At 42.5% G+C, this 119,253-nt stretch overlaps 1 protein-coding gene across 1 annotated transcript; it reads right to left on the minus strand.

Annotated features, from left to right (window-relative positions):
* Positions 1 to 6,238: 6,238 nt before the first annotated feature.
* Positions 6,239 to 86,618, minus strand: LOC114641657 (uncharacterized). The gene is made up of 10 exons (XM_028790681.2): positions 86,460 to 86,618; positions 80,331 to 80,843; positions 72,382 to 73,659; positions 64,423 to 64,442; positions 50,268 to 51,039; positions 47,437 to 48,985; positions 40,795 to 40,801; positions 28,851 to 29,016; positions 16,789 to 17,328; positions 6,239 to 8,041 (listed from the first exon to the last, which is right to left on the minus strand). The coding sequence occupies exons 2-10, from the start codon at positions 80,713 to 80,715 to the stop codon at positions 6,861 to 6,863; spliced, it is 5,898 nt and encodes a 1,965-aa protein (XP_028646514.2). The 5' UTR covers positions 80,716 to 80,843; positions 86,460 to 86,618; the 3' UTR covers positions 6,239 to 6,860.
* Between the last annotated feature and the right edge of the window lie 32,635 nt (positions 86,619 to 119,253).

A 119,253-nucleotide genomic window follows, 5' to 3' on the forward strand; every position in this document is an offset into this window, starting at 1 on the left:
AAGCTGCTCCTCTGTCTGGAGATGATACTATTTAGTGGATGCAGTGGATTCTCCATGATTGACAGGAGTCTGCTGAGTGCCCGTCGCTCTGCCACGGATGTCAAACTGTCCAGCTCTGTGCCTACAATAGAGCCTGCCTTCCTCACCAGTTTGTCCCCACATGAGGCGTCCCTCTTCTTTATGCTGTCTCCCCAGCACACCAAAGCGTAGAAGAGGGTGCTCGCCACAACCATTTGATAGAACATCTGCAGCATCTTATTGCAGATGTTGAAGGATGCCAGCCTTCTAAGGAAGTATAACCGGCTCTGTCCTCTCTTACACAGAGCATCAGTATTGGCAGTCCAGTTCAGTTTACCATCCAGCTGCACTCCCAGGTATTTATAGGTCTGCACCATCTGTACACAGTCACCTCTGATGATTACGGGGTCCATGAGGGGTCTGGGCCTCCTAAAATCCACCACCAGCTCCTTGGCTTTGCTGATGTTCAGGTGTAGGTGGTTTGAGTCGCACCATTTAGAGATAGATAGATAGATAGATAGATAGATAGATAGATAGATAGATAGATAGATAGATAGATAGATAGATAGATAGATAGATAGATAGATAGATAGATAGATAGATACTTTATTAATCCCGATGGGAAATTCACAAAGTTTATTTATCAAAGTCCTTGATTAGGTTCCCTATACTCCTCCTCCTGCCCACTCCTGATGCAGCCCACGATAGCAGTGTCATCAGTGAACCTTTGCATGTGGCAGGACTCCGAGTTGTATTGGATGTCTGATGTCTATAGGCTGAATAGGACCGGAGAAAGTACAGTCCTCTGTGGCGCTCCTGTGCTGCTGACCACAATGTCAGACGTGCAGTTCCCGAGACGCACATACTGAGGTCTGTTTGTAAGATAGTCCACGATCCATGCCACCAGGTATGAATCTACTCCCATCTCTGTCAGCTTGTCCCTAAGGAGCAGAGGTTGGATGGTGTTGAAGGCGCTAGAGAAGTCCAGAAACATAATTCTTACAGCACCACTACCTCTGTCCAAGTGGGAGAGGGATCAGTGTAGCATATACAGTCATATGAAAAAGTTTGGGACCCCCTCTCAGCCTGCATAATAATTGACTCTCCTTTCAACATAAAAGATAAGAGTGGTCTGTCTTTCATTTAATAGGAACATCGGAGTACTGCGGTGATTTTTAGTGACGCAGTATTTAGTTGTATGAAATGAAATCAAATGTGAGAAACTGGCTGTGCACAAATGTGGGTCCCCTTGTCATTGTGCTGATTTGAATGCCTGTCACTGCTCAATGCTGATTACTTGTAGCACCAAATTGTTTGGATGAGCTTGTTACGCCTTCATAGACAGGTGTGTCCCATCATGAGATATAAAGGTATTTAAGGTGGTCAATTACAAGTTGTGCTTCCTTCCCTTTGACTCTCCTCTGAAGAGTGACAGACAGCATGGGATCCTCAAAGCAACTCTCCAAAGATCTGAACACAAAGATTGTTGAGTCTCCTGGTTTAGGGGAAGGCTACAAAAAGCCATCTCAGAGGTTTAAACTGTCAGTTTCAACTGTAAGGAATGGAATCAGGAAATGGAAGGCCACAGGCACAGTTGCTGTTAAACCCAGCAGGTCTGGAAGGCCAAGAAAAATACAGGAGCGGCATATGAGCAGGATTGTGAGAATGGTGACAGACAACCCACAGATCACCTCCAAAGACCTGCAAGAACATTTTGCTGCAGATGGTGTATCTGTACATCGTTCTACAATTCAGCACAATTTGCACGAAGAACATCAGTATGGCAGGGTGATGAGAAAGAAGCCCTTTCTGCACTCACGCCACAAACAGAGTCGCTTGTTGTATGCCAATGCTCATTTAGACAAGCCAGATTCATTTGGAAACAAAGTGATTTGGACTGATGAGACACAAATGGAGTTATTGGGTCATAACAAAAAGTGCTTTGAATGGCGGAAGAAGAACATCCTATTCCATGAAAAACACCTGCTACCTCCTGTCAAATTTGGTGGAGGTTCCATCATACTGTGGAGCTGTGTGGCTAGTTCAGGGACTGGGGCCCTTGTTAAAGTTGAGGGTCAGATGAATTCAACCCAACATCAACAAATTCTTCAGGATAATGTTCAAGCATCAGTCATAAAGTTGAAGTTACTCAGGGGTTGGATATTCCAACAAGACAATGACCCAAAACACAGTTGGAAATCTACAAAGGCATTCATGCAGAGGGAGAAGTAGAATGTTCTGGAATGGCCATCACAGTCCCCTGACTTGAAGATCATCGAAAATCTATGGGATGATTTGAAGCAGGCTGGAGAGATTTTGTATGAAGAAGGGTCAACAATACCTCCATCCAGAATCAAGATCCTCATCAGAGGCTACAGGAGGACAGCGTCTAGAGGCTGTTAGATTAGCAAAAGGAGGCTCAGCTAAGTATTGATGTCATATCTCTGTTGGGGGGCCCACATTTATGCACCTGTCTAATTTTGTTATCATGCACATTGCATATTTTCTGTTAATCCAATAAACTTAATGTCACTGCTGAAATCCTACTGTGTCCATAAGGCATGTCAGATATTAAAAGGAAGTTCAGGCAATGAGAAACAAAAATCCAAACAATTAAGAGGGGATCCCAAACTTTTTCATATGACTGCATTACTCATCCAAGACAAAACACCCTCTCCTTCTGGTTTCTCATTTTGAAGTGTCCCGTTGGTGGCTCCTCATGCCTGCCCACCACCTCACAGTTTTCAGAGACACCATCCAGGCCCGCAAACACCTAAAAACACACGTTTGACACTTCCAGTTCTGGGGTTGATGCCCTCAAACAGTGCACACACTTTGCCTTGCATCTTGTAACTGTTCCTCACCGGTCTGGTCTGGAGTCTCCTTAATGGTGCATGCCCTCTCTTTATGGGACTCCTGGGTGAGGTCCGGCAATTCTCAAATACAACAATGCAGGCCAACCAGCTCCTCCTCCTCGAGTTCAGCGATCACAAGCTTGAGGTTTTGGATCAGCTGGCATCACCTGCAGACGTAACCTCCAAGCCATCCTATAAAAAAAGCCATCACCCAATGGGACTTGCATTGCACTGGCTTCATTTTTAAAATTTGGATTTGGGTTACTAAAACTGCTCAACTCTAGTTTAATGCAGTAAGTTTAAATGATTAAACGTAGGGCGGCACGGTGGCACAGTGGGTAGCGCTGCTGCCTCGCAGTTAGGAGACCCGGGTTCACTTCCCAGGGCCTCCCGGCGTGGAGCTTGCATGTTCTCCCCGTGTCTGCGTGGGTTTCCTCCCAAAGACATGCAGGTTAGGTGCTTTGGCGATTCTAAATTGTCCTTGGTGTGTGTACTTGGCGTGTGTGTGTGTGCCTTACGGTGGGCTGGCGCCCTGCCCGGTGATTTGTTCCTGCCCTGTGTTGGCTGGGATTAGCTCCAAAAGACCCCCATGACCCTGTGTTAGGATATAGCGGGTTGGGTGATGGTTGGATGATTAAATGTAATACATTACCACAACTGCTTCAGTTATTTAACACCTTCTGGCACTTAAGCCCCTGTAATGCTCTTCCCTAACCCTTGACTGGCTGCTGTCTGCTTGACTTTTCTCTTTCTATTTTCTTAACTTTGGTCCTCACTATTTACTTTGATGCTCTCCTTTCACACCTTTTGTTTTCCTTCCTGTTAATGAACCCTTATGCTGTCACCCTCTTAATTGCTCTAAATTTTCCAGACCACTAAGAATTGTTCAACCCAATGAAACGTTTAACACCCTACTTCCTTCTTAGTAAGAAAACTCCCTTATCGATGATCAGCTACTGGTTACTTACGTATTGTTGCACACATGCAATTGGGGGACAGTTTCCATCCATCCATCCATCCATTTTCCAACCTGCTGAATCTGAATACAGGGTCACGGGGGTCTGCTGGAGCCAATCCCAGCCAACACAGGGCACAAGGCAGGAACCAATCCCGGGCAGGGTGCCAACCCACCACAGTTAGGAGACAGTTTACGGGCTCAAATAATTGTTTGTTCCCACCAAGCTGGGGGCTGGCACTGTACTCTTTCTCCTTTTTACCCCGCAGAACAACTGAAGATCCAGCCCAGCTAAAGAACACCTTATGATGTCATCCCTCAAGGTCCCACCTCCAGCTGATGTCACTCCGATCCCAGAAGGCCACTTTCCTCTTGCATTATATGTCAGCCATTTTTGTATTAGTCAGTTCCATTCTGGACTCAAGTCTGTGAAGATCTCATCATTGCATCACTCTACTCTACTAAACGGGGACGGTGCCCAGTTCTTTGACTTTGTGAGTTTTGTTCCAGTATTCACTTGTCTGTTTCTACCGTCACTTGCCTCTGACTGGCGCTCCCTCACTAGATGCCTGTCTACGTTCCACCGAGCCCCTGTCTTTGTCACCTACCTGTACTTAAAATGAATGCTTTCTTCCTAAAGAATGAGTGTGTGTGTCCTTGCCTTCTACTAGAAGCTGTTTGAGTGCTTGATGGTGTTCTACCCAGTTATTCCTTTTATGCCGTAATATGTAATCACTGTTACTTTTAACTATTCATTGCTACAACACCAGATATCTACTTACAAGCTTATTGGTTTCTGCTCTTTGTGCCCCACTTTGCCTTGTCAGTGCTAATTTTGAATAGAAATAAGAAGCGCAAGCAACCAGTCACTTTTCCACACACCGCTTTAAACCCCCCTTACGGCTCCTTAGTGGTAACCAAAAACAAAGTTTCAGGAAGCAAAATAAACTTTCACGCACTAGTAACACAAATCACTCAGCATTCCTTCTTTCAGTTCCACTCGTAAAGATGACATCAGCACATGAATATATCTCAGTCTCCATGCTGGCCAGGGGGTTCCCATTTTGATGCATCCACCTTTAGGGGACTTTTCCGGATCTCCTGAACATCGCCCAAGCCTTCCCAAATAAGTTGATCAAGAAGAACACGGGACACAGAGGTAAGATGGTTGAGGGTTAATTATTATTATTATAAAGTATCCGCTGCTCTGTTTTGTACCGTGCGGTATTTGGAATTCTTGCATGACGGTGCTGAGCTGTGGGAATCGCTTACCACATTTAAAACAATGATACAGCCTTTCTCCAAGTGAACTCTTGTATGTTTTTTTTGGTCAGAAAACCATTTTGCCACGTTCAGAACAACAATGCAAATTGTTCTCCATTGCCGACACTTTTGTGGCTCTGAAGTTCTTCTCATCATTGTCTGGTACGACGACAACAACCCGCCATTGAATAGCAAGAAGATAAAGGAGATCATTTTTGGCATCGGGAGGAAGCACATGGCACATACTCCACTTATAATCCATGGCATCACTGTATACTCATAAATAAGCACTGAATCCCTGGGGGTGCACATCACGGATGACCTGACATGGACTACAAACACCACTTCCCTGGTCAAGAAAACACAGCAGTGCCTTCACTTTCTGTGAGGATGAAGAGAATAAACCTCCCACCTTCTGTCCTCACAACATTCCAGCAAAACCAGGAGCACTGTGCAAACTGCTGATGCCCATTACCATATTTTTTGGGGATAATTCAATCTCTGTAAAATGCTTTTATATCACTGATACACTAAATCATGTTCTTTAGACTTCATGCACATCGAAGACACAATAAACTGCACTCGCGTGTGCACAACGGCACAGTCAGGCTTATTAGAAGCACAAATCCAAACCCTCATAGCATCAGAGCACTGGTCAGTCCTTTTAAACAACTCTGATACATGCAGCCAGTTATAGTGTGTAATCAGCCATTTTGAACTAATCGACAGGAGTGACAGTGGGGCACCACACCTGCTGCAGAAACTGCAGCTTTCTCTTTGGCTGCTGTGAAGGACACGGGTGGGGTGCCACAGAGCCCTAAACCTCAATCACGAACACGCAAACACAGTTCTGGGTTTAAATAAGGTGTGTGTTCGGGTTATTACAAAATACCTTTTATCAACAAATAACAGGCGCTACTGCTTTTTCCTTCTTCCTCTCGCTCCACCGCACTGCTACTCCTCCAGTCGAATGTTACCTGTCTCTGCTCCCAGCTCCAACTCACCTGGACAAGGAAGGGGTTTCATATTCCTACTGAGTACTTACGTGTTTTGAGTGTTTTGAGTGTTTGAAAAGTAGCAATCTAAAGTACTACATTTACAATCAAACTTAAAATTCCAATTTTTTTTTATTTTTATTTGAATAACATTTAGTTATGCAGTGCAGGCGACACATGTTGTTATTGACCTGCTATGGATTGCCAAACTGCCCTAGTTACAGCCATAGTTAGAGAATCGTTTACCACATTCAGAGCCGCAAAATGACTTCTCTCCAGTATGAATTCATGTGTGCTGTTGAAGACTGCTATGGTCAGAGAGTTGTTTGCCACATTCACAACAGCAATATGGTTTCCTTCATGTGTTATTACAGATCAAGTGTTATTTCTTGTCAAACATTCTAAAAAGACCACTACTGTCTCTGTTACATGTTCTTCTATTTGACTACAGTTAAATAAATCCATAAACTCTCCCAACCTGTCTCAAAATGCCATACATCCCACCAGCTTCATACTTAGAGTCAAAAGCATTCAAGCTGCAGCTGTCACACTCTTCTCTGTGTGTTTTGGAGCCATGATAGATGTTACCAATGATTAGTAGGGAAGGCTGGTTAAATTTCACAAGTTCACACAAAGTCATTTATTGGCGAAACCCCATCTTGAATTAAAGCAATTTGCATTAGTGGGACCACTTGAGCCTCAAATAGCAAACAAGGCTTACTCGAGTTAGGGATATTTGGATAAGTCTCAATTCATGGAATACTAGGGCAGACTTCAGCTCCTCCCCCCAGCTAGCTCAGCTCGGATTCTTTTCTCTCCAGTGTGAATTTCTGAGTGGTATCGAAGACCACTTCTTTGTGAAAATCGTTTACCACATTCAGAACAGCAATATGGCTTCTCTCCAGTATGGACTCGTTTGTGCTGCTGAAAAGAGCCATAGTTAGAGAATCGTTTGCCACACTCAGAGCAGCAAAATGGCTTCTCTCCAGTGTGAATTCGTGTGTGCTGCCGAAGAGAGCTATGGTCAGAGAGTTGTTTTCCACATTCAGAACAGCAATATGGTTTCTCTCCAGTGTGAATTTGCATGTGCCTCTGGAGATGGCTACTTTTAGAGAATTGTCTGCCACATTCTAAACAGCTATATGGCTTTTCTCCAGTGTGAGTCTGTCTGTGCCGCTGAAGAGTGCTTATTTGTGAGAATCGTTTGCCACATTCCAAACAACAGTGAGGCTTCTCTCCAGTGTGAATTCTGATGTGCCTCCGTAGGCTGCTTCCTTGTGTAAATGTTTTGCCACATTCACTACAACAATAAGGCTTTTCTCCAGTGTGAATTCTTAAGTGGTTTTGAAAGTTACCTAAAAATGAGAAGTCTTTACCACAGTCAGAGCAGCAGTAAGGTTTGTCTCCAGTGTGGATTTTTGTATGGTTTTTAAGACTCCTTTGATGAGAAAATCTTTTGCCACATTCGGAACAGCTGTACGGCTTCTCTCCAGTATGGACACGTGTGTGCTGCTGAAGTGCACTGTTACTGAGGAATCGCTTACCACACTCTGCACAGCAATGGGGTTTTTCTCCAATGTGAATTCTTTTATGTGCGTAAAGGCTGTTTTTATGGGGAAACACTTTGCCACACTCAGAACAGATATATGGCTGGACTGAATTAACTGACTTATCTTTATAGTCCAATTTTGTTTTTAAAAAATTTTCACCCTCTCGGTTGGCATATAACCCCTCTTGGTCTGTATTATGAACACGGTATGGATCAGTGGCGATGCCTCCAGTTTTGGTTAGTTCAGCAGCAGGAAGAGAGCTGCACAGCAAAAAGGTGGCCGCCAAACCATCTGGTCCTCTTGATGATTTCTTCATCTTCTCATTATTGTCTTTGTGGAGGAGTCTGTACTGAACGGACATCTGAGCAAATGAAGATGTAGAGAAGCTGCAATTCCCCTGCAAATCTGCAATAATCCAAAAAAGTTTAGTCATGGATGGCTTTTAATAAATCATTATAAAAGAGATATCTGTCACAATGCTTGGCATTGTTGCCTCAACACTCAGTTCCATTTCTGCTCTCTCTATTGTGTACGTGGACTGTAGAGTTCCTCCATCTTTCTCTTTCACTCTTCACCCCCCCCCCCCCCCCCAACACCCCAATATGTCTGCTGTGTTAATGATCTTCTAGAGATGACATTTGAAAAGGTCACAACAAGATTTCTGATTGGATCTGAACAACATCTCTACTGAAGACATTATGAAAATGTATGCTGCTGCTGCTGCAGCTAAGACAATGCTTTGATCTCCACCAGGTAATGGAGAGCATCTGCTATTGATTGATTACACCTGACCAGCGTGCACACCTCTGTGGTATAGCGGGTCCCCAGCTCCCATCAAAGGCCAGTTTTTAAAATAAATAATCACCGCACTCGCGGCTTAGCGAGGGGGCATGGTGGTTGTGTGGCTGAAGCAGTTCTCAGGGCGATTTGCGATGTGGGCGTTTCTCACCTAAGTACACAGGTGAGAGACCGTCCGCACCCGTGATGGTTCCTGGGGCTGCTAATTTGCTACAGCTGCCATGCCCTCTTGATAAAAAGAAGCACGAGTCAGCTAGGGAAGAAAAAAGAAAAAGGAGAGAGAAGAAACGGAGGTTGTAGGAGAAAGCAGGACGCAGGGTAGAGCAAGGGCGCGAGTGCAGGCTCACATGCAGCTGTATGGGAAGCCTGGGTGTTGGGCCAACACCCGGGAGTAGTAGTGGTCGCTCCCGCTGAGTGACCAGTGAAGAAGGACGACTGACCGCGTAAGGCCGGGAAGGCAGCGGGACTCGGGAGGCTTGGTGGGTGAAGTCCTTGATGTGAGCGTCCTGGTCATCAAGGAAACCAAGTCTCGGTCTGGGATGAGTGCGCGACCGAAGCCAGGAATCGGGAGGCCTCCAGACCGGTCGGGTGGAGTGAAGGTCAGTTGCTGAGAGGGCGACTCTCCTGTTGTGGGGCCCAAACGGGAAAAGCGGGAGAGACGCCAGGGTACAAGAAGCACCGGGCTCTGCAAATGTTTTAAAGGACTGGTTCTAGCATCGTTTTAACCTCGTTTTTTAAAGATTGTTTTTCTATTGTTTTTTAAACCTCCACGTTTCACAACTGTTTTTATGGATTATTTATTTGAAGCCGTTTTTGAATGCACTGCACTTTTTTTTGAACACCTTGTTTTTGTTGATTGATTTAAATAAAAGCACCTTGCACTTTTGCACCATCCCCTTGCTATGTTGTGCCTCACTGCTAAGCTCATCGGTAACATTACCGACGGTGTCAGGTTAAGGGCTCCTGGACAGCAGACCCCCCATCGTCACATTCACTCCCCTCTGATTAATGCGGGGCGGAGCTTTGGAATTTATCAGCCACAATGGAATGGGCCCTCATCACGGCAGCCATTTTGACATGAAATAGAATGGCAGGCACAGGCGTCACTAACGACATTCACGAAGCGCCTCTGCTCAATTTCAGGGCAGCATAACTGGAACCTTCCTTCATGTCATTACTCGCACCTGTACTTGCAATATGATTTCATGTCAATATGGCTGCTGTGATAATTAGCAGAAATAGCCCAAAAGTTGATAGGAGTCTACGTTTTGTACCTAATGCCCGTATGCAAAATTTGGATGACTGAAGTGAAAGTGGACTCAAGTTATCGTGTTTACACACACACAGATACAGTGCGTCCGGAAAGTATTCACAGCGCTTCATCACTTTTTCCACATTTTGTTATGTTACAGCCTTATTCGAAAATGGATTAAATTCATTTTTTTCCTCAGAATTCTACACACAACACCCCATAATGACAACATGAAAAAAGTTTACTTGAGGTTTTTGCAAATTTATTAAAAATAAAAAAACTGAGAATCCCATGTACATAAGTATTCACAGCCTTTACCATGAAGCTCCAAATTGAGCTCAGGTGCCTCCTGTTTCCCCTGATCATCCTTGAGATGTTTCTGCAGCTTCATTGGAGTCCACCTGTGGTAAATTCAGTTGACTGGACATGATTTGGAAAGGCACACACCTGTCTATATAAGGTCCCACAGTTGACAGTTCATGTCAGAGCACAAACCAAGCATGAAGTCAAAGGAATTGTCTGTAGACCTCCGAGACAGGATTGTCTCAAGGCACAAATCTGGGGAAGGTTACAGAAAAATTTCTGCTGCTTTGAAGGTCCCAATGAGCACAGTGGCCTCCATCATCTGTAAGTGGAAGAAGTTCGAAACCACCAGGACTCTTCCTAGAGCTGGCCGGCCATCTAAACTGAGTGATCGGGGGAGAAGGGCCTTAGTCAGGGAGGTGACCAGGAACCCGATGATCACTCTGTCAGAGCTCCAGAGGTCCTCTGTGGAGAGAGGAGAACCTTCCAGAAGGACAACCATCTCTGCAGCAATCCACCAATCAGGCCTGTATGGTAGAGTGGCCAGACGGAAGCCACTCCTTAGTAAAAGGCACATGGCAGCCCACCTGGAGTTTGCCAAAAGGCACCTGAAGGACTCTCAGACCATGAGAAAGAAAATTCTCTGGTCTGGTGAGACAAAGATTGAACTCTTTGGTGTGAATGCCAGGCGTCATGTTTGGAGGAAACCAGGCACCGCTCATCACCAGGCCAATACCATCTCTACAGTGAAGCATGGTGGTGGCAGCATCATGCTGTGGGGATGTTTTTCAGCGGCAGGGACTGGGAGACTAGTCAGGATAAAGAGAAAAGATGACTGCAGCAATGTACAGAGACATCCTGGATGAAAACCTGCTCCAGAGCGCTCTTGACCTCAGACTGGGGCGACGGTTCATCTTTCAGCAGGACAACGACCCTAAGCACACAGCCAAGATATCAAAGGAGTGGCTTCAGGACAACTCAGTGAATGTCCTTGAATGGCCCAGCCAGAGCCCAGACTTGAATCTGATTGAACATCTCTGGAGAGATCTTTAAATGGCTGTGCACCGACGCTTCCCATCCAACCTGATGGAGCTTGAGAGGTGCTGCAAAGAGGAATGGGTGAAACTGGCCAAGGATAGGTGTGCCAAGCTTGTGGCATCATATTCAACAAGACTTGAGGCTGGAATTGCTGCCAAAGGGGCATCGACAAAGTATTGAGCAAAGGCTGGGAATACTTATGGACATGGGATTTCTCAGTTTTTTTATTTTTAATAAATTTGCAAAAACCTCAAGTAAACTTTTTTCATGTTGTCATTATGGGGTGTTGTGTGTAGAATTCTGAGGAAAAAAAATGAATTTAATCCATTTTGGAATAAGGCTGTAACATAACAAAATGTGGACAAAGTGATACGCTGGGAATACTTTCTGGATGCACTGTATCCTACAAGGGGTTTATTTTTGGGAGTTTTTCGTTATCTCCTTAGAGAGTCACAAGGCTGGGGGGCTGTCAAAATGCAGGGTCTGTTAAAGCCCATTGCCGCACTTCTTGTGTGATTTTGGGCAATACAAAAATAAATTGTATTGTATTGTATATATGAGAAAGTAAAAACCCAGATATATTGAGTTTGCCATTCACAAGAAGCATCTGCTGATGTAAAGGAAGCGTTCTAAAAGAAAAAAAAGAAAGTAAGATCTCAGAAGATCTGCAATGAAGAACGGTTGATTTTCATAAAACTTGAAAGTATAGATTTTCAGCAGTCCAGTTATACCAACTGTGTATAAAGAGGAGATGGTTTGGTACTGCAGTTACTCTTCCTAGTAGCGATGACTCAAAGGGCACAACACAGAATACTCGATGAGGTAAAAAGGACTCTGGAGTAACGGCTAAAGACGTGAAGGAATTGTGGGAACAGGTCAACATTTCTGCTCATTGCGACGTGTGGTTTGTGGCGTAGTGTTGATTTTACATAAATAATCACACCCTGTGTATTGCCAGCTCTAAGCGTTTCGCTCTGTGGTTAGCGGACATGCTGTCTGACCGCGCCGCATTAAACTGCAGAGGCGGGAGGCTCAATCAGGAGCCTCCAAGCTGCCAAGGAGGCAGCGGCTCCTCACACCGCCATCCAACTGGCTAACAGCTTTACAAAGAGCCTGTGTTGGTCTGGGAGGAAAGGAAGGAAGGAAGGAATGTGTCAGAAGAGAATTGGCTTCGGAGGTTAAAGAGACTCTGACAAGCAGTCTCGGGAAGGACGAGCCGGCCGCCTATGGGAGAAAAGGCAGCACAAACTGGGGCCCCGCAAAGAAGCGTAGGTTTGGGCGCTCAAGGATCTGCTTCACCCCACTGACCATTTGTGTGGAACGGCAGATGACCTCACCTGGTACCTGAGGCAGGACTGCGGGTGCGTGAAGGATGACAGGAGGAGTATTGACCTCGGACGGTCTGGCTGGAGCCGTTTGGAGGCTCCCAAGATGGGGGTCGGGTGATGAAGACTGTGGCTGCTTAGTCTGCGCTGGCTGAGTGAGTTATGGGTGAGCTGGGGAGACGAAGAAGAAGGAGGTGGGCTGGGATCATCCTGTACTAAAAAGAACATTAAAGATCCAATGACTGTGTTCTTAACCTCTGCTTTTAATGGATTTATTTTATCATTTTAATCTCCACCGACACCTTCGTTTAATTGGATTTAGTATTATGGATATGGAAGCGCTGCACTTTGCACACTGTTTTGGACTTGGTTTTTATTGAAAGCATGATTGCACTTGTTCACCATCCCCTTGCTTAGTGTGTCCTCACTTATCCGGCTCATCTCAGTAAAGATGGTCGGTTCAAGAACCTCCCAGAAAGGAAGAGGGAGCAAGGAGCCAACCTGCACCATCACACTCTACCAGACATGAAACATTGAGCAGGCAACATGGTGTCCACGGCTCTCCAGTAAGACACTGTTGCATGCCTGAAGTTTGCCAAAGACTACCCTCACACCCCAAAAGGCTATTGGAAAAATGTTTAGCAAGCTGATGAAACTAAGGATGAACTGTTCGATAAGCGTTTGCAACAGTACATATGGTGCGGGTGGCTTGGGGGGGGGGGCAGAAGAGGCACCACGCTACAAACATGAAAACATCATCTCAATGGTGAAGTCCGGTGAAGGGGAACATGAGAATTGGGGGCTGCTTTGCTGCCGTCGGGTCTGGACAGCTTGCCATCATCGAGGGGAAAACAAATTCCTAAGTTTCTCAAAGGTAGCCTACAGGATAACATCAGGGTGTCGCTCGGTAGAATTTGGGCAATACAGCTGGACAATGACTTTAAACAATGAGGTACGTCTACTTGTGAATGGCTTCAAAATCAACCTTAAAGATTGGTCCAGTCAGAGCCCCGGCCGTGACCCAGTGGAGAAGCCGTGGAATGACCTCAAGAGAGCCGTTCACACCAGACATCCTACGATTACGGATGAGCTGAAGTAGTTCTGCAGGGAAGGATGGTCCAAAATTCACCCTGAACATTGCGTTTGTCTGTCTCTGAATCTATTCAGCATCTCAGAGCAAGAGACCGGTCCTAAATGGTTCAAAAATCTCAGAGTGACACACGTTTGGTCCTACTGGTGGGCATCGGAGTAAAAGCATTTTCCATCCACTTCAGGTGAATTCTTTAAAACTCACTTTATAAGCCCTCCAGAGATTTGATACTAACAAACTACACATTTGGCATATTGTTTAAGACATCTACTCTGTGCAGGACAAAAGTAATCGTTTCCCACAATGTTCACAGACCTCCGAGTATTTCACGTTTTACTGACCGTATCATAAATCCAGTGGGTCACTTTGTTAACTGGGCCTTTAAACAGCTTGGGAAATTCCAGAAGACGATGTTAAGCCTTTAGACAATTTGACAATTAGAACTGATAGCCAATTAGCCTAATTGGAGTCAACATGTGAATGTGTGTTAAGGCCAATCATCGAACTCACTCTTTCATTGACATAATGGGAAAAATCAAAAGAAATCAGCCAAGTCTTCAAAGAAAACAAACTGGTGAATCTCCACAAATCTGCAACAAAACAGATGGTATCATGAGGAAGAAAAATGAAGGAGATAAACTGTAGCAACATGTCAAGAGCTCAGCAGGGAAGCTGAAGCTCAGTCGCAAATGGGGTTTCCAAAAGGACCCCAAGCAGACCTCCAAAGTTGTGGCAAAATGGACAACAAGGTCAAGGTATTGGAGTGGCCATCACAAAGCCCTGACCTCAATCCGATTGAAAATAAGCATATGTGAGCAAGGAGGCCTACAAACCTGTCCCAGTTGCACCAGTTCTGTCTGCAGGAATGGAGCAAATTTCAGCAAGAGGCTTGTGGAAGGGGACCTAAAATGTTTTGGCACAAGTTAAACAATTTAAAAGCAGTGCTACCAAATATTGACAAAGTGTATATGAACTTGTGACCCCCAGGAACTGTGATACAGTCAATAAAAAGTGAAATACTTGGAGGTCTGTGAACATTGTTGGAAACGATTACTTTTGCCCATGCACAAAGCAGATGTTTTAAACGATATGCCAGATTTGGAGTGCGTTATTTATAAAATCTGGGGAGGGGTTGTAAAGGGAGTTTAAAAGAATTGGCCTGAGCTGGACGTAAACTTCTGACTTCAACTGTAATCCTCCCTTCTTATGTTTTCCTTCTGCTACTTCTTTGAATATTAAGAACTTTCGGGTGAAGCCTCATCGTTAGTATTAGAAAACTATGAAAACATCACCTTCAAGGTGCACTCTCACTGGAAATTCGTTCAGTGCCCGAGCACATATGTCCAAATGTAACCCTGCAAAGTCCAGTCTGTTTGACCAGTGTGATTACTCTGTGCCGGGCTAACCGTACCATGCCCTGGCCTGCTTGGAAGAGGTGGACACGGACACGGTTCTGTAACATTTAGGAGCACAGAAACATATGGGCCTAGTGCGAGTACACACTTAGTGTCAATTTACAGCAAGGAGTATCGTAAACTCACGCCACCATTCATTCTCAGATATGAATTCCGACTCCTCACTGGGACTTGGACTACGACGCTTTGTCAATTCTTCTCATATGCTACTCTGAGATTGGACCTTTGGTGTAATTACGAGACACTTGATACATACGAGTCCTGATCAGCAGCTATTGGGTACTCTTGTTAGAGGTTATTGCTGCCAAAGGGGGTCCAGTCAGTTATTAAATCTTACTGTGAAGGTCTGATAGGTGTTTTCAGGGAAATCATGAAAGAGATGTGTGTGTGTGTGTGTGTGTGTTATTAGCTTAAAAGATATAGTGTTTGACTACATGTGTGACTTAGATGGAGAGCACATCACATTTTAGGCCCAACTTATGCAGAATGCAGCTCATTCCAAAGGGCTCACATACTTTTCCTTGCCACCGTACAACTGCGTACATGTAACAACTGAAGGACATTTTCACTTACCTAATGCGCTCATTGAAAACCTAAGCGATTTCAAGGACATCTTTAAAATTGGAAATGATTTCTTTTCAATAAGAAACAAGATAAGTAGATAAGTTTGCAGTTCAAGACTAACTGAGAAATCTTCCAAATCCGCCATACTTCAACAATCTCCTCCTTACACTCCTCCTCTTTAAAAACTCACCAGGGTCACAGCCCCAAGTTTGAAACCTATTTGCTTAAATACAAGGGGTGTGAAACAACAGGATTATAGAAAATTATTTACTCTTGAAAATGAATCGCAAGTATTAATGGTTTTAAATTTGACAGCCCGGATATAAATGCTTGAAGTTGAATCAGGGTGGAGTGGCATGGTGGTGTAGCACTTAGCACAGCCGTCTAATGGCTCCAGAGTCCTGGGGTCAAATTCTGTACTCATGTGGCCTTCACGTGTTGTGTGCAGGGGTTGTCCTTAGGAAGATGCCAGTTCTTCTTTCAAATCCCCAAAAACGTTCAGGTTAGGTGGGCTGGTGACTCTAAATTGGCCCAATGTCATTGTGGGTGTGAAGGGTCGTGAGTTGGACTGGCATCCCCTACCTGGTGTCTAATGCTATTGGGATAGCCTCTAAGTTCCTATGTGTGATTTTTTAATTATTGGATTAAGAATGTCTGCTAATATTATGGGATGTGTCATGTATATCGTGGCTGTAAGCGCATACTAAATCATCAAATGTTTCCCACACTATTCTGTAAGTGTACGTGACATAATCATTAATGCAAGGAAACAAATGGGAGCTGGGCAAAATATGGACGGTTTACAGTTTTTAAAAGTCTGTCTATGTGTAAGAATTGCGAGTCTGTGGACATGACACCCCAAAAGTGAATCCCTTAATCTGAATGAAACTAAGGACAGCAATACAATATGACAGAAGTCTGACGATTTGGATAAAAGTCACTCCTGTCGATATAACTGTATGGAGTTAAAGATTGATTGGGTGATTTTTGTGTACATTTCTACTTTAACTGTGGCACCACTGACCAAATATTCATTTTTTACAGCAGATATTAGCTCTCATTTAATTTAATATAACATAATACTGGCCTATACTACTTCACAGTTAACATTTACAGCTTTATATATAGAATGGCACATGTTGGGCACTCTAAAATCGGTAAACATTCAGCTAAACTTTTTCAATTTATTATTTGCGAGGTCAGCTATTGTTAGGCATCACATATCTGAGCTTCTGCTCTCCAATCAAACTCAATCAATTGTGTATCTCAAGCTCAGTCCCACCAACTAAAAACGCCAGAGAAACCCAAGAAAACTTTGCAAAATCTTCTCAGTTCCACCTTCTTTTATGAGTAATTACATTACTTACTTCTTCCAACATTCCTGGATGATGACTGCTCTTCTGCCTCTCTTTCGATTCCCTCCGTGATTTTCCCTTCAAACTCTGAAATCTCAGATTTCACTTCCATGGAATTCTGCTGGGCAGCCAGTTGCCCCGTATTAGTGAACTGGGGCTGAAAGCTGGAATGAGACGCTTCACAAATACCTTGCTTGAAAATGTACCCAGGACTACAGGAGAAATTTTCCAGATCCTCAACTTTAACTTCAACAATCTCCTCCTTACACTCCTCCTCTTTAAAAACTGAAATTCCCCCTTCACCAGCCTCTGATCTCACATACTCCCCGTCCGCTGCACCCCACTCACAGTCCTCTTGTTTAATGCATGCCAGTCTTTCATTCATGCCACCATCTTTGTCTGAGGCCATTCCTCTGTGTAAAACTCTTCTCTTCCCCAATTGGTCTGCTCTTCTCTTCTTATAGTCCCTTCTCATATGGATGGCCCTGGCATGGAGACCACTAGACACCTCACTGCATGGATGTGTCAGTTGGGAAGGTGGCTCCTTTTTACCTGGCAAACAAATAAAAATGATATCATTAGTTCATAAAATGATCAAGAGTAACCCAAGTGCACTTCAGGTTTAACTTCCAGTTTTAACAAACAGAGGAAACTACCAACTTTGTTTGAATGAGTTATTTGAAATTCTGTGAACCCTCCATGTTAGTCTAACAAGCTCTGAGCAGATCTGAAATAAAAATGTACTTGAAATGGAGACAAAGTCCAGCTAATTGAGATAAAGCTGAGAACAGGGAAAAGAGAAATCGCTTTTTAAATCATTTTATGCTGGCATTATATTTAAGGATGGCTCAGATATAACAGGGAAAGACAACTAAACTGGAGTTGGCATAAATTAAGGCTGCTGTTTCAAAGGGACTCTGCCTGTGATATAATGAAATGGCACATCTCAATTACGGTGAAAATAGCAGAAAGGCAGACTGAACAAAACACGTCCAGCAAAAACACATATTGTGTCACACTTGACAGCCATTAAAAGTATTAAAAAAAAAAAATCAGCCTACAGCCTCAGTGGGCCTGCCTGAACACCTGAAGATCACCATCTCTAGGTTTGAGGAGCTTTTCCACAGTGCCCTATATGCAAAAGCACTCCTCCTGTCATTCCTCTTCTTTTCACAGTCTTGCACTAGCATGTTAATCCTGCAGATATTTCTGGTATGGAAAGGACTTTAACGTCTTGCAGGTGTCACTTTCAGCCCAGCATAAGGATAACCTCTCTGGATCAGAGGCGACCCAGTTTTGCACCCAGACACCTAAACTGAATGCCCATTGGCTGAATTGGTTGTCCCCATGACTATGAGTAATCGCTTAAAATCCATCGGATATTCCCACAGGCTTATCTCACTCACACTTTATCGACCTCACATCTTCAGATAGTCCAGCGTTTCTCAACCTTTAAGTATTTGCGACCCAAGTTTTCATAACAGTTTTAATCGTGCCCCCCCCCCCAACGTTTTTTTGAAACCCTAATAAAATTTATTCCTATAATTTTTTGCTGCCGATATGCCACTACAAGTTTAAAATTTCCCTACGAATAGCGAAATTACACCACACATGGAAACATTCGTGCCCCCTTTTTTGTTAGGGGGGCACGCCCCACAGTTTGAGAACTGCTGAGATGGTCCGTTTCTAACTCTGGTCAGTTCATTAGTGTCCCAAATTTTTTATTTTTTCTTTCACTCCTCGACTTGTTCTCCAACATCCCAAACACGTGTGTAATGACCGTTTATCCCCAGTGTATCATAGATAGATAGATAGATAGATAGATAGATAGATAGATAGATAGATAGATAGATAGATAGATAGATAGATAGATAGATAGATAGATAGATAGATAGATAGATAGATAGATAGATAGATAGATACTTTATTAATCCCAAGGGGAAATTCACAAATATATCCTAAATATATATATATAAAAATATCCTGTCCTAAAGTGTGGTATTACACTGGTGGCCCTCCAGGTATGGTTCCTGCCTTGCAGCCCATGTGCCCACTGTGACTCTGCCAGAAAATGACAAAAGTGACCCTACTCTACATTGGGTCATTGAGCAAAGACCTTAACCTGCAATTGCTCTGTCCTGGTTGTGATGTTAATCTGCCCCCAGCACTGCAAGAAGGTCCTCCTACTTGTAGGGAAAACTTTGGGGTTGGTGGCAGGATTGGCACTCCAGCCAACTGTTACAAAAACCTCACACTGTTCCAGTGTGGTGTTGAGGTGTCACCTGTTGCACTCAGGTCACAATCCATGATGGTTTGTTGTGTGGTGGGTGCAACACACGCTCCCAACCTCCACTCTACACTGAACCTCTTCTACATTGTAAGCTCGATATGGCCAAACATTTTGGAGACCCTTAAAAGGAGGAAGAACGGGACATCATGCAAGGGTTCTCAACCTGTATTCCTCCAAGACATCCCCTCCACCCAACAGTAAACCTATGAATGCCCCCCCCCCCCCCATAAGACATTGCCCCTCCTGCTGTCTCCACAAAACTGCTCATTTTTACTTTCTCATATACAACGTATAGAGAAAGTATAGGAATCGTGAAAAAAAAATTTGACCTCGAGATTTTGGTGAAGGGCGGCACGGTGGCACAGTGGGTAGCACTGCTGCCTCGCAGTAAGGAGACTTGGGTTCACTTCCCTGCGTGGAGTTTGCATGTTCTTCCCGTGTCTGTGTTGGTTTCCTCCCACAGTCCAAAGACATGCAGGTTAGGTGCATTGGCAATTCTAAATTGTCCTTGGTGTGTGCTTGGTGTGTGTGCCATGCGGTGGGCTGGCACCCTGCCTGGGGTTTGTTTCCTGCCTTACACCCTGTGTTGGCTGGGATTGGCTCCAGCAGACCCCCCGTGACCCTGTAGTTAGGACACAGCGGGTTGGATAATGGATGGATGATGAATCTTGACATTTGAGACCTTCCCGAATCCTCAAAGACCATTTTTACTTTCTCGTATAAGAAGTATAGGGAAAGTATTGTAATCGTCCAAAAATTCAACCTCAAAATTTTGATGAATCTCGATGTCTTAGACCACCCCCTAGTCCAAAAATGCCATTTTTGGAATTCTGTCTGTGTGAGTGTGTGTCTGTGTTTATAAACACGATAACCTGAGTCCGCTTTCACTTCGGTGAACCAAATTCTGCATGCAAGTATTCGGTACAAAACGTAGATTTCTATCAACTTTTGGGCTTTTTCCGTTAACTGGATGTGGTGCTTTACCTTTTATTCATGCAGCTGCAGAGTCCGATTTATTCAACTTTACTTTTATAATAATTGTTCAATATATTATTAATTTGATGTTGATGGTTCTTTAACGTACATAATATAAAAATATAAGTCACTGTCTTGCGGTTTACTCCTCAAATATCCATCCCCATATCTGAGTATGCGAGAAAGTCGAGGGGAGAGCACTCCCGATTTTTGTAATGAGGTCTGTCTGTGTGTAAACACGAGAACACCAAAAACACTTTGCCCTCGGTCAGGGAGATTTTGCGCGCCTGCTTTATATCAAAAATAAGGAATCCTATCAACTTTTGGGACACTTCCGGCAACCAGAGGTGGTAACTCAACTGAATACATTTCACAAATTTTCAAGTAAACTATGGTTATAATTTACAGATAGACGATTCCAATTTTGAATAGACATTTATAATGAACAGATATGTAATTACTCAACCGGAAGTAGTGTTTCATTTAAACAACCATCCGAATTTTGTGTGTCATGGAAATATAAATGTGTGCACGATATTAAAAACTGTATTCAATGTAACACATATTTCTTCAATAACTGTTATTAATTTTATTTTAAATTTATGCTTCATCAAATAAACAATAACGTAAACACTGAACATGCCATGTGATGGGAACAATCAGCTGTTTATTTATTTATTTTTTGCCATCATTATCATAATTCAATGTAGCTAAATACAGTTTTATTTAGAGCAACTTATCACAACACATTTTAGATAACACTTTTTCTATGTTTTAAGGCAACTAGAACTCTTTTCACTTTGCACATAATCAAGGTAATGCATACGCAATAGTGAAAAAATTCCACCAGTGTTTTTGACCTCCCAAAGTACGAAAACATCATTTTAATATAAAGTTTAATTATAAATAGACATAAATGGTTGTGTATCGATACTATCAATTAGTCAGGATGAGAAACAGAGACATGTCACATTTGAGAAACATCGCGCAACAGCAAATGGTCCTGATGACCTTATCCTCCATTTCGAGGGGAGCGCACTGTCGGATGTTTTGAACTTACATTTATTTAAATGCAGCTAGTGCCGTTACCCTGGATACACTGGATGCTGTTTGTGGAAAAAGAGGATTGGGGGGGGGGGGCGCAAAATTGGATGCCATCGTGAAAAATCCCCCCATTCCCCTCCAGGGAGTGCTCTCTCTTGGAGCAGTTTTAGCCACAGGCTCATTCAACAATGGTGCGGTAAGAAGCTCCTCTGGGGGACTTTTTTGACCACTACTAACCGGCAATTTAATGGTTCCACCTGATATACTCATACAGTTTATTGTTATTGATATCTTTGACTTATTGGTTGATTGATTGATTGATTGGCTCTACTATTTGTCCTGTGAGTCTGTATCCTTGTTTTGTATGTTTCTGCTGCTGGGATTAATAAAGTTTCTCTCATCTCATCTAATCTACATTGCTTTCATTTTAAAGCATGAAGAAAAATTAAGAAGCTATTTAAAAAACAGCCTCCAAGTTTTTATTAAATAAAAATTATTTTACTAGTGTGTGACTTTCCTAATCCTAACATAAACCCAGTTGGCATTTCTTAATGATAAATAATAAGCAATAATTCCCACAATATAGAATTTGTCACTGCAGCTCACTACCCCACCTTGGCGTAAGTATTACTTTTAAATGAAGCATATAGTGATCGCATATTTTTTTGTGGAAAAAAAAAATCTAAATTAAAAATTTTAAAGTGATGGATTATTTGCTACAGAAACGTTTTCATAAGTCAGTTGCAGAAGTGCCTTCATTCAGCACTGAAGCGTTTCCAACAGCGATTAGCCACAAAATGAAAATGCGTTTGGGTTCACTGCATGTTAAGTCAAACAGTGGCTCACGCACTCCGGGCTCAGACTTTCTAGAAAAATGATCAAGTGTACCCCATGTCAGTCAGGGGGCACCCTGTAAAATTATTTTGACGTAAGATTCATACTTTCCAGGATACGGCCAGTTTACCTTGGGGGAAGGATGTCAATTTCATCCGGTTTCATTATTTGAGACAGAATTACGAGGGATTTCTGGAAAAATCAGTTGATTTGACAATGAATGACCCGTTTTCTCTCCCCATACAACAATCAAGCTGGTAAGAAACTTGAAGAGTCCATGTCAGCTATGGGAGGACGGCCAGCAGTGACACCTGTGCAGTGCAGTGACGTCAGAAGTCACCACACCATCTCCTGTGTGACACTGTCACAGCTTTGGCATCAAGCAGAGATACGCAAGTTCTTTACGGGGTGGACTTACAGGAGAAGGTTCCCCTGGGCGTGAACCATTGTCCATGCCCCACCTATCTTTTCTGAGCTCTACATTTTGGGTTTCTGTGGGCCTTCATATTAGTGAGGCGTGTCAGCCCTCTTTGAACACTCCCCAGTCAGTACGCTCCAAACGGTCCTGTAATGCTGGAGATGCCTCCTCAGTCCATACCTGCACTGTTCTGCTAGTCGGTTTCATCTTGCAGATCATGGGAGTGGAGTATAGGCTGGGTAGTGGCGTATACATGCAATTCAATACGTACCAACGATCATATTGGAAGCACTGGTCACGCCATCTAGTAGATGTAGTGGAAACTACATCCACCTGATGGAAGCAAAGTGTTGGCGTGGCTGTGCACGTGGATTTTGGCTGCTAATTTCGAGAAATTGTCCAAATCTGAGGTAAGTTGCGCTATAAGATAAAAATACGTACCAGCTTATTGTTTGCTTGTGTGCTATATTCAAATTAACAATCTCCACTTAAATTTAGCATCTGCTTGACAGCAAAAAACACAAATAATGTCTTTTTGATATAATTGTAAATAAATTTAGGCAACAAGGGGTTAAAGCCCGGGACATGGCATATAGGTCAGGCGACAGGCTGGCATATAGCAATATAGCCCAAAAAGAACTAAAAAAAAAAAAGGAATAAACCTGGCAAAATACAAATACAAACAGCGTATCGAGGAGTATTTTTGATAACAGCGACCCATGGAGCATGTGGAGAGGCCTAAAGACCATGACGGATTATAAAGCGCAGCGATCAGCAGGTCAGCCATGACCCTAGTCTCCCCGACACATTGAACAGTTTCTTTGCACGCTTTGATAGATCTAGCAGCAGGGAGACTGCACATCTCCCTTGGCCGGAGGAGCAGCATCAACCTCTAGTCCTGCAACTACACCAAGTGAGGTCCACCCTGAGGAGGATCAACACCAACAGAGCTGCAGGACCGGATAAGGTGTCGGGTAAGACAATGAAAATATGTGCTGGTCAATTGGCAGGAGTCTTTCTGGACATTTTCAACCTTTCTCTACAACTTGCCGTGGTCCCCGTCTGCCTCAAATCCTCCACTATTGTGCCAGTCGCCTACAAAATCAGCAGCCACCTGCCTTAATGATTACCGCCCTGTGGCTCTGACCCCAGTAATGATGAAGTGCTTTGAGAGAATCCTCCTAAAGTACATCAAGGATGCCATCCCTGTTGGATTTGACAACCATCAGTTCGCCTACAGGAGGAACAGATCTACAGAGGATGGCGTCTCGATAGCACTTCACACAGCCCTGACTCATCTGCAGTGCCCGGACACTTCTGTTAGGATGTGTTATGGTGTATAAAATCTGTACATTTTGGTTTCCATTATATTTTGTTCAAGACAAGACAACAGATGAACTAAGACAGATCAAAGCAGGTTTTGTCACACCTCACTTTCAAACAGCTGTTTCCTACATTGAAAGGAAGACATTCTGGGGCTCAATTATTTTACAACCTGGGAAAGGATGCTCTGCTGACACCCCAGGCTATTGATTACTTTATGGATGGACATCTGGGATTTATGGCCTGGGAAAGGGAAACAGGCAATATCAAAGAACTTTATTATCTGGGAAAGAGTTTGAGCAAAATTCATCAATCACATTGACAGCCAGCCAATGAGGTTCATGTGTTGTGTAACCAAGGCATGATATTTCATAATATATATGCCTTGGTTTGGAAGAGGAGCAGAAGGAGGAGGAAGAGGAGAGGAGGAAGGAGAAGAAGCAAAGAGAAGGAGGAGAAGAAGAGGAACAGACGAAGACGACATTGGTCGTCAGAAAGGCATCATGAACATCCATTGCTAAATCAAACACCTCCCTGGGACATTCATCCTTGTCATTTCAACTTTTTCGTAAGCTTTTCCTAAAGACTATATATATTCAGACTTTCCTATCAGTACTTATTTTCTATTCTTTGTTCCAGTGGTATTATTAATATTCTCTTATTATTCTTGTAATAAATACCACGCTGCTTTTAACTTTCTATGCTTTGTCTTAATGTCTAGAGTGATTGAATTAATAAGTTAGATTTCTTTGAGCACCTGGGGTAGCCAGATTTTTGCCATTATTTCTGTGCTGCGAGGTTTATAAGGCTGAGAGTGAGGAGTGCCACTCAAAAGAAGGGACAGTACAATAAGAAGGTATTCTTGGCTGATAAATGGCCTATAGTCAAGGATACTGAGTCTTTGTATGTTTTAATATTTTCTTGGAGACCAAAAGTAACATTTAGGTCTGAGGTCTATTTAAAACATCATATGTTGTCCGTGCCGATAATAAGTAAGTCTCTTGAAGTGCTGAGTGACAGGCTGATGTGTGGTATAAAGTGCAAAGGGTTAATCAGCGTGTGTGTGTCATTCATGGGGCACTGTTGTGGTTAGGGTCTGTGTGTGTGTGTTTATCTATGTGTGTGTGTGTTCATTTTAAAGTGCAACAGTAGACCAACCCGATAACGAACCTGACGAGAACATTTACCCTTGAGAAAACAGGTAAAGGGTAAGTAGAGGGAAATACTACGATAATACAGGATGCTACTCCTCGATTTTAGTTCAGCGTTTCACACTGTAATCCCGGACAAGCTGGTACAAAAGCTTCATAATCTGGGTCTGTCCACATCGGTGTGTCTCTGGATCAGGAACTTTCTCACCAACAGGCCTCCGGTGGTTAGAATTGGAGATCGTACATCGGCCACGCTGGCTTTGAAGACAGGCACGCCACAGGGTTGTGTGCTCAGCCCAGCACTCTTCACGTTATTCACGCACGATTGCTCTGCCATCCGTGCCACAAATATGGTTGTGAAGCTAGCGCAGCGTTTCTCAACGTTTTAAGTATTTGCAACCCGAGTTTTCATTCGCGCCCCCCCCCCCCTAATGTTTTTTTTGAAAGGAGCCCACTAATACCAATTTGTTCTTTTTTAATTAATGAAATATCATAGATGCATATTTTATTATACCTACTTAACTTTTATCGACATTTATCTAACTCTATATTTTTTTTTCTAGTATCAGAATGTAGTTTAACTTAATTTGTTTTGGTTTCAATAGATGTATTGTTCATATTTTCAATTCTTGTTTTCACATCTTCGTGCCCCCCCCTAGGGGGGACCGCCCCACAGATAGAGAACCACTGAGTTAGCGGATGATCTGACCGTGGTGGGTCTCATATCAGACAATGATGAGACTCACAACAGAGAGGAGATACAACACCTAGCACCATGGTGCTCAGCCAACAACCTCATCTTGGACACCTGCAAGACCAATGAGGTCATTGTGGACAATAGGTGGTCCAGAAGAACAGAACATGCTCCTATGTTCATACATGTGTGTGGACAATATCAAGCTCGTGGGTATCCACATCACATCGGATCTGACCTGGTCTTTGAACACATCTCACCTGGTAAAGAAGGCCCAACAAAGACTCTTCTTCCTCAGGAAGATGAGACGTGCTGGATTCTCCTCTCGGCTGCTCACAAACTTCTACAGATCCGCTATAGAAAGCATTCTCTGTCCCAGTATGACAGTGTGGTACGCCAGCTGCACAGCACAGGGCAGGAAGGACTTGGCATGGGTGGTGAGAACAGCACAGGGGATTGTGGGAAGTCCTCTCCTAGACCTGGACTCTGTATATGCTGGAAGGGTGCAGAAGAAGGCCAAATGTATAGCTGTGGATCTCACCCAGCTGAGAAATGGACTGTTTGTACCACTGCCTTTGGGACAGCGGTACAGAAACATAAAAACACGTACCAGCAGACTGAAAGACAGCTGTGAAGTCCATCTGCTCCTGCTGGTAGCCACACATACATCGACCCCTAACCTGCCCCCCTGTAGACATGCACACGCACTTTCCCTCGTAATCCTCCCCTGCAGACCCTCGCACACAGATCAGTGGTCTCTGCAGGCGTACAACCTCAGGAAAAGTCTGGACTTGACGATGTCTTATTGCTGCTGTCTTTTATACTTCCATCCATCCATCCATTTTCCAACCTGCTGAATCTGAACACAGGGTCACGGGGGTCTGCTGGAGCCAATCCCAGCCAACACAGGGCACAAGGCAGGAACCAATCCCGGGCAGGGTGCCAACCCTCCACAGGACACACACAAACACACCAAGCACACACTAGGGCCAATTTAGAATCGCCAATCCACCTAACCTGCATGTCTTTGGACTGTGGGAGGAAACCCACGCAGACACGGGGAGAACATGCAAACTCCACGCAGGGAGGACCCGGGAAGCGAACCCAGGTCCCCAGGTCTCTCAACTGCGAGGCAGCAGCGCTACCCACTGTGCCGCCTCTTTTATACTTATTATGTTTATTATTTATAGTGTATTTTAAGTATTCTGCCTTGAAGCCGAGTCCTACCAACAAAAATTTTGTTATGTGTATGCATACTGACAATAAAGAATTCTATCTACTTTAGAATTATTTTCATTCATCCTGCGGCCCCCTTGAAAGTTGATTTTGGCTGAGCACCGCAGGTCAGTGCGAATGAGAGTGGAGGTCATTTCCCTACAGAATGTGCCTCACTTGGCCTTAACCCCTCTTTGTATTTTTAATAAGCAGCACATCCGTGAAGCTCCACATCCCTGAACGACTCGCTGACTGACAAGAACTGGTGGCTATCTGCAGACGACGGCCTCCACCAAGGCAGCAATCTCATGGCCCAGAGTTACAGAAGACCATTTAATAGTCAGAAAGGGGCGATGCTAGTGCGGACAGGTGACATTGGGATCCACGTCCTGTCCTGTCTCATGTCTTTTATCCTCCATCCTTCATTGTTGTTTACTAATCAATTCATATTGTGAAGTTGACCAGTGGTGTGCCAGATCTCCTAAATTACGTTGCTCCAAAAAATTAAAGGAACCCTTTGAAAACCCATCAGATCTCAATGGGAAAAAAATCCTGCTGGCTCTCTCTACTGCTATGGACGGATATGTTGATGTGTTAGGAACGAAACGATGGAAATAAAAATGATGAACCTACAGAGAGAGGACTGAATTCAAAGACACCCCAAAAATCAAAGGGGAAAAAAAATGAGGGGACAGGCAGGTGAGTCCATTTTGCCAAAATGTCATTGCAGAACTCCAAATCATACCCAGTAGTTTGTATGACCCACAACGTCAGGGCATGCTCCTAATGACTCGCAAAATGGCGAGCGTGAAGCCCCCCCCCGGAGAGAGTATATCATATATTACATAGTTTTACTGTCAAATAATGCAAAGAGTACGCGACACGTGTTTTGCCCTAATTCTGGGCTCATCAGGCGAACACACTCACTGCACACCTCTCAGGGATCGAACCTCGGACGTCAGACTGGCAGACCAACCACATGCGTTACCTGGTAGGTAACCACCCATACAATCAGATTGAGATTCAGACTACGAATGCAGTTTTTTTATTTTTAATAAATTTGTAAAAATCTCAAGTAAACTTTTTTCACGTCGTCATTATGGGGTGTTTTGTGCAGAATTCTGAGGAAAAAAATGAATTTAATCCATTTTGGAATAAGGCTGTAACATAAGAAAATGTGGAAAAAGTGATGCGCTGTGAATACTTTCCGGATGCACTGTATAGATATATAAATAAAAAAACACATTACACTCAAAGAAAAAAATTGCCTACACAAATGAAATGAATAAAGCAAGGACAGTAATTTAAGGTTTCTAGTAGAACAAGGAGTTAATCTCTGAGAGCAAAGTAATTTTTCTGCTTTGTATTAATCTTGAGTGTGTGTACTTATGATAACACCAGTTGTTGTGTCTTTGCTTATTTTTTTTGTAATATTGTCTTATGTGTTGTACTTCCCAGCTGCTAATAAAATTCCTTATGAGATAATAAAAACCTCCCATACCTAAAGGTGACACGTATAGAGTAACGTTTATTTTAATGATTTGTCTTTCCAATGCCTTTGCACAGAGATCTTCGGTATCAAGTAAATAATAATCTTTTCTAAAATCCTATTTATGTTTATTAAGGTGATCTCGTTACAATTTTTAATTTATTGGTTACCGAGCACATAGTACGCGGCCCAGTGTGATGTGAGATTCGGCTAAAAAGTGGCATTTTCGATACCGTTTAACCAAAGCTTTCTTTCCGCCGTCAGATACACGGCACCTTACTACAACGACAGTACACACCTGCAGCCTCACGGCGCTGAATTAACGACATCGCTGGGCTGGAGGAAACAGCGAGAATGCGGCCGCGCGTGCACGAAGGGCGGCATTTATCACGGCGCATGCGTGAAATCAAAACCACGAGAGACGGCGAGCAAAGATGCACGAGCACGAAGAGATCTGTTAACAATCACACTGTATTGCGCCTGCGCTAACTGAGATTGGGCACTCGATTCCACGAGGCACCGATTATCTTTACAACACCCCTCGAGATTACCGCCCACGTCGTCCTGCGCCCCTTTCCTCTTCTGTTCCATCCGGTATTCTCTCCGCGTCTCCCCCTCAAACTCGATGCTCTCGATCTTACCGACACTCTCCCTTTCGCCGCTCTTTTTTTCCTTGCTTCCAATTTTTCTCCTCCTCCTTCTTCTTCTTCTTCTGTTAGCCTTTGTCCCGGTTGTGCACGCACGTGCCCCGTCTAGCAGTCCGCCGGCGTAATCAAACAAAGAGAAACGAAGCGAGTCGTCCGCGAGCTACTCGGTGGAGAAAAAAGTAATGGCACTCGAGGAAACACTGCCATCTACTGGACCTTGGGAGGATTATTCAAACACGTTGCGAGTTTCCCTATTACATGGCAATTCATTTTGTGCTCAGACGGGCTCTTCATTTTGTTGCTTTTCTCAGTATTTCCAGATTCAATAGAGCAAGGCAAGACATAACCCTTTAGAAAAGTGCACTTTTAATAAATTCACCTTAGACATTTTCTCTTCACGTCCCAAATGGAAATGTGTCAGTGTTGTATGAAATCTGATGGTTAAACCTCTGCTGTTTGTTTTAAATAAAGAGACGACTTTTATCAGCACTTCGTAAATCGCTTTGAGAAGCCCTCCCTCCAGTCGACCCTCTTGATGAAAGCTTTGAGTCTTTCCCACATTTGTTTGGAGAAAACAACTCAGGTTTGGAGTCACCACCTCTCAAAATTCCATTTTTTTTCCCGATTTTATTTCCAGTTAGATTCCAACTGATAATCAGCCAGCCAATCAGGGCAGTGGCCGATGGTACTCAGAGCCACACCCATAAATGTTAGGGGTGTCAAGTTGAGGGATCTCAGAGGCTGCAAGCTTTCTTAACACCCCACCTCTTACTGCTGTTTATGGCAGCGGTTCTCAAACTATGAGGCAGTAACAAAAAAGGGGGTGCAAATATTGCCATATGTGTGTAATTTCGCTATTCGTAGGAAAATTTTAAACTTGTAGCGGCTTATCAGCAGCAAAAAATATAGGAATAAATTTTATTAGGGTTTCAAAAAAACGTTAGGGGGACGCGATTAAAACTGTTATGAAACATTGGGTCGCAAATACTTAAAGGTTGAGAAACGCTGCTTTATGGGATCTGCTTCTTTTGCCTTTTAAATTTTTAGAGTGCTTGTTTTCTAATGAGACATTCCAAGACAGCCTGGGGGCTCTCAAACTCCAATCCAGCGAGCTACTGTTTTAGCTCCCACTAATTTCTCCACTGGAATGTCAATTCCTGTTTTTAATATAGCACACTGCCTAATTGAGTTTTCAATCTCCAAAATCAGATCTCATCTGGCTACAAATGTTTTGTATTGTGAAACAGATGTGGGTGTAAATAGAATCAAGTTACCTGTTTTTCTGTTTGCTTAAAAAATAGGTACACAGTGGGGAAAAAAGCATGAAATATCAATTTTAATCTCAAAATTTCCACTTTGATAATGTAGTTTATTTTGTTATTAAAGTAGAACATCATAAACTTCATCTTAAAATCATTTAATATACTAGTTTCTCAAATCCTACCGTAACTAAAGTAGCACGTTAAATGCTTTATTTTGTATTTGATCTTCTATGTGCTCTGTGTGTGTGAATCACTACCTGCTTCTTAAACGGGCTTTCTCTTCCTCCGACAGGACACAGAATTCATTACAGCTCTCTGAATAATTAAAATACTGAGATGTATACCTGAAATCATTTTCATGATGATAGGAGTTAAAGCATGTTATTAAACATGGGAACACGGTGGCGCAGTGCTTGTTCCTGTCTCACGCAAGATGCTTGCTGCGCCATGTGCGACCTTCAATGAAATGCTTTATCACAGCAGTATTGTCTCTCTCAAACGTACTAACCTCCAATTCCTGTCCTTACTTTTCTTTCTCCAAATACCCAATCGCCACACAATCAGCTCTGTAATAGACGTGAAGCCATCTGTAAGCTTAGAACGCTGATTCTTCAAAACTTTTAAGGAACATTGAAATATCTTGTAGTACATGTTTAATTATTCTATCCATCTGTCTTTCCAGTGTCGCGTCAGCACCAGCAAGAATACAACACAAGGCAGGAACAAACCGTGAACGAAGCTCAAGCTCACTAGCGCTGCGGTACCGTGTAGTTTAAGTTAAAGTTTTATCTGTATAATGTAATAAACATATTTTGATGCATTTCATCTTAAAAATGATATCATCATCATATGTAAATACGCGCTTTATAAACTGGCTCAGGTTGTGCAATATTATAACTGTATCACAAGTTTACAATGAGGTAATTGTACTTATAAGATCAAACAGTTCTACTAGGAGCACTTGATGGACTGATTGAGTGCGTTTAGAGTTCTTGGGATGAAACTGTTTCTGAACCGCGAGGTCTGTACAGGAAAGGCTGTGAAGTGTTTGCCATGTGAGAGCAGTTCAAATAAACAGCATGGCTGAGGCAGCGTGTGCTTGATGCTGCATACCGATAATTGTCTTTCCGATCAGCTGCTGTAGATCTGTGATTCACACTCAGATACAGTGATGTATATACTCCAAGTGGTGCAGTGAGAGTAATATGGAAAAAGATGATCCGCTGTGGCAACACCTAACAGGGGCAGCTGAAAGAAGAAGAAGAAGAAGGTGCAGTGAGAGTAACAACGCTAAAGCAGTTATGATATTTGGAATAGTTTGACCATTCCGTGGACCATTATATTGTTACTGTGTAGCGGGGCCACATAGTTAGTGTTAAATGTCAGTTCTGAGTGCATCTCGTTTCATTGTCCCGTTTGCTGTTTGTATGTGTATCAGTTAATGCCGTCCCCCTTCGATGGAAGGAGACCACAGCCGCAAACCTGGAAAACACCTGTTCTTAATTAATCAATTACTGCCGTCATAGGACTATTTAAGCCAGCAGGAGGAGAAGGAGAGAGAAAGGAGACCATTTTGTTTCAACCACGTTTCAGCTTACTTGCTGTTTTTTCACATTGCGCCTTTTCACCAGTTTGCTTTTCATTTTGCCGGACTGTCTTTCAACCTCCATCTGCTGAGACCCCGGGGTCGATTTGCCATCCACCATACGCCGAGGAATCACGGTGAGGTTGCTCCAATCTCCGGGAAAATCAAATAACGCATTTACCGCTAGTTCAGTCATCCGTATTCAGGAGAGTTTTTATAACCGGACTCAAGTTCACAATCATTCAGTTTATCAGTCATTCTTGTTATTCGTGTTGTGTGTTATATGTTACAGGGGCAAGGGAGGGTTTTTGTTGTATTTATATTTGGTGATGTCTTGTTGTTGCTGGGGTGGAGGGATATTTATATTTATATCTGTTTTCTATTTTTTGCATGTCTTGTTTCATTTAATACATTTAATCCGTTTAATTTTACATCCTGCTTTTGTGTGCTTATATTTACACCGTCGATTGTGGGGAAAAGTTTAATTGGTTAGAAGTACGGCTTGATAGTTAGATTATTTCTCAGTAAATTATCCAGGCCACGGGTCTTGGAGGTGTAGCTGCCGGCTGGGTAAAGGGGTCGGCTGTTAAAACTGGTTAATTACAATCAGATGCCTTAAACTAATAAACAATAATTTCAGTGTATTTATAAAGCCATGTCAGGGATGTGGATCTAAAAAAGAAAGGGAAACCACACAGGAACAGTAGCAGTGCTTTGACGCTGAGTGCCGCCAGTCTGCAAAACCGAATAGAGAACTTGCGTACGCCAGGGTATAAGCTACCGTGGAAATGTGCGTGGCTTTACGCCAAGTTTAGGTTTTATATATCGCAATTTGAACGTGGAAATGTTCTTACGCAACATGTTTGTGCGTACGCACCTTTTATACATGAGGCCCCTGGACATCGATTTCTCCTTGGAAAAAAAAAAAAAACGTTTTGCCATTTATTTAAGCGGCTCCCTCAGTTCTTGATGTCAATGGCTTATTTCCGAGTATTTAAGATGTTTTTTTTTTTAAAAAAAGCTTACATACTACAGTATTCTGTCTCTTCACCAGTGATAACGCCAACAACACTTCAGAGTCCCAAGTTTGGACTGAATGGCTGTTCGTTTGAGCCCACTGTTATTCTGCCACATACACACATTTCAAGAGTCACCTGAAAGGAACAGCATGAATGCTTTTGAGCGGTGGGAGCAGACTGGAGTCAAAATGAAAAAAAATGTAAACACCGGGAATATGCAAATGATATGCATTTGTTCTAAAGAAATAAAAAAAAAAATCAATACTCATTTCAAAATTTGTGTAAAACCACCCGTTTTTGCTTGTTACCTCTTCCTTTTAAAACAGCTTTCATGTGTAACAGCGAGTTTGTTCCCAAGGTGTCCGAGTGCCATTGCTATAAGCTGTCACTGTCACACAAATTTAGTCAAGACGCCAGTGACTCAGATACGCACAACGTGTTACTTCTAGTCTGACGTCTGTGGATTTAAGCAACAATACTGATATGTTTGATGAATTTAATAAGTTAGGTCTATCAGTTTTAGACTCTGTTGCCCACCTGCGGCCGTCTGGGTTTGCTCCATACTGCAAGGTTTCTTAAGGAAGCCACTTGAACCCAGTCGAGCTTTTAGTTACAGGGCCCCTAAACTGTGGAATGGTCTGCCTGCTCCTATAAGAGATGCCCCTTCGGTCTCAGCTTTTAAATCTCACTACTTCAGTTTAGCACACCCTGACTAGAGCTGCTGATTAACTGTGCAGACTGCATCTCTGTTGTTAGTCATTAGCACTAAAACATAAGTAACATCCATCCATTTTCCAACCCGCTGAATCCGAACACAGGGTCACGGGGGTCTGCTGGAGCCAATCCCAGCCAACACAGGGCACAAGGCAGGAACCAATCCCGGGCAGGGTGCCAACCTACCGCAGGACACACACAAACACACCCACACACCAAGCACACACTAGGGCCAATTTAGAATCGTCAATCCACCTAACCCGCATGTCTTTGGACTGTGGGAGGAAACCGGAGCGCCCGGAGGAAACCCACGCAGACACGGGGAGAACATGCAAACACCATGCAGGGTGGACCCGGGAAGCGAACCCAGGTCCCCAGGTCTCCCAACTGCGAGGCAGCAGCGCTACCCACTGCGCCACTGTGCCGCCCTACATAAGTAACATGATAGTTAGAATTTGATACTAACCCTCACTTATTCTGTTTCTCTTCTCGGTACTCAAATGTGGCACTTGGTGCCACGGCCCACCTGTCAAGTTGTTTTGCCTGCCTAAGGTAAAGTCATCCCTGATGGAGGAATCGTCGGGTAGAGGGGTCCTTTAATCGGATTGGCTGGCCCAGCGCTGGCCAAATGGCGGAGGCAACTTGATGGCTGAGGTCTCCAGGACTCTGAACAAATCCAAATCATATTATGTGATATCATCTACTGTTAAATTCTACTCCGTACTTGTAAAATTTTTATTTTTATACTGTATTGAGGATTTGTTCTGTTCTGTTCTGTTCTGTGTATTGTATTGTATTGACCCCCCTTCTTTTTGACACCCACTGCACGTCCAACCTACCTGGAAAGGGGTCTCTCTTTCAAACTGCTTTTCCGGAGGTTTCTTCCATTTTTTCCCTACAAGGGTTTTTTTCGGGAGTTTTCCTTGTCTTCTTAGAGAGTCAAGGCTGGGGGGCTGTCAAGAGGCAGGGCCTGTTAAAGCCCATTGCGGCACTTCTTGTGTGATTTTGGGCTATACGAAAAATAAACTGTATTGTATTGTATCGTATTGTACCCGAGGAAAAACCGAGCAAATGACGACATGCGCAGTCAGAAAGGGGTGGGTGCAAAATGCTGAAATGCTTTTATTAAAACGAACAAAAAAAGTATCCAAAGTGCAGTGCTTGAAACATAGTTAATAAATAATCCGATATAAACCAAGTGCCAGAATATGGCATAAAGCCCAAATAAATAATCCATTAAAACGAGATCAAAACCCAAGACAGGAAACGGTTGTAAAAAGTCACAATCCCGGGTGCATCCTTTTAACATCTCGACGTCTCCTCTGCTTATCCCAGGTGGCAGCCTGCAGCTAAAGAAGACTGGCACCGTCAACTTTTGGGTTCGGGTCCACAGGCTTCTGGCAGGACGCTTGGCCTTCGCTCCTCCGACTCCCGCTGCTGCTCTCCTCTTACGAGAAAACCCCAAGCAGAGGATCTCTTCACCTTCCTCATGACGCTCAGCCAAAGTTACCCTCGTCAGATCTCTCGAGCATCAACCATTCTGGTCTGTTTTTGCTTTTCTGATTTGTTTTTGCACGATTTAATGTTTTTTTGCACATTGCATTTCATGACCACCACCCGGCTGCCTGCCCATTTCGAACGCTCGCTGCTCTCTCCTGATCCCGCAGTCTCCGTCCCTCTATTCTCTCTTTTTCACTCATTTCGCCCTGCAGGCTCTCTTATGGCAAGTCGTTTAAACATTTAATCGCTTTAATTTGATATCTGCTTTCAAAACGTTGAGATCATCAGTTTTAAATTTGATATCGGGCTTTTAAAATTTGATATCAAGTTTAAAAAAAAAACAGATATCAATAAAGAGAGCTAAAATGCTAATATATGCTGATTTTAAACGCTCATATTTTGTCTTTTTGATATCATGTTTATGAAATTTGACACCAGGCTTGTAAATTTTGATATCAAGTTTTTAAAGTTTAATATCGCGATTTTAAAATCTGATCAAGTGGCAATCAACTTTGGAGCGGCGCGTGCACGCTCACACGGGCACATGGACCCACTACCGGAACTTCCGATTAATTTTTCAAATCGCGTTTCGTCACTGACCTTTTATCTTGCCGCGCTGCAAAACACGCCTATGTCAAACAGCATAAACATTCTCTGGATCAATGAAGAGATTTGTGATTTAAGAAGAAAACATAGGAGAGCTGAAAGAACCTGGAAATCCACTAAATTGTTCATTACGTGCTTCTAAAAGCGATAATAAGACGGTCCAGGGCAGCATATTTATTGAATCTTGTTAATTTTAATAAGCAAAATCCAATATTGTTATTCAAGTTATTATTAGCGACCTTGTCAGCCGTAGCATGCTAACCGAGGTTACCTGCCCTGTTATCTGTGCTCAGTTTTTGCTAGTAAAGTAAATGAGTTTAACTCAGCGTTTCTCAACCTTTAAGTATTTGTGACCCGAGTTTTCATAACAGTTTTTATCGCGCCCCCCCTAAGGTTTTTTTTTAAAAGGAGCCCACTAATACCAATTTGTTCTTTTTTAATTAATGATATATCATAGATGCATATTTTATTATACCTACTTAACTTTTATCGACATTTATCTAACTCTATATTTATTTTTCTAGTATCAGAATGTAGTTTAAGTTAATTTGTTTTGGTTTCAATAGATGTATTTTTCATATTTTTGATTCTTGTTTTCTTTTTTTCACATCTTCGCACCCCCCTTTTTGTTACGTCGCGCCCCACAGTTTGAGAACCGCTGGTTTAGGGCACCAATTGTATGCTCTTGAGTTCCTGTAGACCTGTCAGTGAGCAGTGGGAGTATTTTTCGTACGTGGATTACTTGTTTAGCCGGATGTAATTGTTGTCGATTTGGCCTGATCCTGGATCTGTCGGTTTTTTGAAACTCTTGCTGGATGTGTTGTCATAGCAACACATCCAAATCCGCAAACCTGCTCGGAGCAGGTATGTTCTGCATAAACAAGGATTAGTTTACACACGTGATCAGTGACGGTGCGTGGAAGTCATCCAGTCATGGCTTCGCCGTTCATGAATGAGCGACCAATTGATATCAGTGTGCAAATTATACGAAGAGAATTTCATATACAGAAGGGTTTGCGCAATCGGCAAGATCCTTTATTGCTCCCGGAGGAAATTCTTTTCAAAAAATACCGCTTTAGCCGAGGGGGAATATTGTACCTCAAAGATTTATTAGCTCTGTATATTCGAAGTCAAACTCGGTGAAGTCGGGCTCTCACAACCACACAGACAGTAGGCATTGCTTTGAGTTTTTTTTTACAAGCGGCACTTTTTTATATACTGTAGGCGATGTGGAAAATCAACTAAAAGTGCAGTTTGCCAGGCAATTCGTAAAGTCTGTTCGGCTCTGAAACATTTCCTTCAGGTTTTCATAGTGTTTCCTGGACACCTGCGTGTGCAGACAATAAAAGAGGCGTTTCATGCCATTGCAGGTAGGTAATACACAGGCTAAAACACCCACAGTTCTGTGAAGAATCTCACAATCAGCCTAACATTCTCATTACCAGGATTTCCAAATGTGATTGGGGAACATGGGACTGATCAGAGTGGAGTTTGATCAAACATTATTTGGAAAATGTACCTCTCCTCCTGATGAACAATCAGGCAAAGTGTCTTCATCAAATATTTGACCTTCGTCAATATCTCGTTGGTCAGACACAGGTTCAAGGGATATGACATTCCCTGCAACTGACCCAACAATAAAAGAGGGCTATATGGAACATACCTATGGCACACATGGAGGACAAATCTATGCAATGACCATCCTTTACCTGAAATGAAGTGACCACTGCATCCTGCCACTGGTTCTGAGAAGGAGTTTCCCCCTGGAATGCCCTCACAAACAGGGCGATGGGCATTTTGCTGGAGAGCCAACTCTTCTGCAGGGGTTAGGTCTGGACCGCGTGGACCTCCACCTGTTTTTTGCTTGTCTGCCTTCTTATTAGCTTTACAATTAATGTTTTTTATATTATATATGATTCTTCATGTCAACAATTCTTTAAATAGTTATATACCAATATTTACCAGTTTGAAGTATATTCTTGTACTTCACTTTAACCTGTTCCCATGTTCTCCATGTGCTCACGTCTGATCTGGTATTATGACATATTAAATAATAATTAATCTGACATATAGGGAATGAAACGCTGCGTTCAGTAAGTACAATGCACACTACTTAGCGTTTAATTTGTCAGTCACTTTTTGCCAGCCGTCTTTTCTGGTTTGGGCTGCTTTTGCAGTGTTACCCCTCGTGCATATTAAATCTTGAAATTCTTCATGTCCTTCAAATAAAAGGTCTTGTGCCGCGTGTGTGAAAAAAAAAAAATGCGCCCGTTCTTTCATCATTTTGTTACAGCCTATCAAAGACTCGCTGATCATTTTTTCTAGACTCGATATATACGGGCTTTTCAATCAGTGCGGGCGCGCGCAAACATCTCGTATGATTAGATCCAGCTCGACTAATCAAATACACGGCTGCGTTTGAAAAACCAACTTATCTGGATGAGTGTCACCGGCATTAACTTATCCAAGATGAGGCACCTGATCTCGGATGATTTAAGCGACGTACGGAAAATACCCCCCATGAACTTGCTGAACTCCTGGGTCAGCTTAAAACTTTATCTAATGCAGGGGTCCTCAATCACGGTCCTGGAGGGCCGCAGTGGCTGCAGGTTTTTGCTCCAACCCAATTGCTTAATAAGAAGCCCTTATTGCTCAAGTAACACTTCAGCTTCACTTTAGTTGTCTCGCTCGTTAAGATTTTGAACCCTTATTGCTTATTTTAGTCTTAAACAGCTGTATTCTTGTTTTTTAATTGCTCCTAATTAGAAATAACATGCAAATGACAAAAGAGACCAGCATTTCTTGTTGCCATTTACACCTGTGTGTATTTATCAGGCACTATTGGGTTAAATTAAATACTTGGAAGGAAACTGAAGAGGAAAAAGTGAAGGAATAAGAGTTACTCCTCCATTTTAGCCTTCAAATCATTTAGATCATGGGTGTCGAACTCTGGTCCTCGAGGGCCGCAGTGGCTGCATGTTTTTATTCTAAGCATCTTCTTCATTAGTGAGCTATTTTTACTGTTAATTAACTTGCTTTGCTTTAGTTTTAATTAACTTGACTCAGGCCTCTTAGTTGTCTCTTTTTCCTTAATTAGTAGCCAAACAATAATGAGACACAAAACAAGCCGCCACATGACCAGCTCACCTGTGCCCAACACATAATCCTCTTTAATAAAACCCCTGTGTACGTCCAGTGTCCATGTGTGTGTGTCTTCTGGTGAAGTGTGCATGCGCGGGGCACGGTGCGATGCTTCAAAGGCCGCCTGACGCGTCACACAAGACAGAGAGGGCGGGACCTATAAAATATCGCGTGGCAGATCCAATCAGATTTTGATAAATGAGGTAAGACTTAAAACATAAAACACGAAAAATCCAATCGGGTTCTGAGACGTGGAAACCAGCTTCCCCATTGCTGTGCAAGTGTTCGCTCTCAGGATGTCAGATTTGCGATTAAGAAGCCTGGCCCGGTAAAGTATAAAGTGTCAGTCGTTGAAGGGGTTTTCCTAAATATACGAATTTTCATGATATTACAATTACTTTTAAAAGTGGATTTATTTTCGCGCACATTAAATCAATTGCTGGGGAGAATCTGCTGATTGCCCACTGTTGTGACAGACAATTAAATGCATATTAACGGACAGCAAAGCCAGTATTACTGTCAGAGAAAATTACAGGCATTTTACGGGAAAAATGTAATGAGGTAAAAGGTCCCATGCCATTTAATATAGACTGTTCCTACTAATGTTTATGGACTACTGTTCTAGCGCCCGTTATTGTAACGGGCTTAATGTCTAGTATCTAATAATAAAGAAAGGTGAAGGTCTCAGCAAGGTTGATCTCTCAGGTCACCAAAACATTTTGACGGTGTTCTTAGAAAAAACAGAAAAACCAACAAATTTGGAAATGTCTGCTGTGTCAGAATGAGAGCAGCAACAAGCCATTGAATTAAATAACGGGCTTAATTAACAGCAAGAGTCAGCTTCTCATTAAGAGACTGTTTGGAATGAAATTGGTTGGAGTTTGAAATCCCAGTTCCCATTTGTTGGCTCGTTTCACATCTTGTTTCTGTTTGGCTGCCATTTAATGAAGAAACAAATCAATTCAGAGGACTGAATCCTTAAAAACAGGACCAGTGAAAACTGGTCGCTGATTAGGAAAAGGGTTAGAATGAAAACCTGCAGCCACTGTGGCCCTCCAGGCCCGGAGTTCGACACTCCTGATTTAGATGATAGCCTTAGAAAGGGAAAGAAAATCCAGGATATAAGAATTATCTGACATAACAGAGTTAAAGCGCTGACAATCCATGAAATTAAATTATTGGCAAGAATTGCTTTCTTATTAAGCAACCAGGTTAGAACAAAAACCTGCAGCCACGGCGGCCCTCCAGGACTGTGATTAAGGACCCCTGATCTAGTGCTGGGGGTTGCCAACTCCGAGTTCTGGAGGACCGCCGTGCCTGCAGGTTTTCATTCTCAACCTTTTCTTAGTTAGTGACCTGTTTTTGCTGCTAATTAACTCCTTTTACATTCCTTTTAACTGACTTGCTCGTGAAGATTCAGACCCCTTAATTCAGGGATCTCAAACTCCGGTCCTGGAGGACCACCATGGCTGCAGGTTTTCATTCTCACCCTTTTCTTAGTTAGTGACCCGTTTTTGCTGTTAATTAACTCCTTTTACATTCCTTTTAACTGACTTGCTCGTGAAGATTCAGACCCCTTAATTCAGGGATCTCAAACTCCGGTCCTGGAGGACCACCATGGCTGCAGGTTTTCATTCTCACCCTTTTCTTAATGAGTGACATGTTTTTGCTGCTAATTAACTCCTTTTACATTCTTTTTAATTGACTTGCTCTTGAATACTCAGACCCCTTAATTCAGGGATCTCAAACACCTGTCCTGGAGGACCACCATGGCTGCAGGTTTTCATTCTCACCCTTTTCTTAGTTAGTGACCTGTTTTTGCTGTTAATTAACTCCTTTTACATTCCTTTTAATTGACTTGCTCTTGAAGACAGACCCCTTAATTTAGGGATCTCAAACGCCGGTCCTGGAGGACCACCATGGCTGCAGGTTTTCATTCTCACCCTTTTCTTAGTTAGTGACCCGTTATTGCTGCTAATTAACTCCTTTTACATTCCTTTTAATTGACTTGCTCTTGAAGACTCAGACTCCTTCATTGTTTCTTTTTCCTTAATTAGCAGCCAAACAATAATGAGATACGAAATGAACCAAAAAAATCTGGTGACCATCACAGAATATCTGAAAAGAAAGAAAGATGAAGGAGTCATGAATGTCAATCTGCTCAGGTCCACCAAACATTTTAACATTGCTCTTAGAAAAGAGAAAATCAAGAATTTCAGAAATGTCTGCTAATGCACCACGGTGAATCTTGTTAATTAATAACAAGAATCGGCGCCTCATTAAGCAGCTGGTTGAGGTGAAATTGGTTGGAGTTTGAGGCCCTGAATTAGTCACTTCACATTTCATCTCGGTTTGGGTGCCATTTAAGGAAAGAAATGAAGCAATTCAGAGGAATGATAAAAAGAAATTCAGGGGAACAAGCTGACTGCACCACCATCTTGGATCAGTCTGAAGAAGACTCCCATCTAAATAAGACATCATGTATTATTTTCTTTTGTCAAACACAATATATAGGAGTCACTATGGTGCCCCAAACCCAATTACATGTCTCTTTGTTTCTATTTTATGGTCCATACTGAAATCCATCCATCCATTTTCCAACCCGCTGAATCCGAACACAGGGTCACGGGGGTCCGCTGGAGCCAATCCCAGGCAGGGTGCCAACCCACCACAGGACACACACAAACACACCAAGCACACACTAGGGCGAACATAGAATCGCCAATCCACCTAACCTGCATGTCTTTGGACTGTGGGAGGAAACCGGAGCGCCGGAGGAAACCCATGCAGACACGGGGAGAACATGCAAACTCCACTCAGGGAGGACCTGGGAAGCACTGAAATCCAGTAAAAATGAAATTAAAAGTTTAAATGACAGATTTTGGCATGAATGTACAGTAGAATGGTGGATGGTGTCAAATGCTGCACTTAAGTCCAACAACCTAATTACAGTGGAGTTTCCTTCATCAGAGGATATCAGAATGTCATTTACAACCCGTGTTAGTGCCGTTTCTGTACTATGACCAGTGCGAAAACCAGACTGGAATTTCTCAAATAAATTGTAATGCGTAAGATGTGACTGAAGCTGACTGGTGACTTCTTTTTCTAGTATTTTAGAGAGAAACGGTAAATTTGAAACAGGCCTATAATTATTTAGTATATGTGGGTCAAGGTCTGACTTTTTAAGTAATGGTTTAATGACTGACACTTTTAGTGCATCTGGTACTGTGCCATGCAATAATGAACTATTGATAATGTTTAGGATAGGCGCTGCAAGAACATCCATTGCACTTTTTACTAGTTTTGTTGGCACTGGATCTAGGGAACAAGTAGTGGGCTTCATTTTAGAAATTAAACTTAAGACTTCCTGCTCAGTTACAGGATTAAAATTACTAAAGTGCTGAGTGCAACGTGAGACAGGGTCTGCTAAGCTAGTATTTGGTTTGTACTGTGATGCAGAGATCTGGGATCTTATATTTTTAATTTTCTCATTGAAGAAGTTCATAAAGTCTGTACTGCTAATGTCTGTTGGTATTTTGCACTGTTGATCTGAATTTCCATTTGTTAATTTAGCCACTGTTCTAAACAGTACCCGAGGATTTTTATTATTGCTATCTAATAATTTAGAATAATATTCTGACCGAGCTTTAAAGAGGGCTTTTTTATATTTATTAACACTCTCTGTCCATGCAATTTGAAAGACCTGTAGCTTTGTTGTTCTCCATCTGCGTTCCAGTTTTCGACACTCTAATTTAAGAGCTCGAGTGTTTTCATTAAACCAGGGAGAGTTTCTATGTGCTTTGATCACTTTTGTTTTAAGGGGAGCCACTGTGTCCAGAGCATCTCTCAAGGTCACATTATAATGTGATGTTAGCTCATCTAAATTGTTTTCCGTGTTTACATTTGATGTTAACTGATCTGAATGGTTTTCCTCAGTTACACTCGACTTACTCAAAGTATCTATAAATTTTGAAGCAGAATTACAATCTAGATGTCGCACTGTCTTTGTTTTAATCTGGGAGTGTGTTGGCAAGGGCAGGACTAAATCAAATGTAATTAAGTAATGATCAGAAATAACTTCATTTAATGGAGTAATAATTAAATTTTGAATTTCAACTTTGTAAGTTATAATTAAATCTAATGTGTGGTTATGATTATGAGTTGGACCTTTGACATTCTGACAAAATCCTACTGAATTTAACAAATAAGTAAAACATTTGCTAAAAGTGTCAGTTTCCACATCAATGTGTACATTAAAATCTCCCATCAGTACTACGTGATCATAATTTATAGCTAAATCAGATAGAAGGTTGCTAAATTCAGACATGAACAATGAATACGGCCCTGGTGGTCTGTAGACTAGCACTATAATTGTGTTGGAATCTGTTTTAATATTTAAAATGAATGCTTCAAAGGATGTAAAGTTGCCTAAATTGTTAGAAGTGATTTGCATTTTGTTACAATGAATTATTCCAAGGCCCCCTCCTCGACCTGAATCTCTAGACTTATGAAGGAACGAGTAGCCATCTGGTGACGCCTCAGCTAGGGGGACAGTGTCACATTTACTAAGCCAGGTTTCGGTGAGAAGACACAGATCAGATTTTGTACTTAATATAATATCATTTACTAAAACAGCTTTAGTGCCAAGAGAGCGAATGTTCAATAAGCAGTATTTAAAACTGTATGCTATTTCTGAATTGGTGATATACTTTTTGTTTTAATTTGTAGTAAATTTCTATTACAGATGCCCCTGGTGGAGGGTCTGGTTTTATCCCTTGGTCTAATTATACACCTTATTTTTTGGTTATCAATTAATTTAAGGTTTGTATCAAGACTAAATTTACTGGATGCCCCAAGACAAGGATTATGGGTAACAGCTTCAGGAAAGTAACAGGTGGGATAAACAACAGCTTGTGATTTAAGATCACATGACTGCGGCCTGGATGATGCTCTAATCAGTCAACCAGGCAGTTTTGCTGCCATATTTTGGGATAATACATAAGATCCCCTCCAGTTAGGATGAAGACCATCAGGTTCAGACAAGTAAGCATTTAATGCTTTAGATGTTAAAAGGAGGATTTTGAAATCTGCCCTAAACTTAACCGGCAGCCAGTGTAAGGGCCTTTGTGTGTGGAGTTTGAATGTTCTCCCTCAGGGTGCTCTGTTTTCCTGCCACAGTCCAAAAACATGCAGGTTTGGTGGATTGGTGTGTGTGTGTGTGTGTGTGTGTGTGCGGTGTGTGCAACTGTTTTCAGATACAATACGGTGTCCTGTGTGACCCACTAGGGAGTGTGCCAGCCACCCAACCCGACACAGACAGACACATGAGGCATACTTCTAAAAACAAATAAATGTTTTATTTTTCTTTTGCCTGTGGGAAACGCCTTCCCCATTCCCTCAGGCACAACACACTCCAAGCATTAAGCACAAAACCACACAATACTTGTCTTCTCTTTTCTTCTCCTCCACTCCTCTCTGGCAAGCTTTGTCTCCCTGCTCCCAACTCTAGCTCCCGGAGTGGTGACTGCTGGCTCCTTTCATAGCCCACCCAGAGGTTTTTCAGGTGCTTGATAATTTACTTTCAGCAGCACTTCCAGGTGGGGAAGAAAAACTGCCCATAAGAGCTCGGCAGCTCCTGCTGCAGCACCCCCTAGCGGCGCCTGCAGATCCCAACAGGGCTGCACCAAACTCCAACTCTTGTGGAGCGCTGCAGGAGTCCGAGGCACTGCTGTAACCCAGGGGGGGTTGCCATTTAGCATCCCAAGGAAGGTAACGCTGTGGCCATGCTTGCTGTGGCAACGTGGAGGCATCCTGACACATCCCGGCACAGTCTTAAACTGAAGCAGGTGAAGGACTGAACACTCTTGTTTTGTTCTTGTCATCACGTCGGGTTTGATGATGAGAAGTCCCACAACAAACCATAACACAATACTGATGAGAGGTGAGGGAATCATATAAATCAGACCAAAGGGTAAGAGATTGGCGTCCTTCCAGCTAAAATTCCTGCTCAACAGCCAACAGGGGTGAAGATATACTAAAGGTAGTGTCTTCATCTGAGAACGGTGCTTATTACAGATGCACAAATCTACAGTATTTTACTGTACAGGCTAGAAAATGATGTTGGGCTTACAGGCACCGTGCTCGCTTGGTTTAGTTCTTACTTATCAAATCGATTCCAATATGTACGGAAATGTGCTGACAGGACTCCATCATTATACACAGAAGTTCAATATGGTGTCCCGCAGGGCTCAGTACTGGGACCTTTACTGTTTTCACTGTACATGCTTCCACTGGGATCTGTCATTAGGAAACATAATGTTAATTTTCACTCGTATGCAGATGACACCCAGTTATACCTTTCATTTAAATCAAATGAAGTTTCTCCAATGTTGTCTTTAATTAGTTGTGTTAGTGAATTAAAGGAGTGGATGAATGAGAACTACTTGTCTTTAAATACAGATAAAACAGAGATGTTAATTGTTGGAGGGAATGATGCTGATCACAACAATATTTTGTCATCATTTAACTCAGTGGGAATCCCAGTCAATTTTACTGAATCAGCCCGCAATCTATGAGTTATCTTTGACTCTAGCATGTCATTTAAAGCACATATTACAAAGTTGTCCAAAACATGTTTCTTCCATCTTAAAAATGTTAGGAAATTAAGGCGCTTTCTAAATAAACAGGATTCTGAGAAACTAATTCATGCATTTATCTCTAGTAGGATTGACTACTGCAATGCGGTGTTCACTGGATGTTCAAACTGTTCTTTATACAGCCTCCAGTTAATCCAAAATGCGGCTGCGAGAATTATTACAAGAACAAGAAAATACGAACACATAACTCCAGTTCTTAAATCCTTACACTGGCTCCCGGTTAAGTTCAGGGCAGATTTCAAAATCCTTCTTTTAACATATAAATCATTAAATGGTCGAGGTCCGGCTTACTTGTCTGAACTTATCATGACTTACAAACCAGAGCGCACATTAAGATCTCAAGATGCCGGTCTGCTTATGATTCCAACGATTAATAAAATAACAGTGGGAGGTCGAGCTTTTAGTTACAGGGCCCCTAAACTGTGGAATGGTCTGCCTGCTACTATAAGAGATGCCCCTTCGGTCTCAGCTTTTAAATCCCGGCTGAAGACTCACTACTTCAGTTTAGCACACCCTGACTAGAGCTGCTGATTAGCTGTACAGACTGCATCTCTGTTGTTAGTCATTAGCACTTAAACATAAGTAACATGACAGTTATAATTGTATACTAACCCTCACTTATTCTGTTTTTCTTCTCGGTACTCAAATGTGGCACTTGGTGCCACGGCCCACCTGCCAAGTTGTTTTGCCTGCCTAAGGAAAAGTCATCCCAGATGGAGAATCGCAGGAATCGTGGGAAAGAGGGGTCCTTTCATCGGATTGGCTGGCCCAGCACTGTTTCAGCTGTGGAATGGCCAAATGGGGGAGGCAGCTTGAAGGATGAGGTCTCCAGGACTCTATACAAATCCAAATCTTATTATGGGATATATCATCTACTGTTAAATTCTGCTCTGTACTTCTAAAATTTATATTTTTTATTTCTTACTATATTGAGAAATTGTTCTGTTCTGTGTACTGCATTGTATTGTATTGACCCCCTTCTTTTGACACCCACTGCACGCCCAGCCTACCTGGAAAGGGGTCTCTCTTTGAACTGCCTTTCCCAAGGTTTCTTTTATTTTTCCCTACAAGCTTTTTTTGGGAGTTTTTTCTTTGTCTTCTTAGAGAGTCAAGGCTGGGGGGCTGTCAAGAGGCAGGGCCTGTTAAAGCCCATTGCGGCACTTCCTGTGTGATTTTGGGCTATACAAAAATAAACTGTATTGTATTGTATTGTATCTGCATGGGTTTCCTCCGGGCGCTCCGGTTTCCTCCCACAGTCCAAAGACATGCAGGTTAGGTGGATTGGCGATTATAAATTGGCCCTAGTTTGTGCTTGGTATGTGGGTGTGTTTGTGTGTGTCCTGCGGTAGGTTGGCACACTTCCAAGGTGATTGGTTCCTGCCTTGTGCCCTGTGTTGGCTGGGATTGGCTCCAGCAGACCCCTGTGACCCTGTGTTCGGATTCAGTGGGTTGGAAAATGGATGGATTCATTGGCAGTGAGGCCTCCTGGCATGTGGCATATGTCATTTTCTAATCTGCTTTTAATCCACACCAGGGTTCACGGGGGTTGTGGGTTCGGGATGATGGATGGAAGGTGGGTGCTGAAGCCCATCTTAGCTAGCATGGGGCACAATGCAAGAACAAACCCTGGAAAGGGCACCAGTCCATCACAGGGTAAATGCACACACTAGGGCATTGCCAATTCACCTAACCTGCATGTCTTTGCATAGTGGCAGGAAACCTCCTAGCATATCCTTTAACTGAAAATTCTAAACTTCTTTCATCTTAGCAGTACTTGATCTCCTCTTGTCTTGTTGACTACTGGACTGTGTCCATTACCACCCCCTCCCCTTTTTTTTGTTCTTCATCTCTGTTCCACTGAAGGTCTTCATCTTAAGATGTTGCAATCTCATTACTACCACCACTTACCCCAATGTTGATCATGAGAGATTTTCAACCGGTATGAAGGACTTACTTGGGTCTTTTTTACACTTTAAAAATATATTTTTTCCCTCTGTTGATGAGCTATATAATCAGTCTGCTACAATAGAGCGCACCACCTGAAGGTACACATTTAGCCAGGACAGATCACATTTTTTGCTTACTTAAGTTTTCAGCCCTGTATGAATTCTTTTGTGACACTGAAGATGGCTGTTCCTGGAGAATTGTTTGCCACATTCAGAACAGCAAAATGGTTTCCCTCCACTATGAATGTATGTGTGCTGGCGAAGACCATTACGGTTGGAAAATCGTTTGCCACATTCAGAACAGGCAAAAGGCTTTTCTCCACTATGAACTCTTATGTGGCTCCGAAGATTGCTACTGTCTGCAAACTGTTTGCCGCATTCAGCACAGCCATATGGCTTCTCTCCAGTGTGGATTCTCGCATGCCTTTGAAGATTGTAACTGTCAGAAAATCTTTTGCCACATTCAGAGCAGCAGTGAGGTTTTATTCCAGTATGAATCCTTGTGTGTGCCTGAAGACTGCTGTTATGGAGGAATCGTTTGCCACATTCGGAGCAGCAATATGGCTTCTCTCCAGTATGGATTCTTCTGTGGGTCTGAAGAGTGCTACTGTCAGTGAAGCGTTTTCCACATTCGACACAGCCATATGGCTTTTCTCCAGTGTGGATTCTTGTATGTCTTTGAAGGTTGTAACTGTCAGAAAATCTTTTGCCACATTCAGAACAGAAATATGGCTTCTCTCCTGTATGAATTCTTGTGTGGCTCTGAAGATTGACTCTTTGGATGAATCTTTTCCCACATTCAGCACAGCCATATGGCTTTTCTCCGGTGTGGATTCTTGTGTGTGTTTGGAGCTTGTAATTGTCAGAAAATCGTTTACCACATTTAAAACAACAGTGAGGTTTTTTTCCAGTATGAATCAGTGTGTGCTGCCGAAGAGCTCTTTTGTCAGTGAATTTTTTTTCACATTCAGAACAGTCGTATGTCTTCTGTCTAGAATGAATTTTTGTGTGCTTCTGAAGATTGCCCTTTTCAGTGAATCGTTTTCCACATTCAGCACATTCAAAGGGCTTTTCTCCAGTGTGGATTCGTGTGTGTCTTTGGAGACTAAACCTGTCAGAAAATCGTTTGCCACACTCAAAACAACAATGAGGTCTGTCTCCAGTATGCATTTTTCTATGTACCTGAAGAGTGCCACTGTCAGAAAATCTTTTTCCACATTCGTCACAGCCATAGGGCTTTTCTCCAGTGTGGATTCTTGTATGTCTTTGGAGCTTGTAACTGCTGGAAAACCGTTTACCACATTCAGAGCAGCAATGAGGTTTTTCTCCAGTATGAATTCTTACATGTGCCTGAAGACTGCTATTATGGAGGAATCTTTTGCCACACTCTGAACAGCAAAATGGCTTTGGCCTTGTATGAATTGACTTATCTTTACAGTAAGATTTGTTCTTTAATGGTTTTGTGTGTTCTTGGCTAGTATACACAACCTCAGGATTGTACAGTTGTTCAGGGTTAATGACTCCTATTTTTATTTGCTTGGCTTGTGGAAGAGAACAACACTGGGAAGAGGCTGGGGTCCATTTCTCTGATCCGCTTGGTGATTTGTTCATCTTCCCCTTGTCCTGTTTGTGCTGCAGTCTGCAATGAAGAGCGCTCTGAGCAAATGAAGATGGACAGAAGCTGCCATTCTCCTGGAAATCTGCAAGAACAGAAAGAGTTTGGTTAAAACGTTTCATTTGTCATTGTCAGGTTATGCCTCCTAATCTTGGCAGACTTAATTGCCAAGCTTTGTCTTACTCTTTTGAGATTCACTTCTACTGCGATACCTTGTTGAGTAACAAGACAGGAAATGGGTTGGCAATAGTATCCTATATATCTAACTAAATGCATATGTATTGAGGTGGCACAGTGATTAGTCCAGCATCTTGGGGTTAATTCCTGCACCCAGGCATTGTCCATATGAATTTCATAAAATTTCCTCCATGTTTGTGTGTGATTTCACATCTGATAAATGTGCAGTGTGTAGGTGAACGGATAGCCTGGAGCTCCGTCCACTGGCATCTGGCTTGTGCTTGTATCTCATGCTGCTTGGATAGGCTCTTGGCCCCTTATACTTTACCGTGATTTGAACTGAGCAGGTTGAGAATATCATGGTATGTCACATTTCCATTACAGTCCTACATGCAGATGCTCCATTGATTTTTATGTTGGCCCTGTCCAAACGGGCATTCAGATCTTGGCTAAATGAATGCCCTCTGAGTGACTGAGGTGTTTAAGTTGCATTTTCTAGTGGCGTTTAATTGACTACTACAATAGCGTTTGTTTGCCTCTGGTAAACGTCAACCTGCAGACCAGATTGTAGCTTTGTGTGTTTTCCTGCGTGTGTCAGACATTTTCTTCGCGCTCATCGGGATTTTGGCAGAAACTGACGCCAAGAAAAGCTGCATGCAACGTTTTTTTGATGACATCTGAACGCACATCCAACCGTATGAAAGTGCTGAAAGCCCGTGTGGACAGTCTGATTCACTGCAATGAGCAGAAAAACGCTTGCCGTTCAATCCGCTCCCACCTGAAACTACACTCGACAGAAAAACGCTCAGTTCAGATTTCCATGTGGATAAGGCCTAAAGAACAGTCACTATAAAGAAAGCGCTTTGACCCGATTAAAAATGTAGGAATCGTTTAGCAAAGCAATGTCATGTGCCTGACAATGAGCTTTGTTGTCAACAACAATATGGTGGTGTCTACAAAGAATAAAAACTAAAACAGAATGACAGCCTAATGACATTTTACAAACAAAAAAGAAAATTTTAAAAATAATAAACATTATAATTTTTACGCAAAAATTATATATTTTAAATTATATTTAAAAATTGACAATTGTAAACACACTACGGTAGGCCAGTTGGACTGCTGGTCATCAAGCAATCATTGGTGTATCCCACATTTTCATTTTTTTTATATTTAATCATGTCACTTACTGATTTCAGCAATTACAGATGACTGCTGCTCCTCTGCTTCTCTCCCATTTCCTTCAACAGTTTCATCTTCAATCTCGGATATCTCACATTTCAGGTCCAAAGAATTCTGCCGAGTAGTCAGGTGTCCCGTATTAGTGACCCGGGGCTGTAAACTGTAATGAGACTCTTCCCAGATATCCTCCTTAAAAATATTTCCACTTTCATGTTTTTGAAGACCAACTGAGAAATCCTCCGACTTCTTGATGTTAATGTCAACAGTCTCCCCCTTGGACCCGTCTTCCTTAACATCTGAAATTTCCCCGTCACAATCCTCCACCTTCAAATAGAAACTCTCCACTGCACCCCACTCGCAGTCCTCTTCTTTAATTCTCTTTTCAGTTTCAGATTTTACTTCAAGAAAGTTATGCATTTGCCCCATATTTGTGACCCAGGGTTGTAAACTGGATTGAGACTCTTCACAAACGTCTTGAGTGAATGCATTCCCAGTTTTGGAGTTTTGGAGTGCAAGGCTAACAAGGTCATCTCTAGAATCCTCAACTTTAACGTCAATCCCCTCCTCTTTAAACAAGGAAATAACGCCCTCATGATCTTTTGATTCACCCAGCTCGTAGTCCTCTTGTTTAACCTGTGCTAGTCTTTCATCAATGCTGTCATCATTGGCTGAGGCCATGCTCCGTGGGAAACTCTTCTCTCTACCAAGTGTCTGCTCTTCTGTTCTAAGACTCACATGGTCAGGACTGGTCTGAAGGCTCTTAGGCAGCTGACATTCTGCCTGAGAAAATAAAAGTGATAGTATTATTTGATAAAGTCATGGAAAATAACGTTTCAATGTTTAACACAGAAATGACAATAAGATTTTATACAAAAGATCTGAAATGCTGTGAACCCTTTGTGTCACAATGAGAAGCTCTTGGCAGGTTTGCAGTGAAAATGTTCTTGATATGAGACAAAAATCCATCCGATTTAAACAAAGCCACAAACAGAGAGCGCTGAAAATGTTTAAACATTCATGATTTTCATTTCTATCACATTGAAGCATTTTGTACTGGCAGCACAGATCCAATCAAGGATGGCTGCAGTGAATCCAAAGGCCGGATTTGACCTACTGTAAATAAACTAAGCCCATCATTCCAAGAAACTTGAAAAAAACAAGTCAAGGACAAACTGGTAATGTGTCACATTTGATTGCCATTACAACTATTAACAAACCAGACTACGGCCTCGGCTGTAGGCCTGCCCACTGCTCTACTATCAAAAGCACTCCTCCTCTCAATCCTCTCCCTCACTCTCAACTTGACACCAGATACAAAGATATACAAAGCCTGCGGGCTTTTGTGAAGAACTAGACCCATAGTGTCATGTAACAAAGCATTTCTGGGTTGTGTGGAAACCAGGACAGTGGCACCCCCAGCTATGCCCTCTAGCTGCACCTAAAGACCCTGACAGGGCTTTATTTCGAGACTCTGTAGGTAGGTGTCCTAATTGAGTTCAACCCCAAGGAATACTGCCACCTGCCATGTGGGGGAATGCACAGCTTCCCACACCCAAGTATAGGGTGGTCCAGATCTAACTATGCAACTTTTAATGCAATGCAATAATTGCATAATTAGATCTGGACCACCCTGTATGCCCAGCCCATCTATTATGGCTTCCTAGTTGGGTAAGAAATTATCTTCCATCCCGGCCAGGATGTCTGTCCTTCATCCATGGCACTTTATATATCTGTGTATGTTTTCACTCCAAAAAAAATAGAAAGATATGAAAGGCACTATATAATAGATAGATAGATAGTGTGGGAGATGGCCGGCTATTCATCCCGGCCAATACCCCCAAGCCACTAGATGGAGCCCTCTCTGTAGCATGGAAGTGCCCCGAAGACCAGCAGGGAATCATGGACAATGGAGTTTTTATTCCCGACCCTGCTGGACACCGTGGGGCCCACCAGAGGACGCTGCAGGCAGGCTCAAGGACTTAAACGTGCCCTATAACCCGGAAGCATTCCGTTCCTTCTGGTCATGTGATCAGGACGCACTTCCGGGATGAAGAAAAGGACTTTTACTCTGACCCGGAAGTGATAGCGAATCATGGACTGCAGGATTGGAATCACTTCCGGGTCAGGGGATATAAAAGGACTGTGGGAAAGCCCAGACACTGAGCTGAGCTGGGAGGAAGGGTGGCTAAGTGTCTGGGAGAGGAGGATTGGTGTTGGATTATTTGATTATTGATTATTGTATGTGTAGTGTGGAGTGGAGGGTGCTTAACGCATATTATTATTATAAAAATAAAAAGTCTTGGACTTTTACCTGGTGTTTGACGTGGTACCTGAAGGTTCAAGGGAGCTCTAGCGCCCCCTACTGTTACAATAGATATTAATTTATGCTGTTAAAGTCCATTTATTTGTCCCTAGGGGAAATTTGGCTTTTTTTTTTTTTTTTATAGATGCTCTTTAAAAAAATATGGAGTTTCTGTAAAATACAACAAATGTGTGAGGATTCATTGGTCAATGAACCCTCATTTTGAATCACTTCCAGCAGGAAACTACCAATAGTTGATAGTAAATGTACGCATTTGGTGGTTGCCACAAGATGCTCACTGATTCGCTTTCTTTCGCTGCGCGAGACCCTAGAAGGTGATTGGATTTGTGTCGTGTTAGAAAGCCACCTGTTAAAATTGTTCAAGGGACTTCTGCTTGCAATTTAAAGAACTACAGACTTTGAAATTTGTAAATAGTCCCATTTTGTTTGGCACAGCAGCTTAGCTGGGTCCATCAGTGCAGTCATTAACAGACTATGGTTGGGTGGGTGGACCAGAGTTTGGTGAAATCCTGTTCTTTCAGATATGAAGAGGGAGAGAGGGGAGCTGAAAAATGAAAGAGGAATGAAGACCAATACCAAAACTCAGGATTAAATAGAACAAATCCTTGATTTGCAGTACAGGTGGCGTATCAGCTGGCTCACTGGTGCTGACGTCGCGTAAACCCATGAGTGCAGACATGGCCACTGATGAAGCCAGGATGTGATGGCAGCATTATGTAGACGTGGGCTGGTTTTGTCCAGTTGTGGACTTTGATAGGGCGTTTAAGAAATACCAAAACTCAAAACAGCATTTAACTTGGGGGTTACACTGCAGTCACGTGGTAGGGGGCGTGTGTGGATGTGTGACAGGAGGTCTGTGACGAGGCACAATTTTCATAAAGAATTAGGAATAGAAGACCATGCAGGCTCCAAGTGTTTGCGGGTTGCACATGTCAGCATGCTTGGTTGTCATGTAAGCAGTTCAGTCAAGTCTTTCATTCACACGTTGGAGCACCGGCACCCAACTGGGAAAATAAAGGGAGTCTGTATGGTGGAATCTGTAAAGAAAGAAAGCCAATGGAGTCAAAGGTGGTGGTCGGGAAGATAGAAGCGCACAGCCAGCACTTGAGAGACAGGGGGTCACTCCTGCTGAGCGATCTACAAGTGTGTTGTGTTCTGTGTTGTGACAGACAGGAGACGGAGGAACGCCGAGAGATGCTGAGGGACTGGCAACAGGGACCCCCGAGCCATGTCACAGTTGACTGCGCCTGTTGGCTGGACGTCTCCTCTGGCCTACAGGGATCCCACCTGGGGTAATTTCTTAAAAAAAAAGGAGGCACTGTGGCTCGGGATTGTTTTCAAAGGACAGATTCTGCCCGGGATTTGAGCCTTTGTCCCACACGTGCGCATGGGAGGCAGCTAAAGGGCTCAAAGGAAGGTCATTCCCAGTCGGACCAGGGGGCTGGCAGAGTGTGCTGACCCTTTCTCTCTTTTCTTTTCCCCCCCGCAGACCAAATGCGGGAACTTCCACCTGGGCCCTTGAACGTCACTTCCGGTTCCACCCCTGAGGACGTCACTTCCTCCCTCCATCTTTCAAACCCACCACGTCTGAACCAAACCTCACTTCTGTTTTGGACTCTTGTCTGTCAAGGCCGCTTTTTCTACAACCTTTTCGATTCAGCAGTACACGGGAGGAGGCCCCAGACCTCTTTTTTTGTGTCAAGGCTCAGTTATTTATCACACCTTTGTTTTAAACAGATGATTTTATTGTTTTTGGAATATTTACACATCCACTTTGCACGTCGTTTTCATAGGTTGTCTAATGGCTATTTGGAGAAACCTGCACTTCTGGAAACGTAATAAAAGCAGTTAAACAGTTTGCACCAACCCCTTGCTCTGTGTGTGTGTGTCCTCGTTCACCCGGCTCATCCTCTGGAATGTTATTGGTGGTTCCAGGTTCGGGAGGGGCAGGGTGGTGGAAGCAACCGGGGATCATGGAACCAACCCGGACCATCAAACAGGCTAATTGATGCAAGAATCTCACCATTGCAGCTGTCAGACACGCGTGTGAGTAGGGGGGCAGCCAACGGGCCGACACAGCGTGAATACAACAACCAGGGGGATTTGACGTTTAGCACCAACACCTCTTTCTCTTATCAGAAGACTTGTCTTTCGAAACTCTGTTCAGAATCCATCCAAGCACTAGTCCACTTCCGGATACCGAAGATTCAAATCCATTAGGTGATCTCACTTCCGCCTCCAGCCCATCGTACCACCTCACCATTTCAACATCACGGTCAATTATCATTGTCATTTCCTGTCCGTCACATATAAGAATCCCTTGCGTCATGAACACAGTGACTCATTGGAAGTCTGTGTTATTCGTACCACTAGACCAGGGGTCCTCAATCACAGTCCTGGTGGGCCGCAGTGGCTGCAGGTTTTTGCTCCAACCCAATTACTTAATAAGAAGCCCTTATTGCTCAAGTGACACTTCTGTTTCACTTTAGTTGTCTCGCTCGTTAAGATTCTGAACCCTTATTGCTTATTTTAGTCTTAAACAGCCATATTCTTGGTTTTTAACCGCTCCTAATTAGCAATAACATGCAAATGACAAAACAGACCAGCATTTCTCCATTTAGCTTGTCACCATTGACACCTCTGTGTGTATTTATCATCAGGCACTATTGGGTTAAATTAAACACTTGGAAGGAAATTGAAGAGGAAAAAGTGAAGGACTGAGAATTACTCCTCCATTTTAGCCTTCATATCATTTGGATGGTATCCTTAGAAAGGGAAAGAAAATCCAGGATATAAGAATTACCTGACATGGCAGAGTTAAAGCAACTAACAAGCCATGAAATTAAATTATTGGCAAGAATTGCTTTCTAATTAAGCAACCTGAATTAGAACAAAAACCTGCAGCCACTGCGGCCCTCCAGGACTGTGATTGAGGACCCCTGCACTAGACAACTAACCTCAAGACGTGCAGTATACGGGACAGGGTGCCAAACCTTTATGTGTTTCTCTGGCGTTCTTCTGTCTAAGTAGCCACGAATGAAGCCTTTTTATTACTGGGGGGGTTCCGCCCTCTGCTTGCCCACCCCGGGTTTGGTTTCCCAGATATACAATTTAAAGAGATTGTTATTTTCATGGGAATTGTTACATACGAGGGGGGACCCAAAAATAACCGGAATTTTGTTGTTGTTAGGTTGGTACTTGTAGTACGTGGTTGGGCCGCTAGGGCGATCTAGTTACACTCCTCACAAGTCAGTCTGCCAAGTGCCATCAGTCTGGAAGGTTGTGCTTGTGTTCAGTGAACACTTTTTTTACCATACCATACCATACCATTTTTATTTGTTAAGCGCTTAAAAACACAGCATTACAACTGACCGAAGCGCTGTACAGTTAAAACAAGCAAGACTAAAAGTAAAATATTAAAAACAAACATTAAGAGAGAATTAAAACAGAGACACTAAAAAAACAGGTCAGGTGACCCAATAAAACAGAGAAATAGCAAAAAGCAAGTGGAAATAAGACAGGTTAAGAATTAAAAGCCAATGTGAAGAAGTGCGTTTTTAGGTGTGATTTGAATGTGGCGACTGAAGCGGCTTGCCTAACCACTAAAGGTAAGGAGTTCCAGAGCCTGGGTGCACAGACGGAAAAAGCCCTTTCACCACGAGCTTTAAAACGTGCCTTGGGAACGGTTAGGAGCAGCTGATCTGCGGATCTAAGAACACGAGGGGGATTGTGACGATGGAGCAAGACACTCAAGTAGGCAGGGGCTAGACCATTTAGTGCCTTATAGGTTAAGAGGAGTATCTTAAAATCAATTCTGAATCTAACCGGCAGCCAGTGTAGGGTTTTTAAAATCGGTGTAATGTGTTGGCTTCTGCTGCTTCCAGTTAAAAGCCTTGCAGCTGCATTTTGAACCAATTGGAGTCTCAAAAGAGTGGCTTTACTAATACCATATAGGCAGGAATTAGAATAGTCGAGCCGGGACGTAATGAATGCATGGATTACTGATTCCAGGAGGTGGTAAGGCAGAATTGGTTTGAGTTTGGTAATTCGCCTGAGATGGAAAAAGCAGGATTTTACTGTGCTGTTGACTTGAGCATCCATTTTCAGGACCAAATCCATTTTGATTCCAAGATTGGAAACAGACGAATTTACTGGAATGGGAAGAAAGTCGAGGCCAAGGGGTAGGGTCTGTTTGCGGTCGGGACTAAAAACAATGACCTCGGTTTTTGAATCGTTCAGGTGAAGGAAGTTTACAGCCAGCCAGTCCTTAATGTCAGATAAGCAGTCGAGAAGAGGTTTAGTGGAGTCAGTTGACTTGAGGGAGAAACAAATTTGGCAGTCATCAGCATATAGGTGATACGAGATTGCATGTTTTCTAAAAATTGCACCTAAAGGCAGGATGTAGATTGAAAAAAGTAGTGGCCCCAAAATGGAACCCTGGGGGACACCACATGGGAGTGGGACTGATTCAGACGAAAAATCATCAAGCATGACTCTAAGAGTCCTGTTGCAGAAATATGACCTGAACCAGTCGAGGGCTAAGCCAGATACACCAGCCCAGGATTCGAGTCGGGAGATCGTGATGTCATGATGTTTTTTGTAAAAGTAGGTTGCACAACAGTGTGAGAAGGAAACGCCCTGATTTGTGGGAGTCGGGCGATTGGTTCTTTCATCATGACAACGCTCCATCTCACACTGCTCTCAGCATTCGCCAATTTTTGGCAAGTATGACAACCCTGAACCACCCACCCTACTCACCGGATTTAGCTCCGTGTGATTTCTTTTTGTTCCCTCGGATGAAAAAAAGACTTGAAAGGAAGGCGTTTTGCTGACGTCGAAGAGGTAAAACAAGAAACGACCAGAGCATTAATGGGCATTACTTCAGACGAATTTAAAAAATGTTTCGAACAATGGAACAAACGGTTAGATAAGTGTATTTCCGCCAATGGAGAGTACTTTGAAGGAGACTAATTGTAGTTTGTACAGAAAATTAAATTAAACACGTTTTAAAAATATTTCCGGTTATTTTTGGGTCCCCCCTCGTATGCATTATTTTCACTTTAAAACTTTAGTAAAAACAATATTGCGAATTAATTTTTCTTAAAGATCGCATTGAATTTTGATTCCGTGTTTGGACTTACATCGTGACAACGCAACGTATAACTGCCTGTGAGTGAATATCGTTTCTTTCTCTGTAATAAATAAAACGACTTTCTCGAATGTTTGTCCCTGCTCTCTCTTCTTTGTTTAGTCCTTGACGTGTTATCTAGAACATATAAAATGATTGTCCTGATAAAATTTATAATAGCTGAGAGTGCAGGAAGTGTGTCTGACGAAGGCATTCACACGACTGAGAGGTTCGAGGACCGCAGTCTTGTTTGAAAATAGTTGTAAGTAGGTCGTGACTTGAAAGAATCTCATGGTAAACGTCTCCGTCTCACGGGACTTCATACCGTGCCAACGTTTTTGGAATCTTTTAATTCTCGCTGGCAACACGAATTAGACGATCTACAATCCTCCAAATTAAAGTTTAAAGCCAAACAATCTATTTGATCTCTTTTCGCTTTTCTGTTATTTCACCGAGTAATAATTTCCATTTGTTTGTGCTAATGCAATCTTTCCTATCATTTTTTTTTGAGACATTTAAAATTTTCAGACTTTCATTAACTCTAACCTGCTGTGCATGTGTACCACGCCAACATTTTTTAATTCTTTACGACGTTCTACTTTGTCATTTACTCTTTGTCTTTTATTTCCGGCCCCAGGCCTGGTTAAATCTCTTGGCACAAAGTCTCATCTCGCGGGACGTGAAAGTGTCTCTCCGAGAAAGTCACGCCTCGTCCCAGGCTGAGTCTCGTCTCAGGATTTGTTTTATTATAATAGAGAGAGATGTTTCTTATAATAGGAAAATTACGTGAGAGAGAGTAATGTATTTTCTGATAATCTGACATAATCAGCTAGGCTGTAAACATTATATGCCCCTGATGCGCCATCCACATTTTCAGTGAAATTTAAACACACAGAAAGTAGGCACTCACTTCTGTCCAGGAATTAAAATGTTAAGAAATAATGACACACTGCCCACCAACGGGTCACTGCCTGCTACTGAGGATTACCTATTTTTCCCCCTCTATTGTCAATATGGGGTAAGTAACAGATAAATAAAATGTCCATTTGTGGGTTGAATATTCTTTTAACTGACCTTCTCAGTGTCTTTTTCCGACTCATTCACGATAAGCTCCTCTCACGTCTTCTTCTCTTGCTGATGTCCTGTGTGATGTGATGACTCTTTTGGAAGTTCATTCAAGCATCTCCCGTTTAGAATACTAGAAGAAGAAGAAAAAAGATGAGACTGTTAAGATTCTTGGTCAATAGGTTACAAAACTGGCCGAATGGTGGCATAGCATAAAAGAGTGTGCGTTTTCCTTGTTACTGACTGGCACCCTGCCTGCCCTTTCAGCTTGACCCGGCCTTGTCTCCGATGTTGCCAGGATACTCGATCTTCCTCGTGCCCACGTGGTATTTCCTCTGTTCATACTGTAAACGCTGCTTTGTCCTTTGCGAGATTTCTAAATTGGAATCTCGGATTTTTGTGAATTCCGTCACACACTAAACTGGGGCAGAATGGTGTGACGATGCGGGTTCGCTCCACGCTCCCATCGTCCTTCCAGGAGCCCGACACTGTCGGTAATGTCACTGATGAGCTTGGCAGTGACACACAACAAAGCAAGGGGATGGTGCCAAAAAGTGCAACGTGCTTTTACTAAAAACAACAAAAATCAAAACATTGTCCAAATAAATAGTGCAGTGAATTTAAAAGTCTTCAAATAAATAATTCATTAAAACGGGTTTAAAATCTAATAGAAAAAAAAATCTTTTAAAAACAACGAGGTTAAAACAATGGCTAGAAGCAGTCTCTTAAAATCCAAAGCATGGCGCCTTCTTCTTTCTACCTGGCGGCTCCCCTGCTTCTCCCATCGGGCTTCGCAACAGCGGAGTCGCCCTACCTGCAGGTGCAGCTGCCTTCCAAATTGGTGCGGTAGCCCTCGGATCCCAGGCTACGTCAGGCCTTAACCGGACCGAGACTTGGGTTCATTCCCCAGCGGCCAGGGCGCTCACACTGGGGCTAAACTAGCTCCAAGGCCTCCACGACTGCAGGTGTCAATCAGTTGGAGCGAGCGGTTTCTTCAGCCCCGCCGAGTGTCGGCCAAACCCTCCTCTGCAGGGGCTCACCTCCCAGCTGCCTGCCTTTGCTCCATTGAGCCTGCCTGCTCGCTCGCACCGGCTATCCTCTCCCTGCTTCCTGCCGCCTTCTTCCCTGCAACCTCCATCTATTTTTTTTCCCCACCCTTAATAGCCGCCTCGCTTCTATATATCACGGGGATGTGGATCCGCTGTGGCAATCAGCAGCTCCCGGGAATAATTACGGATGCGGACGACTGTGCGCTGAAGTGAGAACCGCCAATGCCGTCTCAAAAATCAAGGCCCACTCATGCCTGTGGTGACGTCACAATCGAGGTGCTACAGCAGCAACAGGCGCATATAGAGAACCTGTCGCGTTGTACGCATTGTACGCGTGTAAATAAATTATTCCCGTGTAAAATTAATTAATGCAATGCGTGAAATAACAAAGGCAAGTCAGTTGCGTTATGCATTTTATTTATTTTTATATAAAACGTCACACATAAGTACGTCAAATATGTGATTTAAACGTTAACAGCGACTATTATATAGATATCAGCAACTCAACATTACTGCAATTAATGCCTTAAACATGAGATTAGCCTAAGAGTAACACTGAATACTGTATTGAATAAAACAATGCAATACTGAATGTTCATATATGAAAATGACTAAGATAAAGTAGAGAAAAAAAAACTAGAAAATCACAGCGACGAGTGGTTGGCACCATATGAAAAATGAATATTTACATGCATCTCAGGAAATCACATATTCCTTGATTAAACAGAAGTTACGTGAAAAATAATGCAGATTTACCCATTAATAATCACAAGAAAAGCTACATTTAACACTTTGTTAATGCAGTTAAATCTAAAAAATAACAAGCAACACCAGATAAAATACAAACAGCCATTATTTTGGAATGACTAATGATAAACAATGATTTTTTTCATACCATCATAAAATAAGCAAAATTAACAAATGTGCTGATATTAATCTGTACGAAAGCAGAACGTTATATCAAAGGAACTGGCTTATTAGTTACCTGTTTTTTGTCCCTATATAAAAAATAAACTATTTAAATTCACATATTTGCAACACTAAATAACACCATGCCTGCAGCTTACTGTTCATATACATTTTTTACACAACTGTAGCTAAACATTCCTTTCTTAAGCCAACTCTCGACAATAACATCGGTAATACTGCACATGTATCAACTGGTTTTCCCTCACCACTCAAACACATAACATTATGCCTACTAGTACTGCATAAAACTGTCCCACTTTCCCCAGTTTATATTTTTCCACATACAAGTACATAAGTATAACTTTATTGTTTTTAACGTTATCACATAAATATATGCCTGTAAGTAACTGCAAAAAGATCTAGATAAAAATATAGACAGTCTACCACATAAACCAATATTTAAAAAATACTTAAAACTACTCTGTATTATTGTATGTTTAAAAAAATTGGTCGTGGCGAAACCTCTCATCATTTCACTAGGCGACACCTAACACAGGTCACAGAGTCACACCATTATACTGCATTACATGCCCTAACCTCCACTTGCAGTATTATCGATGTTACCCGGCACGCGGTGCAGTTGTTTACCATTAAAATAAACAAAACACATCAAAATATTACCTTGCACTGCACCGCAGACATCTAAACTTATAACCTCTACGACTGCAATAACTTTATATCAAAAACTAAAACGCCATTAACTTTCTTTACAACTTCAACGACGATCTTAGACGGAAAGTTCGGCTGGCACTGTTTGTAAACATAGCACCTCGATTGTGACGTCACCGGACCAATAAGTAACGCATGAGCGGGCCTTGTTTTTTTGAGACGGCATTGGAACTGCTCGGCCACACACCACCACGCCCCCTCGCTAAGCCGCGAGTGCGGAGATTATTTATTTTTTTAAAAATAGCCTTTTTGACATGAGCTGAGGACCCGCTACACCACAAAATGACAATCTGGGAAACGCCTCGGCCTGAGTGAAAATGTGCAGGGAAGTGGAGATGAGCGGTGGGCACCAAAAACATACCCTCATTCTCGCTCTCTCTCGTCCTTCTCAATTTTCTCTTTAGGAATTCGTCACCCACTGTCATGCCACCTCAGTCTTACTTGATTAAAGAAAGTCAAGACTCAAACGGGTTAATGAAAGCAATGCACGTTTTTTATTACTCAATCCAACAACTCAACAAATCACCCATCACTCCCACAATCCCCGTATGTCCTGTCCGAAAGCATCATGGGAACTGTAGTGCTTATCATCTGATTAAATCTATAATAATAAAAGGCAAAGCCCTCACTGACTCACTCACTCACTCACTCACTGACTGACTCACTCATCACTAATTCTCCAACTTCCCGTGTAGGTGGAAGGCTGAAATTTGGCAGGCTCATTCCTTACAGCTTACTTACAAAAGTTAGGCAGGTTTCATTTCGAAATTCAAAGTGTAATGGTCATAACTGGAACATATTTTTTGTCCATACACTGTAATGGAGGAGGCGGAGTCACGTATCGCGTCATCACGCCTCCTACGTAATCACGTGAACTAAAAACAAGGAAGACATTTACAGCACGAGTCACACGCGGGAACGAAGGTAAATGACGTTAATTTTTGACTGTCTTTTAATACTGTGTAAGCATACATATTAACACATGTGCAATTAAACGTGTGCATTTACGGGGTGATTTCTCAGGCTTAAAAGCTCGCCTTTTACTAAAAAGGTAAATGCAAAACTATTTTCAATCAGTTTATTGAAATGCTCCCGTTAAGGATTGCAATAACATATTCGCGAGATAAAAGAACGAAGTAGGGGGAAATGGAGGAACAGCCGCAAACAGCGAAGAGCAAAAAATTAATTAAACAATTGAGAACGGAGCGAGGTAAGCATACAAGCATGTTCATAAGGGAAACAAAGCACGGTGTAAAACGTAAGTTTAAATTAAGTTTATAGAAACGCTCCCGCTGCGGATTGCAATAACATATTCGCGAGATAAAAGTTTAATGAGAAGACACGAGGTATAAACGAACCACACGCCGTGGCGCAACGTTAGGGGCAACAGTTTCAACCATTCTATGATCTGCTTCTCGCAAATGAAAGACGGCACATGGCGGATGTTAGCCGACTTGCTGACCGCAACGTTAGGGGCTTCAACTCTGGCGCTGACGCCACATCTCAGTGCCAACACTTTGCAGACTCTACTTAAAAGACACGCCCTCCTCACTGGACAGTTAAAAAGACCAATCAAACTAACGATGACATCAAGTATTACCCAATCAAAAGTAGGAAAGGAGGCATCTTCATAAAATGCGTGTGGGATGATTTGCATGAGACGCTGCTTTAAAAAAAATGATAAAAAAAATACGGGACAAATCCCGTCCAGTATTGATTCAAAATGGGACGCGCAATTTCATTCTCAAATGCAGCACGATTCCGTATTTTAAAGGACGGGTGGCAACCCTACAGTGCCAGGTAACCACCCATACAATCACATTGTGATTCAGACTAGGAATGCAATGAATGTAATTACCCCGATCTACATACAAGGCGACAGTCTTGCAACATTCAAAGATGATGGTTTGGGATAATTAGTACTTATTAAGTACAACATTGAACATAAAAGAGCTTATGAAGCCTTGAACCGAAAAAAGCAAGATCTCAGAGATCGTAAAAAAAAAAAATAGGAGGTAATGTCGTTTTACTCGCTGTAGATTTTAGTCAAACATTACCAGTTATTCCACGAGGGAGATCAGCAGATGAACTCAACGCGTGTTTAAAATCCATGCTTCTCCCATGCTCGGTTATTTGTCGCGTGTTCTCGGGTAGGTACACCAAAAAATGTATACATTTAAGCATGTAATGGGCAAACAAAAAATGAGGTATACCCGAAGGCACTGCAGTAGTACTTCATGTAACTTTACTTCTTAAATGTTAATGTTTTACTGTTTAATAATTTATACGCTTCTTATATGTTGTTCAAATTCTTTTATCAAAATACGACTGACAGCGCAATGCACGATAACATGGAGTGAATACACCATACGCATCCGCCCACGGCCGCCCTGGTGTGCGCAGATAGGAGTTGATTCTACAATAAAATAAAATAAAGATAAAAAGAGTAAAACAATCATCACCCATAAATTGTGTGTGTGTGTATATATGTGTATATATATATGTTGATATGTGGATGTGTATATGTATATATATATATATATATATATATATGTAGATATGTATATATATGTTCATATGTGTGTGTGTGTATTTTATATATATAAAACACAGCAACACTCATAACAATGACAACACAATTACATTGACAATCATGTTACGTTATTTTTAAAATGTTTCCTTTTTTTTTCATAACCTCTTTAACACACTACTTCTCCGCTGCGAAGCGCGGGTATTTTGCTAGTACAATATATATACACACATATCTCACCACACCCACACACTGCCCTTGTCGTCCTGCTCCTCTGGCACTCGTAATGCCCGCCCCTGTAGCCACCGCCACTCCTCGTCCTATTTGCCCCACTTTTTCTCTTTCCTTTCACTGTTTATGTTCTGCTGGAGGCGCTCGCCTCGTATGACACCCCGGGACGGATTGAAGCAAGGCGGAACAAGCGGCTTACACGGAGCCGGTTATCCCGGCCTGCGAGAACATAAACGGAACAGTGAAAGAGTGCGGGGGGACGTTCAGCACCAAAACTGATCGAGACGTCAGGCCAATGCACCCTCCTCTCCTTCTCTGTCTTCATTCTCATCTTTCCCTTTCGTGAACTCACTGCCACACGCTGTTATAATCTTTCGGTATCCACGACATTCCAGCCTTAGGCTTACTCCGCTCCGCTCCCACTTGTAATTCCCGCACCGTTGCTCACCGTTATTCGCCGCGCTTTCTCTTTTTCACTTTTTATCTCCTCCTTTTCTCTTTTAATTCTAAAGTGCAGACGCGACTCTCGTATTGCGAGCCGAATTGGTCTGGGGGCGGAAGTAAACACAGAGACGCGAACAGAACGAGTCATCAGAGAGCGACACGAGGGAAAGGTTGTGGCAAAGTGAAGGCCAGTGGGTAAACATTGCCATCTACTGGACAGAAGAAGGATTATTTATAAACGTTACGTTTTACTTGGCACAACAATAAAACTTGATAGCACTTCCATTCTGTCCAGCGCTGGCCTGAGCCGTACATCCGATACTGTCAGAGTAGGCCCCGGTCCTCTGCGATACTAAACCGGATCAAACTGTTTTGAGAATGGCAACAAAGATTATAAGGAACTTAATAATTAATTTGTACATGTGCTACTAGACGGGCTCCGGCAAACCAAAGTACTTATTTGGATGAAGTGGTGTTGACATATAAATGTAAAATGCTCTCAATTGAAAGAGGTGTTCCTCTTGTTAAGTGCTCGCGTGATTATGGTGCACGGTGGTGCGCATTTGCATGTATAAGAATTTTTTTTTTGTAATAAAAGTAGACTGCGTGACCGGTGTACTTTGACCCTGGTCAAGAAGCTTCAGAGAGTATTGTTATTCTTCTGACGTCTGTATATTACCCAAACGTACGCTGTTAATAATTTTCTTGCCATCGCAAGGACATTTAGTCTACATGTCAACAAGTGGGTATGAGGATGTCACAATAGACGGTCGAGTTCAAGCTGAAGTTCATGTTAATGTTTCCATGTATCTCTCAATAATGTAGTAGAGTTTGTTCACGTCAACTGGGCTGGCGTTTATTTGCCAGAAATTTGCCACCACTAATAAAAATGACTTCTTCACTCCCAGGGATACCAAATATTCTTCCACAGACTAACGACAGGAAGACTGGTTTTCTGGCTGGCTATGGACTGATATGGTGATGTGTTAAGAACGAAAGGATGGAAATGAAAATGATCAAATTGACAGAGAGAGGGCTGAATTCAAAGACACCCCAAAAATCAAAGGGGAAAAAAATGAGGCGACAGGCAAGTGAGTCCCAACCCCCCACGTGCTTGTATGCCTGCCTGACAACGTCCTAATGAGACAACGGATGGTGACCTGGGGGATCTCCTCCCACATCTGGACATCACTGAGTTCCTGGACAGTCTGAGGAATCGGATGGACCCAAACATAATGTCCCACCCAGAGGTGTTCTTTTTGATTGAGGTCAGGCGAGTGAGCTGGGGGACAGTCAATGGGATCAATTCCTTCATCCTCTAGCAAACACATGAGGCCGGGCATTGTGGAAACACCAGGAGGAACCCAGGAGCCACTGCACCAGCATAGGGTCTGACAAGGGGTCCAAGGATTTCATCCCGATACCTAATGGCAGTCAAGGTGCCATTGTCTAGCCTGTAGAGGTCTCTGTGTCCCTCCATGGATATGCCTCCCTCCCCAGATATACCATTACTGACACCCCACCAAAGCGCTCATGATGAACAATGTCCTAGGCAGCATAACATTCTCCATGACTTCTCCAGACCCTTTCACGTCTGTCACGTGTGCTCAGGGTGAACCTGCTCTCTCATCTGTGAAAAGCACAGGGTGCCCGCCAGTGGTGGATCTGCCAATTCTGGTATTCTATGGCTACACGGTGCCCACTAGAAGATGTCGGGCCCTCAGGCCACCCTCATGAAGTCTGTTTCTGATTGTTTGGTCAGAGACTTTCACACCAGTGTTCTGCCTGCCTGCTGGAGGTCATTTTGTAGGCTCTAGCAGTGCTCATCCTGTTCCTCTTTGCACAAAGGAGCAGATAGTGGTGGGTTAAGGACCTTCTACGAGGGGCCCTGTCCAGCTCTCCTCAAGGAACTGCCTGTCTGTCTCCTGGAATCTCCTCCATGCCCTTGAGACTGTGCTGGGAGACACAGCAAACCTTCTGGGCAATGGGAAGTGCCTATTGATGTGCCTGCCATCCTGGAGAAGTTGGACTACCTGTGCCACCAAACTCTGTAGGGTCCGGGTATGGCTTCATGCTACCAGTAGTGACACTGACTGTAGACAAATGGAAAATGACAGATGAGGAGGGAAAAATGTCAGTGGCCTCCCTCCACCTGTTAAAACATTCATTCCTGTTTTGGGGGTTGTCTCATTGTTGCCCCTCTAGTGCACCAAAGCAGCTGAAACTGATGAACAAGCCGCTCTGCTACTTAACTGAGCAGAACAATAGCCCACAAGTTTCACTGACCTGATGCTATACTCTCATCCAAAAGTGGACCTTTAATTTTTTTGAGCAGTTTATAAATATATTTGTTCTTCTTCATCTTTTCTCAACTTGAATTTGTATTCGAACAGGAAATGCGCACATTCAGCATTTCTGACTATAAAAATGGTCAAAATTATTGAAATCATACAGATCACAAATGTATAGCACAGACCAGTGGACACATGTATTTTATGTTATCATTATTAGTTTGTTTTTACTTTTTATGCCTCCCCTGACCGCATGTTTCTGACAGGTTGACAGATCAGGAGTCTCCATGGACTGTGATGTCCACAGATGACATTCTGAGTGGTGAAGAAGAGAGTGCAGGCAGGGTGGACTGGGTGGAGAAGAGTGGCAGGAGTGATTTGTGATACAAGAGTAAGAGTGAAAGGGACGCTCTATAAAACGGTGTCTCGTATGGTTTGGAGACCACTCTCATGAAAAGACAGGAAGTGGTGGAGTTGAAGATGCGACGATTTTCGCTCGGAGTATCAAGGGTCGACAGGATTAGGAATGAGGATATTAGAGGGGACAACGCAGGTACTAAGGTTTGGAGACCGAGTGAGTGAGAGAGGTGAGACTGAGATGGTTTGGCCACGTGAAGAGGGGAGATGAGGGGTACATCGGGGGAAGAATAATGGAGGATGGAACCGCCAAGAGGAAAAGCAGAAGGCCAAAGAGGAGGTCTATGGATGTGGTGAGGGAGGACATGAAGGCAGTCGGTGTGGCAGAAAATGATAGATAGGGATAGATGTCTCTATGGTGGCCGAAAGAAGACGAGGCAGAAGCAGAAGAAAATCACCAAAGAGTAGAGTGGAGAGAGAAAGACGTGGCGAACTTCAAGAGGAGACACCATGCAGGAATTCCGAGTTCACTCAATGGAGGTTAAGTTGTCCGCCGCCACATTCTAACAGCCTTCTCTATCACCCCAATTTGTGTATTTCTGGGCTGGACAGACAGACAGACTTCCACGTGTAGACGTTTATAAATAAGATAGCAAAAAAAAATGTTGATATAAATGTTTGCACTAAAGAAAAAAAAATGTAGTTCAGAGTCAAAACAAGCAGAGAAGAAAAATATAAATAAAAACAGAATGTGGAAAGCAACACAAAGGCACTCACCTTGATGTTTACTCAGTCACTTTCAATTCAGGAAAGGGTATCAGCAGCCTTAAACCAAAAAAAAACAAAAACAAAAACAAACTGGACTCTGTTTCAACCCATAACATAAATTAAAAAAATAATAAATAAAAACCTCAGGAGCCTCAAGCTGCTCCTTAACAGCAACCAACTGCTGAGCCACCAGGCACCTCTATGGCTGGCACACCTCGCATACCTTGTTTTTTTTTTCCCCAAAAATGAAGTTTATTTAATACTTTGCACATTCAAAAAAGTATAACATGGACATTCTAACATTTTTAAACATCAGACATAAAAAAAACCATGAGAAAGTGGTCGTTACATATAAAATAATGGGCGAGTCAAAATTATGTTAACACTGATGGTACTGCAATGAATATACTGGCGGACCGTGTCTGTGGCACATATGGTACGTGTGTTGAACATGATGGTGAGCAGGTTGAGACATTCTTGTAGATCATCTTGCACATATGAAGCATGCTTTGTGAATAAACGGTTTCTGCCATTCAAATGTTAACGTAATTTGGACTCACCGTTATTAACGTTAAATGAACCTGAGAGGCCTTAACAAAGCAATAGCCTTGTTTCACATTTTGTTTTTGCCACGATTGCAAAAAGTCGTGGAATAATTCAGTAAGTCAGTGCATACTTAAGCTATAAATGGTGGTATCCTTCTTGAGGGTCTCATACCCTAAACTCTTTCACTCAGGCCTCTCCCATCGATCGTCAAACTGCCCCTTCATGCGGCTCCAGCCACACTTAGAAAGACGTCTCAATTTCCTATAGAACATTAGCTTCTCATAGCTAACTAGAACATGGTATTGCCTGTTACCCCCTGTAGCTAACACAAAATAGAACCTTCTTAGCTATATCTATAATAGAGTGTTTGGAATTGGTCTCGTTGCTAGCATGAACTGAAAGACCCATTTGCAGTTTTTAAATGGGATTTGGTGTGGTGGGTTGGCACCCTGCCCGGGATTGGTTCCTGCCTTGTGCCATGTGTTGGCTGGGATTGGCTCCAGCAGACCCCCATGACCCTGTGTTCGGATTCAGCGGGTTGGAAAATGGATGGATGGATGGATAAATGGGATTTGGCATATGGTTTTCTGACCACTCAGAAATGGGTCCACTGTATAAGCAAACTTCAAGAATCAACCAAGATATCTAAACCTTAAACAGAACTTCTTTTCTTTGCTATATCTGTTTTCTTCCTTCTTATTTTGTGTCAAATGTTTTACCTTGTATTTTTGCTAAAGCTTTTAAAAAAATGAAGATATTTTGTCTGCAGAATCATTTCAGCATGTCAGGCTATTGCCAGAATCCCATGAAGCGTACTAAAGCTGCAGTACTTTGACAATTTGGGTAAACGCAGCCACAAGCAGTGTTATAATTCTATCAGGATTGACCCCTTGGCTGGACTTCACATTCTTGCTTTATATATACAGTGGGTACGGAAAGTATTCAGAACCCCTTCAGTTTTTCACTCCTTGTCATATTGCAGCCATTTGCTAAAATCATTTAAATTAATTTTTTCCCTCATTAATGTACAAACAGCACCCCATATTAACAGACAAAAAAAGAATTTTTGAAATTGTTGCAGATTTATTAAAAAAGAAAAACTGAAATATCACATGGTCCTAAGTATTCAGACCCTTTGCTCAGTATTTAGTAGAAGCCCCCTTTTGAGCTAATACAGCCAGGAGTCTTCTTGGGAAAGATGCAACAAGTTTTTCACACCTGGATTTGGGGATCCTCTGCCATTCCTCCTTGCAGATCCTCTCCAGTTCTGTCAGGTTGGATGGCAAACGTTGGTGGACAGCCATTTTTAGGTCTCTCCAGAGATGCTCAATTGGGTTTAAGTCAGGGCTCTGGCTGGGCCATTCAAGAACAGTCACAGAGTTGTTGTGAAGCCACTCCTTCATTATTTTAGCTGTGTGCTCAGGGTCATTGTCTTGTTGGAAGGTAAACCTTTGGCCCAGTCTGAGGTCCTTAGCACTCTGGAGAAGGTTTTTGTCCAGGATATCCCTGTACTTGGCCGCATTCATCTGTCCCTCGATTGCAACCAGTCGTCCTGTCCCTGAAGCTGAAAACACCCCCACAGCATGATGCTGCCACTGCCATGCTTCACTATGGGGACTGTATTGGACAAGTGATGAGCAGTGCCTGGTTGTCTCCACACATACCTCAGTGCAAGACACATGACAGCCCGCATGGAGTTTGCTAAAAGACACCTGAAAGACTCTGAGATGGTGAGAAATAAGATTCTCTGGTCTGATGAGACCAAGATAGAACTTTTTGGCCTTAATTCTAAGCGGTATGTGTGGAGACAACCAGGCACTGCTCATCACTTGTCCAATACAGTCCTCACAGTGAAGCATGGCGGTGGCAGCATCATGCTGTGGGGGTGTTTTTCAGCTGCAGGGACAGGACGACTGGTTGCAATTGAGGGAAAGATGAATGCGGCCAAGTACAGGGATATCCTGGACAAAAACCTTCTCCAGAGTGCTAAGGACCTCAGACTGGGCCGAAGGTTTACCTTCCAACAAGACAATGACCCTAAGCAGACAGCTAAAATAACGAAGGAGTGGCTTCACAACAACTCTGTGACTGTTCTTGAATGGCCCAGCCAGAGCCCTGACTTAAACCCAATTGAGTATCTCTGGAGAGACCTAAAAATGGCTGTCCACCAACGTTTACCATCCAACCTGACAGAACTGGAGAGGATCTGCAAGGAGGAATGGCAGAGGATCCCCAAATCCAGGTGTGAAAAACTTGTTGCATCTTTCCCAAGAAGACTCATGGCTGTATTAGTTCAAAAGGGCACTTCTACTAAATACTGAGCAAAGGGTCTGAATACTTAGGACCAGGTGATATTTCAGTTTTTCTTTTTTAATAAATCTGCAACAATTTCAAAAATTCTTTTTTTTGTCTGTTAATATGGGGTGCTGTGTGTACATTAATGAGGGAAAAAATTAATTTAAATGATTTTAGCAAATGGCTGCAATATGACAAAGAGTGAAAAATTGAGGGGGGTCTGAATACTTTCCGTACCCACTGTGTGTATATATATATATATATATATATATATATATATATATATATATATATATATATATTCATGCTTGATTTTTTTTTCTATGTTAATGTTACTTTTGTTGATGATATGCATTATTCTTTCTTTATGATTTTGACTGTGCATGTAGGCAGCTGGTGCTGCATTCTATGTGCTCTGCGGATGGTACCCAAGAGGCGGGGCCACCTGCCAATCACAACCAGGATCTGCCCACCTCCCTATAAAACCAGAGGGTCTCCCAGAGTGCCTTGTGGCTCATTTCGAATGCACTTGGGAATCGGTGAGGCGTCTTGTGTTTTTAATTGTGCTTCTGGATTTGCTCTTAACAGGCATTGTATTTCTTTTTGTGCTCTTTACTGCATTGCAAAGAAATTTTCTTGTGAAGAACAAGTCTTTAGATAGATAGATAGATAGATAGATAGATAGATAGATAGATAGATAGATAGATAGATAGATAGATAGATAGATAGATAGATAGATAGATAGATAGATAGATAGATAGATAGATGATTCTGTGTTTAGCCTTGTTACTAACCAGGTTTGATTGTTTTACCCCTCTAGGGGACATTTTTGACACTATGTGTTTTGGAACTTTTTAGCGATGGAACTCTTAATTGACAACAAGCACTAGTGGACACTAGACATATCCTGTCCTACTGTATTTATGTTGATGCTTTGGCATTAATATGTTTCTATTACACATAATAACATTTCGTATTGTAAAAAAAAAATAACACTTTTGACTCATTTTTTCTGCAGATGCACATAACTCTAAGGATGCTACACAGACGGGAAAATGAAGTGGTGTAAAACATAATTGGAACCTAACCACATTTGTAAAACTTAATATGCAGAAAAACCAGTTAGCTGCTCTGGACCCAGTCTCTGTCCAGAATGAATTCTAATACATTGTTGAAATGCACACATTTGTGAGAGTCATTTCTCCACATTCAGAAAACCAATGCAAACACTTACATGGTTAATTTCTCCAAATGTGTTTTGTGCGCTAACAGTCACAATTTAGCCAGGACAGTTTTGTGACCCCACCATAACTGTTATTCCTGGAAATCTGCAGAAAGTTCTCAGTGTAACACCTGAATTGTTCCTAATGATGCTTTGTTTTGCAGTTTCTAGAGTTTGAAAGTAATAAGTAGGGAGTCAACAAAATCCTGGAATTTTTTTTTATACAGACCTCAGCACCCGGGCACAGTTTCAGTTGGATTTTTTCCACCAGGTAGCTCTGCTCTAATTCCTCTCTCTCCAGTATGGATTTTCGAGTGGTAGTTAAGGTTGCTTACTTGTGAAAATCGTTTACCACATTCCAAACAGCAATATGGCTTCTCTCCAGTATGAATTCGTGTATGCTGCCGAAAAGAGCCATGATTAGAGAATCGTTTGCCACATTCAGAGCAGCAATATGGCTTCTCTCCTGTGTGAATTCGGTTGTGCGTTTGAAGGGAGCTACTGTAAGAGAATCTTTTGCCACACTCCGAACAGCAGTAAGGTTTCTCTCCAGTATGAACTCGTGAGTGCCGCTGAAGACTGTTACGGTCAAAAAATTGTTTGCCACACTCAGAACATGAACATGGCCTCTCTCCAGTATGAACTTGCATATGTCTTTGGAGACTGCTGGGATTATCACAACGTTTGCCACATTCCGAACAGCAATATTTTTTTTCTCCAGTGTGAACTCTTGTGTGGCTCTGAAGTTTGCTACTATCAGTGAATCCTTTACCACATTCAGAACAGCAAAAGGGCTTTACTCGGGTGTGGATTCTTGTGTGGGTCCGAAGATTGTTTATTCGTGAGAACCATTTGCCACATTCACTACAACAGTAAGGCTTCTCTCCACTGTGAATTCTTAAGTGGTTATAAAAATTTCCTAAAAATGAAAATCCTTTACCGCATTCAGAACAGCAATAAGGTTTTTCTCCCATGTGAATTTTTTTATGATTTTGAAGACTGCTGTTATGTGAAAATCTTTTGCCACATTCAGGACAGCTGTATGGCTTCTCTCCAGTATGAACGCGTGTGTGCCGCTGAAGAGCACTGTTATCGGGGAATCGTTTGCCACACTCTGGACAGCAGTGGGGGTTGTCTCCAGTGTGGATTCTTTTATGTCTTTGTAGACTTCTTTTGTGCGGAAATAGTTTCCCACATTCACAACAGGCATATGGCTTCTGAATTGTATGAATTGACTTACCTTCACATTCAGATTTGTCTTTATATGTTTTTCCACCGGTATGCAAGACCTCTTGGTCTGTATTATGCACTTGTTGTTGATCAGTGTAGATGGCGTCTGTCTGTGCTGGCCTGGCAGGAAGAAGAGAACTGCACTGGAAAGAGGGTACGGCCAAATCCTCTGATCCTCTGGATGATTTTTTCTTCTTGCCCTTGTCCTGCTGCTGTTGCAGTTTGCACTGAAGAGAAGCCTGAGCAAATGACGATGCAGAGAAGCTGCTTTCATCCTGGAAATCTGCAATAATACAAACAGTTTAGTTTTTGTATTTTTTCTTCACTTTAATGTATTTAAAGATCTCTCTGTCAAGTTGGTTGGTGTTGCTCCCTGACAACTCAGTTCATTTCCTGGTCTGTCCACTGTGTGTATGGCCATTAATGTTCTCCTGCTGTCTCTTCAGGTTCTCATCTCCCTCTCATATCCCACAGAACAGTCAAGGAGGTGGTCAAGTGCATCAGAAACAGTAAAGGGGAATTAATAGCTACAGACAGTGAAATAGCGGATGCCATAAACTTACATTTTTCTGAGGTCTATACAAGTCAGCAAGTGGATAACCTCAGAGCAGTAACAGGGACTACTAAGGAGGTACTGAGGGATTTGGAAATTGTAGAGAGAGAAGAGCTGCTCAGATTAAATGAGCTGAAATCAAACAAGTCACCAGGTAGAGATAATATTTATCCTCAATTTCTTAAGGAGGCTAGTGAGTGCAGATATAAAACCCTGACACATATTTTTAGGAAGTCACTGTGCACTGGAGAGATTCTGAAGAACTAGAAAATGGCAAATATCATCCTGTTATATTAAAAGGGTGACAGGGCAGATCCAAGCAACTATAGGCCAGTAAGCTTAACGTTAATCACAGAAAAAATAATGAAAGGAATAAGAATAAGATTGAGCAACACACGGCAAGGACAGGAGTTTAACTGAGCAGTCAGCATGGGCTCAGAAGAGGGAGGTCGTATTTGACTAACATGCTGGAATTCTATGAGGAGGCAACAAAATGATCTGATCAGAATGGATCAGAAATAATGAGATTATTTATCTGGACTTTCAGAAAACATTTGATGAGGTGCCACATGAGAGGTTGGGTATCAAACTAAAAGAAGTGGCAGTTCAGGGTGATGTTTTTAGATGGGTGAAGAATTGGCTCAGACACAGGAAGGGTGATGGTGCGAGGAACCAAATCAGAATTGGCCGATGTTAAGAGTGGTGTCCAGCAGGGGGCAGTGCTGGGGCCACTGCTATTTTTAATATATACAAATGATTTAGATAGGAATATAAGTAACAAGCTGGTTAAGTTTGCTGATGATACCAAGATAGGTGGATTGGCAGATAATTTGGAATCCGTTATATCATCGGAGAAGGACTTGGCTATCAAACAGGATTGGACAGATTTGTGGCAGATGAAATTTAATGTCAGTAAATGTAAAGAATTACATGTAGGAAGGAAAAATGTGAGGTTTGAATACACAATGGGTGGTCGGAAAACCGAGAGGACACCTTATGAGAAGGAGTTAGGAGTCGTAGTGGACTCTAAGATATCAACTGTCAGACAGTGTGCAGAAGCCATTAAGACAGCTAACAGAATGTCAGGTTATATAGCGCCTTGATGTGTGGAGTACAAGTCACAGGAGGTTCTGCTCAAGCTTTATAACACACTGGTGAGGCCTCATCTGGAGTCCTGGGTGCAAAATGGACATAGCAGCACAAGAGAAGGTCCAGAGAAGAGCGACTAGGCTGATTCAGGGTACAGGAGTTATGAGGAAAGATTAAAAGAGCTGAGCTTTTACAGTTTAAGGAAAAGAAGATTAAGAGGAGACCTGACTGAAGTATTTAGAATTATGAAGAGAATTAGTCCAGTGAATCAAGACGATGACTTTAAAATGAGTTCATCAAGAAGACGGGGATGATATCTTTCATCTGATATTCCTGCAGATCAAATATGGGAAATACTGCCCGAGTCCGGTTCTGAAGACGTTGGAAACTTGTGAAGGGCAAATGTCACACAAACATGAAGAAGTTTTTTTTTTTTTTACACAGAGAACGATAGACACTTGGAATAAGAGATCAATTAGTGTGGTAGACAGGAGGACTTTAGGGACTTTCAAAACTCAACTTGATTTTTTTTTAGAAGAATTAAGTGGATAGGACCGGTGAACTTTGGTGGGCTGAATGGCCTGTTCTCATCTAGATTGTTCTAATGCTCTAATTAGTAAAGCCCAGTTGTGCAGAAGTCAGCACGGTCGCTCATGGCTCCAGCTCAATACTTTTCAGAATTACCAAAGAGGGGCTTTGGGACTGGGGCAGCTGACCAACAGCAACTGCAATCTGGCAGGCCAGTTTGGGTTCTCTGCTGCCTCCAGTGTTTTGTGGTCGAATTCGGCACCCAGGTGTGGTTCATTTGAACTTAACATCTTCTTGGTATGTCCGCTCAAGTCATCCACAGGAAACTCCAGTCCTCCTTTGACATTCTAAGGAATATGCGGGTCAGGTGGACTGGGGACTTTACACTGGTCCAATATGGGTGTCATTGTGTTCCTGAAATATTCAGAGTATATAATACATTAGTAAGGTCGCGTCTGGAGTGTTGTGTGCAGTTCTGGTCACCGCGGTACAAGAAAGACAGAGCAGCACTTGAAGCTGTGCAGAGGAGAGCAACCAAGTGCATCATGGGACTGCAGGACATGGACTACTGCGACAGACTTGGAAAATTAAACGTGTTAAGTCTGAGCAGAGGAGACGGAGTGGGGACCTCACCCAGGTCTTTAAAATTCTCAAAGGGTATGACAAAGAAGATCCAGCAACATTCTTCCTGCTCAATGATGGATGACATACAAGAGAACATCAGTGGAAAGTAAGGAGAAGTGCATTTAAAATTGAAGCCTGGAAACTCTTCTTTATGCAAAGAGTCGTCCAACTCTGGAATAAACTACCGAGGCATGGAGTTGAAGCAGAAACCTCGACCACCTTCTGGAGGAGATATCGGGACAGCTTTCGCATTAGCTAAACAGGTGACAAATGGACTGAATGGCCTCCTCTCGTTTTGTCACAGTTCTTAGGTTCACATGGGCTGAACTGGCACCCTCTACAGGCTGATGCCCGATGTTGCTACTCTTCCTCCACGTGTGAACCTCAATTGAATTAACAGTAGTTAACAGTAGAGATCCAACCTGCAAACATTGCAATTGAGCTCCAGACTCACTAGAACCGAAATCTTTAAATGCCTAACAGACATCCTTGATGTCACAATCCCTCCTAATCCATTACCAGTTATGTTTGGTGGGCTCACAGAGGAGCTTAAAGTGGAGAACGACAAACAAACTGTAGTTGCCTTCACTACACTATTGGCACATAGACTTATCTTGCTCAACTGGAAGAATCCTAATTCATCTTTGTTAAGTCAGTGGGTAACTGATGTTATATCCATCCATCCATTATCCAACCCGCTATATCCTAACTACAGGGTCACGGGGGTCTGCTGGAGCCAATCCCAGCCAACACAGGGCGCAAGGCAGGAAACAAACCCCGGCAGTGCACCAGCCCACCGCAGGGCACACACACACACAAGCACACACTAGGGACAATTTAGAATCGCCAATCCACCTAACCTGCATGTCTTTGGACTGTGGGAGGAAACCCACACAGACACGGGGAGAACAAGCAAACTTGGAAGCGAACCCCAGGCTCCGTGCAAAACGTTTTTAAAAACCTGGCAGGATTGAATCAAAAACATTTTACAATAAGAATTTATACTGGGGAGAAAAGACTCCTTTCTCTCTTTACTACTCTCAAAAGCTTTACTCGGGCTGTTGGCCTTCCTCTCTTTACCGTGGTTAGGGGGTTGATTTGATTTTAGCTTTGATACATTCGACTTGATTGTATGGAATGTTCCATCCATCCATTTTGCAACCCGCTGAATCCGAACACAGGGTCACGAGGGTCTGCTGGAGCCAATCCCAGCCAACACAGGGCACAAGGCAGGAACCAATCCCGGGCAGGGTGCCAACCCACCGCAGGACACACACAAACACACCCACACACCAAGCACACACTAAGGCCAATTTAGAATCGCCAGTCCACCTAAGCAGCATGTCTTTGGACTGTGGGAGGAAACCCACGCAGACACGGGGAGAACATGCAAACTCCACGCAGGGAGGACCCGGGAAGCGAACCCAGGTCTCCCAACTGCGAGGCAGCAGCGCTACCCACTGCGCCACCATGCCGCCCTGTATGGAATGTTACATGTGTTTAATAAATTCAATAAAAAATAAAAATAATAATTAAAAAAAAAAAAGTTGAGAAAAATTATAGGATGTTGTCATATTCGTGCACACGAGAGACAGTTAGAGGGACCAATCAAAGGTATTCCCACGCCAGGCCAGGGGGCAGCGGGGTACACTAATCTTTCACCTGATATTCCTGCAGATCAAATATGGGAAATACTGCCCGAGTCCAGCCCTGAAGACGTCACCTCCAGTTCCGGCCCTGAAGACGTCACCTCCGGCTCAGGCTCCAAGAAAGGACCTTCCTGTTCCGGCCCCCCAGATGACGTCACTTCCGCCGACCTACTATAAAAGCAAGACAACCTCCACGTGTACTCAGTTCTGTTTTGGACTCAAACCCGTTCACAACTCTTCTCCAGATTTGCCCTTTTGCCGCCAGGGATTAAGTATACGGGTGGCTGCCCCAAAACCTTTTTTTCTGTGTGTCAAGGCTGACTATTTTCACCACGTTAAAAACGTTTCAGATTCCTTAGCGCACACCGAACCGTTGAACTTAACCCCCCCACATTCTATAAGTGTGTATTACGTCAAAATGAGTGTAAGATCAGTGATGTTATTGGAGTAAAATACGGCTGGACTTACAAGTTTTAGGAAGGTGAGACGAGGCGAGTTGGTGGACACGATCAGCACACACAGACCCCCCAAAAGTGAATGAAACCGGGCACTGCATTAGAAAGTGAGATGAACCTTTAGACCAAAGTCACTTCGGTGGATTTATCTGCACAGACGTGATGGCTTTATGATTTTTGTGTGTGTGTGTACCCTAATGGAGCACAGTTGATAGAATGTGTAACTTTAAAAACATATGATTGTGTAATTTCATTAAACAGAATATTGGTGATGCTTTACTACTAAAATGACAGCTTCATGTGGGGAAATGACTTGCCTGATCAGTACAGATTTTCTTAGTGGGCAAAACCTTTTATACCTTATTAGTTTTTAGGACAGCCATTATTAGTGGTTATGTTCCTAAGCAGCTCATCTCTATTCGTGTTCCAAATAAATGGGTATAGAAAAGAACCCCCCCCCCCCCTTTGAAATAGTCCCATTTGTTTTGCTTTACAGCCTTATATGAAAACACACAAACTAATATTTCTTCCCAGCTTCACTCACTCAATGCACCCTCTAACATCCAAGTGAAAGATATCACAGCTACAGTTCAGAAGAATTTTAAAAAATCAAAACCAAGACCTACTGAGATTAATGAAGGATCAGCGCCCCCCCCCCCCCCCCCCCCATGTCAATGTCATTTTGTTGACCCCCCTTTTGCTTTAATGACACCCTTGAGTCTGTTCTGATTCTGCTCTATCAGCTTTGCACCCCTAGATTGTGTAATATTTGCCCCCCACTCTCTTCTTTACAGTTGAACTGTTCAAGTTTGGTCACATTGGACGGTGAGTGTTGGTGGTCTGCTATCTTCAGATCTTTCCACAGATTTTCAGTGTGATTTAGGTCTGGGCTCTGACTGGCCACACCAGCACATTCATTTTTTTTCTCCTTCAGCCACCGTGCGGTCCGTTTTGCTGTGTGCTTCGGGTTGTTGTCGTGTTGACAGGTGAACATTCTGCTCATCTTCAACTTGCTGGTAGAGGGTAGCAGGTTTTCCTCCAGAATTTGATGGTATTTTGCCCCATCCATTTTTCCTTCTACCCTAATGAGAGCCCCAGGCCCCCAACAACAGGATGCTGTCCACTCCATGCTTTACTGTAGGTGTGGTGTGTTGTGGATGGTAAGCTGCTTTGGTGCACCGTTTGGTGTTGAAGCCAAATAGTTTGATTTTGGTCTCCTCTGACCAGAAGACCTTTTTTCCACTTGGCATCCAAATCTTCAAGGTGCATTCTGGCAAAGCTCAAATGAGCCTTCATGTGGCCTTTCTTGAGAAGTGCGACCCTCCCGAACAAGCCACAATGGTGGAGCGCTTCTGAAATTGTAGTCACATGCACACCATTAATGACCACTCTGTGACATCAAATCCTGTAACTCCTTCAAAGTGGCCATTGGGCTCTCAGTAGCCTCTCTTACCAGTGTCTTCCTTGGTCTTTTATCCAGTTTGGAGGATCCAGGGAGAGTCCTAGTAGTACCAAACACTTCTTTATGATGGACTTCACTGGGCTCCTTGGGATTGATAAAGCCTTTGAGATGTTTTTGTCTCCATCTCCTGCCTTATATCTGTCCACAACTCTGTCCCTGAGATCTTTTGAAAGTGGCTGCCCACCCCTAGTCAGTTGTTTGCTGTCAGTTGCACTACCAAGCAAGGGGATGAATGGACCAGGAACAGCTTCACTAATCACACTCATTACAACTGAGCACAGGTGGAAGGAAGCCAGTAACAAAGGTCTCATTGGAAATGGGGGGCACTTACATTAATCTCTGGATTTCTTGTTTTTCATGTTTTCTAAGTTCTTCTGAACTGTAGCTGTGATCTCTTTCCCTTGGATGTTAGAGATTGCACTGAGTAAGTAAAGCTAGAAGAAATATTAGTTTGTGTTTTAAGGCTGTACAGCAAAAAAAAAAGGTAATATTTTGAAGGGGGGGGATTCTTTTCTATACCCACTGTACTATGGTGGTAAAATCTATAACAGGTAATCAGTTTCACTTTCTTTCATTTTTAATTACATTACTTACTTATTCCCCTGCTCCTACATGACTGCTGCTCTTCTTCTCCGTCTCTCACGTTTCTTTCACTGATTTTCTCTTCAGACTCCAAGAATTCAGATTTCGGTTCCACAGAATTCTGCTGGGTAGCCATATGAGTCAGCCAGGGCTGTAGATTGGAATGAGATTCTTCAGAAATCTCTTGTTTGAAAACATTCCCACATCTGAAGGCATTTGAATCCTCCACTTTAACTTGGACAATCTCCCCTTCAGATTCTTCCTCTTTCAAACCTGAAATTCTTCTTTCACAAACCTCCGACTTCACACACAGGTCCTCTGGTGCATGCCACTCACAGATCTCTTGTTTGATGTGTGCCAGTTTTTCATCCACGCTATCTTCTTTGTCTGAGGCCATCTTCCGTGGAAAACTCTTCTCTCCCCCGGAGATATTCCTCTAAGATTCCCTTCTCACAATGAAAGCCCTGGCTTGGAGTTCATTAGACACACCTCACTGCATGGTCATGGGAAGGAGGCTCATTGTATCTGTCCAAATAAAAGTGAATAGGTTTACTTCATAAAGTCACAAACAATAACTTGACTAAAACTCAGAAACAGAAATCCAGAAAGCACTTCTTTACACACCAAAACTGAAGCCAGAAATGACTTCTTTGTTCCAGAGTCCTGCAACTCATTCCATAAACTACCAAGACATGGAGTTGAAGCTGAAACTTTAACAACCTTAAAGAAGCATCTGAATGAGATACTGGGACAGCTTAGCTATGAGCTAAACAAATGGGCACCAGACAGACTGAATGGTCTCCTCTCATTTGTCAGATTTTCTATTTTCAAAGTTTTTAGGTAAATAAAAACAATAAGGAATTACTTGAATCAATGTTCTTAAGTTATAATCTTAGGGTTCACTAAACATTGGTAACTACATTTTTATGAGAGATTTTGAAATGTGGTGAATCCCCCATGTTAGCCTAAGAAACTCTTGTGGATTATAAGCGAACACCTACTTGATGTGGAAACAAAGTCCGGCTGATTGAGCAAAAGTGAAGAACAGGGAAAAAGTTATAAAATGTTTCTTTTTTTATATCAGATTCAATCATATTAAACAGGCAGTATAAGTCAAATGTAATAGAAAAGAAAAAGTAATATCTAACTGAAACTAATTCTATCAAATTAAAGAGACTCAACCTGCAACATACTGATAATCCACACCTCAATTACAGTGAAACCCACAGAAATACCAGCAAAAACAAACATGTTGAGGTCAAACACACATTGTGCCATATTTAACAGCCAATATAAATATCAACAGGCCAGCCTATTGTCTGATTGGCTGTTGATCCTGATCTGTTAGGAAGAGCCGCTCCTCCACCTGCTCAGTGCTCCACTACCTAAAGCACTCCTCCTGTCACTCCTCTTCTTTATCTCTCTCTTAATCTTGCCTGTTGACCCTGCACTGCAGCTTACCTCTCCTGTCTTGACACAAAATACTTCTGGCATGGTGTAACAACTGTTACAAAATAACTTTGTGATAAAGTGACTTGTGAACCTAATGCACTTATGCTTCGTGTACATCCATGTCTGCAGGATACTGAACAACACTTGCTAAAAATCGAAGATTTGTTTCCTGGCAATGTGAGGACCGTGAAATAAAAAGACTTTGTTATTACAGTGGGTGCACTGTTTTCAGATAATGAAGAAGTGTACTATAATGATGGAAAACAGCCTTATCTGTATATAGCACTGAGCAGCAGAACTTGCTAAGAGGTCACTGAATACACAACATTTGAAAGAATGGAGCTTTATATGTATATAATATTGGTCAGTGAAAAGTGTGTGTGACTACTTTTAGGACCAAGGAGTGAGCATATATAAAGCCTGTCTCAATGACTCAGAAGCCACCTTGCAAAGATGGAAAAAGTCTGTGTCTGTGAGAAATGCTTCCAAACTCCTCCAAAGATGGGCATACAAACATCAAAGACCACAATGAAGAACTGGAAGCCTATTGTATTGTTCCATGGCACCTCTTTGGTTGTATGTACTCATATACAGTATGATGGATAGATAGATAGAATTTAATTTCAGTATATTAGGCAGGATTAGATAAACTGATAGAATTTCATTTTAGTACAGTAGGCAGGATTAGATAAAGCGATAGAATTTCACTTTAGTACAGTAGGCAGGATTAGATAAATTGATGGAATTTAATTTTAGTACATTAGGCAGGATTAGATAAACGGAATTTAATTATAGTATAGTAGACAGGATTAGATAAATAGAATTTCATTTTAGTATAGTAGACAGGATTAGATAAATAGAATTTCATTTTACTATAGTAGACAGGATTAGATAAATGGAATTTCATTTTAGTATAGTAGGCAGGATTAGATAAATAGAATTTCATTTTAGTATAGTAGGCAGGATTAGATAAATGGAATTTCATTTTAGTATAGTAGGCAGGATTAGATAAATAGAATTTCATTTTAGTATAGTAGACAGGATTAGATAAATGGAATTTCATTTTAGTAGAGTAGACAGGATTAGATAAATAGAATTCCATTTTAGTATAGTAGGCAGGATTAGATAAATAGAATTCCATTACAGTGATCCCTCGCTATATCGCGCTTCGCCTTTCGCGGCTTCACTCTATCGCGGATTTTATCTGTAAGCATATTTAAATATATATTGCAGATTTTTTGCTGGTTCGCGGATTTCTGAGGACAATGGGTCTTTTAATTTCTGGTACATGCTTCCTCAGTTGGTTTACCCAGTTGATTTCATACAAGGGATGCTATTGGCAGATGGCTGAGAAGCTACCCAATTTACTTTTCTCTGTGTCTCTTGCGCTGACTTTCTCTGATCCTGACGTAGGGGGTGTGAGCAGGGGGGCTGTTCGCACACCTAGACGATACGGACGCTCGTCTAAAAATACTGAAAGATTATCTTCACGTTGCTATCTTCTGTGTGCAGCTGCTTCCTGAAGCAACATGCTGAACGGTGCTTCGCATACTTAAAAGCACGAAGGCCACGTATTGATTTTTCACTGTTTGTTTTTCTCTGTCTCTCTCTCTCTCTATCTCTCTCTCTGCTCCTGATGGAGGGGGTGTGAGCTGCCGCCTTCAACAGCTTTTTACCGGCGGTGCTTCGCATACTTAAAAGCCAAACAGCCCTATTGATTTGTTTGCTTTTCTCTCTGTTTCTGACATTCTGTGCTCCTGACACGCACTCCTTTGAAGAGGAAGATATGTTTGCATTCTTTTAATTGTGAGACAGAACTGTCATCTCTGTCTTGTCATGGAGCACAGTTTAAACTTTTGAAAAAGAGACAAATGTTTGTTTGCACTGTTTGAATAACGTTCCTGTCTCTCTACAACCTCCTGTGTTTCTGCGCAAATCTGTGACCCAAGCATGACAATATAAAAATAACCATATAAACATATGGTTTCTACTTCGCGGATTTTCTTATTTCGCGGGTGGCTCTGGAACGCAACCCCCGCGATGGAGGAGGGATTACTGTATAGTATAGTAGACAGGATTAGATAAATGGAATTTCATTTTAGTATAGTAGGCGGGATTAGATAAATGGAATTTCATTTTAGTACAGTAGGCAGGATTAGATAAATAGAATTTCATTTTAGTATAGTAGACAGGATTAGATAAATGGAATTTCATTTTAGTATAGTAGGCAGGATTAGATAAATGGAATTTCATTTTAGTATAGTAGACAGGATTAGATAAATGGAATTTCATTTTAGTATAGTATGCAGGATTAGATAAATGGAATTTCATTTTAGTATAGTAGGCAGGATTAGATAAATAGAATTCCATTATAGTATAGTAGACAGGATTAGATAAATGGAATTTCATTTTAGTATAGTAGGCGGGATTAGATAAATGGAATTTCATTTTAGTATAGTAGGCAGGATTAGATTAATGGAATTTCATTTTAGTATAGTAGGCAGGATTAGATAAATAGAATTTCATTTTAGTATAGTAGGCGGGATTAGATAAATGGAATTTCATTTTAGTACAGTAGGCAGGATTAGATAAATAGAATTTCATTTTAGTATAGTAGGCAGGATTAGATAAATAGAATTCCATTATAGTATAGTAGACAGGATTAGATAAATGGAATTTCATTTTAGTATAGTAGGCGGGATTAGATAAATGGAATTTCATTTTAGTACAGTAGGCAGGATTAGATAAATAGAATTTCATTTTAGTATAGTAGACAGGACTAGATAAATGGAATTTCATTTTAGTATAGTAGACAGGGGTCAGCACAGTGGCGCAGTGGGTAGCGCTGCTGCCTCGCAGTTGGGAGACCTGAGGACCTGGGTTCGCCTCCCGGGTCCTCCCTGCGTGGAGTTTGCATGTTCTCCCCGTGTCTGCGTGGGTTTCCTCCGGGTGCTCCGGTTTCCTCCCACAGTCCAAAGACATGCAGGTTAGGTGGACTGGCGATTCTAAATTGGCCCTAGTGTGTGTTTGTGTGTGTCCTGCAGTGGGTTGGCACCCTGCCCGGGATTGGTTCCTGCCTTGTGCCCTGTGTTGGCTGGGATTGGCTCCAGCAGACCCCCGTGACCCTGTGTTCGGATTCAGCAGGTTAGAAAATGGGTGGATGTATGGATATAGTAGACAGGATTAGATAAATGGAATTTCATTTTAGTATAGTAGGCAGGATTAGATAAATGGAATTTCATTTTAGTATAGTAGGCAGGATTAGATAAATGGAATTTCATTTTAGTATAGTAGGCAGGATTAGATAAATTGATAGAATTTCAGTTTAGTATAGTAGACAGGATTAGATAGATAGAATGAACTTCATTTTAGTACATCAGGCAGGGTTAGACAGACAGACAGACAGACAGACAGATAATGTATTGAATAGGAGAGAAAGTTGCATTTTAAATCAAGTTAAAGCCTGGGGACCGTATTGTTAAATGTATACTTCCACGAAAATCACCATCATAAACAAGAAACTAAAGCCTAAGGGGTAGAGTTTTTGAACTGAAGACAGGGCTCTTGACCAATGAATGAGTGGGAGGAGAGATGGGTCTTCAATTCAAAAAGTCAGTCCTAGGATGTTTCAGTTTCCAGTTTATGATGTGTGCTGATTTAACCAGAAATATCAATATATTAAAGCTTAGCACAAAAAAAGCATATGTTTTGCATATTCTGAGCATATGATTGGATAACTGACATATGGATTATGCAACACGGCTAACATGAGATTTTTTTCATCTCATGCCCATGGATGTTTTTCACACTGTTGTACAACACTGGCCACTACTGACTTACAGTATATTAAGTGGTGATATTATTAGGTTGGTAGTTTAAATATTACACGGGACTGAAAGAGATTTTAACTTTTTAATAAACAGTGCCTGGAGGTATTACCCTTAATATAAGTTTTTATCTCTCTCACATTACTGTCTACACACAACATACACAAGTCATTACTAATCATATATAAGTGTTCATTGATAGACCTTACTAATCAACTGTCATTACATATTATATGAAGCTTTTTGCTTTCTATTCTGCATGAAAACACAAGTCTGATTAATATTTTCTGTCAGCCACCACTATAAAGTACATGTATAAAGTAATATATGAACAAAATCATCATTTTTGGGTGGCATATTCCTTTAATGCCCCACCCAACCCCAGAAGTCACTTCAAGCCCAGCCCAAAAAACACTTCTCTCTCGGTCAGGGCCAGACCTGGACTGAATGCCCACTGTCTGCACCTGATGTTTCTACACCCAGAAGTATTCACTTAAAATCCATTTGACATTCCCACCGGTTTATCCCACTCACTCTTTACTTTCTTCTCATCTTTCAGGTGACCTGTTCTTCATCCTGCACTGGTCACTCAAGGTTTGAGGTTTTTCTTGTTGTCCTCCTACCTTCTGAACTCACATGTGTCCAGTTCACTGGCAGCACTAAGATGACCACTGATGGCTGAGTGTGTCCAGTGATGGACTGGTGCCCCCTTCAGGGTTGGTTCCTGCCTTGCACCCCATGCCACATGCGTCCACTGAATGAAGTGGCTATCGTAACAGAGGGGTGGCTAGCAGTTGTTTGTTTTGCACCTTAAGGGTCTGTGGCTGACCTTGCTGTGTGAATGCCCACCATGTTAACTGACCTGCTCAGTGTCATTTCTGTCATGATCAAGATGAGCTCTTCACGCTTCTTCTCGTCTATTGCACGTTCACAAAAGTCTTCGGGATGTTAGTGTGATTTGATGACTCCCTCTGTAGATTCAATCAAACATCCCTCAGTTTCTGATACTAGAAGAAAAAGAAAGTGTCAGTTCTATAGTTTACCATGATTAAAAATTACATATCCACAAAATTAGACATTAAGTCTATTTTGGGATGGCACAGTGGCACAGAGGATAGGAGAAATACTGCCATCTACTGTATGGACAGGGACGTGCACAAAAGGAGTGGCAGCAGGGGCTCAAGCCACTGTTTAATTCCACACTCTGTTGTTTAATAGAAAAATTGCATAACCACATATCAAAATATTGGAATTATTGTAGCCTGGCATAGAGGCTAGGAAAAATACTGGAATATACCGCATTGTTGTTGAATTATTCTTAAATGTTTAACAGCTCCCACACGCTTGCCTTTAATTGCGTGTTTTCTGTTCAGCACATTCTCCCTGTGTCTCCTCGCCATTTCTCTTTGTACTCCACATTCAAAAAAAGGGATGCAGGTTATGCTGAAGTGGTCTTTAAGATGTCCAGCACGAGTGTGCCCTGTGATGGACTTGCTAAAGAAAAGAAAAAAAACAGTGGGGGAAAAACTCAAACTACACTCAGTTAACAGGTATCACATCACTCCGAATGCAATATAGCCACAATAATTGCCCGTTTGGCAGAACAGTTTTATATATACACACATACATATACAACAGATATGTATTATTATTATATTATGATTATTATTATTAATAATAATAAGACATGTTATGTATTAAGCACCTTTCTCTCTCATGTGTGTATATTATATATGATATATATGATATGTATATGGTATATATGATGTATATATACAGTGGTGTGAAAAACTATTTGCCCCCTTCCTGATTTCTTATTCTTTTGCATGTTTGTCACACAAAATGTTTCTGATCATCAAACACATTTAACCATTAGTCAAATATAACACAAGTAAACACAAAATGCAGTTTGTAAATGGTGGTTTTTATTATTTAGGGAGAAAAAAAAAATCCAAACCTACATGGCCCTGTGTGAAAAAGTAATTGCCCCCTGAACCTAATAACTGGTTGGGCCACCCTTAGCAGCAATAACTGCAATCAAGCGTTTGCGATAACTTGCAATGAGTCTTTTACAGCGCTCTGGAGGAATTTTGGCCCACTCATCTTTGCAAAATTGTTGTAATTCAGCTTTATTTGAGGGTTTTCTAGCATGAACCGCCTTTTTAAGGTCATGCCATAGCATCTCAATTGGATTCAGGTCAGGACTTTGACTAGGCCACTCCAAAGTCTTCATTTTGTTTTTCTTCAGCCATTCAGAGGTGAATTTGCTGGTGTGTTTTGGGTCATTGTCCTGTTGCAGCACCCAAGATCGCTTCAGCTTGAGTTGACGAACAGATGGCCGGACATTCTCCTTCAGGATTTTTTGGTAGACAGTAGAATTCATGGTTCCATCTATCACAGCAAGCCTTCCAGGTCCTGAAGCAGCAAAACAACCCCAGACCATCACACTACCACCACCATATTTTACTGTTGGTATGATGTTCTTTTTCTGAAATGCTGTGTTCCTTTTACGCCAGATGTAAAGGGACATTTGCCTTCCAAAAAGTTCAACTTTTGACTCATCAGTCCACAAGGTATTTTCCCAAAAGTCTTGGCAATCATTGAGATGTTTCTTAGCAAAATTGAGACGAGCCCTAATGTTCTTTTTGCTTAACAGTGGTTTGCGTCTTGGAAATCTGCCATGCAGGCCGTTTTTGCCCAGTCTCTTTCTTATGATGGAGTCGTGAACACTGACCTTAATTGAGGCAAGTGAGGCCTGCAGTTCTTTAGACGTTGTCCTGGGGTCTTTTGTGACCTCTCGGATGAGTCGTCTCTGCGCTCTTGGGGTAATTTTGGTCGGCCGGCCACTCCTGGGAAGGTTCACCACTGTTCCATGTTTTTGCCATTTGTGGATAATGGCTCTCACTGTGGTTCGCTGGAGTCCCAGAGCTTTAGAAATGGCTTTATAACCTTTACCAGACTGATAGATCTCAATTACTTCTGTTCTCATTTGTTCCTGAATTTCTTTGGATCTTGGCATGATGTCTAGCTTTTGAGGTGCTTTTGGTCTACTTCTCTGTGTCAGGCAGCTCCTATTTAAGTGATTTCTTGATTGAAACAGGTGTGGCAGTAATCAGGCCTGGGGGTGGCTACGGAAATTGAACTCAGGTGTGATACACCACAGTTAGGTTATTTTTTAACAAGGGGGCAATTACTTTTTCACACAGGGCCATGTAGGTTTGGATTTTTTTTCTCCCTAAATAATAAACACCATCATTTAAAAACTGCATTTTGTGTTTACTTGTGTTATATTTGACTAATGGTTAAATGTGTTTGATGATCAGAAACATTTTGTATGACAAACATGCAAAACAATAAGAAATCAGGAAGGGGGCAAATAGTTTTTCACACCACTGTATGATACAGTACCTGATGTTGCGCCACGGAGGCTGGTTCAGTTACTTGACAGGGTGAAAATTGGAGAATTACATTCATAGGCCTGAGTCGCACTCTGAGTTTTTGGATAGTTACCTACAAGGTAATCCTCTTTAATAAAACCCCTGTGTGCGTCCGTGTGTGTGTCTTCTGGTGAAGTGCTCATGCGCGGGGCACAGTGCGACGCTTCAAAGGCCGCCTGACGCGTCACACAAGACAGAGAGGGCGGGACCTATAAAATATCGCGCGGCCGATCCAATCAGATTTCGGTAAATGAGGGAAGACCTAAAACATAAGGGACGAAAAATCCAATCGGGTACTGAGATGCGGAGACCAGCTTCCCCAAAGAGGTGGCATTAGTGTTTGTTGTTGTGCAAGTGTTCACTCTGAGGATGTCATATTTGCAATTAACAAACTTGGCCCGGTAAAGTGTTTTCCTAAATATACGAATTTTCATGATATTACAATAGAATGACTTTTAAAAGTAGATTTATTTTCGGGCACATAAAATCCGTTGCTGGGGAGACGCCATACATACAATAATCAGCTGCAGGCCAGCCCAGATTAAAATACTTGCTGGAGAGATGTATTACTGTGAGAGAAAATTAAAGGCACACAATACATTGACGCATATTACAGCCACATACAAGCCAGTATTACTGTAACAGAAAATAGACGGTCCTTTGCCATTTAATATAGACTGTTTCTACTAATGTTTATGCACTACTATTCTAGCGCCCGTTATTGTAACGGGCTTAATGTCTAGTAATAATAATAATTCTTTACATTTATATAGCGCTTTTCTCACTACTCAAAGCGCTCTCCACGCATGGAGGACCCGGAAAGCGAATCCACAATCTCCTTACTGCAAGGCAGCAGCATAATGCTTGTGAGCGATCGGCAAACATCCGCCACGTCCTCTCAGTTGCGAGAAGCAGATCTTAGAAATGTGACGCAGTGATTGGGGCTCATCAGGTGTACGCACTTTTGCTTCCCCTGACGGGGATCGGACCTCGGACGTCCGCGACTGAGGCGAAGCCTCTGACAGAGCGAAGACAGAGTATTACATTCATAGGTCTGGACCGCAATCTTATATTTGGATGGTGACGCTTGTGGTTGGTCGGCCAGTCTCCAAACATCCGCCACGTCCTGTCAGTTGCGAGAAGCGGATCTTAGATATGTGTGATACAGTAATTGGGGCTCGTAAGGTGTACGCAGTTTAAATCCCCTTACGGGGAATGAACCTCAGACGTCGCGCGGCGCCCCGGCGGCTGGTTCGTTTATTTGACAGGGTGAAGATCGGAGTATTACATTCATAGGTCTGAATCGCAACCTGATTAGTCAGTTCTACAAAACATTATGGATGGTATAAAGTGGAAGAGCAGCTTTGAGACACGACTCCAAGAACCTCGTTTAATTCGATTTGTTCGACTCGGAGCTTCAACTTCACGGGGCGTTTAAGTAGAATCTCCGAAACTCCAACTAACAGCCCGAAGACAGCGCCACACCGCCTCGTTATCGCTGTCTGCCGGCATTCACCCACTTCTGCCGACGTCCTGTTGAATTTTCTTTCCTCTCCTTTCCCGTGCGGTGTTCTCACCCCTGCACGATTCTTCAGTTACTCACCGACACTCCTCTTTCTCGACACTCTATTTTTTTCCCCTCTGTTTTTCTTCTTCTTCTCGCTAAAGTGCAGATACAAATCTCGGTCGGCTCTCGAAGCTGTCTCGGGGCGGAAATAAACAAAGAGAAACAAAACGAGTCATCGGAGAGCGACTCTCTGGGAAAATAAAAAGTTATTTGCTTGGGCGACCACTGCCATCTACTGTACGGAGGAAAGATTTTTTTTATAAATGTTTCGGTTTTCTGTGTTCATAAACGAAGCGCTCGAACAAACTCTGAAAAGGAATTTCCCCTAACACCAATGGATGGCAGTGTTTACCCGACATGAGTCTTTCAATTAGGCAGCAACGATCAATAAACTCCAACTGCGGACCTTCAGAGCGCCACTCTATCAAGAAGGTTGTCGTCTTTCTTTATACGTCAGTGATTCGCCAGGCTACGCTTATGATTGGGGGTTCGCGAGGGTATCCAATTTGCTGCCCATCGGAGTTACCGAGTCGCGTTGCTCTGCAGTTCTGGACCCATCTCGTAACGCCGCCTTTCCTTGGAGTCGCTCATTGGTGACTCGTTTTGTTGTCGACTGCCATCTGCACTTTCAATGGGGAGGTATTATGCAAAAAGAAGAAAAGAAGAAAGCCACGGGATGAGAAAGAGTCTGTGAGCATCGGATGGGGATGGGAATATCGTGCGGGAGAGGGAAAGAAAGGTGAGCCGAGAGGGACAGGGGAGGAGCTAAGCGTACGGCGCTCAGGCGGCTATCCGCGCTTGGCAGATTCTCCGGGGGTCTCCACGACCCCGCATTTGAAGTCGCGGCTGAATTTGCACTACGCCGATTAGACTTACAATCGAGGCTCAGTCGGTCTCACTAAGTCGTTTGTCGGTAACTACACATGCGACTGAAAGCAGTTCACCATTATGCATCACTCGTCATATTGGGAAAGGCGCTATATAAATGAAAGTTTTTATTATTTAAACGATCGGGGAGAATATCAAAGAAAGCTGATAAAGACAAAGAGGAGAGAATAGCGTCTACAGAGGAAGGGCAATTGACTTGGAGTGTATGGTGATGATTATTTCCTGAAAAAAGGAAAGCACACAAGTTACTGAGCAGCGTGTTTTATTTAACTGATGTAAGACAGAAGAGCGTCATGAACTCTCGGGACACAACAGTCCACGCTAAGCTTCATCTTTATCCTGACGTGGAGCAGAACACTTGACGCTTACTTTCCCTCAATCCCCTTTGGTGGAAGACAAAACAGCTGACACAAGCCCAGCTTTCTGAATTCATTAAGCGAGGCAGGTGGGCTTCACTCTTGTCGTGCCCCATTAGACACGTGGTGGACGGTACAGGATGGTAGTGAGACCAGTTATGTTATATGGGCTGGAGACGGTGGCACTGACCAGAAAGCTGGAGGTGGCAGAGTTAAAGATGCTAAGATTTCCATTGGGTGTGACGAGGATGGATCCATATTACTAACCGAGAATGGTAAACCGGAAGGCACGGACCCAGGTACACGGCGATGGACGCAGGAGACATAGTGCACAGGCGCCTACAGCGCGCATCTCATAAACCGCAAGCGAAGTCTGATCCACCGCGAACGAAGGAGTCACGGCTCAAAAATGAAAGAGCTCAACTAACGCCACACAGAAAAGAGGATTCTGCACTGCACCCCAGAGTCAAACGGAAGACACTATGGAGTCCGCAAAGGTCCACAAAGATAGTACAAAAGGCACAGGTGCCTACAACGCGCTTCTGAACTAAACGTCCACACTACACAGCATGGTCCGGGTAATAAGAATAAACAAACTCTCCGTATTAAACGTTCGGCAACCTCACACATTCAAACCATATAGCATATGTGAATCACATTACAGTGATGCATTATTAACAGTACAACCACAGAAAACGCTCCGTATTAACAGTAAGTGCAATTATCCATATTACTAAAGGTAGACAACGGATAACTAATGGAGTCACGGTCATGGCTCCAAAATAATCCAGCTCAACTAACGGAGCTACAAAAACGAGCCCGCATGGATAAAATCATTAAACGTGGGCGCCTACAACGTGCGTCTGAAACCGTGGAAGCAAAACTGTCTCGGCTCCAAAACCAAACAGCTCGACTAATGGAGCTACAAACACGAGCCCGCATGGACAAATACAATGAAAATAGACGCCTACAATGCGCATCTGAAACTGCGGAAGCAAAGCAGGCACGGGTTCAACACGAAAGACCACAACTGACGGAGATACACAAACAAGCCCGCCTGGATAGAATCAATGAACGCAGGTGCCTACAATGCGCGTCTGAAATGCCGCAAGCAAAGCAGGCACGGCTCCATGACGGACATACAGAAACGAGCCCGCCTGAATACAATTAATGAACGCAGGCGCCTACAACGCGCCTCTCAAACAGCAGAGGCAATGGATAAACGGCAAAGAAAAGAATGACAAACAGCCGCTAAACAATTCTGCCAATTAGCTGACAACGCATTCTGTAATGAGTCCACTATTAATGAACATTCATTAGGATTAATGAATATCCTTTGCTGTCATTGTCATTCACTTAACTTCCCTGAAGAAACAACTGGCAATACAACTAATGAGTTTACACGTTGTTGTCAAAAGGGTCAGGTTAGATTGCCTCCTTTAGATGACTTTCCTGAATATCTACGGAAGCTTCTAACTAACAATGTACCCGAAAGTAAAAACTTTATGGACTGCATTGGATCCTACAATAGTTCATTTGCTTTTGCATCTACCGGGGTGAATATCAGGCCACCAGCTGGCAATGGCCCATACTGCTTTCGCGTATGTGGACAAATATTACATCGGATTGGAACAGTGCACCCTGAACCAAATCACGAACGCAAATATGCACAAATCTACGTGTTAGATCCAGATGTCGCAATCTATCAACGAATGACCCTTCCTGAAAACAAGCAATACACAGAGCTGATAATGAGAAACGTCGTTGAAGTCATAAACAGTCACCCATTAGCTAAGTCTACACAAGTACATACAGGATCAAATTCTAACAATACTGTTTTGATTCCTACAGTTGACCTTACAACTTATGACCTGGAATTAACTTTTACACTTAAACGACGCCAATTTCCCATTAAACCTGCATTTGCCATGACAATCAACAAATCCCAAGGACAAACCATGGACAGAGTTGGCATACAGTGGCGTGAAAAACTATTTGCCCCCTTCCTGATTTCTTATTCTTTTGCATGTTTGTCACACAAAATGTTTCTGATCATCAAACACATTTAACCATTAGTCAAATATAACACAAGTAAACACAAAATGCAGTTTTTAAATGATGGTGTTTATTATTTAGGGAGAAAAAAAATCCAAACCTACATGGCCCTGTGTGAAAAAGTAATTGCCCCCTTGTTAAAAAATAACCTAACTGTGGTGTATCACACCTGAGTTCAATTTCCGTAGCCACCCCCAGGCCTGATTACTGCCACACCTGTTTCAATCAAGAAATCACTTAAATAGGAGCTGCCTGACACAGAGAAGTAGACCAAAAGCACCTCAAAAGCTAGACATCATGCCAAGATCCAAAGAAATATAGGAACAAATGAGAACAGAAGTAATTGAGATCTATCAGACTGGTAAAGGTTATAAATCCATTTCTAAAGCTTTGAGACTCCAGCGAACCACAGTGAGAGCCATTATCCACAAATGGCAAAAACATGGAACAGTGGTGAACCTTCCCAGGAGTGGCCGGCCGACCAAAATTACCCCAAGAGCGCAGAGACGACTCATCCGAGAGGTCATAAAAGACCCCAGGACAACATCTAAAGAACTGCAGGCCTCACTTGCCTCAATTAAGGTCAGTGTTCACGACTCCACCATAAGAAAGAGACTGGGCAAAAACGGCCTGCATGGCAGATTTCCAAGACGCAAACCACTGTTAAGCAAAAAGAACATTAGGGCTCGTCTCAATTTTGCTAAGAAACATCTCAATGATTGCCAAGACTTTTGGGAAAATACCTTGTGGACTGATGAGTCAAAAGTTGAACTTTTTGGAAGGCAAATGTCCCGTTACATCTGGCGTAAAAGGAACACAGCATTTCAGAAAAAGAACATCATACCAACAGTAAAATATGGTGGTGGTAGTGTGATGGTCTGGGGTTGTTTTGCTGCTTCAGGACCTGGAAGGCTTGCTGTGATAGATGGAACCATGAATTCTACTGTCTACCAAAAAATCCTGAAGGAGAATGTCCGGCCATCTGTTCGTCAACTCAAGCTGAAGCGATCTTGGGTGCTGCAACAGGATAATGACCCAAAACACACCAGCAAATCCACCTCTGAATGGCTGAAGAAAAACAAAATGAAGACTTTGGAGTGGCCTAGTCAAAGTCCTGACCTGAATCCAATTGAGATGCTATGGCATGACCTTAAAAAGGCGGTTCATGCTAGAAAACCCTCAAATAAAGCTGAATTACAACAATTTTGCAAAGATGAGTGGGCCAAAATTCCTCCAGAGCGCTGTAAAAGACTCATTGCAAGTTATCGCAAATGCTTGATTGCAGTTATTGCTGCTAAGGGTGGCTCAACCAGTTATTAGGTTCAGGGGGCAATTACTTTTTCACACAGGGCCATGTAGGTTTGGATTTTTTTTTCCTCCCTAAATAATAAAAACCACCATTTCCAAACTGCATTTTGTGTTTACTTGTGTTATATTTGACTAATGGTTAAATGTGTTTGATGATCAGAAACATTTTGTGTGACAAACATGCAAAAGAATAAGAAATCAGGAAGGGGGCAAATAGTTTTTCACACCACTGTATACCTCTCTGAGCCTGTACTTGGACATGGACAACTGTATGTAGCCTTCTCAAGAGTTCGGCGTTCATCTGACATTAAAGTTAAAGTTGTAGATACTCCATACCAAGGAAAACTCATTCAAGGACAACACACCATCTTTACTACAAATGTTGTGTATAAAGAAATATTCCAATATATCTTTCTAATGTGCCATGCTGTGGGTTCTTTACTTCCTTTGTTCATTATCTACACCTTTACACTCCAATATATCTCATACATACATCAATGTATTTCGGGTTACCCAACACCAGGGGTTGGTGAGCGAAGCGAGCAGGGGGTGGAGCCCCCTAGTAGGATTAGAAATGAGGACATTAGAGGGGTCCTCCCTGAATGTTCTCCCATGCATTTTCTCCCCATATCTGCGTGGGTTTCCTCTGGGTGCTCCGGTTTCCCCCCACAGTCCAAAGACATGCAGGTGAGGTGCATTGGCGATCCTAAATTGTCTCTAGTGTGTGTTTGGTGTGTGGGTGTGCCCTGCGGTGGACTGGCACCCTGCCTGGGATTTGTTCCTGCCTTGTGCCCTGTGCTGGCTGGGATTGGTTCTAGCAGACCCCCCGTGACTCTGTGTTAGGGTTGAACAATGACTGACTGACTGATTGACTGACTGACTGACTAATTTTATTTATGTGTTTTCTCTTTTTTCTCTTTCTTCATCATGTAAAGCACTTTGAGCTCCATCATTTGTATGAAAATGTGCTGCAGAAATAAATATTGTTGTCGGACATGGATACAATTTTCATTATTTTGGGCCTGTGCTCCACCACGATGAGTTTGAAAGAAAGCAATCAAGATGTAATTGAAGTGTAGACGTTCAACTTTAATTTAAGGGATTTAATAAGAATGTTTTACGAGCCGCTTTAGAAAAGGCAGACATTTTTATGCATGGACTCCCATTTTCAGGGGCTCAAAAGTATCTGCACAATGTGTGCCAATGCGACGCACTTTCTGTGCCAACTTCCCTATAGTTGCCCTATAGTACATTCTACCACCGTATGCACTCGAGAGTGGAGGTCAATATAATGTTGCTCTTGTGCAGTCAGGTGGTTGGCAAGTGGGGTGAGAAGCCATGTCTTGAGCAGGTACCTGCTGTCACCTAAGGAATCGCGTTCTATGATTACTTCGTACAGATAACAGCCAGGCCATCTTGCCACAACATTAATGAAATGTGAAATGCATTTCCACATCATAGATAATTAACAGAGTGGAAATGCTTTCTATTTACATTAGTAAATTCATTCTCTGAAGGCGCCTTTATAGTAATGTGTGTGTGGCCGACCGCTCCGATTACATTTGGAAAACCGGACGTTGCTGCGAATTGCACTTTTATGTTTGCCTATTCAGCAATGACCAGCGGATAATACCATCCTATACAGCTGGCACGGCGCAACTCGGTGATGACTGTGAAATACACGATCAGTCAGCAAGTTCACATTGAAAAGCTCCTATGGTTAAAAACCCGAGATAGGGCAGAACTTACAAAAGAGCAGGTGGAGCACAACTCCTCAAAGTCTGCCTTTGTAAAGACGGCGCCAGTTCAGCACCAAGGGGAGAGCTCTTGGAAATCAAAATCGACTTACTGTAGAAGCCAGTCGTCATCATCATCTCTAAATACGTACTCTCTTCTAATTCTTCCATTCTTCTAACAATGCTAAAGCAGTTAGAAGTAGTTGGAATAGTTTTGCCTTTCCATACATCATTACAGGTGCTGATCATAAAATTAGAATATCATGACAAAGTTGATTTATTTCAGTAATTCCATTCAAAAAGTGAAACTTGTATATTAGATTCATTCATTACACACAGACTGATGTATTTCAAATGTTTATTTCTTTTAATGTTGAAGATTATAACTGACAACTAATGAAAGTCCCAAATTCCGTATCTCGGAAAATTCGAATATTGTGATAAGGTTCAATATTGAAGACACCTGGTGCCACACTCTAATCAGCTAATTAACTCCAAACACCTGCAAAAGCCTTTAAATGGTCTCTCAGTCGAGTTCTGTAGGCTACACAATCATGGGGAAGACTGCTGACTTGACAGTTGTCCAAAAGACGACCATTGACACCTTGCACAAGTAGGAGGGCAAGACACAAAAGGTCATTGCTAAAGAGGCTGGCTGTTCACAGAGCTCTGTGTCCAAGCACATTAATAGAGAGGCGAAGGGAAGGACAAGATGTGGTAGAAAAAAGTGGACAAGCAATAGGGATAACCGCACCCTGGAGAGGATTGTGAAACAAAACCCATTCAAAAATGTGGGGGAGATTCACAAAGAGTGGACTGCAGCTGGAGTCAGTGCTTCAAGAACCACCAGGCACAGACGTATGCAAGACATGGGTTTCAGCTGTCGCATTCCTTGTGTCAAGCCACTCTTGAACAAGAGACAGCGTCAGAAGCGTCTCGCCTTTGGACTGCTGCTGAGTGGTCCAAAGTTATGTTCTCTGATGAAAGTAAATTTTGCATTTCCTTTGGAAAACAAGGTCCCAGAGTCTGGAGGAAGAGAGCAGAGGCACAGAATCCACGTTGCGTGAGGTCCAGTGTAAAGTTTCCACAGTCAGTGATGGTTTGGGGTGCCATGTCATCTGCTGGTGTCGGTCCATTGTGTTTTCTGAGGTCCAAGGTCAACGCAGCCATCTACCAGGAAGTTTTAGAGCACTTCATGCTTCCTGCTGCTGACGAACTTTATGGAGATGCAGATTTCATTTTCCAACAGGACCTGGCATCTGCACACAGTGCCAAAGCTACCAGTACCTGGTTTAAGGACCATGGTATCCCTGTTCTTGATTGGCCAGCAAACTCGCCTGACCTTAACCCCATAAAAAATCTATGGGGTATTGTGAAGAGGAAGATGCAATACACCAGACCCAACAATTCAGAAGAGCTGAAGGCCACTATCAGAGCAACATGGGCTCTCATAACACCTGAGCAGTGCCACAGACTGATCGACTCCATGCCACGCCGCATTGCTGCAGTAATCCAGGCCAAAGGAGCACCAACTAAATACTGAGTGCTGTACATGCTCATACTTTTCATGTTCATACCTTTCAGTTGGCCACCATTTCTAAAAATCCTTTTTTTGCATTGGTCTTAATTGATATTCTAATTTTCCGAGATACTGAATTTGGGACTTTCATAAGTTGTCAGTTATAATCATCAACATTAAAAGAAATAAACATTTGAAACACATCAGTCTGTGTGTAATGAATGAATCTAATATACAAGTTTCACTTTTTGAATGGAATTACTGAAATAAATCAACTTTGTCATGATATTCGAATTTTATGACCAGCACCTGTATATCGTGACCAAATGATTACAATCAAGTGAATTACATTTATAAATGATATGCAATTAATTTCGGTGTATTTGATAAAGCCAACGTCATGGATGTGAATGTAAAAAAAAAAGAAAACAACACAAACAGTAGCACTACTTTGATGCTGCGTGCCACCAGATTGCAAAACCGAGCAGAAAAGTGCATACGCAACGGGGGCTACCGTGAAAATGCACATAGTGTTACACCAAGTTTAGATAGATAGATACTTTATTAATCTCCAATGGGAAATTCACATACTCCAGCAGCAGCATACTGATATAAACAATATTAAATTAAAGAGTGATAACAATGCAGGTATACAGACAGACAATATCTTTATATAATGTTAACGTTTACCCCCCTGGGTGGAATTGAAGAGTCGCATAGTGTGGTGGAGGAACGATCTCCTCAGTCTGTCAGTGGAGCAGGACGGTGACAGCAGTCTGTCACTGAAGCTGCTCCTCTGTCTGGAGATGATCCTGTTCAGTGGATGCAGTGGATTCTCCATGATTGACAGGAGTCTGCTCAGCGCCCGTCGCTCTGCCACGGATGTCAAACTGTCCAGCTCTGTGCCTACAATAGAGCCTGCCTTCCTCACCAGTTTGTCCAGGTGTGAGGCGTCCTTCTTCTTTATGCTGCCTCCCCAGCACACCACCGCGTAGAAGAGGGTGCTCACCACAACTGTCTGATAGAACATCTGCAGCATCTTATTGCAGATGTTAAAGGACGCCAGCCTTCTAAGGAAGTATAGTCGGCTCTGTCCACTCTTGCACAGAGTATCAGTATTGGCAGTCTAGTCTAATTTATCGTCCAGCTGCACTCCCAGGTATTTATAGGTCTGCACCCTCTGCACACAGTCACCTCTGATGATCACGGGGTCCATGAGGGGCCTGGTCCTCCTAAAATCCATCACCAGCTCCTTGGCTTTGCTGGTGTTCAGTTGTAGGTGGTTTGAGTCGCACCATTTAACAAAGTCCTTGATCAGGTTCCTATACTCCTCCTCCTGCCCACTCTTGATGCAGCCCACGATAGCAGCGTCGTCAGCGAACTTTTGCACGTTTAGTTTTTATACATCTTGATGTGAGTGTGGAAATGGGCGTATGCAACATTTTTGTGCGAACACACCACTTATACAGGAGGCCCCAGGTGTTTCTGCTGTCTCTCTGATGTGTTTGTTTGTTTTGTGTTCTCAGCCTAATGATGGCCTGTTTTTTTTTCCTGCATGGGTAGCCCTTTGGAGCTCATATTGAAAGTTTACAGTCACAACTTCCACATGCAAATTCCACACTTGGAATCAACTGTAGACCTTCTACCTGCTTAGTGAAATAATGAGGGACCTGCTCACACCTGGCTATAGGAACAGCTGGTCAGTCAAAAGTCCAAATGGTTTTGAGCTCCTGGAAATGGGGGGCTATGCAGATAAATGGCTGTCATTCCTAAATGGCTCATATGATATTTCCATTAAACCCCTTAAAATAAAGCTGAAACTCTGCACTCCAATCATGTATAGTACGGCGGACGGCTGGGACGCCCCTTTGTCACTAGATCCAGGGGAGCAGCCATGGGAGCCACGCTACATCCCTCTGAACCTTTGTTGGCAGCCCCCCCTGGGTTGCATCAGGGCCACTTTCGTGGAACACCAGAGCTCATCTTGGTTGGGTTCCATGGCATTCACCAGGGGAGCTGCATAGAACTGCACGGCTTCCTGAGCCCATCTGGGAAGGAGCGCAGCCACACCCGGAAGTGCAGCCAGAAGTGGGTCAGCGGGCACCTGCAACACTTCAGGGTGGGCTATAAGAGGAGCCTGCAGCCACTACTCAGGGAGCCAGAGTCGGGAGGAGGAGGACGATGCTACCCTGGGAGGAGTGGAAAGAAGAGTGTGATTTGGGGTGACTTTTCTTTGTGTTCCAGGACTGTGTAGGGCCGGTAGGACATGGGGAAGACGTGTCCCACAGCTGAAAAAAAAATAAATCTTTTGTTTATTTTACACGTGCCTCCAGTGTCAGGTTGGCGCCAAACAAGCGCCAATATCACAATAGATTGCCTTATTTCAAATGCAATGCGGTGGCATGCAGAAGCAAAATTATGAAAACTGTGTCACTGTCCAAATACTTATAGACTTGATTGTACAACTACAGAAAATGTTGGGAAAGTTCAACAATTCAGGGTGCACTTAGGGCTAAAATATACAACATGCCATAGTATTCTCAAAGACTGTTAATTCAGTTCAGAGTCAGACATGGAAGAGGAGTGTTAGTGTCAAGAAGAATCCAGCTGCAGTCAGGACAGTTTTAGGCCTCTGACAGATCAGAGCACTTCAGACACTTTGAGGCCCAGAACCTCTTTGTATTCATGTGAGAAACATGACAACGTTTATTTTAACCTCTTGTAGAGTATAACTGTGCACTTAACGGTGCACATTTATTTTAAAACATTTACATTTTTTGTATAATTGCAGATTTAAAGGAGAACGGCAACAGCTCCCCATCTTCATTTGCTCAGCCCTCTCTTCAGTGCAGACTACAAGACAAGATGGACAAGGAGAAGATGAAGAAATCAACAAGAGGATCGCAGGTATTGACAGAATCCTCTTTACAGTGTAGTTCTGTACCTGCAAGAGAAGCTATTAACTCTGACCAACAACAACTGCATAAAACAGATCAAGAGACTTTGTTTTCTGGTGAAGGTGCCAACCGTCTTTAAAAATCAAGGGTCAGTTCATACAGGAAAAAAGACCTATTGCTGTTCTGATTATGTCAAACGATTATCAACCAGTTATAAGTTACAAAGACACAGAAGAATCCACACTGGAGAAAAAGCTGTATGGCTGTTCTGAATGTGAAAAACGATTTGCTGACAGTTACAGGCTCCAAATCCATACCAGAATCCACACTGAAGAAAAGTCGTATGGCTGAGTTGAATGTGGAAAACGATTCATTGAAAGCAGTGCTCTTAAGAGCCACACAAGAATTCACACTGGCAAAAGCCATATTGCTGCTCTGAATGTGGTAAAAGATTTTCTGATAGTTCCACACTCCAAACACATAGAAGAATCCACACTGAAGAAAAGCCATATGGATGTGCTGAATGTGGCAAACAATTCGCTGTCAGCATCCATTTTCAGAGTCACAAGAGAATTCACACCGGGAAGAAGCTGTTCTGAATGTGGTAAACAGTTTTCACAAAGACCCCATCTGCAGAGCCACACAAGAAGAATTCACACAGGAGAGGAGCCATATTACTGTTCTGAATGTGGTAAACTATTTTCTCAAATAAGTAACCTTCACCACCACTCAAAAATTCACACTGGAGAGAACAATCTGAGCTGAGTTAGCTGTGAGGAAAAAAAAAAAAGTATCTGCGCCAAAGTGGTGAGGTCAATAGGTGTCATTTAAAGAAACATCCAGGATTTCTTGTCTTCTTACCAATTACAATCACTCAATGCAAACTGTGAGAACGCTCCATTGTAGATAAGGGATGGTCTTATGATAAAAGTGCATGAGGGTGTGAGATACAAAAAACACAAAACAGTGCAAATGTTGCTTCGGAATAGTTCGGGTATTAGCATGTGGTCACGTAGGCATAATAGAGAAAGAGAGAGAGAGGTTAGAAGAACGCGCTGATACAGCGCATTGCCTCACATACAAAAAAAGGCAGTGTGTTCTGTGGTTACTCTCTCAGGTGGGCATTAGCGGAGGCAAGGTGCACTGCGACACGTGGCGAGACATGGAGTAACTGGAACAGAGGCTGGCAAGTGAAAGAGGAAGGCCCCGCCCCCATGCTCTGAGCCCACAGCCACTCTGTTGGATTTGCATAAATACATCGATACCGCAAGTGAACTATGGTACTTAGTGTGACTATTTGAGACTTACTTTTCTGTTCAGGTACCCAATTCCTTTATGTAATCCGCGGATTCTCCGCTATTTTTTGTTTGTTTATTACGATTATAGTTATTTATTGATTCCCTTCTTTAGCTGACTGCCTGCTCATATAACGCGGTCCGCTTTTTTTTTTTTTTGAACAGGTTTGATTCATCCAAGTGATCACTCGGGCTCCGTTCATTCACTTCACGTGAGCCGCTCTCTCGCTTCTTATTCTTTCGCTGCCTCCTCAATTGTGTAATGAATGTTTTCTTCAGCGCTCTTTTGTGCTCGTCCTTGTTTTCTACGTACTGCCTTCACAGTCAGTTCACGTGATTATGTGGGAAGCGTGATGACGCGACACACAACTCCGTCTCCTACGGCCATCTTGTTGTCTTCCATTACAGTATATGGACAAAAAAGAGGTTCCAGTTATGACCATTACTCGTAGAATTTCGAAATTAAACCTGCCTAACTTTTGTAAGTAAGCTGTAAGGAATGAGCCTGCCAAATTTCAGCCTTCTACCTACACGGGAAGTTGGAGAATTAGTGATGAGTGAGTGAGTGAGTGAGTGAGTGAGTGAGTGAGTGAGTGAGTGAGTGAGTGAGTGAGTGAGTGAGTGAGTGAGTGAGTGAGTGAGTGAGTGAGTGAGTGAGTGAGTGAGTGAGTGAGTCAGTCAGTCAGTCAGTCAGTCAGTCAGTCAGTCAGTCAGTCAGTCAGTCAGTGAGGGCTTTGCCTTTTATTAGTATAGATGAAATCTTTTCCCCATGCTCATCACTGACATTGCCCAGATTTGGTGGAAAAAAGTCGAGATGAGAGTGATATTCTGGCTCCCAGAAGCTGATATGCTCTCAGTGTGTTCTCCATAAGTGCATTGTCCTTCTCTGCCCGGTGACAGCCATGTTTCTGACTCAGTTGGCTTCAGTTTCCTTTTGAACTCCTCATTGAGCATCAGTTCATGTATTTCAGGACCAACAAAAACACCTTCCTGAGATTTGGCTTCACTTTTCTTGGGACCAAACTTATTTCTTATAAATTCAGTATGCTGAAATGCATCGCTGTTTCTGTCCATCGCCTCCACAGAATTTCTGGTCAAGCCCAGTTTGATGTGAAGTGGCGAGTGGTGCACCTTCTGACTGTTTACTAATGGCTCGTGCCTCACGTTGTACCTGCCAGGTATGACTTCATCTCGCTTTGGCCACTCCTTCTGATTCGGTAACAAATACATTTTTCTGCTGATTTAAAATGAATAATTTTTAAATAGAATTAATAACAGCAAGGTAAATAAACTAGTGAAATTACTGGTATTTATCAAAACAGTTATCCGCCTTTACTGTCCAGTCACCCTAGTTGTCCAAGACCTGGAACATCATAACTAAAAAACGGGATGTGCTGGACGAAAACGATTTTCAGAGTTGGAGTCAGCAAGTGAAATTTGTTAAAGTACGGGAGAAAAAATCCCAGTAGCAAAATGCTTGTTGACCAGTGTTACTATAACTAACACGTGACGTTAATTTGTTACTGGACTATAAGCAAAAATAACCCATTCTGTAGAAACGAACCCTTAAGAGAATCAGTCAAGAATATGACAAACAACAATCATAAATGAGAAGCTGCAGAGTTCCACAAGAGTCCACACTGGAGAAAAAAAAAACTGCATCGCTGTTCCGAATGTGGCAAACGATTCTCTAACCGCAACGGTTTCAAGAGTTCACACTGAAGAAAAGCCATATGATTGTTCTAAATGTGGTAAGCGATTCTCACAGAGCAGAATGGTCACACAAGAATTCACAACACCATATAGCACAAATAAAAGCTGATATACTAAATTAATAATTTACCCTTGAACATTTCACATCTCTGCCCCCCACCTCATTTTCTTCTTCATAAACTAATTTTTGAGCTATTGGACATTTTTCAGGAGATCTGGAAAAGTCCAGACAGATGAGTCAAAACGGAAACCTCCAGGCCAACAAACATACTGTCTTATATATAAACGTCTATGTGTGTCTGTTTGTCCAGCTCAGAAGTGTGAAGCTACAGCATGAAGCTCAAAGAAAGTGACTCCAAAATGAAACCTTCGCCACTGATACACAAGCGAGGCGAGCACAACGAAACCTCTGAAGAAAGAGAAACTTGCTTAGTTGCTGAGGGACAAGGGGGGTGAGCATGGCCGCAAAACGAAACCAACAAGCAGACGCTAATACACAGCCGATGAGATTGATTGATTGAGTGCCAGAATCCATGGATTCTAGGATCCCGGGTTTTTTTTTACAGCACAGGCTTACACAAGTAGTTAAAGTATAAAAATAAAACAAAATAAAAAGCTACAAATACATTAAACAGTAATGTCCTCATTATAACTATCAAATGGTTGTGCAGTTTCTGGGATAAGGGATCTGCAGAAGATGCCACCACTGAAGCATCCTTGAATTCTTCTGTCTATCAGAGGACTGATGATTTAGGCTTAAGCCAGGACAACCAGCCATGAGCAGGACACTGAAACACAGTTGGCTGATGTATCAGGATGATAAGGTCCCAAGGTCCGGCTTACTTGTCTGAACTTATCATGACTTACAAACCAGAGTGCACATTAAGATCTCAAGATGCTGGTCTGCTTATGATTCCAAGAATTAATAAAATAACAGTGGGAGGGCAAACTTTTAGTTACAGGGGCCCTAAACTGTGGGGTGGTCTGCCTGCTACTATAAGAGATGCCCCTTTGGTCTCAGCTTTCAAATCTCACAACTTCAGTTTAGCACACCCTGACTAGAGCTGCTGATTAACTGTACAGACTGCATCTCTGTTGTTAGTCATTAGAACTAAAACATAAGTAACATGATCGTTAGAATTGGATATTAACCCTCACCTATTCTGTTTCTCTTCCCGGTACTCAAATGTGGCACTTGGTGCCACGGCCCACCTGCCAAGTTGTTTTGCCTGCCTAAGGTAAAGTCATCCTTGATGGAGGAATCGTGGGGTAGAGGGGTCCTTTCATCGGATTGGCTGGCCCAGCGCTGGCCAAATGGGGGAGGCAGCTTGATGGCTGAGGTCTCCAGGACTCTAAACAAATCCAAATCATATTACGTGATATCATCTGCTGTTAAATTCTGCTCCGTACTTGTAAATTTTTTAATTTTATACTGTATTGAGGATTTGTTTGGTTCTGTGTATTGTATCGTATTGACCCCTTCCTTTTTGACGCCCACTGCACGCCCAACCTACCTGGAAAGGGGTCTCTCTTTGAACTGCCTTTCCGGAGGTCTCTTCCATTTTTTTTCCTTACAAGGGTTTTTTTTGGGAGTTTTTCCTCATCTTCTTAGAGTGTCAAGGCTGGGGGGCTGTCAAAAGGCAGGGCCTGTTAAAGCCCATTGCGGCACTTCTTGTGTGATTTTGGGCTATACAAAAATAAATTGTATTGTGTATCAACCAAAGCCTACAAATCTCCACAAATGATGACGTGAAGAATAGAAAGTTAAATTTTGGAATGGACAAACTATCCCCCATTGAGGTGTTCTGACAGAACCAAAAGTGAGTGTTTCATGCTTGAAAATCCAGAAACTTCTAGTGAGTTACAGCAGATCTGTGAGGATGCGTGGACCACGGCACGGCGAGAAACTGAGTGATGTGGACAAGGAACACCAGGGTGTGGGTGTAATTGGGAGAGCTGCTGGAACAGGAAGTGTATCCAGGTGCAAATTACTTGTTCCTATTAAATTCTGTAGAATTTTCTTTTATAAATTAATGAAATAAGAATCAATAGCTTGTGTTATTTATGTTGTGTTTCTTTCATTGAATATTAGTGTTCCGTCCATCCATCCATCTATTATCCAACCTGCTATATCCTAACTACAGGGTCACGGGGGTCTGCTGGAGCCAATACCAGCCAACACAGGGGGCAAGGCAGGAAACAAACCCCGGGCAAGGCGCCAGCCCACCGCAGGGCACATCCACACCAAGCACACACAAGGGACAATTTAGAATTGCCAATGCACCTAACCTGCATGTGTTTGGACTGTGGGAGGTAACCAGAGTACCCGGAGGAAACCCACGCAGACACAGGGAGAACATGCAAACTCCACGCAGGGAGGACCCGGGAAGTGAAACCGGGTCTCCAAAACTGCAAGGCAGCAGCGCTACCCACTGCACCCTGAATATTAGTGTTTGTTAGAAAATCTGAAAATTTGCACCTGGGGGAAAAACATGTATTAATACATAAGATCAGATGGAGCAAGTGCCATTGACAGTATATGTGTGTTTGGGTGTGTTTCCATGGATACAGCCATTGTCAGCACGTTTTGAGTGAATCCATGAGGACGTGCACTTGGGGTCTTTTGTGAATGTGAATGTGAATGTGCTGCTCCCACAGAGGACTTGAACCTCTAAGCTCCACATCAGGTCTTCTCAACGTTTCATACAAAAGTCCACCATGATCCGAATGCAATTAGCACGAGCAGAGCAACAGGGGAAATTTTGAAAAGATCCCCCTCTCATACCTCAGCTTCACATTCATTCAGGTGGTGTTGGTAGAGAACATGGCCCAGGCTGGACAGGCTGACTTGCCAGGTTATGTAGTCCCTTGTAAGAACGACAAAGGAAACCAGATAAAGGATTTGGGGCACCGTGGTGACTTTTACAGTTCAGGATGAAAACAAAAACCAAGCATGATGTCTTTTCAGATGCGAGTCTACAGCTGGCTGCCCCAAGTTGGCGGCAGAGCCATTTATCACAGTGGACCTCCAGAGCTCCACTCCTTTGAGGAGGTTTTTCCTTTATAGCAGCATTTCTCAACCTTTAATTATTTGTGACCCAAGTTTTCATAACAGTTCTAATCGCGCCCCACTAACGTTTTTTTGAAAGGAGCCCACTAATATCAATTTGTTCTTTTTTAATTAATGATATATCATAGATGCGTATTTTATTATACCTACTTAACTTTTATCGACATTTATCTAACTCTATATTTATTTTTCTAGTATCAAAGTGTAGTTCATTTGTTTTGGTTTCAATAGATGTGTTTTTCATATTTTCGATTCTTGTTTTCTTTTTTTCATATCTTTCCGCACATACCCCCCCACAGGTTGAGAACCACTGTTTACTATAAACTGTTATTAAGTTTATTGTATACATTTGTGGCAACCCATGGTTACAATATGGTGAAGAATAGGAGTTATCTTACGCAACCAAGTGACAAAACGTTGCAATCCCACTGGCCGTCCTTCGGAGGTCTGCAGCTGGACTCATCTCGTTTTTAGTCTGGAGGACAGGAAGAGGCAGCCTTGTGTGGTCGGGAACCGGAAGTGACGTCATTTGCTGTCGAATCGCTGCTTCTGCCGAGGGAGGAAGAGAAAAGGCATTAGGCAACAGCACCAGCCCCTGCTTTGGAGTGTAACTACCCTTACATAAGCCCCGACGTTGTCTCCCAGACACATGTGTGTGACACTAGTATGATCTGTCGGAGTCTGATTGCATTTTCTGCCAACACTCAGTTGGTTACTGAGGAATTTCAGTCCAGTTTTAGGGCCAATCACAGTACAGAGACGGCACTCATCAGGGTGACTAATGGTCGCAGCAAATGGTGGCCTTTGTAGATCGCACTGCTGCTATTGATACACAGTACGTCACCACATTCTTTTGTTCATCCTTGAGAATGAGTTCAATATTGCAGGAAGTGCTCTTGCGTGGCTTAAATCATACCTTAGAAACTAACACCAATTTGCTGCCATCAGTAACTTTTCATATGACCTTTCTTATCTGTTCCAGGGTGTCCTTCAGGAATCAGTTCTTGGCCCTCAGCTCTTTAGCATTTATATGCTTCCTCACTGTGCCATCATTAGACAGCACTGCTACAATTTCACTGTTATGCTGAAGATACACAGATGTATTTGCACACAGGGCTTACTCTGTGAAGTTTATTTCAAACCCGTTATTTTATAGCTCGCGCCACACCAATAAATTGCCAAGGAGATGGACAGAGGCATGTGAAGGAAAAACAGGTGGCGCAGTGGTAGTGCTGCTGCTTTGCAGTAAGGAGACTGTGGAAGATTGCGGGTTCGCTTCCCGGTTCCTACCTGTGTGGATAGCGCTTTGAGTACTGAGAAAAGCGCTATATAAATGTAATGAATTATTATTATTTTAAAAGTGCTGATGTCTGCTTGGTCAATATGATCAGAGCCACCTTCTGTAGAAGCCATAAAAGATGAGAACAGGTGAACAGATAGATAGATAGATCTGTAAAACACGATAAGATAGATAGATAGATAGATAGATAGATAGATAGATCTGTAAGGCACTATATGATAGATAGATAGATAGATAGATAGATAGATAGATAGATAGATAGATAGATAGATAGATAGATAGATAGATCTGTAAGGCTCTATATGATAGATAGATAGATAGATAGATAGATAGATAGATAGATAGATAGATAGATAGATAGATAGATAGATAGATAGATAGATAGATAGATAGATAGATAGATAGATAGATCTGTAAGGCTCTATATGATAGATAGATAGATAGATAGATAGATAGATAGATAGATAGATAGATAGATAGATAGATAGATAGATAGATAGATAGATAGATAGATAGATAGATAGATCTGTAAGGCACTATATGATAGATAGATAGATAGATAGATAGATAGATAGATAGATAGATAGATAGATAGATAGATAGATAGATAGATAGATAGATAGATAGATAGATAGATAGATAGATAGATCTGTAAGGCACTATGTGATAGATAGATAGATAGATAGATAGATAGATAGATAGATAGATAGATAGATAGATAGATAGATAGATAGATAGATAGATAGATAGATAGATAGATAGATAGATAGATAGATAGATCTGTAAGGCACTATATGATAGATAGATAGATAGATAGATAGATAGATAGATAGATAGATAGATAGATAGATAGATAGATAGATAGATAGATAGATCTGTAAGGCACTATATGATAGATAGATAGATAGATAGATAGATAGATAGATAGATAGATAGATAGATAGATAGATAGATAGATAGATAGATAGATCGATCTGTAAGGCTCTATATGATAGATAGATAGATAGATAGATAGATAGATAGATAGATAGATAGATAGATAGATAGATAGATAGATAGATAGATAGATAGATAGATAGATAGAGCGATCTGTAAGGCTCTATATGATAGATAGATAGATAGATAGATAGATAGATAGATAGATAGATAGATAGATAGATAGATAGATAGATAGATAGATAGATAGATAGATAGATCTGTAAGGCACTATATGATAGATAGATAGATAGATAGATAGATAGATAGATAGATAGATAGATAGATAGATAGATAGATAGATAGATAGATAGATAGATAGATAGATAATTTAATTTTTAAAATGACCTTTATTTTAAACAGTAACAAAAACATTAACAAAACAATATACACATTCAATTAACATAAAAAAAACAAGCGTCATAATAAACAAGAAGCCATACATCCGACCCCAACTACTCCCCCTTTACACTCCTCCTACTCCGCACATTAATAATAACTTTAACAGTTAATAATTCATTATAACACAAAGACCACCTTTACTCCCCTTTACACTCCTCCTACTCCGCACAATAATAACTACATGATGTTGATGCCCACCATTACTATCTCGTTATTCCCAGTTGAACACCAGTTCACCCCCCTCCACAGCACACAGTACCTGTCGTGTCCCCCACATGTCACTAAACATTTCTAAATTGTTAGTTAATTTATGGTACATGAAATCAAGTTTCAGTCTACTTTTAATTAAAATTTTAAAGAGCAGCAGAGCGTCAGTCCCCATGAGGTTCTTCTCTTTGTTTCTCCTTGTTTTTAAAATTGCTAACTTGGCTTGTCCTAACAGAAAATTTCCAATAACACATTTATTCTTATTTTTTTGGTAATAATTAATACCAAAGACAAAGCAAATAGTAGAGAACTTAAAACCAAATCCACCAAGAAGAGAGTCCAAGAACCTGAACAACGGCTTCAGCCGTGCACAGTGAATAAACAGATGAAAAATGGTTTCTCTCACATTACAGAATGGACACTGGTCAGTCTCTGAAACTTTAATCGTAAACAGAAACGAGTTTGTGGCTAAGGCCGAGTGTGTAATCCTCCACTGCAGATCTCCAAGTCTTTTCTGCAATGGCAGTTTATAATAAGCTCTCCATGAAGGTGAGATATTCTCAGAGACCTGCAGTTCCTTCCTCCACAGTGTGTCAGGTAACTCCTTCAATTGATTATAAAATGTCACTTTGACACACAGTTTATACAGTTCTTTTTTGGTAAACAGTTCAAAGTCTTTTTCAACTACAGTACCAAAACGGAGAAGGTGCCCAGGCCTGTCAGTGTGGTCAGAGACATTTGGCCTCACGATAATGGCAGGTGATGTCATCTCTGCCTCTAGTTTGTCCTCACCTTTGAAATATTCGGCACACACAGAACTCGCTCCTGACCTCCTCAGTGCTGTTTTTACCTGGCTGAGAAAAAGTTCAACCAGGCGTATTGATCTGATGCCCAGGACTGTCGCTAGGTGGGCTGGGGTGTGCCAGCACCTCATATCTGTGTTAATCAGGTCAATTATTTTTAAAAGTCTATTGTTCAAAAGAATAGATACAAAAAATTCTGAAAGCAATAATGGGCATTCTATCAGAGGATTCCACACTAAAGTTTCTTCTATGAACCAATTAGTACTCTCCAGATTTAGCCTGGTCCTCCTGAGGTTTCTGTGCCAGATTTGAAGTGCGGAATGATAAAATTTTGGCAACTCAGACCGAACAAACACTGCATTGTTTAAAAAGAAAAAATGTTCAGCAAAATTGAAGCCTCTTACTCTGCGAAATAAAGTAAAGGCCAGCTGTCTCCACGGCAGGTGCTCGGGTCCGTATAAGAGTCGATGTAACATTTGGAGTCTAAATGCCTCCATCTTGCTTAACAAGTCAATGAGTCCCTGACCGCCTTCTTCTACAGGCAGATACAGGACACTACGCCTCACCCAATGTATTCCATCCCAAAAGAACTCTAAAATCATGCTCTGGATGGTCTTGATGATAGATAATGGGGGGTCAACACACTGCAACTTATGCCAGAACATGGAGGCTATTAAATTATTAATAATGAGGACCCTGCCACGACAGGAGATCTCCTTATGAAGGTATTTCCATTTGTTCAGCCTGGCTTGAACTCTTTCTACCCAGTCTGCCCAGTTTTCTTCAGCAAAACCTCCCTTTCCCAAAAACACCCCCAGGTATCTGAAGACTCTTCTATTCCACTGAAGACCACCAGGCAGGTCTGGCGGGTCCCCATTCCTCCAGTTGCCAATCAAAAAAGCATTGCTTTTGTCCCAATTAATCTTTGCAGACGACAGTTGCTCAAATTTATCCAGGCAATATTTCAGTGCCGTGATGTCTCTAGGATGACAGATAAACACTGACAAATCATCTGCATACGCGACCACCTTAAGGTTTAAGTTCGGGCACTGAGGGATGTTCAGACCTTGAAGGTGGATGCGAAGCTGCTGCAGTAGTGGCTCGATGGACAGCGAGAAGAGCATACCGGACAGAGAGCAGCCCTGACGTATCCCTCTGGTTACTTGGAGAGGGGCTGTTAATGCTCCATTCAATTTCACAACACTAAAGACGTTGTGATATAAAAGTCCAATGTGCCTAATGAACAAAGGTCCAAAGCCAAAGGCCTTCAGAACTGCTAAAAGATACTTGTGGTCCACCCTGTCAAACGCCTTCTCCTGATCCAGCGATAAAAGTCCAGCGTCAAAACCAAAGAGTCTGGCCGCATCAATCACGTCTCGAACCAAGAAGATGTTGTCCAGAATACACCTGTTGGGTACACAGTATGTCTGCTCCGGGTTCACGATACTTGCCATGACTCTTCTTAACCGATTAGCAAGGGCTTTGGAAAAGATTTTATAATCCGCACATAGCAGGCTGACTGGACGCCAGTTCTTTAACTCCGTGAGGTCTCCTTTTTTTGGGAGTAGTGTGATCACCGCTCTGCGACAGGAGAGGGGCATTTCACCCACTTGCAGACTTTCACTGAAAACCTCTGCCAGATCAGCGCCAAGGTGAGACCAAAAGGCTTTATAAAACTCAACAGGTAACCCGTCGATACCTGGGGATTTACCAATGTTCAGGCCATTCAAGGCTGTAGTCAAGTCCTCCAGAGAAATCATAGTTTCCAAGAAGTCCTTCTCTCTATCTGGAATCTGAGGCAAGTCTTGGAGAAAAAAAGACGTCTCTAAAGGAACCTCTGAAATGTCCGCAGAAAACAGTCGCTGATAAAACTGATGTGCCCAGGCTCGAAGGGCTTCAGGCTCCAGCAGTTCCTGACCTTTGTCATTCTTTAAACAGTTAATAATCCTACTTTGGCCAATGGTTTTTTTCCAAACTAAAAAAGAATTGTGTGGGAGCGTCCATCTGGGTGAGCGACTGCATTCTCGAGCGGACGAGTGCGCCGTTGACTTTCTTGTCCATGAGGTCTAACAATAATTGTTTCTTAGTTTTCAGGGACTCAAAGGTGTGGCCGTCGAAGTTAGAACATAAACCTGAATGAAGGTCTTCAAATTCCTTCTCCAGCTCCAAAATGGCCGCATTCACATCTCTGGTGGTCTGCTCTGTGTATTGTTGGCACAATACGCGTATCTCAGTTTTAGTACAATCCCACCATTGCCTCAGTGAGCTGAAATTCTTCTTTTTGCATCTCCATTGAGTCCAGAAATACACGAAACAGTTGATAAAGTGGGGGTCTTTCAATAGATTACTATTAAAGTGCCAGTAGGACTTGACAGAATGTTTAGAGAGAAAAGAAATTCGAAGGAAAACAAGAGAGTGGTCAGATAAGGCAGTTGGAAGAATGGAGCAGTTAGTAATGAGATTACGGTGATGTTTTTGGATGTAAAATCTGTCAAGTCTGGCCATAGAAAGCAGCCCAGCTGAGCCCTTTACCCACGTATATTGTCGGACCCCCGGATGAAAATCTCTCCAAATATCAATGAGATTATTTTTGGTGACCACAGAACCCAATGCGATGATGGACCCCGGATGAGGTTCTAGCCCATTCCTGTCCAACTGTGCATTATCTGTGCAATTAAAATCACCCCCCACAAACACCAGCTCATCATCCTCACACGTCTTCAGCACATCATTTAAAACAGAGAAGCAGTGAGTTCTCTCAGTCCCTGAGTTTGGGGCGTACACATTAATAAACAACCACTTCTTGTCCCCCATAAGTGCTTCTACCTTCAGCAGCCTCCCCTGGATTAACTCCGAACAAACCGCCCTGTCTGGTACAAAACTTTTTGAAAACAGGATTGTGACACCTGCACTGATATTGGAGCCATGACTTAAATGTGCCACCCCCTGCCACTCTCTGTGCCAGTCAGACTGATTTACCACGTCAGTGTGTGTTTCCTGAAGGAAGGTCACATTCATCTTTTTTTGCGCTAAGTGCTCAAATAGCGCCGTTCGTTTCACCAAATCTCTGCAGCCGTTTATATTTAAGGAGCACAGGGAATAGACAGGCATAATACAGGAGAGTAAAGTAGCAGTCAACAACACGGATTTAACCCAAAAAACGGGGAATTGCATTAAAACTGCCATCATGATTGCTCTTCAAGGGAACGTTTCACTTTACTGATAATATTCTTTAATCGGACTCTCTCTTTGGAGGTCAGTCCTAGTTCAGCAGCCCGACGACGCACTTGTTTCGCTGAGTTCAGAAATTGATGAAGATCAGGAAAGTGTTCAACAATCCTGATCCCTCGCTTCCCTTCTAAAAATTCTAAAAACTGCAAAATATTTTCTGTGCTGTAGGCTTCGCTTAAGCTCGAGTGAGATGACAGATCTACCCTGATTGACGGGTCTGATTCATTGCCGTTCTCCCCTCCATCTCCTGTCACTGTGCTGCAGAGCACTAGCGGCGGCCTCTACACCTTCAGTTTTCGTGCTCTTCTTGGCTCGTCCACCACTGGTTGTTTGCTCTTTTCTCTTTCTGGTTACCGGCTTAACCACACTGTGTTCACCGTCACCGTCTTCACAGAGCATTTCTCCATCGGCCCCCATCACTTGTGTTTCTTCAGCAGGCAATGACTGCACAGTCAGATCGCTCTTCTCCGCCCCCCCTTGAGAAGGCGCAGCGCTTGGGTCCGTCTCTGCAGCTGCAACACTCTCAGTGGGTGTCTTCTGTAAAAGCGCTGCAGAGTCATCTGTATAACATTCGACCTCTGGTACAACCGTAGACACCACCTCCTCCTTTTCATGGCTGACTTCAGCCTTCTTATTCCCACTACTTTCACTAATTTGCCCGTCATCGGCCGCTGCGCCCGTAACTATTTCAGTCCTCGGGTAGTTTTCTATCGCAGGCTCTCTGCTTGACACTTCCGGCTCCCTTGCTTCATGTCCCGGGCCTACAGTGACACTTTGTACGGTTGTTATCACACCCTGATCTTCAGCCACTTCATCAGAATCATAACTTTGATCTTCCATTTCTGAATCACTAAACACCGACTCATTTTCTTCATTGTCCGAAGTGCTACTACGGGGCTCTCTGTGCTCGCCAGACGGTCCCGGCTTATCCGGGTTGACGGTCATCTCACCTCGCTTACACAGACTCGCTTTGTGCCCCGTCTGACCACACTTAAAACATTTCATTAGTTCTGTAGTGATAAAAACTATATACTCATAACCCTCTACTTTAAATTTCAAGGCCACATCAAGCTCCTCACGCGAATTATTTAGCAGCATGTACACCTGTCTCCTAAAAGACACGACGTGCTTCAAATCAGGAGAACGGCAGCCAAGTGGGATCATAACTAAGTCAGATAGGACTTCACCGTATCGACGAAGTTCAGTTAATAAAGCTTCATTTTTCAAAAATGGTGGAACATTTGAAATAATAACCCTTTTAGCAGGAGTCGATAAAGGCAGCACCGGGACTAGCGAGCCGTTTATTACCAGGCCTTCCTGCACCAGAGTATGCACCATAGCTTCATCGTTTAAAAAGACCACAACCGTTTTATTCATGCGAGAGGCAGACTTTACATTTTTACTACCCACTCTTTTCGCCACCTCAACAACACACAGCTCAACAGAGACCATCGGGTCCACAACCACCTTAATGCCGTGTTTTCGGGAAAGGTGTTCAAAATGTCGCGGGTTAAGCCCTGGAGGCTTTGCTCGGGACGCGGCCATGGCGGCAAGCCGCAGCCGCGTCCAACTAGTACAACACTCACTAACAGTAAACAATAGACTTTTAAATAAATGGCAAATCAGTAAAAAAATCTGTATATATTAAATTGACAGTAAAAAAAAAAGATAGAAAAAGAAAACGAGAAAATACTCACAGAGACCCGCCACGAACGAAACCGCCAACAACCACGCCCACCCCAGACCAGAGTAATCGACAGACAGAGGTTCAACATAGATAGATAGATAGATAGATAGATAGATAGATAGATAGATAGATAGATAGATAGATAGATAGATAGATAGATAGATAGATAGATAGATCTGTAAGGCTCTATATGATAGATAGATAGATAGATAGATAGATAGATAGATAGATAGATAGATAGATAGATAGATAGATAGATAGATAGATAGATAGATAGATAGATAGATAGATAGATCTGTAAGGCACTATATGATAGATAGATAGATAGATAGATAGATAGATAGATAGATAGATAGATAGATAGATAGATAGATAGATAGATAGATAGATAGATAGATAGATAGATCTGTAAAACACAATAAGATAGATAGATAGATAGATAGATAGATAGATAGATAGATAGATAGATAGATAGATAGATAGATAGATAGATAGATAGATAGATAGATAGATCTGTAAGGCTCTATATGATAGATAGATAGATAGATAGATAGATAGATAGATAGATAGATAGATAGATAGATAGATAGATAGATAGATAGATCTGTAAGGCTCTATATGATAGATAGATAGATAGATAGATAGATAGATAGATAGATAGATAGATAGATAGATAGATAGATAGATAGATAGATAGATAGATAGATAGATAGATAGATAGATAGATAGATCTGTAAGGCTCTATATGATAGATAGATAGATAGATAGATAGATAGATAGATAGATAGATAGATAGATAGATAGATAGATAGATAGATAGATATTTTTATTTTTAAAAACAAACTTTATTGAATAAACACAGAAAATAAATCATAACAGTAAACCAAACTCAATCTTAAGTCATACAGAAAACATATACACACATTCCTATTTATGAATATTCAGTTTCTAAACATTACATACTCAAATTGTTCTTTAGAATAAAATCTATATATATATTTATCTAATCCCTCCCATTGTTTCCACCCTCCAATCCCACTTATCCTTCGTATTCTTTATTATCCCAAAGTTATAAATAAGTAAAAAAACAAAACACCAAAATCAGAGCACAAATTGTAAATAATAATCTTCATCACATTTACAAAGTACATTATTTACGCACCACACTTCTTTAAACTGTGCTAAATTATTTGTAGACTTATAAAAATTAAAATCTACTAATATCCTACTTTCACACACTTTTCTAAAAAAGACAATAACATCTTCAGTCCCACTCCCAGTAATTTTGTTTTTACGTGTCTTCCATATTGACAGTTTTGCCTGCCCGATAATAAAATTAATTAAGTTCATATTCTCTCTTGTTTGTCTTGTAATTCTCACCCCAAACACAAACACCGTGCTATTATACGGGACCCCCAGCCCTTCTACTATTCTTTCTATTACACTAAAGAGGGTCTTGAGTCTCTCACAGTACATAAAAGCATGAAACACAGTTTCCCTCAGACCACAAAAAGGACAGCAATCAGAAACCCCCGGACATATAATCGATAAGAAGGAGTTCACCGCTAGTATCCCATGCACCAACCTCCACTGCAGGTCTCCCACCCTACTGGCCAATGGTGGCTTGTACAACGACCTCCAGGCGGGGTTCAGTCCTTGAGGAGCTCCGAGTTTGACTCTCCAAGGTGTGTCATGTCTTCGTGTCCTTAGCTGTTCCTGGTTGTTCACCTTCACGCAGATCCTATAGAGCTGCTTCCCTGGCACCGTAGGCAGAGATAACGCCTCAAGAGACTGTAATGCTAAAACATCGGTCTCACCGTCCCTCAGTTCAACAGCTGGAGAAACAGTAAGCGTTGGAAAAGGTGTTTCATCATTTGGTTTCAATCGTGAGGTGAACATTCTGTGCAGGAGTGTCATGGATTCCCTGTCCAGTGATGATTGTATCCGACACAGAAACTTCTCCATGAGGCGCACTGAGTGCACTCCTGTCTCCTTTGCTACCACCTGTGCACTTTTCCAAGTGTAATTTTTCCAGTCAATGATGTCGTTTATTGTGGTTATTCTATGTATTATGAAATGATGAATAAAGTTTTCAGAAAGTCCTGTAGCAGTGCCAACAGCAGGATTGTAGAGCAGCGGTTCATTAAGGACCCAAAAAGAGGAAAGGTCATCACAGTCCTTTTTGATCGATAGCAGTTGCCACGCTGCTAGAAGGCTTTTATAAAACTCCGGCACATGTAAAGTCCCGATCTTATCAAAATGGCAGAGCAGTAAACTTTTACCAAGTCCCATATGCCTGGTCTGTTTAAATAAAAGTACGGCCAAGTTCATCCACTGGCTCTGCTCAACAGGGTACAGCAGTTTCTGAATGGTCTGAAGGCGGAAAGCAGCAATCCTGCTGGTAATGTCAATAAGTCCTTGTCCGCCTTCATCCAACGGCAAGAATACCACTCCCTTCCGTATCCAATGGGTACCATTCCAAAAGAAATCCATGATTGCTTCTTGTATCTGCTGAACAAGCACAGGTGGAGGTTGCAGACAAATACATTTGTGCCACAGGCTGGAGGTCACCAGGTTATTAATTACCAGCATCCGTCCTCTATAAGATAACTGAGGGAGTATCCACTTCCACTTAGCGAGCCGAGCTGTAACCTTGTCCAACAGACCCTCCCAGTTCTTTTGGATGTAGTGGTCATCTCCGAGATGGACTCCCAAGTACAGGAAACCCCCAGTGGTCCACTGCAGACCCCCTTCCATTCGAGGAGGACTACATTCTGTCCAGTTCCCAACCAGCACTGCACTGCTTTTATTCCAGTTAATTTTGGCCGATGACGCTTTACTGTAATTCCGCAGACAGTCAGTTAGTTCGTTCAAATCCTTCTGGTCTTTGATGACAACTGCGAGATCATCAGCATAAGCCGTGACTTTCACAGGGTCCATGTTGCAGTTGGGGATGGTGAGACCAGTCAGCACCTTCCTCAGGTGCACCAGGAAAGGCTCCAACGCCAGAGCATATAACATACCGGACAAAGAGCAGCCCTGTCTGACTCCTCTTCTGACGCTGAAAGGTGCGCACAAACCACCATTGACCTTGATTATACCAGAAATGTCACTGTAAAGTAATCGAATACAATTAATAAAAGACTCCCCAAACCCAAAAGCCTTCATGGTATTCCATAAAAAAGAGTGACTGACCCTATCAAAAGCTTT

This window comes from Erpetoichthys calabaricus, chromosome 5 (genome assembly GCF_900747795.2).
Source record: "Erpetoichthys calabaricus chromosome 5, fErpCal1.3, whole genome shotgun sequence".
Classification (NCBI taxonomy): Eukaryota; Metazoa; Chordata; class Cladistia; order Polypteriformes; family Polypteridae; genus Erpetoichthys; species Erpetoichthys calabaricus.

What these genes read in the sequence shown, in the direction of transcription:
- LOC114641657 (XM_028790681.2), bottom strand. Translation starts at nt 80,715, where the DNA reads ATGGCCTCAGACAAAGAAGATAGCGTGGATGAAAAACTGGCACACATC. An exon ending in ATGTAGGAGCAGGGGAATAA is followed by an intron (nt 73,660 to 80,330) that starts GTAAGTAATGTA and finishes GTATTATTGCAG; the next exon opens with ATTTCCAGGATGAAAGCAGC. An exon ending in ATCCAGGAATGTTGGAAGAA is followed by an intron (nt 8,042 to 16,788) that starts GTAAGTAATGTA and finishes GGATTATTGCAG; the next exon opens with ATTTGCAGGGGAATTGCAGC.